We start from the raw sequence: 144,179 nt of genomic DNA, 5'->3' as shown, positions 1-144,179 counted from the left end.
CAAGGTTGTGTAGCACAGCTTGGTAAACAGCTGGGTTACCAAATAACATCCCATTTAAGTGAATGCTAAAACTTTTATTACCCAAGGTAAATTACTGCAGGTCTTCAAAATAGCCTATACTGTAGTCACCCTTCATGGCAGGATATTATTCTGAACTAAATTCTATGTTGCTGTGAAATTAGATTGGACTTACCCAAGTCAGATAATTTAAAGCTATCTTGGGTGTCTTTTTATTACAATACAGTCATCCTGAGTGGTACAGCTCACAGATTTAGACATCTAAATTTAGATGTTTACATGCAAGCTAAGCTCCCATTACAATCAATAGAGATCTAATCAGATAAATTTAGTGAAACCTAGAGATCTATTCAGTCAACCCTAAAATAGACAGTTACTTTTGCATAATTATTTTAGGCTATCCATAGAATTTTCCTCAGCATAATATGAGCACAGCATTGCCTGTGCAATGCAGTCTCAGGACCCTTAGTTGGGTCATCCCTAATGTAATTCCAGTACTATCACTCTGTTATCTAGGCTTGGAAATTTCAGTCTTCATGGATTGAAATGCTACTCTTTTAATTTATTACCTTGATTTGATTGCCATATTGAGCACTAGAAAGAATTACGTACGCAATGGCTATTCATTTCCATCTCAATTTGAAATCTCAAACTTGAAGCTCGGTTTATGCACAGTACATCAAGAGGAAAAAAAAACAAAAAGTGTGAAAATATAACACTCTTTCCTGACTAAAGGTTAGTTTCCACTAAGTGTGGCATAGTCTTCTAAAATGTTTGGTGCATAAACCAAAGCCTGATATTTAAGCTAGTCCTTTACTCTCCTGGCCTAGAAAACACTGTAAATTCCCTCTTAGTCTTTCACAACAGACCAGGCTGCCCAGGACTTACTTTCATGCTACCAGCAAACAGTAATACAGCTGCATGTGTTTGGTTGACTAAGCTCTTGCTGTAAAGAAGGAAACTAAGAGATGGAAGAACAGTAAAATGGAATTAGAAGTTAAATTGATATGAAAGGAAATGAAGCCGTAATCTGAAATAAAGATTTCAGAACTTGCTCAGAACCTGCAAACTGGTGATATCATCTTGTCTCTTCACACGTTTCTTTTGTCCCAGGAATATGACGCAGAGATAATGGAAATCATGGTCACAGTAGTAATGTTATTAATATGTCCTGCTGTATGTGCAACTTATGTAGGTCATGAAGATTAAGTTAGATCTACCACAATTGACCACCAGTGTGGATATACACACACTGCCTTCTGTATTAAACATGTCTAGATGTTGCTATAACAATGCTTTACTACCCTCTGGATACATTAGACTTCCCAATAAATAGTGTCTTCTTTTGTGAGAAACTTCTATCTCTGTCTACCTTCTCTGACACCTCTCCAGCTTGTTGTAGAAAAAATTTAGTTGAAACTTGGAGCTAGCAGCTTAAACATTAGTAATAGCTAGAGTGGACAAAGCTAGCAGCTTAAACATTAATAGCTAGAGTAGACAAAGCCTATAGATCGTGGTATATGAACTTTAACAACCATATTACAACATGCCAAATAGCTAACTACAGAATCAGCCAAAACCAACCTGGGAGGATGTGATATTGTATAAGATGACCAGTTAGCAACCGCTTAGTAATGAAACAGCAAACGAATCAAACCAATAAAAAAGGAAGACTCCAGACCTTAATATTACTATTGGTGCGAACTATCATGTGAGGGGTGGGGAACTTAGATTGCAAGGGTATAATTGCCCAGGGATTTCTTTGTTCGGGGTCCCTCTTTGGAGGCACCCAGCTCGAGCTGTAGCGCTATTAATAAAAAGTATTTTTATAATGGAATCTATCTTTTGGCTTATGCGGAAACCTAGAGTCGATCCCTGTTATGGTGGCTGGCATGTGTAATTTCCATAACAAGCTGTCAGTACAGTAGCACATGTACAGCATACCATGGGCAAATTCTCTGTACAAATCTGTACTCTCTGGAAGACTGTGCAGACCTCTATAGATCTGTAGCATCATCTATTGCACAATACAAAGTGTTAGCTGGCAAAGCTATACCAAGGCATACTCCAGACAGATAAAAAATTTACCTGGGGTACCTTTAAAATAGTTTCTATAATGTGGCTTATGGATGGTATGGGAATCTCTTGATCTACTTGCTCATTTTAAATAACTGACAGCATCAAATGCAAGTTTCTGTAAAACCAGTGGCACAGAACTTTGTAGACACTGATAGATGAATTAGCTTCTAAATTTTATCTGTCAGGAAAGTTTGGAATGACTATCTGGTAGTCAGGGAGATGAACTCATTATAAAAACTTGAGTCTGGAGAAAAGACCCTACTAGCCTATAGCTAGAGTTTCAAAATTTATCCCAAATAGAGTATAACATTTTAATTTTAAAATGAAAATTTTAATGCCATACAAACCATGTTATGTGAAATTTGAGAAGGAATAATTAGCTATTTTCTATTAAAATTTATCATACTCTAATATTACCTACATATGTTACAGTTTAAAATAATGTGCATTTTTCTTATATGAATATACCTATAAATAGTTTCTAGGTGATAATTTATTACAGATAGTACATTTCACAGAATCTCAGAATCACAGTATAGCTGAGGTTGGTAGGGACCTCTCATGAACGTGTAGTCCAACCCTGCTACTCATCACAGAGTCATCCAGAGTAAGATGCTCAGGACCATGTCCAGACAGCTTTTGAGTATCTCCAGGGATGGAGACTCCACCACCTCCCTGGGCAACCTGTGCCAGTACTCAGTCACCTTCACAGTGAAAAAGTGTTTCCTGAGGTTCAGAGGGAACCTCCTGTGTCTCAGCTGGTGCCCATGGCCTCTGGTCCTGTCACTGGGCCTGGCTCCGTCTTCTTTACACCCTACCTTCAGGTATTTATGTACATTGGTAAGATCCCCCCTGAGCCTTCTTTACTGAATGGAATTCTACTTAACGTTAACATCTAAAAGTTATACTTCTAGTCTAAGCAAGCCATATAGACCCCGAGTACTTAGGCCTACTTTTTCCTGCTAATATATTTCCTCAGCAGGGCAAAAGCTAAAAAGCTGAAATGAGAAACTAAACAGGAAATAGTGACTGAGCACTTTACAAAGGCTTGCAGCATTTAGGAATGGTAAATGCCTGTCAACATTAATTTTGGAAGAAAATAATTTCATTCCTATAAATGCAATAACTCTATAATAAGATCAGTTTAAAAGAAAAACAATTTTGATAGCAGTTTTGAAGGCTACTGGAACCAACAGACCTAAATCTATTTTCAATAAGCATCAGGATATAAAATCTTACTTCTTTCTACATTTTACAAGAAAATCAGTTAGAGAAGTGACAAGTTATCAAGTGATTATAAGTTAGCAGGTGATTATCAGGTGAAGAGTTTTACCCAGTTAAGTCAAATGCAGATTTCTCTGATTGCATTTGAAGCAGCATATTGTGCATATGATTGCCTGCCAATGATTCCACTGGCAGAAGGATCAAGTCCTAATTTGCTTCAGAGGGCTGCCAACAGGATGACAATCTAGCCTTGTGGTTTAGCATTGACTAGAAGATTAGCCTGCCACTAAAGGAAGGTATTTGACTAGCTATGTACAAATCATTTACAATGAATTTTAAGCCACGTTTATATATACCTTATATATTTTATCTCCCTGATTCATTCCTCCAGTTTCTCCTTGTTAGAAATCACGGCAGCATTTTGCCTCCATCAGGGAGAGCAGGTGAACAGCTCCAGCCATTCTATGCACCTGCATTAATGCTAAATCAGCTTTCATGAATCGTGCATGAGATCCAATATGTTATAGTCATTAACTCTGCACAAAGTAAAAAAGCTTCTTTAGACAAGACTTTCCTTTACCATGTCAGGCCAGAAGTAAAAACTACAGAAGGTAGTGAATCAGACCCTAAAGATTTTTTCCTTTTACTTGTACTAAAGGAAGAACATGTTTAAATTAGGAAACATCAATTGCAGGAGAAAGGAAGAAAAGATGACACCATGACACATAAGCATTACCTGTGATTAGTTTAATATATAATTTGCTCGTTTGTCCATGATCCATAACAGTAACTGAAGTTTTAGAGTACATTTATATCCATTACAGGAAGAATAAGCCTCATAACCTACATTCACTTCCTTAGTCCACTAATTGCGTTTTCTCCCTGAAAAATTTTAATGTTGCCCTTAAATGAAAAAGAGCCCATCAGTACAGCGGCTGGGCTCGTTTTCTCTTCGGCGCCATAAACTGCTATAGCCTAGGTAAGTGCTTCCCTCTAGTGTCCACGCACATCACAGACACTGAATCTTTAAAACCAGTGGGTAGGAATTAAGTTCGCTTATTTTTCAGTGGTGGTTACATACTCATTTTACTCAGTATCTCAGATTGAGGCTCCAGGTGAAGATAACATAGGATCCGTTTCCTAGATTAAACTCTTCACCCACCAAACTGTAATGTAATATTTTTCCTTTCTCATATCTCAGTTATTATATCAAAATGTAACCACTATTGATCTCTTCCCTTTGTATTTCAATCATTTTGCTTCCTTTTTTTTTTTTTTTTTTTACTCCATTTTATTTTAGTGATGCCAGCCAGCCAGGTGACATCTTCTCCCTTAATTTTTTTACACTAAGTTTGTAGAGATCATTTGGTATGCAGTTACAGATACAATTAACATCACAGGCAACTTTATATAGCACAGTTAAGTGGTCAGATTATTAAACAGCCATGCTAACCAAAGTAATGGACTGATTTTCATTTCTCCTGACTGAATATCTCCCCAGGCAAATCTGTACTATTTAGTTTCAGAAAAAAAGAAAAAAAAAAAAAAAAGCCTTGTTTCCATTTATTGAATCGACCTGGAATGATTCATTCTGAGTCAATTACATAACAAAATTATTTGTTCCATATTGGCACTTTGTTTTATCTGAACTTTAGTTGGAAGTTCCATGTCCCACTTTTTCCTATGCTTATTTACATCTTTTATTGAGCATCCTGCAACACAGAATTATATCTGTAAGCATTATTTCAGCTATCATTCTCCAGAAAGACTGGCCAACAGAGCCAGTCTGGAAGCATAGTTTATAGCAGCTCAAAGGCAGTTTGCTGACAGAGCAATGTAATTGATTCATGTATTTTGCAATTGTTTTCTTGAATTGACACATAATTAAATGCATTGGCTCAGTTCAACAAGCTGAAAAATATTCTGAATCAGATCAACAAAGTCAAAGCAAATTACTACATTTACATTTTCCCTTTAGAAAATAAAAAGTATCTGGAAATGAATACTTTTTCCCTAGCAGAAAATTTCAACTGTATAAAATTATAATTTTCAGTTGCAAAATTTGCTTTGGCATAATACACTTGTGCACTTGAATACTACAATCCTCTCAGTAGCCATATATATTATGACATCTTTTATGTTTATGATTATTTAGCCTCCCAGGAGTTTTCAGCCAGCATACTGAGGTTCTTTAGATCCTAGTGCTCTTTGATAGTCATAGGCTACACACACCAAGTTTGTGATGAATGTATGTGTGGATATGTGTGTGAGAAAGAGAGAAAGAATGTCTTTGAAAATCTGACTTGCCTTTAGGTAACACATTTCTCTCTTATTGGCCTTTCTTGTTTCTTTGTGTGCTAGTCTGGGAATTTTATGAGGTCAGTATTTTCCTGTACTTTCTGAAATAGCGAAGTTTCAGAGTTTCATAAAACACAAATGCCATTGCAACTGAAAAATTGTAAAAATGGGTATAAGAGGCAAGGAATTTCAAGTCCCAGTTCAAGTACCTAAGTTTTATCTGCTCAAGGGTATGATGCCATGAGAGATGGAGGGAAATAAGGGGAAAAGAGAGTTTACAACTTTAGGAAAGATTTTACTTCTTAATGATTCAACTGAGTTTTAGAAATACCACTGCAGGCTTAAGAGGATTCAGAACAGCATTTTTGCAGGACTAATTTCAGTTACCTTTATAAACATTATCTTTCTATCTACAGCGCAGTGCAAGGTGTGCTAGATGAAGAGCTATAAAAAAACTACTGCACTTTTCCTATGGATATTCTTGGTTGGGGGGGGTTGTGTGTTTTGTGGTTTTTTTTAAAGCATCACTTGTTTCTTCCTCACTGCAGAAAATGAGGCTTATGTGATTGTACCAGGTGCCAGTCCATCTGTCCATGTAGCAGTCCTCTGATAATCATTTCAAGCTAACTTCAAACACATTGGGCAGAGAGAAGAGGCCTAAAAGATACAAATTGCTTGCAAGCTTTATAAAAAATCAGTGGCTTGAAAAGGAAGAGAGAAAAATTGAATATCCTTGTCGAAGGAAAGACTTCTGTGCACAAGATGCATGAGATCATGAACTCAAAATATATCTTCAAACAATTCTCACGTGCAACCCAGAGCTAAAGACAGCATGTATGCCTAGACAGTGCCTAGACAGTAGGTGTAGGATATGTGGGCAACTAGAGATATGGCAGAAACTGGAGGCACTACGGAACATTGGCAAGAAAGTGATAAGTGTCATGGAAAAGCTCAGAGTAATTATGAAAAAGAAAATGCAAAAAAATCTGTAAAAGATCATGTTTCCTTAAATCTGCTGCGCATTTAACAACTCACTAGCAATTTGCTAATTTCAGAGGAAGGCTCAATGGAGGATCCAGCTTCTAGTGTAATTCATACCACTTTCTTAACTGAACAAAGGTTTTTTTTCCATAGTCTTGAGGAAAAAAATTAGGAATGTCCCAAACCAAGTCTCATGAAGTCCATTATACAAGAATAGATTCAACAGCCATTACTTTTATTATCCTTTGTATGGAGCTGTGAAATTTCCTTCCCCTAGCAGTGCCCATGCAATCAAGGACAGGAGAAAGCCCAAGAAGTACAGCTCCTCTGAAAATGAAAAGAACATAAGGAGAGAGGTCTGTGTGGGGGAAGAAGAGGTTTCCTGCTTAGCATGGGATGTAGAATCTGGGTTCAGTTCCAGATGACTTTGGACAAGTCAAAAGCCTCTAGGTATCTATTTCCTTTAGAATGGCAGCTCGTTACACTCCTGCAGTATCTTTGACGAGCCATGATTAAGATACCCATCCCTAAAATCAGAATAATAGCATTTCTCTCTATCACAGGAATTATGTAAAAAAAAATATGTTGATGATGATGAAGCAATCAGATACCACTGTAATCAGTACCTTAAATTGTATTTGGGATGGCTGATGTAGCCACTCCAGAGGCAAGCAACAAAGAACTGTGAAATACATTCTCTGTAAAACATTATTTTTTAAAGCTACTGTTGGGTTTCCTCAGGCAGGAGGTGATCTGAGTCTCAGTTTCACACTATACATGCTTCCAAAGAAAGCCATTATTGCCCAGTTTCCTGCTGATAAGTGTATGATGCCCTATGTCCCCTTCTTATTGCAGTAGCTCAAGTAACCTAGCTCCAGTTCTCCCAAGCTGTATTGACATTTACACAAAGCACTAGCTTTCTTTTGTGCCCTGCTGGCTTCTATGCACCGAGAGGCCAGTTCAGAGCTGTGTATGCATTGAATGCCTGGCAAGCACACGTGGGCTGGGTGGTCACCTGGCAGGCTAAGGAGGACACATACTCTTGTACCTCCTATATAATACTTTTCTCACTGGGTATGATTGGTACTCTTCTCTCTTGTCATGTTTCTGAATTTCTAACCTTCAAGTTGAAATTCAAAAGCTAGTAAGGGAAGGTCCTTGTAGCCCAGCAGCCCCATAAATATATCACTGCCATTGCTTGTAACAGGCTACAGGCCTTGAACTGGCTTTCCAGGGTCCCAGGACTGAGGCTCAGCAGGCTTTGTTTGAATTTTTCTTGGCCTGCCTGGACTTTTGTTTTAGCTTGTTTAGATGTAACAGCAATTTTTCTACTTGAACAGTTGCTACGCCTAATTAGTTTTATGTTTGCTTGTCTTTCGATGGTACAACCATAGCTTTTCTATAGATAGAGTAACAAGGAATTCTGCTGTGTAGAGTGAAATATTTACCACTCTGGCATAATGATGTAGTGGTAGAGCAGCACAGGGATTGTATGATAGCAGTAGGAACACAGGATACAGTGTAGAGGCGTACAGGCACGGGGGTGGTAAGAAAGAGGCCACAGGGTAGCACTGGAGACCTCAAGGATGTAGACAATTCATCAATGGTCAGTTAAAGAAATGGAGATATGGAGCTGGACAAAACTGGTTTTAGGGGTCACAAACAGAGCAAAGAAAAAGCATCTAATATCTGTAAAACAGTTTACATATAAAATTTGGATGTAATATAATGTCGCAGACATTTAACAAAAAACAGGGTGCAAATCTGTGTCAGAAAACAAGAAAACAGCCCAAAGTGAACCCGGAGTGAAGAAGAAACCATCAACATGATACTTCCCTGGCAAAGGGGAAGAAACCCCACCACCAACATCACTCCTCCTAGCAAAGAATGTGGGACACTGAACCTTTCTGCAACTCCTGCCCCCTGTCTTCTTTGTAAGAAAGACTAGACCCATTGATCCAGGACCCAGAAGGGCAGTGGATGGGTGTGCATAACAATTCAAAGCATATTGTTACTACTGAGACCTTTTTGTAGTAATATTCCTTATTTTCTTCCTTTTTTTCTGCATTAATTAGATATAACAATTCTTTTGATTATTCTGTTGAGATTTCCTTTATACCAACAATAAATTCTTGGCTTTACTTATAAGGTCTGTTTCTGTTTTGCATTACAAGATTTTGAGTTTAGCAGTGACAGACAAATTAATACAATGATTACATAAACTCTCTTTCTTCAGATGTCAGACTTAGAATTGAAATCCAATTGCATCAACAGAGTAGAATCCACTCTCTCCTATTTTTTTTGGTCGATACAACTCTCTGCTACTTAAGTCTTTTGTCAAAGATTACAAGAGCTAAGCCTTCCTTTCACAGCATCAGTGTGGATACTTTCACATCAACAATCTAAATAGCAGCACTAATTCAGCAACAGAGTAAGAGGCTCATGGGTTATTATAATTTATTTAAAACTGAATTAAGGGATAATTACTTCAGAATGTAAGAGAAACTTTCTAATGAAAAGAATAGTTGAGATTGGAATAGATTAGATGTGGAGGTTGTAGACAAGCTTTCTAATATGAGCTTTTTAATTACAAGTTAACCAGGCTACTACGAATTAATAGTTCAAATGGAGCCAAGCCTGAGTTGGGGCAGCGGGATGGAACAGATGGCCTCTTCAATCCTCTTCCTGCTCTATTTTCTCAGATAATTCTATACATAATGCATTAACATTTATTTGCTAGCTCACGCTTTTCCCTTTGTTGTTGTGTCTCAGACCTAAGGCTAGAAGTTTTTTCGTTTTGTGGCACAGAATGCAAAAGAACATGCAAAACCCCAGTGCCAGATACAGAAACTGTATCACTGAGTGAAAAGCAGCAGCTAATGCTTCTGTGAATGCCTAAATCAAGCAACTACCCCTGCATGTAAAATTTCTTCATTTCCTTTCATAGGACCTGATGGACTGCAGAATGTTTATTATTTCTTTGAGACTCTAAGCATCCTCCTCGTAACGATGACACAGTGAAAGAACTTAGGGAGTTTCTCCTGCAGTGCATGTATGGCTGAAATGCATAATGTAGGGTTATCTGGACTGTAAGGATATCTGTTTCAGAAAGGTATTTAGTTAATGGCTATTCAGCATAGAAGACAAAGACAAGGAACAGAAAAAGTTATAAATCAAAGACACAAACCCTAAGGAGCAGCAGATAACCGAGACAATACAAGGACCAGAACTCTCACTGCCCAATGGGCCATTCAGGACCCATCTGCTCAGCCGCTGAAAGGGTCAGCTAGCACTTTGCAACTGATACGAAGGCACACAACATGATTAAGGGTCTCATAGAAAAGATCAAACGTCTTATGGGATATTTGAGGAGCCTTGGGGGACTGCATGAAACTTATTATAGGGCATTTTGAGGGGATTGTAGGAATGTGTAGAGCTTCCTACGGGATGTTTAGGGAAAAGGACAAAAGTAGTGGCAGGGATCAGGGTGGACTGGGGAGGAGCAGGCATGGAAAATTGAAGAGGAGGAGGGACTAAAAGGGAACAGAGCACAGATACGCAGGCTGCAGGTCAGTACTGTTGTGTGGCTGTCCTGGTTTCAGCTGAGATAGAGTTAATTTTCTTTATAGTGGCTGGTATGTGGCTATGTTTTGGATTTGTGCTGAAAACAGTGTTGATAATACAGAGATGTTTTCATTGTTGCTGCACTAGTCAAGGACTTCTCAGCTTCCCATGCTCTGCCAGGTGCAGAAGAAGCTGGGAGGGGACACAGCCAGGACAGTTGATCCAAACTGACCAAAGGGCTATTCCATACCATATGAAGTCATGCTCAGTATATAAAGCTGGGGAAGAAGAAGGAAGGGGGGACATTTGGAGTGATGGCGTTTGTCTTCCCAAGTAACCACTGTGCGTGATGGAGCCCTGCTTTCCTGGAGATGGCTGAACACCTGCCTGCCCATGGGAAGTAGTGAAGGAATTCCTTGCTTTGCTTTGCTTGCATGCGCGGCTTTTGCTTTACCTATTAAACTGTCTTTATCTCAACCCACGAGTTTTCTCACTTTTACTCTTCTGATTCTCTCCCCTATCCCACCAGGGGGGAGTGAGCGAGCGGCTGCGTGGTGCTTAGTTGCTGGCTGGGGCTAAACCACGACAGTGGCCAAGCCGTGTACCTAGTTTCTCCATTTAACTCTATTTCTACTTATTTTCTGTGCAAGCATGGTCTCTATTCTGTGTGTGTGCGAGCATGTGTATGCTTGTGTGTCCGTGTGCACATGCTCTGCTACTGAACTACAGGTTGGACCACCTAGGAAATATAAGGTCAGCATCTGGACAGGCCCAAGGACTGAGCAGTTGACAGCATGAATGGAAGAATTCCAGTGATGGAGCCAGTATATTTAGGGTTTAACTGTACTGGTGAAACAGCACAAAACAGCCACAAAATGTCTGAGCATCCTATAGGCCTCATATGAGTCTTTTCCTGCACTGAACGTAAGCACCAGTGTAGTCAAAATACAGTATACAAAGAAGCTTGTAGAGAGTTACTAAAATTATGCATAAATCAATAGAAAGATGTTATATACTTCAGGTTTGTGGCAATATCTTTAGTGTCTCCACAGGCTCTACTTTGATCTGATTAAAAAAGGTTTGAAAGAATATAAGAAAATACCTAACATATGCTCAGTAAAGCTATGGGAATAGGTTGTTACCTAGACAACTTGACTTATCTGCAGTGCTAAAACCAAACATGGAGTCTATCACAGCTGGAAGAGGTGTGACCAATAGAAATTCTTAGGGCCGCCTTTTAAAATTGATACTTAAAATGTAGGTTCTAGATTTCAAACATGAAAACATGCAAAAAAAGAATGGTCTGACCAGTGGGTAGGTAAAGAAGTAGTTTTTATAATTTATTTATAGAACTGATAGCTTTTCTTTGAGAATTTTTTGATGCTATAAATTATATTTCCCTAGTAGAACACCCTTTGTTTTCTGTTATTTTTAATTGTCCTAAGACAAGGAAAAAGCCTAAACAGTTTTTTTTACAAGTTACATGCTGTTTTGAAGTCCAGTATTTTGCACTTTACTTTTTAAGTAGCCTGAAAAGCCAAAAAATTTATGTGAGAACAAAATACTCATCCAGGAACAAAAGACTCATGCAAACACAAAATGTGCATTATAAGGCATGAGGGTTCCCTCTGCTGGAATTTTATGTTATTCCAGTCCTGAGATAAAATGCACGCAAAAGTTCACACTGCGTAGTTCAAACTATTTCTGAAGCATGCAGCAAAGAAATTAATACTTTTACTAGTCTGATTAGAGTCATTCTTAGATTGTTGTAATGTGCACTGATATGGAAGACAATAAAACATATCACAGCCTCTTCTGAGGAAAATGTATCATCAGCCACATTCCTGTGCATTTAAGCTACTGTAGAGGCATCCAGATCTCAGCTTCAGGAAAAGTTATACAAGTTGTAATGCTCCTAAGCTACCATTTTCAAGGAGTCCATGTGAGTTGAGCACTGAAGATACGCCAGTCAGAGATTTAGTGTTCAGTTTTTCACAGTGTTATAAAAGCCTATATAGGAAATCAGGCTCAGTTGCAAAGTCTCCTTTAAAACTACTCAGAATCTGAATCCCAAATGGAATTTCAACATTATGATGCTAAACCAAATAGTTCTGACAATGAAATGGAAAAAAAAATAGGAGAGTATGAAATGGTCAAATAGCAATCATAACTGGAACACGGATGTGTATGAACGTGCAATCTTCAGAAAAAATATAAAATTAAACAAAGTAAGGTAACATGGGTAAAACCAATTTGTTTGTGTCAAAATTATTTTCTGAGCAGAATTGTAAAAGAGATTCCCCTGGCATAGTGCTACACAAGATTGAATATAGAAACCAAGAGATATCCTGCCCATAATGCTATCAAATAGGCAATTCTGCAGGGAACTGTATCATGACTGGAGGCAAGAACACATAATAGAAAGAATAAACAAAAGTAGTCAAGTAAATAAGATTATTTATTTCAGAAGAAAATTAGTTTATGGAATTAGCCAAACTATGGACTTCAGAGGCTTGAAGATGGAGGTATCTTGTAGTTTCTGGTAACAGTGATGAATATAATAGCAACAGATCCAGAAAAGCTGAGAGGTGCCAACTGCTATAGCATATGCTATCCAATGTCTAAGAGTAGCACAGGTACAGCACAGAACCAACTGACTGCCTGTAGTGAAGGTCCATTGCTAGCACTGACGAGTACTTGAAAGTATACCTTGAATAAAAAAAATGAAAAAGTATGCATTTGAAGAAAAGAATCAAGAGGAATTCTTTCAACTGATCTGTGTACATGAGTTCTTCCAGATAGTGATAGTTCCTGAAGTGCTTCTCTACAAAAACCTACTGATCTAGAGTAGGTCATGTATTGTCAATGAATTTTCAGTATAATAGGAACGTCAGATTTCACTTGCATGTTTCAACATACTAGGCTGAGGTTTTCCCTTTGTACACAAGGCACATTCCATATATGTACAACAGCTTGAGTTTCATTTTCCTCATTTTATCCAGTCGTTTCAGGGATAACCTATTCTCCTTCAGAAACAATTTGTGGCTTTCTATGTACTGTAACAAGCATGATGAAATATCTTACAAGGTCTCATTTCCTGTTGGATGTTGAATGTTTTATTTGTTTCAGCTTGCACAGTTTATGCAAGAGAGACAAAGTGGAAAGAAGGGATGAACAAAAAACCTGCTGGAAGTAAATGAAAAGCCCTCACTTAAGATCTGGACTTAACACCATAATTCAGTACCACTTTGATGTCTTTTTAAGGAGTTGTTAACATCACATCAACCTGTTACCAACAGAGGTTTGTCTCCAGGAGTTATGGTGCATGTGAGGAATAGTTCTATTCTGCCACTGATGTCTTAGAGAAAATGCCATTTAAGCACAGCCTTTTGTTTAAAAAAAAAAAAAAAAATTGCCTGGTTCCTGTTCAGCAAGAAAATGTCCTCCATTCCGTTTTTCTTTTTCAGTCTAGGGCAGCTAGAGGAAAGATTTGTATCTAAGTTGGATTCTTTGTAGAAAAAAATAGCTGGGAGAAGTGTTTAGTTCAGTACATACTATGTCTAGGGTGAGCGATATAGGACTAGTTTAGAGAAAAAGAAACCTTATTTCCTGGAGCATTTCACAAAATGTCAAAGGAACATACTGCAGAAAGAGTCTTGGCTGTTTGCTGGGCAGTTCTTATTTGGACTATTATCAGCGTACGTGCTGAGGTTTACTGCAAGTTATTTATTTTCCCACACACATATAATATGAGTTTTACAATATTCAGAAAGACTACTTTATATTACAGTCCATTCCAACTTATTAAACAAAATATATTCTTTATTAGACCCATTCAGAAATATTCCTAAAGTTATTTTAAAACAAACAAAAACCAAAACAAACAAACCTCTAAAAGATAGGGAAAACTAAGTTTTAAGTACCACTTTAGGGAAAAATGTATTTGATCTTTCTTATAGGTTAGTGGTTACATATGTGAACTTACAGCTATGTAGGACAAGGTTGGTATGTCTTCCTAGACAAAGAGAATTTTCAGATCTTGGCCTTCTAGGGTTGAAAATGCAAGTAAGAGCAGGAGACATGCTCTGCCACAATAAACCATCACTCACATGGGGCCTGCTAATGTCCCTGCACCAACAGGGCAAATGAATGTAATTTCGAGGCATGCTGGATCCTCAGCTGGCCTTCAATACTGTTTTGACTTCTGTGAATGCATTTTCTTCAAATGGGAACAAGAGTACAGAAACAGGAAGGGAAATGGTGTTGCCTCATCCCAGCATAGATTCACTTCTTGTTCCAACATGGTTAGGGCACACACTAAGAGGTAATAGCAAGTAATAACTCTGAGGTGTCTGAACCCAGTCTAAGAGAACAAGACAACAAGTTCCACGGAAAATTTATCCACTTGAAGTATAGCATAGGCCTTGTAAATACTAAATCTTGTGCTTGTAAATTCAGTCTTGTAGTCCTCGTTAATCTGAGGACCTTTACTGAAACAGATGGGACATTACTATGTTTTTAATTAATTAAATATACAAATAAGAATATCCCAGCATGGTGAGATTCAAGCCCTAATTCACAAGATCCTGACTGAAACTACTGTGCACTCACCTGGAATGCATATTCCACCTTTAACATATTCAGAGAAGGAAAAATAGGTGTTATACAAAAGGATATAACACTCAGAGTAAATATTGGGAGCTGCAAGATGAGACAAGTATGAAGATGAATCATAGGGAATGTTTTGCTGAACCTTTGTAGTTGTATTTGCATTTATCTAGAGCACTCAAATGGCAAAAAGCACAATGACCATGTGATAGTTTCAGACTCTGGCTAGTTGCATTCAAAGTTGAACGTGTGACCTCCTATTCTGTAGCTCTCTGATTACACTGTTGGTCTTGCAGAGGCCCAAACCTTTGACTGAAGTACTTTGACAAGTATCAAGTACCAAAGTATCCTAATAGTCAAATGGGTGAAATACAGTTTCGATACATGGGCTATGAGTGGAAAATTGGCTGGGCAGGCTCAAAGGGTTGCAATCAACAGCATAAAGGCCAACTGATAGTGAGTTCCCAACAGCATTCCTCAGGAGTCTATGCTGGGGCCAGTACTTTTAACATCTTTTTTAATGACCTGAACAATGGAAGTGAATATACTCCCAGCAGGTTTGTAGAGAATATCAAACTGGGAGGAAGGGGCCACTACACCGAAGGATGGAGGAATTTCACTCAGGGGAATTTCAAGAGACTAGAGATATGGACAGATCTCCTCAAGTTCAACAAAGGTAAATGGAAAGTTCTGTACTATGGATGGAATAACCCCCCTCAACTGCACACTCTGAGTGCTACCAGCTAGAAAGCAGCCTTGCAAAAATGACCTGTGGTCCTGGTGGGCATGAAAATGAGTCAACATTGCACCTTTGCAGTGAAGAAGACTTACTGGCCTCTATTAAGAAGAGTTGGTAAGCAGGTCCAAGGAAATGATTATTCTCTTCTATTCAGCACTTGCAAGAACTCATTTGGAGTACTCTGTCCAGTTTTGAGCTTCCCAGCACAAAAAAGATTGTCTTACTGGAGCAAGTTCAGCAAAAGGGTCACCAAGATGATTAGGGAGCTGGAGCACAAGCTACATGAGTAGAGGCTGAGAGAACTGGGTTTGTAAGCCTGAAAGAAAGAAATCTAAGGGGAGATCTACAGCTACTTAAAGAGAGGATATAGAGAAGATAGAGTCAGATTCCTCTTACAGGTGCAGAGTGATAGACAACTGGCAATGGACACATATCATAATAAAGGAAATTTTGACTAGTAAGAAAAAAAATCCACAATGAGGGTAATCAAAAATTGAAAAAGGGTGCCCAGAGAGGTTGTATCTCTTCATACTGGAGATATTTAAAACTCAGCTGGACACCCTTGTGAAACCTGCCCTAACGCTGGCCCTACTTTGAGCAGGGAGTTAGACCAGATGACCTCCAGAAGTCCTTCCCCATCTATTTTATTATATTAAGAAGACAGATTCCTCTATAGGCCAATTTATTCCATCTGTTCTGGGATCAACTGACCCTAAAACATTTCCCTCTCCATCGCCTAGAGAAGAAGCATCAAAAACTGCTTATATAACTGCTAACTTGTAGACGGTAATTATTACGCAAAATAAATTAATCCTCTAGTATTCTTCATCCAGGAAATTGCTTATGAAAAAAACCCTATACAACTAGTTTGTTAGTTATTTAATGCCCAGAACAATCTGTGAACTTAAAAGAGAAATTCTGGAGAAAAATAAACTAATCCTTAGATGAGAAGTATGAAGATTAAGAAAATGAAGTAGCAGTAATTCTATAAAAATATACTTTCTTGTTTACGAAATTCATTTTAGATATACAAATCCGTAGGCTAATAAAAATCACAAGCTACACTCCTTAGTCTATATACCAGAAATTATAAATGTGTTACAGAACCCCTCAACAATGATTTCTTTAGACACTTAAGCTTTTGAATAGATCCATTAGGAGATGGCTTTGGCTCAAAACCTCAAACACTTGACAGCTGAGATTGATCAAAGAGAATTATGTTGATCAATTTGAGAATAACAGATTTCTTTTAACTGTTAAGGTGATCTTTTTTTGGAGCAACTAAATAAGATACTTTAAGCAGACTGATCATCATTTATATATTAGTGAGGTTGGATCCTAGCCCAAAGACACAGTTTTAGCTGGTAGACATCTAAGCCTGAGCTACTAATTGTAGATTCCTTTTACATCGATAAACAAATAAACATTTCAAGACATCTATCCTGAGAGAGCGTCTAAGTGCCAATAAACCACATTCTGGAGTTGTCTATTTACCTTCAATGATTGTTAAAGAAACTCAGATGAATCAGATGAAGGGCATAGCAGTGTTTTGGTTCAGGAGCATGTTTCTAAAACAAATCTCCTGATCATAAGTGGGGACAATGCTTTCATCTGCATCACAGAGTCATCTTGCAGCAAGTGAACTGAATTCCTTTGAGAAGAAAGTAAACCAGAAGATGCATTCCAGGATCACAACTGAATACTACTTAGCTCATTTTTTGACAGAATAAGACTAGAGTAAATCAGGAATAAACCCCCCAAAACTTGCATAGTGTAGACGTCCACTCCTCAGAATCAGTTGTTTTGGTTCTACAGATTCATTGCTATTGCTTGCATCATTTTCTAATGAAGACATAGCCCATGACTGAATTTTCGACCAATAAGTTTAACAGAGATTAATCTCATTTTAGGAATCCAGTCACTAACAACTCATTCATGTTTAAGACTACTCATTTATTTCACTATGAGGGTACAGCTTACCATCTAGTTTTCAGAATCACATGTCTCAATCGATTTTGTGATTTGGAATTTGTCTGCATTCCTTGACTTAAAGGAAGAAATATTGACATTAAAAGTTTTATCTGTAAATATTACTGGATGTACAGAGGCCTTCTACTGACATTTGCAAGGCGCCCATGAATGTCATATTAACATAGGCTTTAAGACACAGTTGCTTCCCAGAGGACCCTTAGGGAAAGAGTATTTTTTCTTTTTTTCCTCTCAAGAGTTCTTAGTTGTCCTGTCTCCCACTGTACAGGGAATTTGAAAACAAAGTAACTTTCCTATGACAGACAATGCAGAAGACTATGATCTTTCTAGCTCCGCATGTTCTTCAGTGAGATCCTGTCTTGTAGGCATGATACTAATTCTAATGAACTATTAGACAGGCGATTAAGCTTCGCTTCAGGGAGGACCAGTCAATCAGGTCTACAAGACTTGAAACAGAGTTTCAAAAGTCGTAGACTCCTGGTATACAATTCAGATGAAAGTAAGCAACAAATGAAATGATAGATTCAAAATAATTTTACCTACTGGAAATATCACTGGTGGATCACAGGGAATTAGATGGGGGCAGAACTCACTGGTGATAGATTTAATACTTAATATCCATATGACTTTCTTGAATGTTTATATTTAAATTATTGCTCATATTTTTGTTATAATTTGCTTCACTTTTTCAAGGTTTATCCAAGTTTTGGTGTTCCTTTTACCTTCACTGTATGATAAAGTTGTATAATAAAACAAAATAACTCCACTTATTAAAGATTTGCTGAGGTTTTTCAGGTGACATTATTAGTTTAACTTCATACGTCATAATTTAAAAATGTATTTTTGCTACTTTTAGTATCCAGTGGGAAGTACACACAGCAATGGTGCTAGCCATTGTAAGAGTTTTTCTGTCAAACTACACAGGCCAGTGAGAAGGCTATGCAAGTCATGGAATCATAGAATCATAGAATGTTTTGGGTTGGAAGGGACCTTAAAGATCATCTAGCTCCAACCTCCCCTGCCATGAGCAGGGACACCTTCCACTAGACCAGGTTGCTCAAAGCCCCATCCAACTTGTCCTCAAATACTTCCAGGGATGGGACATCCACAGCTTCTCTGGGCAACCTGTTCCAGTGTCTCACCACCCTCATAGTGAAGAATTTCTTCCTTATATCTAATCTAAATCTACCCTCTTTCAGTTTAAAGCCATTATCCCTCATCCTATCACTACACTTCCTGATAAAGAGTCCCTCTCCAGCTTTCTTGTAGGCCCCCTTCAGGTACTGGAAGGCTGCTAGAAGGTCTCCCCGGAGCCTTCTCTCCTCCGGGCTGAACAACCCCAACCCTCTCATTCCCTCTTCCTTCATAGGAGAGGTGCTCCAGCGCTCTGATCATCTTCCTGTGCCTTAGTAAACTAAAATCTAAATGACTGACTTATTTTTCAACTCAGTTGTATACCAGGAATATGATGAATAGCCATCAATTGCAGCTTGCAAGATCCCTCCAGATGAACAAGTGACAAACACATCAGTCCTACATGAAACATAGCATTTTTGGAATGCAGCCTTGAAACCAGGTTTGAGATGGTCAGTAGAAATTATAAGTACCTTGTAATGCTACACCTTGCCACTCTTCCAAGTATATAGCTTCTCCTAAAGTATTCAAACATATTCTCTGGGGTCTTGAATCCCTCACAGACCAAATCAAGCAGCTGGCCTAAGGGTTACTAGGCTTTCTTCCAGGCTACAAAGCCCAGTCCTTCCTATTGAACTTAGCATATAGCAAGGAAATGTCTGGGGGTACTCTGGAAGGAAAGGAAAGTAAATGTGTCAGACTTTACGTCAATCTAGAGTCATGAAGTGTGGGGTGGCTCTGAAATTCCCCAAGTCTCACTGTTAAGTCATGGTCAGAGAAGTTCCACTTACTGCCAGGAAACCCACTAATGGAATTAAGTGAATTAAAAAAAAATCAACCCAATCGGGAATTGGCAGGAATGCAGTGTAGAAACAATTGTCCATTTCATGAAATGGAACTATATAACAAAACAAAAACTGAGTTGGGCATTAAAAAGCTTCTGCAAGTTATTGTAAAATGAGGTGTCTGATTTGTAGTAAGGGTGGAGAGTATTTTCCAGACACTGGTTAGAGTAAAGTGAAACCATTCAGTGCTACTCTGAACAAGAAAAATGAAAGTTAGGAATTGAACATTATGATTTTGCACCGTGAAAAATAAAGTCCGCTAGGCAACGGGAACAATCTAAAGCATAAGAAATTAGAAAGTTTGCTATATAAAATGTTTTAGCTATGTATATATAGGCAGATTGCATATAACTATCCATGTCACACTAGTACCACTGCTTTCAGAGCCCACAGTAAAGCTGACTAAACATTTATTACCCAGACATAGGTTTTTCTACTCAGAATTAAGGTTTTATTTAAAAAACTGGTAGCTTTTTCAACGTCATTTATTGGTTTTCTTACCAGCTTCAGGCTGTATTTATCAACAAGTTATGACTTAACAATTTTTAAGATCTCATTTTCCTCTGTAGTTTGATAAAACCAATCACTATAAAAGTTTGGTTTCAAAAATTATAACAAGTGCCATTCTCAAATCTCCTTGCAAATGACTTATTTTTTCTGTATATTAAATCAACAATGCAACTAATATTTTTATGTATATGTATATATTTATATACATATGCACCAGTTTAGAATATCTCACAATTATATATTCACCATTTAAAATATCTTCCTGAAGTCTGATAACAGCAAGAATGAAAATAAATATATCTCATTTTATCTTTAAGAGATAGGTAAATCTGCTACTTTATGCTGCTTTGAAAGATTCTGGGATTTGGGGAAAACTGTACTTGTAGTAAGCTATTAAAATCATAAAGCTTTAAAAATACCTAATAATTAAATGCTATTTCAAATACTTCTTCTAAAAAACATTAACAACTTTGTGCTAAAAATTTAAACTCACTGAAAGTACATTTGTTATATATATTCTATTCAGAAATAAAAGTTTCATACTTTTAAGTGTCTACATTGTGTGAAAAGTCAGGTATAGATTTCTAAGGCCAGACTTTATAAAATGCCTTTGTAATGATGGTGCATTTTCCCATAAGTACCCTGTTTAAAAGAAAAAAAAAAAAAAGATGATGACACTCAAACTTGTAATTGTTACTGCAAGTCAAGACAGAGCTCCCTAGTACTGACAATCTAAAAGACTAAGTAGACTATACTTATCTTCTAAATGTCCATTTCTGGGAATTGAAAATAAACTGCCTTTATTCTCTCCACATTTGTTACCTCCACTTCCCATTCATTTTGCACCAAAGTTAAGCTTTCCTAAAGTACAATGACTGCTAGGAAACAGAAACTGCAGAGTAATGAATATATGTAGCAATTTAAAAATTATTTTCTATAATTTTGCCATCTGCAAATGATTAACAACATTAATGTTTATGAAAATCTCATTAATTTAATTCAGTCTTGTTATACAATCAATGGGTGGAGGTAGTCCAAAACCCTGTATTGACAGCTCCCAAACTACCTTGGTTCACCTACCACATTGTGAAAAATCTGTTTTGTTATACCAATGTACTTGCCTTGTGTGCATCACTCCTTAATTTAAGCATACCTGCACAAAGTGCCATAAACCTAAAATATTTTATTACAAATGAGGCTGGCACTGTCTGGATTATGAGGCTGCACTATGTTAAGCAGAGGAGAGTTCTGACCTTAGGTCTCCTACCTTCAGGTTGCAGGTTTATTCACTGGGCTTTACATAAATATGAGTGACTTGCTATAAATTTTTAAAGAAATGAGTCCTCCTAAGTTTTCCCAAAAAAAACAAAATTAAGGTGCTTAGTCTCTGGAGACTTTCAATTACACTGTATGACAGCAAAAATGAGGCATTTGGTTTTTACCACACACTCAGCTAGTTTGTCAAATCTACAGATAAGAATGGAAAACAGAAGAAGCAGTCATTGTAACAGAAACAATTTCAGATGTGTCCTTACTCTTCTGCTATATTTTTATAGATGCAAACCACCCCATTTCTGAAGATGTATTTGAGAACTGAGGATATTAAATTTTCACTGGAAAAAAACTTTTCTTTTTATATTGTATTACCCATTCTTCCTGGTTGCCCCCCCCTTTCTTTTTTAATCCTCAAGCTTTTCCATGCAGTAATTAGTATTAACTACCAGCTTCTAAAAGGCTGAAAGTCCCCTGGACATTTCTAATTTCATTCACTGTTTAAATGTCTGAAGTCATGTAATGAAATTTCCCTGCAGGTGGGTGGAATCTTGTGAATAATGGAGTTTTTTCAGTTACAGGTTAATTCACATTGACCAGCTATTACAGTGTACATTACATATATATTTAAAGGGGGAAAAAAGTAGCTATAACAGTAGGCAGTAATGTCTGCTTCTATAAAAAGGATTATTTTGGAACAATTCCAAAAAAGATTGAATTAATATTGAATTTATGAATTATACACTTATGTTCAAAGTTCAATTCAGGAAGCCTTAGAGATGCCTGAATTTAACAGAACCTCAGCTTTTTGACATTCATTTATTCCAGCCATTTAATGTTCTCCTGTACTCTACGGAGGCTGTCTAACATCTATCTCATGTTTAAGCATGGCAGGGTTCCAACATCTGAAACTCTCAAGGCAGCCAGTCTAATAGATATACTTTGGGAAGATAAAGTGGATCAGCTTTCTAGAGAAGTCCATCAAGTTTGCTTTTAAAGCATATCTGGGGAAGAACAGTAGTGCCTCTTCCCCTTTGCATGATAATAAATGAAACACTTATTCTTGAACTGGAAGGCTATACACCTCTCACGTTGCCTGTAACTGCCTTAGTAAGCAGTAGGGGCAGGCACAAGACTTAACTAAACATAACACTTAACACAAGTTGGGTGGTTATTATGTTCATCTCTAGTCGGTACAGCCTTCCCTAATCACCAGGTTATGGTTTATTCTAAACTGAGGGACATCACCCACATTTCTGTACACGTACCTGTTCCTCTGTACACGTACATTTCTTTGGAATAGAGATATCAATTTAATATAATGGTTAACATTCCTACTTGGATGAAGGTGAAGTTCTGTTAGAGCATCTCCAACAGTTTACTCAAGGCCAAGTTCTTTGAGTGTCCCTACTGTCCAACCTTCGCAGGTCCTGGGTTGATAGGGGAATGTTTAGGAACACTGAGCCTCTCTAGAATTTGGCAAAGGGAGCCCATATGCAATGCTGACAGCCCACTCCATGGAGGACTCTGCCTTAAGTCTCCTAAATCCACCAACTCATATCCCACATTCATATGTGATGACTTAACACACCACACCACCTGACAGCCCCCATTGTCCTGTGCCCTACATACAACATGCCTCTGCAGGGCCTTCACTGCATAGGCACACAGCATCTCATTTATAATAATGCAATCACAATGAATGAGAGATGTCAATTAATGTGAACACGTCAGCCAGCCAGCCGAACAAGTAATAAACCTTCACTCTCCTCTGCATGTGGACGTGGTAGTCTCAGGAGAAGTCTGAGATCAGCACCAGCACGCACCAACAGAAAACAAGTGTACCGATGACCAGCGAGAGAAGAAGATGAAAAAGACAAAGGATGCCAACCCATGTAGGCCATTTATGTTTGTAACCTACACTGTAAAGCAAAATAATTGTTCTTTCCCAATAATTTGCTCTTGTATTGAATCGCAGAATCACAGAACGGTTGATGTTGGAAGGGATCTCTGGAGGTCACCTTGTCCAAACCCCTGGTCAAGCAGGGCCACCTAGAGCTGGCTGCCCAGGACCATGTCCAGATGGCTTTTGAATATCTTCAAGACTCCACAACCTCCTTGGGCAACCTGTGCCAGCGCTTGATCACCCTCACAGTAAAAAAGTGTTCCTGATGCTCAGGTGGAACCTCCTGGGTTTCAGTTAGCACCCATTGCCTCTTGTCCTGCCACTGGTCACCACTGAAAAGAGCCTGGCTCTGTCCTCTTTGCACCCTCTCTTCAGCTATTTATATACATTAATAAGATCACCCCCAAGCAGATACTTCTCTGGGCTAAACAGTCCCAGCTCTCTCAGCCTTTCCTCATAGCATAGATGCTTCAGTCCATTAATCATCTCCATGGCCCTTCACTGGACTCTCTCCAGTATGTCCATGTCTCTCTTGTACTGGGGAGCTCAGCACTGGACACAGTATTCCAGGTGTGGCCTTGCCAGCGCTGAGTAGAGGGGAAGGTTCACCTCCCTCAACCTGCTGGCAATACTCCTCCTAATGCAGCCCAAGATACCGTTAGCCTTCTTTGCTGCAAGGGCACACTGCTGGCTCATGTTCAGCTTCATGTCCGCCAGGACCCCCAGGTCCTTTTCTGCAAAGTTGCTTTCCAGCTGAGTGGCTCCCAGCATATACTGGAGCATGAGGTTGTTCCTTCCCAGGTGAAGGACTTTGCACTTCTCGTTGAACTTCATGAGGTTCCTATCAGCCTACTTCTCCAGCCTGTCAAGGTCCCTCTGGATGGCAGCACGACCCTGTGGCATACCAGCTGCTCCTCCCAGTTTGGTGTCACCTGCAAACTTGCTGAGGGTACACTCTGTCCCATCATCCAGATCATTAATGAAGATGTTGAACAGGACTGGAGCCAGTATTGACACTGGGGTTCTCCGCCAGTTACTGGCCTACGACTAGACTTTGTGCCACTGTGATCACCATCCTCTGGGCCTGGCTGTTCAGCCAGCTTTCAATCCACCTCACTGTCTTCTCATGCAGCCCACAAATCAACAGCTTCTCTATGAGGACATTATGGGAGACAGTGTTGAAAGCCTTACTGAAGTCTAGGTAGACAAGATCCACTGCTCCCCCGCCATATACCAAGCCTTCACAGTCCTTCACGTAGATTTTAAAAACTGCCTCTTTTCAACTTATATTAACCTATTTCTTTCTTTATTTGATGGAAAGCAACAGAACTTCCTGTGTGCCTGGGAATCCAGCTGCACATGCAAGCGACACCTGTCCTCCAACTGCAGAAGTAAAAGCAAAGCTCAGTAAGTAGCAGGCACTACCCACCTCAAGGAAGAATGTACATATTTCCTTTTTAGCTTAGTCTCTCAGTGTACCTTGTGTTTCAGACCTGTTTTAAAGCAGCTGACTTCTCCAGATACTGTTTCTGGAACCTTTGTGCCCAGCTCAGGGGCCCAGACTTCACATTAGGAATCATGTAAAGATAAAGAACATGATGAGGCTTAAGAAGTTCATGGAGATTTGAAAATTGGTAGTTTTCCTACTAATAGCTTTCCTCCTAGATTTACTTCTGTTTTTGTATTTTATTGGCCCTTCTACTCTTTTACTAATTCTTTCCCAAAGCCGGAATTTCATCTGCCAAACACAAAATGAGGTTTTCTGATGAGAATTTAGTGATTTTCCACCAATGTTATACTCCTGTAGGGAGTATAGGTTTTTCATGTATCCTGTCGTAAATGTCAGCCATTTATGTTTTCAACACTGAAATATATGGCTAAATCCATCTATGTTTTAGTTGCATTTACCTTTAAATAAGTGAGAAATCCTATGGAATTTGATGGCAATTAAACAGTTAATTGATCAGGATCTTAATTTTAAATTTTGAATGATGAACTGTCACACTCTACTGAAGAGCTGAATTGTATAGCTAATCAACAGATTTTCCAAAAACATTTTTGTATAATTTTCTGATGGAACTGAGTCAATTAATAAAAATTAAGTGCTAGCAGGGCTTACATTCATGCATATTTTCATAAAAACAAGATGAGTTCAAAGTAAGTTTTAAGAAAAGGTGCAAGGTTAGACATAGACATGATTTTCAATATGATTTTTAATATTTTAATTAGTAAAAGCATGATTTTCAGAGACTGGGTGATCAGCACTTCCAGGAAGCCAGGCCTTTTGGTAGTGCCTCAGTCTAGATGCCAAAATACTGATGACTAAAATGCTTCATATTACAATATTGGTAAAGAGATTATACAAACCACAAAGCTCTTCCAGATGCAAACTCAGGAATATCTGGCACATACAGTTGGCTTGCTGCATGAAAAATTGTACACAGAGAGAAATGAGTGAGAATTCTAAAACAAATACATAAACTTCAGGAACAGAAAGGAGTATTAAAAGCTATGGAAGGAAATGATACCAAAAGTGGTAAAGATTAACCATTCTCAAACGAGGTTCAGGCCCAAACAGAACATTTAACTAATCCGAGAGTTTGTACAATTATTTGAATTAGGGGGTGAGATGGTTGTGAGAACATCTGAAAAAGAGGCAGCTTTTATTTTACTGCCATTTTCTGGCTTTTCCAGACAGCTTGCTGTTCCTGGCTGTGCCAGTAATCCAAGCTCTTGCCTAGGTTTTCCTGCTTTACTCTGTAACAATATTCAGGTCGCTTTCTGCAGACAGCAAGCCTTCTGTTAAACTCCCCAAAGTCAACACCATCGTAACTTTCCCTATGGACACTCTTTTAGAGATAAGAATTAAAGCACTGAAGGAAAAAGTGATTGCACAAAGGTCACCAAAATAAAAAGTCTGGATGTCCAGATCTTCCAAGTTCCATTTTGGTGCCTTAAAGATGATTTATAACCTACATTTATACCAGGCCTAACAAGGGTTAATAATTTCCTCACTATCTGCCTTCTTGAACTAGTGAAAGTAAATTTTTTGAGAGCTACAATGCTATCCTTTCATTTACAGGACTCTAGTTTCAAGTTCTAAGCGGTGAGGTTACATGTTTAATTTCCAAGCTTTATGGATTACTTTTCCTGATCAGCAGGAAATGACTTTCAGGTGTGGCTTTCACTTTCTGCAGATACACTTTACACAGTAAGCTGTGCCTTTCCAAAAAAAAAAAACCTAGTTCACACCCATGTTAAAAAAAAAGGGGTGGGTTGGAGCGGAAACAACTCTCCCACACACATCAGTCCCAAACAGAACGGGATCTTCTAGCACAAGGAATTTTTCCAGTTACATAGCGATACTGACAGTATTCATTTACCTCACTTTGAGAAAACTAGCTGCTGTTTCCTCTGGCAAACCAGCAGAAAGGGGCCAAAACACAAAAAAGACTATGGTTCTTATGTTCAATAAATATTCTGTGAAATATTTTTCTTTAGTTGATTCTTTTACAGGTCTTTTTGTTTGTTTGTTTGTTTGCAAATGGTTTAATTAGAAACACAGCAGAGCAAAAGTTTTACCACATCACTGCTGAGCATCTTTTAAAAGGAAAACCACAATAGAGGGAAAAAACATTAAAGGAAAAAAGCTAAAGCATTTCAGATGTCTAGCCCCGGTCACTCATGGGGTTCCAGTGCACAAAAGGAAAAAACATTCTCCTGAAGTGTGAAGCCTAACATTGAAAGCTAAGAAGGGTGGAAAAAAGGAAGTGGCAAATTTTCAAACACAGACATCTGTCAGTCATCTTTCAGACCAAGAAAAGTCCATCACTCTAACAACAAACAAGTAGTATCTATGCTTCTCTCACTAAGAGAGCCTAATTTTACAGAGAAATACATTTAAAAGAAATCTGGTATTGAAAGATTTGTGGGCTCAAATAAGATTATTTACACAACTAGAAAAAATGTGAGCTTTCCTCTCTCCATTTTCTTGGGTTTGTTTGTTTTTGTTTTTGTTTTTTTTTCCAAAGAACATATTTGAATTCCTATGTCAAATGATTATTCACAGAGGTGAACTGCAGGCTCACAATGTGGTTATTTCATTGGTCTTCTAAGAAAGAACCTCCATTAGCAAACATAAGATAAAGAAATATCTTTTGAAAACTGACTTGTTTTAGCTGCAGTCCCACTGCACTCCTTCCTTGAATATTCTCTCCAAAGTGGTCCAACTGAATTTTATTGTAGGTACAATAAAATTATAGAAAGAATAGTTATGATTTAGTCACGAGATACTACACAGCAATCTTCTATTCCGCAGTCTTGATCTCTCAAGAAGCCACAATGGGAAAAGGAAGAAATGAGAAGACACAGATAAGGAGCGTAATCGATTTTCATGCAACTCTCCTTCTCCCCCAAAATGCTTCTCGAAATTTTTCCATGGAAAGTCCATTGAAGATGTACTATATAACGTATATTTTCCAATTTTTACTGATGTTGAATCAAAAGCAAACCTGAGACTACATATCACATGAAAAATTTAGGGTACCACTGTTTAAAGATATTTACATTAACATACATAACATGTATGTTAGAACCCAAAACTTAACCAGCATGGTTCCCTCCACATGGAGTAATATATATTTAGCACCATCCAGTCTATTTAAAACATTTTACAAAGTTACTCAGTTCAAAGGGAAACAAATATTTTCAATCTTACTAACAGGATCCACCATTTTAGAATTTCAGAACTGTTCCTTTATATGGTTGTTTGTCGAACTTGAGTATCCAACTAGTCAGCAATTTTATGTGCTGAATGCTAAGAAACACACAGTGAGGTTTTCACACAACTTCAGTGGTCTAAAATTTCATTCTTGAAATTTAAATTAGTAATCAGTAAATTATCACCTTTCTTATTTTTTGTTAGGCATTGAAAAGTCAACACATCTGAATATAAATGAATCCTTAAGATTTAGGTCCACATCTGTAGCATCAAGTTAGGTAGCCAGGTGGCTCACACTGAAAGGTGTGATCACACTGAAATGGACAATCAAGTCCAAAAATGTTCCAACTTCCAGCACTATACTGTTCCTGATGTCCTCTTTGTCCTGTTACCACTGTTCTCTATTCAGTCCTGACATGGCATTATGCTAAAACAGCAGCACCCTGAATTCTACCCTTCCCTAGTGGCTGCATGTATCTTATGGTAAATATTTAAGTCCTGTATCCAGAATCTACTGTTGAAAAGATGTTCATGAAACATCTCCAAGACAAGATAAAATGAGGCCTGTCTTACCACACCCATCTAGCTACTTATTTTCAGAAAAGTGGCAAAAATTGCCCTTAATTCCAGATGTTAGGTTTCTTATTATAATTCCTGAAGAGTTATGAAAGGCACATAGAGAATACATATCCATTAGCATTAGTACAGTAAAATTATTAAAGATGGGGAGGTATTCTGTAAAGGGAAATATTGTCAAAATGCTATGGATGAAAAATACAACAAATATGATCTTAATGAGCTTTCCAGAAGTTGGATGTTAGATATCTAAGGACTTTTAAAGCAACAAGCTAATCGATCTAAAAAAAACCTTTAAAAATCTGGTGCAAAACCCTTTCTGTCTGCAAGTAATCCAGTGCTTAACATTTAGACAAACTATCACAGAGAACCTTCAGACAGGTATGAAATAACAAGAACAGTACATTTGGACACTAGAGTTGCTTTGAGTTTTAATGGGATTTAAAAGCCCCAAGGAGAAAATTTAATGAAAATATAATATGATGATGATTATTATTATTAAGACATTTTCTAATTTGGTAGGAATTAGCTCTCTTGGAAGACAATTCTCTTCAGTACCTCCAACCTACAGTCAATGAAAAACTTATGCTGATTACTTCATAGTACTTGGAGAAGTAACATATATGTATATGTATATGTATGTGTGTGACGTACCTATATGTGTGCGCATATGCGCTTGTATTTTGCATTTGAAAGTAAATATAATACTTATAGAACAATAAAGTTAGATGTTCACACAGAATGAGTACAGTTAAACTTTTTTACTGTTATGTTCAATATTACCTGTACAAGTATAAATCACATGGAGTAAGTTATGTGAAATCCTACATTCATAATGTAAATACAGAAGACAATATTTGTTCATATTGAAGAACAGCGAGTTTTGTATTTTATCACCTGTATGTGAATATTTACAAACTGTTAACTATAATGTTGATGTAAAATCAAGTAAAATAAACATTAACATTTTGTTCTACAGACTTCAGCCATCAAGTTTTTACCTGTTTAAATAAAAACTTTAAAATGTGGCCTCTATGCCACCCACATATAACCTGTCTATTGCCTGGAAATCAGCATACATGAAGAGATGGAATACTGAAAGAAGGAAGTTTCACTCTGCATCAGCTGCTGAGAGGAGGTGGTCAGAGATTTGTAAAAGCGGGAGAAGAGCATTTAAAAGGGACTGAGATAGCTGACAGAATGGTACCCCAGGAGCCCTACAGAAGTGCACAGTCAGGAGCTGAATATAATCCACAAGGTAGGTTTCTTTGATTTTATTGCTGATTTTTCTAGATAAGATTAATTTACTCATTTCTTTTTCCTTTTTCTTTTATGAGTATAATGCCAAATGAGTTTTATGAAAACAAAATGACTAAAATATAACCTTACCTTTAGAAGCAATTGCTTTAAATCGTTAACAAGTTACAGGTAACAAGGTTACAGGTATTACTACACAGCAAACTGCTGGGGAAAAAAATTAAACTTATTTTTTAATTCATTATTTAGTAGGCAATAGTTTACATTTAGTCAAATTTACAAGAGCAAATAATGCCAGTTTTCTAGATACTGTATATGTTTATCCATATAGAAAATAAGTATTTCAGAAAATCAGAATAGGATTTTTAAAAAACACATACAACCATTTACATATTATATGAATAGTATAAAAAAGGTTTTCTTACATGATTTTTTTTTCTGTTTATACATTGGATAAACATATTTAATTTTCAAATGTTCCACCATAAAAATCTGAACTCATTAGGCCTATCACAGCATATCAGTAAATACAGAGTACAAGTGAACAAGCAGGAGCAAATGATCAATTGCACTCGTGTGACTTTACAAGACTGTAAAACCATCCTGATTCTATTAAGCCTTCTGTCTTCTTCTTATTTTTCCAGAACTAGACAATGTATTGCCCCAGGAGCTGCTTCTTCCTCTTAATTGTCTGCCTTATAGCTACATCCCTTGGTAATCACCAAAGCAAGAGTCATGAGTGCTTTGAAAGTGTGCCGTGGAGTGAGCTTTTAAAGGAGATTGAGAAACTGGTAAGTCAGCGTGTAAAATATTGTCACAATCTATCGATGTCATTTTCAATCTTTCTTCAGTTTAGGTGTAAGGAATTCTCAAATGTGTAATAATTGCCTGATTACAATTTTTTTTTACATTATTAAAAAATTATGAGCCAGATGTCCCTTCTCTACAAAGCCAAAAATCTAAAATTTAGATTTTTAAATTCAAACTCATCCTGTTGAATATGACATTTGTGTGTCTTCCCAAGAAGAGCTCCACATCCTCCGCACAGAAGTCACATATTTTAGAGTACACAGTCATCTGTGATTCCTGCTAATTGGCATCAACTAAAACCATAACACCATGAATTACTTTACCATGACATAATTCCACTCAAAGAAAAGGGCATCCACAGTCACAAAGTTTTTGGTACAAATACTCTCTGAAGGTGTTTTTGGAAATCAGCTATATGGAAAGCATGCTTCCTTTCCCAATTTGGCTTCTTTTGTGGCCTGCCCTTTCCTCACACCGTACAGACTGAGCTCCCTGCAACATTTGAGAAAAGGTGAAATAGGTAACAAGCAGCCATTTCATCCATTTTAAATATGCTTGGGAACATATAAACAAATTAATCTTCTTCACACAACCTCATGAGATACATAGTGTCCTCTATTGATTTAGTCATTCATAAACTACATTGTTAAGAGACCAACTGATTAGTGAACTCTTCTATGAATTATTTCCATAATGAACCTGGTTTTGCACATGCTTAAACTTTCTACGCTGATGTTTTCTTTAAGAACAAAAGAGGCTTTTCTTTGGAGTGTGAGGAAGTGAGCAATGAAGATTTGTGTTTCCCTGAGCAGATGCTAAAAGCAGTAAGTAGAAAAAGATATGTACTTGAAATTATCTCATTGTAACAGCTCTACCTCACACAGCCTATGCACTTTGTCACGAGACTTTTACATTAGAATTATGATATACTAAATTACAGGTTTAAATGATAGATCTGACTGTTGACTTTCCAGTCCAAATTCTTTTCCCTGAGAGGCTACTTATGGGAATCACCATTTTTTTGCTTTTCCTATTATTTAAGTTACAATACCACTTTTACAAGAAAAGGGTTAGATGCTTTTTTGTTAGTCCTGCTGTTTAAAGTGGAAAATTAGTTGGAATCAGTCTGGTAGCCAGGAAACTACCAGAACCACATGCCAGCTTCAGTTTCAGTCAGAAGCAGACCTCATAAAAGTAGTGCAGGGGTAATTTATGTACTACTCAGCACATGCATGCACTTTATGTGCACAGTTCACTTTCAGTCCAGGTCTGCAATGCCACAAAATAAGAAGGTACTGGGTTGAGAGTGTGCTACTGCACCAAAGCTATTCATTCAGCCCACTTCCAGCTCATCTCTTCAACAGAACTTCTAAAACGCATTCATGGAACAAAAGGGACAGACAGCATTATCAGCCTCTCTTGTATTTCCATCTTCTCTGAGACAGAGGGAGCTCCCCTTCATCAGATACATACTGTGATTGTGAGGAAAGAGCTGCACATTCTTAGTCTATTGTCTTTGATCTGAATTCAAAAGATCTGCTTTTGACTCTTGGCCTTTTCTTGACTATTCCTCATATATTGTATATATCCAAGAATATCAATGCAGTCCAAAAATGCAAGATATATTTACATTACAAAAGAGGGGTCCACCTTATGAAAGCAAAAATTGCAACTGGAAATTGCACATACAATTCACGATTTTCAAACAAATACCACCTTTGCAATGAATATTACTTTCTATAATTTTTGTACTAAAAAATTTAGAAGAGCACAATAAAGTGGTGAAAATTGTTTAAGAACTTATGATAACCGGACTCAGGCAGTTGAAAAATGTACCATTAACTGAAACTTAAGTGCAAACTTCAGAAATCAAATTTATCTATATCTGGTTTTTGTCATCACAGGTTAAATATGATAATGCAGCCATTGTTCATATAGTGCACGAAATTGCTGAGTTTTTCAAGAGAGCAGACACTCCTTTTCAAAATAAGAACATTTTTCTAAGAGAAATGTATGAAGCTCATGCTCAGCTCAAGACTTGTGTAAGTATAATATTTTTTTTTGCACTGCATGATATTCAAGTCAGATATTCATGGTAAATAAAACTGATAATCTGTATGCTGAAAACGTGATAGAAAACTTTAAAGACTACATTTTCAAATAACAGCACTTAAAACATCTGTATGCAAGTAATGACAGGCATCTTTCAGCACTTTTACTGACCTGGATGACACAGGCAGTTTTAAATTCACACATATATATTTGTGGGCTTATTTTGAGATGTGATGCCTAAAAATGTGGCTAAGCCAGTATTTAACTTGCTTCTCCTTAAAGACTGCACTAGTTCTACACAGAAGTACTTACTATTCTCACTAAGTATCAATTTCATGTGCTTTTCTTCAACTACTTATGACTTCTGTCAAGACAAGCTAATGTAAAGAATTACATGCAAATTGTATGCAAAACACTTCAGAAAAATATTTAGATCTGCATTCAGCCTATTTCAGCTAAATAAACTACTTAAACATATGTGCAAATAGTTCATTCAGTTGGGGTCAGCTTAAGAACTATTTACAGAGGGGGAAGCCTCAGATTTATTATAGCTTGCCTTGCAACTAACACCTATGGCAGGCACCAGATTCGCTAACAAACCTGCAGAGAACAAACCTAGGCATACAAATGTACACCCTAATATATCCTATACCCTTCTCTGCTGCCGTGGAGGGAACGCACTGCACTTTTCTGCATGAGGGAGAGGTTTCCACGACTAGACATATGCCTGAGCAGTAGCACAGAAACACTGAGAGCTCTGAAACCACAATGCTGCTTCTGATCGGTTGTATAACAAACGATAATAACTAGTGCTTACTTGAGAACTTTTTTTTTTTTAAATGAATGAACATAATCACATAGGTACATCCATAACATCATATGTCAAATGGCCACCAGTTATTCTGAAATCAGTTTCCTTCAAAGACAGTGTACATAAACAAAATCAGTATTGTCACAGAACAAAAAAATCCATAGACCCCTTACCTTGCTTTAAACATTGATATATTCATTTCCTGATCTCTTTGTAGACATAGCAAGTGTGTGCTATACTACCTTTAACATTAACACATTCAGCAGGCTTGCATACGACAGAAGCACTACAATGCTCTCAGTCATGACCATGTCTATCAGACGGTACTGTTTTACTGATTCATGTTGAACTTCTATTTACTTCTCACTGTTCAAACTAACAGTTTCTTTTCTTTTCAATTAAAATAACAGCTGAAGTCCACACTTAACATTATCCATGAATCTATAGTGAAAGACTGCTTCAAGAAAATGGATAAATTTGTGGCCAGGGTAAGTAGGCTGTTTCTTTACTTCCAGCTCACTTTAAGGAATTTTAAAGATACAGAAGAGCTTCTTATATAAGCAGTCCCACTGCTGATCAAAGCTGTATGAATCTGTGGGATTGCGCCCCATTACGAAGCACTATGGATTTTCACTCACACAAAATCTTTTGGCCCACATCCATTTCAAGGTATCATCACAGGATTTAAAAAAATATTTAATTTTAATTCAGCACCAAACTCCATAGCAGTCTGTACCTTTTTAGAAACACTTTACATCACATGGGTCAGGATTAGCCAAGCATCTGATGGTATTTATTTCACCTGGAAAAGTAATAATCATTTTATATACCAAAGAACATTTGAATCTTAACTAGACTTCCTAAGCTTATTCTTCATTTTTTCTTAAAATTATTTTGAATAAATTATTACATGCTTGTTCTCAATTGACATTTTGCTTGCCATAATATTGGATGTCATTTTTTACAAAGCAGCTAATAAATACTTTTAATAATCTTTTCTTCACAGTCAAATGATCACTGCACTTGGCAAGAAATCCATGCACAATCCAGAGAGATACTTCAAAGAATTGAAAACTACTCTTTCAAGAGAAGAGCAACACATTAGCAAAGTCAGTTTCCATCAAATACTTTGAGGATCTACTATCATGTCAAGATAAATTATCCTATTTTTCTAAAAATTAAAGGAAGTAGTATACACATAGTTCCTATTTAAAACTATAAATTAACTTATTTTTTCAATATATTTTTTCTAAACTACTATAATAACTTTAGTCTTAATAAAAAGGATGTAAAATAGCATGTAAATATGTTTGTGTTTATTTGTTTTACAAAAAAAAAGGGGACATTTTTCATAAAATAGATATCACAGATACAGCCCTCCAAATCTTGTGTTCAGGCTAAAAAATGAGCATATCAGTTACACTACTTGATTTCACCATACAGTCATCAAGTTATGGGAATATGAACCTATGACAGCCTAATGCCTTTCCAATGCACAACTCCTACCATGTATTTGCAGTGCTGTACTTTTACCACTGCAGTTACAAGGCTACCTAGCCATTCATGTGTGAAAAGATATGCCTGTTTCCACAATGCCATGCTGCCAGGCTTCCAGAACCATTCATGAAGAATTCTGAGATTTCTGTTTCATAATCCATATGTAAATTATATATATATATATAAAAACCCAACCAACCAACCAACCAAACAAACAAAAACCTCTGCATTCCATTATACAGACAAGACCCTAAATAGCGAAACACCTTTAAATGCTCACGTGGTATCTAATAGGCATTGGCAGCACTGCGTAGTAACGCATTTTTGTGTGTCACTCAAACAGCTCACTGATTATTTGAAAGCCTGTAAAGGAAGTTAGCATCTATGAAACTGACAGTTTTGAAGAAGAGAAAGGAGGGGTACTGTGAATGAACAGTGTTTTGTAACATCTTTTGGCAGTGAGATAAGCCTTATTGCTGTGGTTCCAGATTTCTAAGCACTGGTTTTCAACCTGCCTCTTCAGAGAGACCACAGATGTTAAAACAAATCAGGAGACTTTGCAAAAGATTCTAATATTCATACTTAATTTAGATTGCACAAGGATGAAAAGAGTAAAAATATTTGTAATACCATATCTGTCTCATTTCCTTACTATTCTTGAACTATTTTTTTTTTTTTAAATCTGGTTCGAGTCTTCACAGGCAGCCTAGCACCTCCCTTCAGTATGACTTTCCCAAATCCCCAAGATCCCCACAGCTCTCCTTTCAAAAATGGCTTGGGAAAAAAAACCTTATCTTTTACAAAGAAAAATGAGAGTAACCAGGTAATCAATATTAACCCTTTAAGATCTACCGCTTTGTCACCAAGTTTAAGAACAAACACGGTTTTGATCACCTTTCATGGCATAATCATTAGACTGCCTTATTCATGCATCATCTGAATTGGAAGCTGTTCACTCAGCTGAGACCTGTGTCACAGATCTGTGGGCAAAGAGAGTGCAGACAGTGTTCCAGCAGAAAAAATAACCCCTTGAAGTCACACAGTTATCAATACAAGAAGCAAACTTCTTCAATGAATACATTCAACTAAGACAAATAATAAATTAAAATAATGAACAGAATTCCCACATCTTTGAACTGAGGAAGTGCTTTTGCATCTACTGGCACGTATTGATATGTATTAAAGTAGTTTGGATGTGGATCCAACCTTTCCATCATAAAAGGTACACTGCCAGCGTAAGCACAATATATATGCTGATGGCATTAAATACCTAAAAAGAAAATTTAAAAAATTTTTAAAATTGTCTTACCCTTACCTTTCCAATGTGTTCCATTGAATATAGCTCAAAAAAAAAAAAAAATTTATTCCTTAACATGTAGACATTTGTAAACTGAGTTAGGGTAGGATTATTATGCTAATATATCTGTCTGAGTATTTACTTTAACAACAGTCATAAGCTATTTTAATTGGATTTGAAAGGACATCAATTATTTAAAATATTTGAGGCAGAAAATATAAGCACACAAAAACAACTTTGTAAAAATAAAGGAGCAAAGAGATGCACTGGGCTTTAAAGTCTCAACTAATGAATCACTTGATGAATGCATCATTTTTACAATATCTATCCCAATCTCCTACCCTAGAGGAAGATATATTAGGATTAGGAAATCTTTAGGCATCTAGCAGTGATACTGTGCATTTCAAGTAGGAGCCAAAGACAGACAGTTTAATTCCTGCTGGAAAAGTTGGCAACTTCTAACCTTCTTAGATGTTCAATTAATAAAACAACCTGTGTTCTCTTCATAGAAACATATTTTTCTGTGTATTCGCAGATATGCAGGCAAGTTAAAGCAATATATGGAACCAAGAAGTCTCTTATGTTCTATCTGGGGGAAAACAATCACAAACCATGGCCACAATACACTGTCTATACTAGATCATGACAAAAAGTTTGGACTAGCCTTGGTATAAGGTCTCTATTAAGGACCATTCTGAGGACATCTCTCTACAGCACAGAGTAGTACAAAAATACCTGAGCTAGCTTTAAAACATTTAGCCATAACATGATAAAAACTCAGGCTAGAGATAATAGCATCAGTTCTTCACTTAGGCACTGAAGAGCAGATCAACAGCAATTCTGATTTTATACAGCAAAAACACAACATGAGTCAAAAAATAACAATGCATAACTCACTATCATGAGTGGTTTATTTTGTTTTCCTGAAAAACAGCATTAGAATTGCTAAAGGTTTTTATGCTTTGGAAAAAGACAAAAGTTACTCAGCATCTTCTAAAACACTAATTGTGCACTGAGAAAAAAAGGGGGAGGTAGGAAGAGAAAGATTTTTAAAAGGAAGAGACATAAAAATATGAAAGAATGAAGCCTATACTTTGTCTCAGAAAGCTGTGGATACAGGATTAAATATACGTTGTCTTATTTAGGATATTTTTACAAAGTATTTCAACATTAAAGTATTTCAGAATATAAATAAAGCAAGCAGACTGTATACACTATGAAACAGCACTTTTGGAATAGACTAGATTTATTTTTTCCTCCATTTGAAGTCACTAGTATGCACAAGCTTAAAAATATTTTCTATCACAACTATTTGAGTCCAGCAAACTTGGTTTTCTCTGCCAAGAGGAATTTTTAATAGCAAAAGTTAAGAATAGTTTCTTCCACCAGTTGAGTATTCATACTCAAAATTTCACCTTAAAAGCATCTGTGTAAACTCTCATTCCTATGTAGTAGCCTTGATAAATACAAAATGTGTGCATATCCTCAGATGAAGTAAACACAATCTTTTAAAAAAAGAACATCTGTCAAGGGACAACGCTGAGTCAGAGGTTGTATTAAACAGCATTTTTATTGAGACTAGATTTATTAATGAGTCTCCAATTCCAACCTATGGAAGAGACGAGAGCTGTCACTCTTTCCGTTATGCATGTAGCTCCACGATTACTTTGAAGATTTGTATGCCTGCATTCTTATTTTCTTAGGCTTTTTGCAATGTCATGCCATGCAATTTGATCGTAAATTCTTCCTCATTCTATATCAGATAACCAACACCATATTAAAAGTCAAGTGTTACTCTCCTTATAGCCTGAACTAATTAATTTAATGAAGCACATTGCATCACTGGGTTTGTCACTTGGATTCACTGGGTATATTTTAGTGTATCCAACATGCTAAGAGCTTGTAGCTGCCCTTGACCCAGCTATTACTCAGGAGAAAAGGACCTGGTGGTGTACAGGAATGGCAAGAATAGCAGGCACAAGTGAAAATGGAGATATTTATGTTATTAGCATATGACAAACAAAACATACACTAGTTATTTAAAACTTGAAGTTTTCAAACATTCCATTTGCACAGAGGCATCTCAAGAGGGATGTGGAAGAACAGTATGAGACAAAGTCAGGAACGGGAGACTTGTTCCTACTGGTGATTTTATCTGGCTACAGTAACTGAGCTGTTTAGGTGACATTAGGAAAACAGTAGTGTATCAGCTTTTTAACATGAACTTACAGTTGAAAACATGGAGAAATGAGCACCAGTTTCTATAACTTAATGCGAATGCATGGCTTTCAATTTAAAGACCTATGAGCATTCTGAGCTAACCACAGCATCAGAAGAAAGAAGTCCTGCATTGCCATTTTATGTGATCTTCACTCTGAGACATATTCACAAGAGAAAAAAACTTGGTATAGCAAGGACTGTCACAAACTAGGGAAGCTATCTGTAGCTAAGAAGAAAAAAATAGCTGCTCTGAATTATACTCCAGAGAACCCTCCTTCTCCCCCGATCATAACAGAGAGTTTGCATTTAGCTTAAGGAGCTTAAGCTTGTATAAGTCAGATTCCACATTACATATCAAAACTCTAATACCCTATGGTGCTTTGATGAAGGGATAAATTTTTATTGTTTTATTGGACTTTGTTAACAATACACACTTCATGTAACGACCTTATTGTCATAATCATCCTAAACCAAAGTATTTAGTTAGATAATTCTAAAAGATTTAGAGAAAAAGATCTTAAGGATTTTATAACAAACATGTTGCTCCTCCCAATTTACTTTTACTACTTCATTCACTGTGATAGTACAACATTACTATATTTCCATTTCTTGAAAAAATGCTAAGTTCAGTACAAGTTAATAGCCCCATTGTCTGTAGCTAGATCGGAATATCAAACTGTTTCTTTCTAATGGAAACTGTTCATAGACAATGCTGTTTCTGACAAACTGAATAGCAGTTCTGCAATAAAGAGGATGTACTTTATGGTAAAAACTCTTTCCTGCCTGGTTGTGTTTTTATCTTTCTTCCTGCTTCACATGCATTTTCCTTGCATGTACCACAACTGCATACCAGAAAAACCTAGAAAAGTCTAGCTTAGATACCACTGCCTTTTCCAAGTAAGGTTTTTATTGCAGCATGATCACCTGTGATCTGAGTTCATAATACAGCTTCACCAGAAATACTTAGTTTACCTGGAACCCCAGCTTTTCCATCTAGAATGGGAGCTCTAACACAAAGAACACTTTTAGCCTTTGTCCAGCACAGCAGATTCTCGGATTCTTTCTAGACTCAGCCTTGAAACTGGCATGGTAATAGGACACATGGCTCTCTCTACTGCTAAAATCACAAAGATAAGAATTTGCTCTCTTTTGTCATGGAGCTGTTAATGTTGTTAGCTAGAATTAAAGTATTACTTCAGATACTCTTCCTGATATTTAACCACTGTCTATGTTTTTGCTTTGTGGATCACAGCTGCCACTTAAGAAACAACATAGATAATCCAAGTAAAATTGCCAGTGAATGTTACACCTGTTATACATAACTACTAATTATTTTGACTCTTAATACAAGCAACAGCCCACTCTAAATTTCTAGTAGGTTAAAATTCAAATGTAGCCCCGTGAATGTGAACAGAAGGAAAAGTTTAATTGTGTTCAATGTGTTTGCTTTTTGAATAAGCAAACTTAGCTCCAAAATGTGAATTATGCCTAAAACCACAAGACTGTACCACTTTAATTTTTACTGAACTGTCATATGGTACTTTCTCACATCTGAATTCTTGATTTCTGGTCAAAGAAAGGTTCTTTCTAAACTCCCAGGTCCTTGAAAGAGAAACCCAAATGCAACTTTTATTTTTAAGTACAATATCTATATGGAAAAATTACTTATTTTAAGTTAATTTGGAAACTATTTCAAGACCGTCTCTTAAACCATAAAGCTGTGGCATACAAGAATTTTAGAACATGTATGTGCATGCCATGGATTATTACTGGAACGGGCAATCACAATCAGAACACAGGAGGCAAAGCAAATAAAACTTGAAAATGTGATACTAGTATCCTATTTCCATGTTTACATTTATATCTTATAAAGGAAGTGGTGTACTTCTTGTCACATTTCATATACAATCAGCACTACAAATGAACAAGGTGACTTGAAAATGAACCAATATTGGAGTGATTCCACAGGGTCAAGAACATGGATGGTGGTCCAGGTCACTGACACAAAAATTGTAGAACAGTGGTGGCCAAGTGGACTATAAATAGTGCTTAAAATGTTTAAGTAGTCTTCAATGAAAGAGGAATGAAGACTGAAGACAGCTGAATCTTTTACATGAATATAAATTATTTTATACCTTTAGATTCAAGAAGTAAGTATCAGTATCAGTAACACAGAACCTAAATGTACATATTCAAGTCACTGATAGAAAACAGTCTTTCTTTAAAAAAAAAACAAATAAGCCCAGTATCCCTAACTTAGGCCTTGGAACAACACTGCTACTATTCACACACATCTCAAAGTAATAGTAACAGTGGGGATGAAAGATTACTATCAATCAGTTTTAACAGTTGTGCTTGTTAATGAAATACTAAGTTACTAGAAAATAAAGTATGGAAAATAATTTTGTATTATGGTGTCAGATAGTTGGCCTAATCAACCATTTCTGCCTCAAGTTTCTATGATCTTATTAGACTGCACTTCCATTGCACGGTGGCATAGGAAAAAAGGAAATAAGAAATATTTTATAACTTCCAGGTAACTGCCTGTTATCTCATGCAAATGAAGTTTAACTTGAAGGCCTAACCCACACCAGAGCAGAGCCTGTGCTGCAAACATGACCATGGCAACTCATTACAAGGCTGGAATGGTTGTAAAACTGAATTAGCTCAATTACAAAGGAACAGAATACAAACCTCCCCCCATACGCCCCCTTAACGTGACCCTTGTGCTGGACACGTGCTGAGCTGTTATTGCGCTTTGTCCAAGTGTTTGCCAACTGATGGCTGCCCGAGGGTACCATGTAAGGCACTGCTGCTCCAGACTTGGCTGCTTACTGACAGACCTACTCTACAAGTTATCTGCAGTTTCATTTTCACTACTGCCCTGACTCTACAGCAACAGGCTGTCACTTGATCACATCATCTACAGCAGCACAGACTGTGGCCTCTTGCCAGTGTGCACGGCTTTCGGTGAAATTCTGGCCCTAACAATTACAGAGAAAATGACTGCAATTTCAGTTATTTTGGCCTCTCCATGCTTCTAATGATTCTTTACACTGGACATGTAGGTACGCCCCTGGGTTTGACTCTCTTCAAACTAAGAAGTGGCCCGTTTGCTCATTAATCACAATCTTGCACTGACTCATGCTACTCGCCCTGTCGGCTGCACAATAAGAGTTTCCTCTCAGGATCACAAGTTTCTAAAACTACACTGGTTCTTTCTTAAAACAAAAATATTTTCAGAGCAGCTGCAACTTGGCTGGCAGTCTAACCATGCGCGTAACCTCCTTCAGATGTTTTTAGCCTGTAACTGACACTCTTCCCTTCATGCAAGACACCATACCATACCCCAAAGTACTGCCACATCCTACACTGGGACACAGGGGAAGAGGTCAGTCACATGGACCGTTCAGTTCCCTGGGAAAAAAGGTTAAGATAGCCGTACCATAACACTTGTGAAAGCAATGTTGTGAGACTTGTGCCAACCTTCCTTCATCACAAAAAATTAAAAAATAAATCAGAGCTTCACTACCCCAAATCTGTGACACTGCTGGGGGAGCAACCTCTTTCTGTGTTGTCCTAGCGAAGGTTTCTCCATGCTACGGGGTTTGCAGCACAGGATCTGATCCATGGCACTGGACATTACTGTTAAGGAAAGCTACTAGAACCATGTTTCCAACTTTTACAGACACAAAGCAGTACTTAATTATCTTGTGTATGGGACTGGGGACTTTATTTGCTTCTGACAATAAATTTCTATTTATTTTTTTTCTGTGAAAGCATTGAGTCCAGTGACAGCTACAGACTGAAGTCCAGTGAAACAATAATAAAAGAAAACTAATTTCAGAAGGAAAGTACAAATGACAAGAAGCATAAAGAACACAACTATGATCAGTAGTTTTCTGGTTGTCTTGGAAATAATTTTTTGCACCACTGTTTTTTACAGCTACTTCTTCATACTAGCACTTGGGTACAATCAACTTTGGAAACAAGAAGAAAACAATAGCTTCTGAATACTTTTAGTAACCAAAGCTTTTATCTTTCCAAAATAAAAGAAAAACTGTTCAGAATTTATGCCTTCAATCATCTGCTTATTTGTAAATGCACTTAAAGATATATGAACACTTGCCTTCTAATCCATAAAACTAAGAAGCTTTTACACACATCCATCCTCTTAGTAATTTACAAAACTGAGTAAAATTTAGAATTATAGAATCATAGAATAATTTAGGTTGAAAGGGACCTCACAAGACCTAAATTCAACCTCCTGTTCGAAGCAGGGCCAACACTGAATTCTGGGCTTTGTCCAGTCAGGTCTTGAAAACTTCCAAAGCAGAAGTTGTAAGAAAAGTGAATATTCATCATAGCAGTTCACATTCTTTTGTGATTCTTGACAAATTATTTTTATTGGTGGCAATATGAAGGTTAAGAAGGCATTAAAATGTTTTCCCTAGTAGACATTATCTCTGCTGTCTCTGTTCCTGTCTTACTTATCCTTACGTGATTAATTTTGTCCTCTGTTCTGCATATTTAACTTTCAGTAATCCATGCTAGTCTGGGTCTACATACCGGAAAGTATCAGGGCTTCCTAAGGCAGCCACTTGCTTGATTTATATGGTACATGCATGACGCTCAAGGACTTGGATCCCAAGATAAGGACAATGGCATTGCAGCAGAATTCTTTCAGGGATGGGATGGGAATTCCTATCCCTCTCAGTCACCTAGCAAAATGGAAGTCACAGGTATCTGGTTCAGGCTTAGTGAGCATCACCTTATGCCACTAAAATGGAATGAAGCTTCACAGGAGCAGATCTTGACCTCAGAGAGAAATTAGACTGGCTATGGGCAAGTGTATCAGGGAGGAAGACTAGAAGATCTAGACCGTAGCTTCCCAGAAGTAGCTAAAAAACTACTAACTCTTTGTGGGGCTCATTGTGCCCTGGAATTCAATTGATCCCCTTCTAGCCCACTACACATTATTTCCCAAACTCCCACTGACCTCTCCTACTCCTGTCGACTCCTTTAGAACCCAATCCAGCATATCACAAAACTGAGCTAGCTGCTGCTGCAAGCTAACTTGCCCTTTTGGTTTTGATAGTAAAATTTAATTTGATCAAGTTCTGAACTCACAAAAGCAATAATGAAAAGTAAATACCATGACAGATAACCTCTTATATCATGTTAATTAATGAGTTAATTTTTAATCTATGTAGAATATTTGCTTTCCTTTGCGGTAAGAAGGATTTTGGTTTTAATGTCTCCAGTGAGCTGTTGTTATTGCACCTGTTCTTTCAGCAGTTGTTTACTTTTTTAAAAAAGGCAACTATTTAATACACAATATTCATATTTTAAAGACAAGATATTGTGTGAGCCATTCAGTCTCAGCAGCAAATAGGGGCACTCAACATCAAAGAAACACTGCATTCCTGGGAGGGAAATGAGCCTAAGATAATTGACTGTAAACATTAAACATGCTCCATCTGATCACAACAATCACCATTCAATTTATTCACAAAATACTGATTATTTTCACATAATGTTCCTAATGGTATTACTCAAACATATCATAAAAGGACTTTGGTCACTTGCCGAAACAATCAAAGAAATCTTTTTTTGATTAGAATTCTAAGGAATTCCAAGGAATTATAATGCACGTACAGAAAAAAAAAGCAATATGTACGAAGCCAGATATTTAATATGTTCTTAGCACTAGCACATACTTTTAAATACTACACTCCGTATAAGTTTACAACATTATTAACTCTGTAAATAAAAGCAAAACCAATCCGGTTTGGTTTTTTTTTCTCAGCTCTGTTCCACAGTTTAAATATGTTATTTAACTGCTCAGCTATGCCTGTCAAAGTATTTCTAAACTGTAGGTTCTGGTATATGCAATATGCTTTTTGTTTGAGTTTGTTGGGGGGGGGGGTTTGTGCTACAGAATGTGAGATAAGACTTTTTCTGGTGTCACTCTGAGCAAAGGCTGCATACAAATGCATTGTTACAATAAATCAATATTAAATACATCTCTGCTAACTATTTAAATTTCACAGACAAGGAGAAATGAGAAGATGTTATTAATTCCCTTCACAGGAAGAAAACAGACCACATTGCATAAGGCATCCAGACTGGCTTCTTGCAAATGAAAATGACTCTGCGAGTCATTAAAGGCTATTTTTTTCATTCCACAAATGGAAACATTCCATACTTTTCATCACCAGTTATGATCTCAAATCAGTGTTGTAAATAATACTTAGAAGCAAGAATATGAAATTTGTACCAGTTAACTACTATACTAAAACTATCAATGGGAGTGAAAAAACTCCTGACATTCTTCTTACCTTTAGTGTTAAGAAGAAAGGAAGAAAGAGATGGGAAGGAATTTGCAAGCAGTGAAAGCAAGGAGGAACAAAGGAAAATAGATGGTAGGAAAATAAATGAAAGGAAGAAAAGAAAGGCTGGAGTCGGGAGGACAAAGAGTGAAAAAGCAAGCACGTGCTAGGAAATAAGAGGTATTGACCGACCAGGAAACAGTCTAAGTAAAAACATGTCCTCTTGAAGAAATAATCTTTGCTGTTATATATTATTCATGACACCATAACAGAATAAAACAACAACAAAAAAATCAAAGGCAAAGACTGCTTCTTGAAGTGCCAATTATTCAGACCAAATACCTAACTTTATTGCTTTCTCTAAGTACTTGTAATCTCTCTCTCGAGACTGCTGGCTGCTAACACACAAGCTCTAATGATGGCCCCACTACCTGTTTTACCAGCAAAATTGCTCTTCTAGTCTCCTCAGTTCTGCAGAGAGACTACTTTGTGGCACTGTACTCCCCAGATAGTTTGTGGAGGAGACAGATGCCCTGTACACTCTGGAATACATTCCATTTTGACCAGTTATGCTGTCCCCCCACCTCACAATCCCCAAAATTAATGTTTCCATTAGGTTCAGGCATTTTGAATAGTGAATCCTCTTTCAATCCAATAGTAAGACACCACACTGAATAACAAGAGCCTGTGAAGGACCAGGATCATAGCAGCTACAATAAAAAGTGCAGTCATATATCATTCTGTCTGAGGAATCTATCACTAATGGCTGCCTGAAGTCTCCATAACCACCTAGGTTATTTTAAGCATTGCTGGAGCTTTAATTTTTGGGCGAGCCACAAAACCGCAAAGAAAATATGCATAACATCTATTGTAAAGACTGAAATCTATCCTCAAAGGGAAAAGAATCCCATGAGAAATATAGATCAAATCCATTGTTTATCCGTACTAATAAAATTAATATAAATACTGTAACTTCTGCAAAAACATATAATAAGAAGGAAGTTGAGTATTTACAATGCAACGGAGAACAAGTTCACTTGTTTAACTCTCATGTATTATAAAACATGTAAAGATTGCAAATCATAAACCGCAGTTTCAATTAGTTTAATTTTAGATAAACTAACATTCTCCAGTATCATGGGAACTGCTGCATATTTGGGGGAACTGCTGCATATACAAATATTTGGGGGGATTGCATTTTTAATTCATCATATCAGTAACTGTGTAACTACATTTATATTAACTGAATTATACTGCCATGTTAATTCCAGATTATAAAATTCAAGTCTTTGTGGAACGGAACAACCATTGTGATGTTTGTAGAACTTCAGAGCTTACATTTAGAAATGAACTTACACTTACCAAACCAATTGAATTACACTAGATTAGATTAGATCATTACTAATGGTACCATTTCTTGAAGTATAATCAAGGGTACATCAGTAGAAAAAACATTTCTGTGGTTTTTTGGTTGTTTTTCTTTTCCACATAAAGATGATCCCCAAGGTCATAAAATAGGCGAAGAGGTTACTCTTTCCTTAAGCAACCCTGTTACACAAATCATATAAACTCTTCTTTATCTCTCCTACTTCTTTCAGTATTTTTTCCCTTGCAGTTATTTCCATCAGTTCTGCTGAGGGAAGAAATCAGAGACAGCTTCACGCCAAATTGTCCATTTGGCCCCAATCCACATAAGCACTTAGTTGATGTGTCCTGTGTTCGTGCATTTTCGGAAACAAAGGCCTAAGAATTATTCCAACTAAACTCTGATGAGGAACATGATATAACAATTTTTCAGAGAACTCCTTAATATCATCCACTCTTTAACAGAAGTGACCTCTATGTAAAATTCCACAGTGCTCACCTTTTATATAATATAGCCTAACAATTACAGCATATGACCAGAAAGTGACGCTCCTGAGATCAGTTTTGCCCAAGTCCATTGAAGCCTTCCTCTGCAATCTGCCCTCTCATTCACGAGGACATTTTTCCGGATGAGGACACTCCAACACTCCCGTTGAAGCTGTTACAAGGATTCACTAATCCAGAGGTACTGTACAAAGGATAATACCACCTAATAATCAAGTAGTTAGGGCACTCATCTATAAGAAAGAAGTTCTGTATTCTAGATTATTGTTCTAAGGTTATTGTTCATATTTCTATATTGACCATTAAAGTGAACATACATAATTCACATCACATAAATAGTAAGAATTCTCCTTGATATCTTAAGATCATTGGCACTACTTAAGAGAAAGCTGCAGAAGTACCACATCCTAAGAATACCATGATTAGTCTATAACCTTTTAATGCGGACTATGAACATGTATACATGGCCCTACCCGTTTCCCAACCAGACATACACCTTTTGTGGCTCATGGTATGGCAAGCTTACAAATTATCCTGTGGCGCCAAATGATGGCTCACTGTGGAAGTTTTCTAGGTGAGAAAGAAAGGCTTACGTATTCTTCTCCCTCAAACCAGGAGAAGTAACTTAGTCAATTATATGATTCATTAACCATTTAATTAGCACAATGTTTCCTTTTAATGAAGTGTCTTGGGCAGTTTTTTCTGTTTCTGAGTTTTTTAAACCTCTGAGCAATTATGACACATGTATGACTAGCATGGCTCAATTATTCAAAACCTAGTATATCTGACACAACGTATCTTTGACAATAACACAAATTCTCTTGGATCTGCAATATTTTTGGGTGATGCTTAGCTCAGTCATGAATTTTACTACCTAATAAAACAAGAAAAACATACTTTTAAATTAAGAAGTGGACTCCAGGTCATGTCAAACCACAGAAAGATGCATTTTTAGGGGCTCAGAACTTGTTTTTTTCAAGAATCAAAGTTTGAAAGTTAGATAACCTAGAAATACATAGCATGTTAATAACATTTGTTTGATGGTGTCACTGAACAGTGAATTTAGCAGCTGACAGCAGGAGGAAAAAAAAACAATGCCACATAATGAACATGCTGTGCACAAATTAGAAATTTTAGTATGTGTCATTTAAGAAAAGATATATGAATTTACCATGGAAGAAATAACTATCAAGCCTAAAGACCACACTGACACATTTTCCATATAACTATTTATAGAACATTTGCCATAAAAACATGGAGGCTTCAAAGGTATTAAAAGCTGAACAATACTTCTCAGTTTTGAAGTTATATTTCCCAGTCAAAATATTTTTGCTAGAAATGAATGTGCTATTGCTTAATCATTATTTACATTCAGATTCTGAGATAAACAAAAACATTGTGGAGGAAATAAGTTCTAGAAAAATACTGCTCAATCATTGTCTTTTTTTTTTTTTAATAAAGAACAGTTATAATTAAGTAAATTTAGGGATTAGATTAGTGCTTTTCTTTTATACGTGGCCTGATTCAAGTACCATGAAAAAGTCTTGCCATTTGATTTTAGTGAGAATTTCATTAATGCCTTAGATTAGTACCTAAACTCTCAATTGAAGAGTCAGGTACAGCAAATTCAAAGCAACAGCCATTTGACATTCAAGAAAAAATTGTAGCTGATGTTCAATAAGTGATTTTCTTTCACAACGAACACAGTGACGTTTACATTATCATAACTTACTGAAAATAATAAAACATCCTTTATAGTTGACATATTTTCCCTTTCCCACTTCTCGTGCTGACTTGGGCAGTTTAAACGGCTTACACTTGCTACAGTACATTACTAAGTGTTTTTGTCCCTGTGTAAAATGGGAATATTCATAGACCAGTGATACGACTCCCTCTCTTTGAAAAGCTGATATTACAGTGACTCAGGATATTATCTATCTTTACAGTGAAAATTATTTTGATGCATTTTATATGACTACTGGGAAATAACAGATTAATATTTTGACTGCCTTTTCCATAATGTCTGTATTGGTCAGAGTTTTAAGCAAATTCCTCTCCAAGGCTGTGTTAATTGCCGCTCTCTCCCTAACAAAATCAGTACCAACTAGAAATGAAAACAAGAAAAATACATTAGAAAATCTTGTTTGAATATTTATTAAAAGACTTAACTATTCTGGATACAATCATGCCCCCTTCTCAAATCTATGTTAGCTTTCCATTGCCCTTATCTCCCTTCCTTCCTCATCCAACCATAACAGCAAGTCCCTTCTTCAAATCTCTTGGAGATTCTCCTCTATCTCTTGTCTCATACTAGTTCTAGATTTCCTCTCACTTACATCCTGTATTTCTAGCATAAAGAAAGCCTTGTGTACGTTAGTGTCACTAGGACTGTCATTACACAAGAGAGAAATGAAAAAAACCCCATATAATCCAGCCCCTGTACTACAGAATTTATACTGTTAGAACAACCCAATTGAAGGGTGAAAACAAATAGGAAGGAGACTAAGTAGTACAAGAGTGTTGTAGTAGTCACTTTAGTCCTAGTATCAAGGCTTGCTGAAGTCTTAGGCCCCAAAAATTTTCACCTATATCCACTGACTGTGCACTGAACTTTTACTTGGCTACATGAAGGAAGGCCCCCGAAACTGGTGCAAACCAGAAAGATAAGGAGACTTCAACCTTAGCAGAAGCTGCAATCTTAGAGATAAGAGAAGAATCGGCCTGCCTAGAGGCAATGAAAGGGCCCAATGAAGAACAGGAAGACCCCAGACCCTGATACTACTATTGGTCCGAACTGTCTCCTGGGGGGAGGGGAATTTGGATTGTAAGGGTATAATTGCCCAGGGATTTCTTTGTTCTGGGTCCCTCTCCAGAGGCACCCAGCTTGAGCTGTTTTCACTGCTGTACTAATAAATTCATCTGGTGTACATCGTATCGGAGACTCTGCTTCGGGAAACCTAGGGTCGAGCCAGAGGGAAGCGCCCGAGAGGGAGTGTGTGTGTGAGCGAGGAGTCAAAAAGGGGCACCCGTCAGCTCAGTGGAGATGCCCACTGCGAAGGGACTCGGGTCCAAGCAGTTAAAGTCTTGGGTGGTGTGTGTGCGACTCCCTGAATGGTGTGTGAATGCTCGGGCAGCGGCTTCTCCTTTAACAAGAGTTTACATGCAACATGTAGGGCCACAGAATATTGTGTATTAATGGAAGAAAGCAGTCAGTTCTCTTAAAGAAATCCCTGTCACCATCTGCCCAGAAATGGTATCTCAATGACTTCTTCTTTCCTTCTTTTCATGCTAATCTGTGCGTTCCATGACTAGCCTGTTTCATTTTAAAATGCTGGAATTTCTGTAAATCCTTCCGTCTTATTCTCTGTTCTCTGCCTGTTTTTAATAATACTAAAAAGTAGAATATGCACAAGTTAATTGTCTTTATGATTCATAAGTCTCCTGAAAAAATGACAGCTGGGCAGAAGAGACAGCTCCTGTAAGCGCCTCAGACAAACTTGAAGTGTGGGCTCATGTACCACTAGATGCCAGACAATCCACGTATGAAAGAAAGGTCTTTAGAAAATAGTTTCAGTTGGCTGGAAATCCATTCATTCAGCTCTGTTACTCATGCAGTAATCTCGTTCTTTTTGGACATGACTTGTTCTTCCTAGTTTAACTTAATTTCAATGGAAGATGTTGTGCCAAAGGAAGCACTGGATGCATCTGTGATATTACATCCATGATACAAACCACTTCATACTTCAAAGGCAGTATGTGTAACAATACTGGCACAGTAAGTTGTGGTGGGTAGCAATCCAAAGTATTTTTAAAGGGTCAATCAGGATTTCTCAGGTAGTGATAAGATTTAAAGATGGGCAGATAGGCTTGATCTAGATGGCACAGGGAACAAACTGGCAATGGGAAAAGGATGCAGCAGAGCATCTGCAATGGTCAGTATCAGTCAATACCTACCTGTCCTCTCCCTATCCCATGTAAAGTGATTCTATTTAGTATTACAGTAAGAGGACAATTACAGCACCTAATGTAGTGTGCAAATTACCTGCTGAGGTTTTATTCAGATATGCATTTTCTTTATTATCAGTTTGTATATCTCAAAAGAGCCTATTCTCTTAGTGTCAGTATGATTTATACACGCGTACCTAGCTGCACTGCAACTATATCCCACAAGGTTAAATAAGACCGTTTCCCCCAACAATCTTCAATACTTAAGCCAAGAATTCACTCCTTTTAAGATTATAGGCAATCATATTGCTGGAAGATATTTAAGTATATCTAGACAGCCTCAGGAACAAACAGTTCCACATCCTTTCCTCTCCTCCCACCTCTACTTTAATGACTTGACACAGACAAAATACAATTCTTTCCCGAGAGCTCTACTGAAGAACAATGAGCAGCTATAATAAATGATGAAAACAGTGAAATCATAGGCAGCTTCCTAGTTAGACAAGGGTGAAAAAAATACATAACTTGTAAGTTCATTATGTAACATAATGCAATTGGAGAAAAAATACTTTCAGAAAATAATAGCTCCTTAGCATCAAGGCTGTATTTGGAAGCAAGAGGGACAAGTCTGCTTCCAGACAAAGTGTGAATGCTTTAGCTACACTGAATAAAACAAAGTAAGCAAATGCTAAAGAATGGCTAAGTATCTGCACCAAACCAGAGCCAGTGCAAAGCTTCCTCAAAGTGTTGCTCAGATGACAAACTATCATTAGTCCATGATCTTAAAGTAGTCATAATAGTTCATATTAGCCAAAGGCCTTCCTACTGATTTTACAGGCTTTGGATCAAGCACCCCACCACTCAAAGACCTTAATTTAGCTTTTGTAGAGCTACTCTCCAAGAAACTAATGTGATTCCAATTCAAACCAGAACCCTTTGAACAGAGTGGGACTTTATGGGAGTTTATATATTTCTATAACAGAAGTTCACCTTTATTATCACCTATGACTCAGAGCTCTCTTCAGATTCAGGAAAGAATACAGTAAATTCCCTGTAGAATCACTATTGTTCATGGTATGCAAACAATTTGGCAATGTGTCTTTTCCGTTGTCAAATCACACACTTGTTTTAGCCTCTGAGTAGATTTGCAAACATGAGCTGCCCACATACTAGGTATAGATATCTACTTGCAGGTATGGTTTCTTTGAACATTTATCTATGAGTCATTTTGACAGAACTACTCAAATGACTGTACTTCTGCATGTGTCTGTGTGAAAGTTGACAGGATGAGCATGTGTATTTTAACAATGTGAGTTAAGTCTAAGATGTGATGAAGATGCTGAATAAAATCAATAATTATTATAGCAATTAAAATATAAAACTTGAGTCAGCATTTTCCTGCTGTTCCTGACTCTCCCTGACTTGCTTTATAATTTTGGGCAGGTAACTTCACCCCTGATTCTGCAAATACTTTCACTTTGTGCTTGTGCTAAGTACCACAAAGAACTGTATACAGGATAATACAGTTTTATTTGATTAAATTAACAAAATCGGGGTCTTAAGCTGTTTCTGTGACTACACACATTGCTATGATCAACAGAATTATTCTGCTGTACTCCAATGCAGTGTGATAATACAGTGAGTTTAAGAGAGCACTGCTCTACCAGTACTAAGCACTTCCCAAGAAAAAGCATCAGTGCATAACAGGAGAACAAAAAGGCAGGCAGAAAGACTGGGATTCCTACCTAGAGTAATTTCTCCCAACTGCTTTATCTGTGTTGCTCCCTTCGACTCAACCTTTGCCTCTAAGCTGTAAATACTTATAAGAAGCAACTTCCTTTTCCTACCTGCGCCTGAACATCTGCTATGGTTTCTGGATGCCACAGCAGCAAGACATACCTGAGAAAGGATGAGAGAAGCAAAAAGAGAACGAACGGAGCTCTAGGCCTTTGGGTTTCCCTGTCCGACAAGGCAGACGTGCACCAGACCCTGTGACACAAACCCTGCCAGGCGGCAGAAGTAACTCTCTGCGCTTATTCCGCATTCATAGCGGGCGCTGTGTTCTTCGCTCACTGATGCGAGTCTTCTGAGCAACAGCTGAGCGTGGCAGGGCAGGCCAAGCCGCCTTACAAGGATCGGGCAGTGAGCAACCGACACGCTGGAAGCAGATTTCCCACTCGAGCCTCTGGCAGAGACGGGTGGGCGCTCCCACTCGCGCACCGCCAGCCCCCCACCAGGCCTGCAGCGGGGCTCACACGGGACGGCCAGGCCGGGCGCTCCCGACCAGCGCAAGGCACACCCAGACTCACCCCGGAGAGAGCAGCCCCACAACGCGGGACCCTGACGGCAGCCCCAGCAAGGCTCCGGCCGCCGGAGAGCTCCCGCGGAAAGGGCTGCCCGGGGAACCCGCTCCTGCGGCTCCACACGCGCGACGGGGACGCGCGGTGTTACTCAGTCGCTACCGCGGAGAGGATGAGTTAACTCTGGCCGACAGAACCCCCTCCCCCTCCGCTGCCGCCCCGCCAAGACGCCGGCCATGTTCCCTGCATCGCCCCCACCTCAGGCGCCGCTGGGGGAAGGGCGCCGCGAGCACTCCCGCCCCCGCCCCCACCTGGAGCCCCTCCCCCGCCGCCGCCCGCGCCCTCAGCCTCGCGCCACCTCCTCCCCTCCCCCCACCTGCCGGGTCCCTCCGAACGTAACTACACGGCCCCGCCCCGCCCCGCCCGCCACAACGGCCGCCGCTCGAGGCGGCACCTCGCCTTCTCATTGGCCCCCTGGCCCGCCCGTCAGCCGCCGCTCCTGAAGGGGCGTTGGAGGGCGGTGCCGGGCCGCGCCGTCTAGGGCTGTCAGCGGGAGCGGGAGAGGAAGCGGCCGCGGGCACGGCGGGGGCAGAGGCGGGTGGTTGGCTGCCATGTGAGAGCTGCATCTCTCCTCCGCTCTTTCCTCACCTCTTTTTTCCCGGGCTTTTTCACACAGCCGCCCCCTCCCCTCATTTTTTCTGTAGAAATATACCTGTCTGTAAATACACACCTACACCGGTTTTTTTCCGGGTTCTTTTTCCGCAGAGGCCAAATATTTGATCCAGCGGAGTGTGCAGCTCGGGTAGCAGGACAGAGCCCCGCGGCCAGGGGCTCCCTCAGCGACCTCGCTCCGTCTCGCCCGCTGGCGCCGCCCTCGCAGCGCCATGGATCACCAACCGAAGTTCTTCGAGAACCTCTCGGGCACCGGGAAGGCCATCGGGGTGCTGACTAGCGGCGGCGATGCCCAAGGTAGCTGCTCACGCCGTTCAATCGGGAGCGAGTGGAGGAGGAGGGGAAAGAGCCGAAAGGGAAGGAGAGGCAGAAGATGAGGGAGTGGGGGGGGAGACTGCGGACACGGTGGGGAATAGGGGCAGCGGAAAGGGAGGGTGAGGAGCCCCTCGGGGGATGGTATGAGGGAGGCAGGAGCGCTAAGGGCCTCCCAGGCAGGCAGGGCGCCCATGCGGGAGGCTGGGGAAGGAGCCGGTGGGTGTAGCAGCGCCTGTGAGAAGGGAGTAGGAAGCATGGGCTGCCTCAGGGGTGGCTGCGGGAAGCCGCGCCGGCAGGGGCACATGGAGGTAGTGGAGAGAGAGGGGATCTGGGAGTAGGGCACAGGGGATATCCCTGGTTCTCGGGTTCCTCTTTCCGTGCCGGCCTTCGAGCTGTCTCTCTCACTAAGATCATTTAAAAGAGAAATAATTTTTGCGCGGCCTGGCTGCCTGAGCTGCAAACATACCCTCATCCTTCCTCCTCCCTCTCTTTCTCATCACATTTCCTCTGAGCCTGCCTTGGCAGGGAAGAGGGTAGAAACGCTCTGATAACTTTTACCACCAAAATGTCTTCACCCCTCAGGAGATGGTGGGGAGAGGAGAGTGAGGAGGGAGAGCGGATGGCAGATGTGAGCGGGAGAGGAGGTCGTGCTGCCTTGCACGGCGGGTGGGAGGCTGTCTTCGCTGCTGGGGCTCTGCCAGCCCTTCGCCTCGTCTGCTTTTCACTTCATTTTGGCACCAGAACACTTCTATGTTCCTACCCATGATTTAGGAAAGCTCACATGGTATTTTACTCTCTAGCCCCGTAGGAGTATGTTGGAAACGTGTTTCACCTCGTTAAATCTCTTGAGTGTAGAGGGTGTCCTAGCTACAGGACAGGGCGAACAAAAGATCTGTGGACATTAAGAGGGAAGGGAAAGAAAAGAGACTTGATTGTAATATACTTAGTCATAAAGTCACGTTTTCCTACACTTTCGTTTCCCCTTTTCCACCAGAAAATCTCATATATATTAACAGTTGGAAGTTTCAGTTAATTAAGATTTCAAATGTGCTATTTGAGAGGACTCTTGCTCTGCTTTTGCCAGGAGAGTTGTTTAGTGATGATTGCTTTTAGCTCCTTCCCTTAAATTACGCGTATTTTATTTTTTTGCCGGGAGTGTCTCGGAAGTACTTTCACTTAAAGACGAAACGGCACTCTTTTTCGCGTGCGTGAAGAGAACAGAGAGGGGGAAAAAAGCCTCCTTTCCTTTTTGTGTGGGCTCGGTAGTTCAATGACCGTTTTCCCCAGCTTTTTACGTGGGGACGTGCGGGGACCAGCCGGCGGCCGCGGCTGGGACGTTCTGCCCGGTTTTCCGGGGTGCGGGCGGGGGCAGGCAGCAGCCTCTCCTCCCCTCGCTTTCCCGGCGCGTCCATGAGGTAGCAGTTTGCATGGACCGGCGTCTCCGCGCTCCCTCCCCGCCGCCGGTGTGTACGTGATCCGCTGCCAGTCGCTGCAGATTCCGCCTCTTTGCGTCATCTGGGCTGGGAGAAGCATCCTCCCTCCCTCTGCCCGCAGGAATAACGGGGAGCCCCCGGGTTTACCTGGGATTATCTGAAGCTCTTTCTCATCAGGAGTGGAAGGGATTTGGTACCAATCGGAGAGGAAAATGTTGCAGTTCCGGAGAAAAAGCAAATTGATGCCCTTAAATGGCTTCTCTTTTGCCCCTCGGTGGGGTTACACTTGTTCAAGTTCTAACCACAGTTTTCTCTCAGTGTCATCAATTCCACTGCTAAATGATTCTAGGAGGGACTGTGAATCAAGGCATCTCTGTTTTAATGTTCTGGTCGCCAAATCGCCATTTTAATTTTAAAGTGTGACAGGGCATTGCCTCAAGCAGCAGTAGCATGTTCAGCAAGAGGCTGAGCCCTGCTACTTGCTTCCGCGTGGCTGGAGATTATATAATGCAGCAGCAGATGTATCTCTCTCTGTAAAATATTAATCTGCACTTGCCACTATGTGAATTAAAGCATTTAAAGGACTTGCAGAATCCATGGGTAACATCTAGACTTTATTATCTGGCAGATTGCAACTGCAGCATATTTACATGGAGGGATTAAAAAGTAACAGCCTGTGAAAGTTGCTGTCTGAAGAGTGAGGTTGTCACAAAGAACAAACAAAGTAAACCGGATGCTTTCCAAGTCTTTTTGTAGGCAGCATTGTTGTCCTAACTTAGAAGAACAAGGAAAAAAAAATATTTTAGAACTTGATCGTTTCAACTGAATCACATAACGCAGTTGAGGTTCATAACCCTTACTATCTTGATAAGAGTATAGATGTGTAAACTATGCAACCTCAAGTCTATTTGCATGCTAGGTTAGGAGTTAAACAAGGGATGGAATGAGTCATGCCCTGTCAAGGTCATTTGCCCTCTGTAGGGCAAATGTTCGAGAGAAGTGAAGTTGCGAAGTATCAGTAGAAGGAAATACGCTGCTATTACTGCAGAGCTGTTTGAAAATATATGTTCAAGCAAACTGTAGGTGAGGCAAAACTGCTAAGTCTGAAGTAGGCAAAAAAGTACTAATATAAAAAAAAAGAGTTCCAGTCTCCTGTTTTGTTGGGCTTTTTTTTTTTTTTTAGATTTTTTAGACACTAGAAATGTTCAGAATATCTGTAATGCAAACTAAACTCACAGGAAATTGAGTGGAAGGAACACGCATTAGTGTTGCAGTAAACACGTAATCTTCATATCAATAGGTTCCTTGATTTAGATTGGTGGGCTGTAAATCTTACCCTAGAAGAAAATATGCTTGAAATTATTTTAAAATAGAAGTTACTGCCTTTGCTATTAATGTACTTTTTAATAATTTAGCAGTAGCATTAGGTAAATTACACAAGCCTTTCTATTTATAGGACATGTTAAGGTTTAAATTACTTCCCCACATTTGTGGTATTTCCTTGCAAGGTTTTTTTGTTTGTCCTTTTTACTACCTGTGTAATATTAAGAACTAGGGAATGTGTATATGTCATACTGGAACTACTATGGTTTAGTCACCATATTTTAAACACAGGTATATTATTTTATTTGGTGGAGTTAAAGAATTTATCAGTCATTTATTTAACAGAAAAAAGATGTGTATTTTGTACACTTAAGGCTTGTAAGTACTAAACTTTTCAGTCCATCACTTTAGCTAGCCAGCTGTTAAACTGTGAACTAAAACAAGTACTTTCCACCATGATCACCTTGAGAAGCAAATTAATTTTTGACAACTGATTCTCAAAACTTAAATGTTAGTTCTGCTTCTGGACTATTTCTAAATTGTAGTGTTTGCAGCTCAGAAAGGTGGACTAATAAATGGGTTTTACATCATGCTTCTGTCTTCACTTTGTGGGACTCTCTGGCCATGGTCTGCTTCAGGTCATGAAGTACACTGATTGTATTTTACACTGGTTGCCAGTGGCTGCCACAGACAATTTTGGCCGCCGTAGGTCACTTATGTTCGTACAACCTCCAATCAGGCTGCTTATTCTAGGACTGTGGTAGGTATGGCTCAGCAGCAGGAACAATGTCATCTGAAAGCTTCTGATAGAAGGCAATTGTGTACTGTTGGGGAATGATGTGTTTGTGACTACTTGGAGCTATTGCCCAATTTACTGGCTCAAGATTATTGTCTTTGAATATGACCATGTTATTTTTGAGATAAACTCAAAGATTTAGTATTGTGGAAGACAGCATAAGTAAGGGACTTAACGGATTACATGGTAATGGTCTGGAATATCGTAGACCATGACTGCTGAAGTAAAGATCTACATATCTCTGTTTGAAGCATTACGGGCTTCCCAACTTTTCAAGGCATATTTAATATAGTAGTTGTCGTGGTTTAACTCCAGCTGGCAACTTGGCAACTAAGCCCCACACAGCTGCTCGCTCACTCACCCCCGGTGGGATGGGGCAGGGAATTGGAAGAGGAAAAGTGAGAAAACTCATGGGTTGAGATAAAGACAGTTTAATAGGTAAAGCAAATCTACACATGCAAGCAAAGCAAAACAAGGAATTCATTCACTCCTTCCCATCAGCAGACAAGTGTTCAGCCATCTCCAGGAAAGTAGGGCTCGATCATGCGTAATGGTTACTTGGGAAGGCAAACACCATCACTCCGAATGTCCCCCCCTTCCTCCTTCTTCCCCCAGCTTTATATGCTGAGCATGATGTCGTATGGTATGGAATAGCCCTTTGGTCAGTTGGGGTCAGCTGTCCCAGCCGTGTTCCCTACCAGCTTCTTCTGCACCTGGCAGAGCATGGGAAGCTGAAAAGTCCTTGATTTAGTATAAGCACTACTTAGCAACAACTAAAATGTCTGTATTATCATCAACACTGTTTTCAGCACAAATCCAAAACATAGTCCCAATACTAGCTACTATGAAGAAAATTAACCCTATCCCAGCAAAAACCAGCACAAGTGCAGATGTACTGCTCTTGTCCTGGTAACTCACACTGGAAGAAGAAATTTTGCCACTGAACAAATAAAAAAACTCCACTCCTTCAGCAAACATTGAGCTTAGAAACAGCTAAAAAGAACCCTATAGCATCTTGGATTCCAGAGTTTTGGAATAGCACAGACCATGACTGTGGAAGCAAAGATCTATATATTTCTGCTCTTGGAACATTACAGGCTTCCAAGGAACATCACAATAAGTATTTAATATGGTAGCACAGATGTACTGATCTTGTCCTAGTAGCATACGATGGAAAAAGAAATTTTGTTACTGAACAAATAAAATAAATTAATAAAAAACAAAACAAAATACCTCAAACCAAAACAACCCATGCTCTTTTTTATATTGTCTAAATTACAGAGTTTATTTGTTAACAGTTATGTACTTTGAAGATAGTCACAAGGGATTTTTGAATTCTAGCCCCCCCAAAAGGCACCTTTTCCAGCAAATAATAGTGTGTATGTATAGACATGTATATAAAATACATATATATGTGTCCATATATATATAATATTATAATTTGTATGTAAAATTAAGGAATGTAGTTATTAATGGATCAGTGTAGCTATTTCAATGCACTTACTGTTTTGGAGGAACTGCTTCTATAATTGGTGGATTCTATGGTTGAAACTAGTCTCTTAAGACGTTTTTTAAATTTTGAAGGAGATATGTAGTCTAGATGTTATGGTATTGTATATATTTGTGCAGTAGAATGTTCTGATCTAATACTGTGTTATGTTTAGAAAAATTGTATAGTATTTTCTTCAGGTGTCTAGAATCATTATTGTGATTATATGCAATAAAATCTGTTATGTAATTACAAGTTAATGGAACAAACCCAAATTGTTTTCTTAATTATTTGTTCAGTTCTTGTATTTGACTGCTTCTTCTCATCTTTCCTTTTGATGATTATAGACTCTTATATCATTAGTGATATATCCATTTACATACTTGAATAAAGTCTTTCTGTTTGGTAATGTTTAGACATTTTCCTTAGTTTCTGTATTTTGCTATATAGTCTTTTAAGTCTGGATCTTTATTCAGGGTAGCACTTAAACATATGCGCTAAGTCATTAAGCATGCATTAAAGCCAATGTTTATCTTTAAAATTGATGGTACTTAAGTATTTCTTGATGCTTGTCCAAGATGCATAATTTTGATTTTTTCTTTTATATGGTTAGTATTAAAGTTATTTATTTAAAGGCCTATCTAGCTGACTAAAGTGAGGAAAACTTGGCTTAAACACAAAACAGTGTTTTAATTTTACGCAAACTCCTCTGTTGTAGTGGAGCGTATGTATGTGGAAGAGGATGTAGGCACGGGAGAGGAATATTCTTTTGGGGGAAGGGAGCGCCTCTAAAATAGTTTCAAGATATCTGCAGTACTGTTTGTAACCCTGCTATGAAAATTATTGCTTTCAAAGACAATTGAATAGACAATATAAAGAAAGACAGTAAATTGTCAACTCTTAAATTAATTTCAGACATTATGTAAGACATGTAAGTAGTTGCAGATTACTTAATCTTTGCTGAGTCCAAAAGAGCAAAATAAATCTTTTCCTCTGTCAAAGGCTTGAATGCAAAAGTGAGTGGTAATTCAGAAAGATTTTAAATAATTTTTATGTTATAAAAAAATACTGGTTTTACTCCTGGCTTTCTTTTGAAGCTGCTATTCTAATCCTGTATGTTTATCAAGCTAGATTTATTATTCAGGACTAAATCCATGGTTAACCCGGTAAATCTCTTTTTCAGTAATAAGCATATAATTATATTTCATAGTTATTATGGTAATTCACAAATACTATTGTAAGACTCCACAAATAATCAAATACAGCAGGATTTTGTAAGACAAGTTCTACAGAGACTTCATGAAATTCTCTGCATTTACATACTTGAATCACTGCAAGCAATGTATTCAGATTTAGATAGCCAACATGTAAAAGTCTAAAGCCTCAATATTTTAACTGTATTTTGTAGATATCAAATTATAACATTGTTCAATCCTCAGCCCTTCTGAAATGTAACCACTTCTTTAGGAGCTTGCCAATAAACACCTAAGTCCTTTTTCTGTATAAAGAGATAAAATATACATCACCAAATAATTATAAGATATAAGTTGCATAAACTTATAAAGTTACAGTGGTGGTACTGAGAAGATGCTTTCTGTCTATAATTTGTGGGTTTTTTCCCTGGAATTTAGCCCTTTCTTGCAGCAGATAAATTATGAATTTTACCTATTTTTCACATAAGACACATGGAAACTGGAAAGTATTCACAAAGAAAGTATGTGGCTGTATTGTGAATATATTCACATGGAAAGAATGAATGGATTTGTCATTTTGAGAAATAAATGCTTCTATTTTACTCCGTCTTAGAATAAGTATGAATGTTAAGCCAAATCAACATTTGTAGGCTAGTTTATACATAAAGAATGTATGGCAGATCTGGAGAATTTGTAATAAAAACAGTTACTACCCTTCTTTAAAATACACTGATTAAGAGAGGTGCATACTAAATATAAAAAGCTAGGATACATGACTAATAAAGTAGAAATGTGAGCAAGAAACAGATAAAAGACAAGTACATATCTTTGGCAGATATGTGAATGTTTATATTTAATATCTTCCTATTTTATAAAATACTTATTTTGCTGACAAAACTATTCTATTTAGCCTGTTTGGATCACAGATGCTTTTTCTTTATTCTAATTAGATACTTGGAATACAGAGACTACTGCTGAATGAGACACCAGAGTCTTTATAACTGAAAATATATTAGATATCTGAAACAGTCTTAAGTGTTTCTTCTCAGGTGCTGAATGGGAGCAATGACGAAGTTGAACCTCAAAACCAGAAGGTTCTTAAAAGGGCAGTTCTGAGTAGTCCTCACCTGGTGAGGATGAACTTTTTCCCTTCAGAAAATGAACCTTTTAGCTGCTTTTCTAGAATTCTGCACCCAAATGGATAATATAAAAAATTGTTCTTATATCTAAAAAAACCCCTCCCCAAACAAATAATGACAGCACCCCATTGTCCAAAGCTGTGCTTTTGGCTGTCTTGGCATTTGAGAACTTTTTCCAGCTCTGCCACAAAGCTGACTCTGTCTGAGAGAATTCTTGCTGTTATTTCCTAATACAGAATTGATGTGAAAACAGTGTTACTCATGATTTTAATCTTAAGACTAAGTGACATCTATATGAACAACAAAGCAACTTTTGATTTTGGTGAACTTAATTTTTTGTTTCTCATTGGGCAACTTCAGGGACTTTCTGCTATGTTCCTAAGTAATAAAACTTTGAGAAAACCTCAGTCTCATTCTTTTTTCAGGCAGGTAGGCTTCTATAGCTCAGTATTTTTTCCAGTAATGGTGGATATTGTAGGAATAGATCTTTATGGCTTACTGTGTTATGAGTTTATATATTCTAGTTACTGACTTTTGACATCTCCAGATAGGTGAATACTTAACACCTATGTTGAACAGCAGAGCTGACCTATTACTTTGCTATTTTGATATAAGTGCAACAGATTTGGAGAATCAGTGTCCAGTATTTTGGATTGTCATGTTCCTGGCATCCCTTATCAACTGATGTGCCGAGGCTATTTCTTTCAGTATAGAGTGTAGCCTAACTACTTCTGTCCTCATGCTTTGCATAATTTCTTGTGTCTGTGTAAGGGATATGGAAGCAATTAGTTTATTACTTTTGGGAACATCCTGAATATTGAGTAAGTTAACACAGTATTTGAAGGGATAGGTTATAACAGAAATGTATTTGACCCATGTAGGGGGACCAGTGGAACTCTCACTGTTGCTCAGGAGGTTAAGTGTTTGACCATTGGACTTAAATGGAAGATTTTACATTAGTATAATTTGTCAGATGTCTGTGAGCAGAGATTTCCAATGTGAGCTTGCAATTCTGGGAAGCAAAGTGGCATTTAGGCACTTTTCTGTCAAATGAGTCCATGTAGCATTTCTTGTGTTAATTTACTGCTACTTCTATCTTTTTAAGTGGGCACCTGTCCACCTTGGGAGCTTTGGCTATGCTCCCCATAAAATACTGTGTATACACCTGTGTTACTTTGGAAAGCTCAGGAAAAAGAACTGTTACAATGTAATGTCTCCTTTGAAGAAGCTAAATTTTAACTGGCTGAATGTTTTACATTTCAGATAGATAGAAAACTAATCATTATTGTGGAATGAATTTACTTTCTGGTTTAGTAGCTGTTACTTTTCCAATGCTGTTTTACAATCAGCAGCAAATTAATCTCTGATTAACACACATATTTGGCATCCACATAATTATTGTAACAAAGTGAATAGTTCTGCACCCTTCGTATTCATGGTCTGATTGCACTGTCATTAAGCAAATTTTTGTTTTAATAGATGCTGATCATTGTCTTTCTTTAGGAATGAATTAATGTTTCCTGTTTTATGAAGACACCAAAAATTTGTAGTATTCAAAAAATATTGGATAACCTATAACAATGTGATTTTGCTTTTTCTTCCCAGGTATGAATGCTGCTGTGCGCGCAGTAGTACGCATGGGAATCTATGTAAAAGCCAAAGTGTATTTTGTTTATGAGGTTAGTTTTTGTTTTATTCATTCTATGTTTGTCCTCTGACTATACTTGATTTTTTGTGGAAACCTTATGGAGAGTGAATAGTATAAATTAAACAATGTTGTAGATGTCATTCCTTTTCATCATATCAACATTTTATTTCATATTTTTTATTCTTGTGGAAAGTACTTTTTACAAGTTATATGCTAAAACTATTTCATTTAAAAGTAATTTTTTAAATATATGGAATTCTTCATGTGGCACCAGAAGCTTTAAAATACTGAGAAAACCAGAGATGGTTGTCACCCAGCAGTGAGCTATGTATTTGTGTACTTGTTAGATGTTTGGCCCCAAATATTGTAATTTATAAATACCTTCCTAAACCTAGTTAAATTACTAATTCTTAACCCTTTGACTTTCCCCCAGTCCATTTTCCTAGGGTATGATAAGGATGTGCCATTGCCCTCATTTCACAGATTACACAACTTGTTCTTGATCAAAAGTACTGTCAGGCTGGTGCCATCTTTCCTGGCTTATAGGTAGAAAGTTGTAACTGAAAAAACTCCAACCAACAAACAAAAAAGACCCCACCCAAAAACCTGTGCCATCAGTAGTGCGTCCAGACATCAGGATTTTGTGATTGAAGCTTATGACTGCATGTGCATGAAGATTGTTAACTTCTGTAACAATTATTTCATATGAAAAAATGATGAGACAAGTTTAATGTAAATGCCAAAATAATACTATAAGTGTATGTCTTACTAGAAGACTAAGTTATAGTTAGACTTCTGCCTGAAGGACACTTTCAGTTTTTATAAAATTTGCAGATTAAAGAATACAGTAAATGTATTTAGCAAGAAGTCACTCTGTTCACATTGGAATTCCTGTACAACTCCTTAGAAGTTTGAGGTGATTACAAATCATAATAAACATTTGATATGGGGCAAAACTTGGTAGGCAACATTCCTAGCAAAATGTAATTTTAATGTTTAATATAAAAATACGGAGTACTAGAATTCATAGAAGTGCTAGGAAAGTACTTTGGTTTTAGTTTTGTGCATGCAAAATATACAATTTAGCTTTATAAGGTAGCTATTTATCCATTTTCTTTCTGTGTCTGCTTATTCCTATAGTTCATTTACTAAGGAGATGCACAGTATATTGAAATGCAAATAAGCAGAGCACTGTGCTCCAAAATTCTTTTGTACTACAGTGCTGCAGCAAGTAGCTCTGAATACTTAGTGTGTGCTAATTACATGGCCAACCTCTAGAATTCCTTCAGTGTTCAGCTGTTTTGCAGGCTTGCTGAAATGGGTCAGATACTTTTGTGGAAATAAGGATGCCTTTTTGGCTGTCTTTAAAGGCCAGAACTTGGGGTTTATGGTTTTTTTTTTTTAAACTATGTTTAACTTAAGAATTACCATCTTTGTAGTTCATCTTACAGTATGTTTACTTTTGTCACCTTTTAAAAACTGGTTTATATCACAGAGTGTATTCAATGATAAATTTCCAGAGAAATTTGGATATTTCTGTTTTTCTGAACTTAGGAAAATTGCAGTATTTAAGTTACCATGTTCCTCTGTTAATTGCTAGAGTTTGCCAGTGTGAAGTTGCAGATATTTCTGAATGACAATTGATTGTAAAAATCAAATCAATGTTGGAGTTTTGAGTTTCCATTATATATTGTCATCTATCTTAATTGTAACAGTGTAATCCGGGAGAAAAATGCACATTTCACTGTAAGTACGGGTAATGGCTCTGAAAGACATCTTTGCTTCTAGATTAGTCCATTCAGTTCTATGTTTCAGGAAGTACTGAGTGCTAAGCTTTTTTCCTCTCTGACTCTGTGTTAATTAAAATATGAAGTCAGTTTTCTTTCACAATGCATATAAGTACTTCAGAGAAACACTGCTGCAAGCTTTGAAATGAAACAACTGTTTAATTTCAGCACTTTGAAACAGGAAACAGATGCAGGTGACAAGTGTAGTGGAAGGTAAAAATCTTAGGGTAAGACTTGTCACTAATGATCCCTATTATAAGCCTTTGTATGATGTATAGAGAGGAGATGATGTATTTTTGTATACACTTGAAGTTATTTTATTTAATACTTTTAATAAGGTCCTTCTAAATTACAGTTTATCAAATGCAGACTTCAGTGTGTTAAGCAATGAGAATAGTATATTTTTAGCCTACATTTTGAGTAGGCATTTTAACTAGACACATATATGTCAAGGTAAAGTGATACTTGTATTGAAGCTGCTCTGAAAAAGTGAAGAAAAAACCTGAAGTAGCAACATCTGAAAGGTGAAAAATGTTTTTCTTATTTGGAGCCAAAAGTGGAGTTAAAGGTCTCAGCCTTTTCAAGCCTGCTTTGCTCTAGTTGTCGTACACTCTTTTTCTCCTGTAACTTTCTCTGTCATAAGAGCTTTTTTTGCACTGTAAAACCATCTGTCTTCTACAGTTTTGTCCAAAACTAGCTCCATATTCTATGTAAAACAATAACTCTATTTTCCTTTTGTTTCCTAACTGCATTTTGCTTCATGTTGTGATGAGAGAGAGATTGCCAAGACAAATAAATAAAAATTGGCAATGAACTAGATATAAGTAATTTTCTAGCCCTTTTTAAGTTGGGTTTACCAAAGCCCAAAGAAAGAAACAGTTATATATTGGAATTCATGGGCTATTTGGACATACTTTGATTCCCAAAAGGAAAAAAAAAACACCTCATGTGAAAATTAAAACTATAAAATAGTTTATAGAAAAACTGTAACTTATTATATTTATATAAAAATTATATAGTTTAGGTAAAAAACTAATTTTATAGCTATTAAATTAAAAAACCCTTGTATCTTTATTCATTGAAATTAGCACATTTGAAAATTTTGCTATTAATTTGTGGAAACAGTGCTTACTCCATACAGTTGCTCTAGTTTCATATTTTATTCATGTTAACAGCTTTTAGTATTTAATTTTAGTATATAAACAGTCTGTAGTCACCCTCATTGAGTAGCATCACATTATTCCTGAAATCTACCCCAATCTGAATTAAAATTTGAGTACCCGTGGACTTATTTCACTCATGCTGTGAAAATCTAGGAGATGGAAGTACATGTAAAAGTACCAGGCTGCTCTGGGAGGCTAGTTTAAATTTTTTCACTAATCAGAAGTGATTTAAGTTGCTTTTGGGTTTTGTTTTTTGGGTTTTTTTTAATTGAGAATGAGAAGAAAAAGTGATGCCTCTAATTTATGGCAATTCATTTTAGAAACTGAGGTTTTAAATACAATATAATACAAATAACCTGCCCTTTTTCCAGGATTGAAGCACATAGTTCCCAGTGGATGCGTGCTCTTACTACTAAGCTATGGAACTTTTAGATTCTTCATCTTGATTAAGAATCTTTTTCTCAAGAGGCCAGCATTGGAAATGCAATGGTACGGCAGTCATGGATTTCTGTGAGGAAAACTTCATGTCTTTTATGTGGTGGTTTGTGCGCTCAGTGATGCTAGTATTTTACGTTGTTGAGCAATAGCTAAAAAAGCTCAGTAAGTAAACTTAAATAACTGTTAAAGCCCCAAATGTCTCGCATACAACATATCAGAAGATAACTTGTTCTTTTTCGAAAGCTTTTGTTTGTAGACTTAAGACTGGAAGCAAGGTTTGCTGTCTCTGCCACTCTCTCCAGGAGTTACTGTGTATATGTATGTACCCTGTGAACATATGACCCACAGAGATTTCCTCTTGCTCATCTTTGAATATTCAGATTTTGGGTAGAGGAAGGAATAAGCATAAAATGGAGTCGATCTTCAAGTATAGTGCTTACTGTATTTTTGACAGTTGGCTTTTTAGTTTTAGTTTACTTTTTAGTTTTTAGTTTAGTTTTTAGTTTAGTTTTAGTTTACTAAAACATAGTTTTAGTATCTTAGTACCCAAGCTGCTGTTTTTAGAATCTAAGTAAGATTTTTTTTTTTTTAATGTAAATTGGCAGGTCCTCTCTTTTTGTTAAGGTCTTTATTTGCATCTGCCAGTAATTTTCAGTAACCAGACAATTGTAACAGTGTTGAACTATTTGATAAAATATTTCAAGTTAAATTCTACCTTTAAAATGGATTGCCCAGTCCCCAAGTTAGCATCAGTGTTTATGTAAAATGATAAATGGAAATCATGATCATTATTAATACTTCAGTTATAATTGGTCACCTTTTTTTTTTCCCCTATAGCTTTTCTAGAAAGCTGTTTCAAGTCTATGGCTGTTGTATCTCTTAATGGTATGGAAGAACAGTGTGGAAATTCTAGCTACATTGTTCCAGAGCTAGCTTACATACACTACTTGGCAAGCAGAACTGAATTAGGAAAAGCTAATGTAACAGCTAAAATGGAGCAGGCCTGTTCCAAAAGCTCCCTGTCCTTACCTTGTAGTGGGAAGAATTGTTAATACAGCCCCTATTTTGCTTGTCTACATGGAGAACGTATAACTGATGTAGACTCCTGACCAGAATGAATAAGTTCTTTCTACTTTAAAGGTGCATGGTGCAGGAGTCTGTCATAGCTCGTCCTTAGGCTAGCTGTAAGGTGTTTCAAATCTTACAGACAATTTCAAATAGTTGTTTATCCATTTGCTTTTCCCTGTGTTTTAGAGTTGTTAATAAAATATGAATTGGGAATTTTCATCCATGAATCTCATGATATGTATATAATTATATATTTACTGTATATACTGCTTTCTTGGATCCACTTTCTTTATTTTTCACCTCAAGTAAAAATGGAAGGTGAATGATTGGAGCAAATATGTGAACTGTGTATATTTTTGTCAGCTTGTAATACAGCTTACTATAGTCAGTGTTACAAACTGAGTTAGGATGCAACATCACACTATTCTTTCGGGATTTGTTGCCTATGAATCTTTGTGTTATTGTAGTTGCCAATAGGAACACAGATAGGAAAAGCTTTCAATCCATTACTGAGTGATATAAGGAAGAGCGGATTCTTTGCTTTAAAAACAAAAAACAAGCAAACTTGTGATAAGTGAACGTACTAATTTATTAGCCTTCATCAAGCTCAGCTGGATCCACTGGAGTGTTTCTGTCTGAAGATTTGCACTTTATCTGAGAGAGAATTTTTTTTTTTTTTAAATTATGATATGTCGATTAAGCATTATTTCTTTTCTGACTTGCTCTAATTTTGAAGGAATTGTGCAAATAATGTCTTAGCTTCAAGTCATTATGTATATACACTGGTATACAAGACAGTATGAGTATACATTATATACATATCAAAGTTATCTGGAGAGTGTACAAAATATTGAAAAGATCTGTTGAGTGACAGAAATTAGAGACATAGGTCGTTTTCCACCTAGCTGTTTCTTTACTATTACTTGATCATCTTTTATGTAAAGTCATTAGTCAAGTCTCACTGAGCAGAAACTTTCACTCTTTCCCCTTGGAATCTGTACTAGAATCCTAGGAAGCTTAATTTGAGTAACTCATACTTTTGCTGAGTCCATGTTATCTTTATATTCTTATCCTGTCATGCTAGTGAGGGACTCCAAGTATGATATAGTATTCATATAATATATATGGCTTTTTAAGCCAGTGTAGGCTTAGTACATTTCCAAGTTACTGCTTACTGGATAAAATCTACATATACTCTGTATCGTGCCAAATTAGATGTCTCCAGTTTATAATGGCAGTTTAGCTGTCTTCTAAACTCCCTTCTATTTCTATTTCCACCTGATTTATTATTGAGAACCCTAAAACTAAATATATACAGTCTTGCAAGAACTGCATACAGAAGACAGGTTAACTAACTGCTCCTCAGCGTGATTATCTATATGTATGCATAATCTAAAAATAGAGACCTAAACATGGTCATGTTTATTTTTGTTTGGTGGCTTTTTGTTTGTTTTCTTTAACCTAGTGTGGTTTTTTTCCCTTTGGATTTAAATAAACGTCAAAAAGTTGAATGGTAACTCCAGCTTTGTTCTGGCGCCTGTATCAGTTAGGTTTTTCCAGGTTGGAACTTTGCTGTATTTTTTTTTTTTTTTAAATCAGTGTTCACAATATCTCCTAATGGAAAAGAATCTGTAATTGTCACTATCTTTCTCCTAGTATTTATGTAGAGAGTTAATAAAGCCAGGCATAACAAAACCCTTCAGCTGCTCACTGGATAGTTTTCCTCCTTTCAACTAAGTGTAGTTCTTTCTGTATTATAGCATGCATTGGTTTCTGAAGACCATTTGAGTTAAGGTGTTAAGGATTTCTTAAAAGCATCACTAAAAGTTGTATTTTTCTACTAAATTTCTTTCATCTATTTATTGTGTAACTGCCTCAAAAAAGAATAAAAATTATGTGACCTAATTTCTTCTTCCTTTATGAAAAATTTTTGATTGTTGCTCTTTATTTTGTTTTGCTTATACCTGCCTTCGGGGAAAAAATATACAAAGTGTTACAAAGTTAGATATTTTTCAAAGATCATGACCCCAGGCTGAGGTTACCCTTTTAGGAAGCACATTTTATAATGCTTTTCAAAGTTCTTCCGTCTTTGTAGTTTTTAAAAAATAACTGAATATTTATTCCTAAGAAAGGAGAAATACTTTGTCATTCTAGTTTATAAGCTGTGTAATCTGTGTAAAGTATTACTTTATCTTGAAGTTGTCTTTGGAACTGATCTTTTAGGAAGAGGGTTCTTTTGGCTTTTTTTCTCCCTAATGTGATACCTGCTTGAATGTTATTTCATTTAAATGGAGTATTTTTTTAATTCAGTGTTTTTAATCACTTAAAGTTGCATTAAAATACACAAGGTGAGTATTACTGCAGTGGAAATGTTACACAATTTTTCAAATCAGACTTCTAAAATACTTCTTCTCTTTCAGGGTTACCAGGGAATGGTTGATGGAGGTGATAATATTGTAGAAGTTTCATGGGAAAGTGTTTCAAGTATCCTGCAAGTGGTAAGTGTTAAGGGGTGGAGGTGGGACCCAAACCCTCTCTCTTTAAACAGGGAACCAAAATTCTAGATCCAGGCAACCACTGTAATTATGGATTCAAATTCTGTGATGACTGAGTGACCAGCACATACCACTTTTAGCAGAGCCTGATTTCTGCAGTATGGATGTTTGACACTTTCTCAAGATCTTTTTGTGGTCTTATATTTGGTGCACAGAAATAATCTTGAAAACCTTTGTCCTAGGTTTTCAACATTACATGTCATTAGCCTCCTAAAGCCATATTGACAAGCCTATATTTAATAAAAAAGACATTATAGGGTCAAAATATGAAACAACGTGTTTTGTAAGGCAAGTGTTTTCTTACGAAACCCTGTTGGCCTTCTGTGTAAGTGAATTTAGAATTCTAGTAAAGGATGTAATTACAGTATAGTTCTCTAGAGTTCAGATAATACCAGTGACTTTGTACATTTATATTACAACGTTCTGCAAGGTGGCCGTTTGGATCTCCTTACACTTTTCCTCAGCATGGTAATGTTGTTACCTCTTCCAGAGCAGATGCTATGTTTGGCGAAGAGGCCTTACTGCTTGCCAAGCTTTCTGAAAACTACCTCCAGGTGAAGCGTGGGTTTCTTTGGAGCTTTCTGTAAAGCTAATATAATAAACATAAAACCGTTAGCAAAGAGAATAATAGATTTTTAAATTTTTAAAAAAAACAAATACCAAACAAATACCCTAGAATATTGTGAGATATTCTGTCCATGTATGTTTGGGTTTTTTGGTTGTTTTTTTTAATCCCCTGTCTATCTTGTAGAATCTGTAATCTTATGATTAAGAGAAAATTGAGATGTCATGGCCAAGCCCCATAGGAGCATAGGCAGGAGCAGGTTGTAGGCATCCTATACATGTATATAGCGTACATACTATAAGAAAAACGCCTTTCTGAGCTTGATTGCTAGGAATTCAACAGACCAACAGTGAAGCTGAGGATGCATCTTAAATAATGTGTTTAGTTGTTTTGATAAAAGATTTTTCAGCCCAACCTATATTTCTGTTTAATCAGAACAAGTTGTAGTACATTGTTTCGAATACATAGACTCTTTTCCACTTACAACTATGTTTTTTCAAGTATGAAAATCTAAACCTAGTTTAGATCTGGTTTTTAGTCCTGATGGTTATTTTTAGAACATCTCCATGTGTATACGTCTACTTTTTTGTCTGTGGAGAAAGCTGAACTGCTTCTATGCCACATTTTTTTTTCTTCCACTAGCAGCTGTTGTGTATTGCAAGATAGACAGTAAAATAGTGCCTAGGACTGGCTTGAGAACCGAAACACCTATTGGTAGGGCAAATCATATCAGTACGGCCTCTACAGATTTGAGCTCAAATTTAAATTGTCATGACTGATTTATTATGAGTTAAAATGAAGGAAATATTTGTGCAAAAGTGAGGTAATCATCTCCAGATTTGTTTGTAGGAAAAAAATGTTTTTGCAGTCATAATTAATTTTATTTTTTACTGTGACACTAAATAAGGCAAAAATTAGACTTTTCTTGAGTGACTGAACAACATAAACACAGAAGATTTGTAAAGAACTTTTCAGCAAGATGCCCAGCAATTTTCAGTGACAGGGTGCTTCAGTCTTTTTTGAAAATAATGACTTCCATTTTTGGAGGAAATTCTTAAAATCATATTAATAAATACAGAAGATAAATTAATAAACCAGAAAATTTAACATTAGTCTGATCTATACAGCACTAAATGTGGATGCAGCTCTTTCCGTAATTCTGTGGAATGACAATAAATGCTAATTTTGAGCTTTAGGGATACATCTTTTCTGTTATTGTTTACATATTTCATGATATTAGGGTAAAAATGTCATACTTGGAAGAAAAATCATCTAAATTCTTAACTACTTAGTATCGTATCACTTTTACTATTGTCATCACATATAAGTTATAATTTGATAATTAATTGGAACGCTACTGAAATTAATCCCAAATAATTTAACAATTTTCTTCAAGAGTAACTCTTTATCAGTAATTTTTGAGTGTTTTTTCCCTTTTCCTTGGTGTGTGTAGCCACTCTTGAGAACATAATTTCCCGCAGGTTTGATAATTCTTTGTTTTTCATTACTTTGTACTCACTGTAAAATTAAAGATGGAGGTTATGCTACAAAATAACCATTCATCATTAATCCATCTTAAAAAAAAATACAGTAAAATACTGGATTATAAATTAAAACCATTATACTTCCTTTTTCTAGGGAGGTACAGTTATTGGTAGTGCGCGCTGCAAATCCTTTCGTACCCGGGAGGGCCGCCTGCAGGCAGCCTACAACTTGGTTCAGAGAGGAATCACTAATCTTTGTGTGATTGGTGGAGATGGTAGCTTGACTGGTGCCAATCTGTTCCGTGAAGAATGGAGTGGACTTCTAGAAGAACTGGCACAGAAAGGTAAGTTTGCTTTTAGACCCTGTAGACTTCTAGTCCAATCTCCAGGGAAGTCATGTACCCTAACTATACATACACAAACTATATCCAGAGGATATTTCTTAAGTTCAAAAATCAAATGCATACATTCTAGGAAATTATATGGTTCTTCTTAAAGTAATAATTTTTTATTTCTATACATCCTCTCTTATATACTATAAAGGTTTAAAAAGGCCAAATAAGTTACTGGGAAACTGTCTGTGTGGCTTTTTTCCCCCATTATGAATAATTTTCAGGGCCTGAACTTTGAACCTTCTGCTTGAAAAGCCCTTTGCCCTCAAATCCAAACTGAGATGGTAATTCCTTTCCTACAACAAGCTACACACTTGGTTGTTATTAAATTATGATGCTTTCCTGCCTATATGTCTCTATTTGTTTAAGGTCAGAATATTAAGTTGCTAAAAGTGCATCCAGCCCAGTAGTTGTCTTTGATAGCATCCAAGAGAATGTATAGGGAAGAGTAAAAGAACAGAACAAGCCTAAATAATGCTGTGTGGTTGCTATAAGTTATTCATAATATATAAATACTCTGACAGGTTCCATCCATTTCTGTCTTCAGGACTTCCTGAACAAGATGCTGTTAGCAGTCCCTAATGAATTTCTCTTCCATGAATGTATACAGTCTCCTTGAAAGCATTCAGAATTTTGCTGAAAACTTTGTGTATCAAGGAGTTATACAGCTTCACTGAATGATGGAGATTGTGAAGAATCTTCTACTTCTGTTTATTTTGATTCTGCTGGCTTCTCGTTTCATTTGATGTCCTATAATTTTTGTGTTAGAACAAACAGTGAATGATCAATCCTGCTTCCTCTCTGCACGCCACTCGAGATTTACAGCTGTCTTATTTTCCCTTCATCATCGCTTTTTCTAGATGGAAGAGTCCTAGTTTGCTTAGTTGTTCCTTATATGTAAGTTCAATACCTTTGATCATCTTTGTTGCCCTTCTCTGAACCTTTTCCAGTTCTACCATGTCCTTTTTGAGGTGGGGAGGACCACAACTGCACCCAGTATTCAAGATGAGGGCAAACCATGGATCTACACAGTAGTATAATGAACTTTGTTTTGTTCTCTGTTCTTTTCCTAATATTTTCTAATATTTTGATTTTTTTTTTTTTTTTTTTGGACTGCTATTGAGCATTGAAGCTGATTTATTAATGAAAACAGCATTATTATATCATTATGCTGAAAATAGCACTATTTTGGTTTTGATGTTAGGGTACATTTTTCATGTGTATTAGTTTACATTTATCTACAATGAATTCCATCTGATACTTTACTGCTCACGGTGTCTTGCTAGTTGTATTCATTTCTTCTCAGTCACTCCACACCTTTAGAACCCAAATAATTCAGTTTGATCAGTAAACTTTGGCACCTTACTGTTCATTCCCTTTTCTAGGTTATTGCTGAGTATGTTGAACAGTGCAGATCCCTGTAGAACTCCATTGGTTATCTTCCTCAGATACAAGAACTTGCATTTACTACTGCCCTCTGTTTTGTATTTTTTACCCTCTGTTTCCCATTATTTATTCTATGCAAAAGCCTTCTCTCTTATGCTGTGGCTACTTAGTTTCCTCAAAATCCTTTGAGGACAGACCTTGTCAATGGCTTTTGGAAATCTAAGTAGAATATGTCAACCAGATATCCCTTATTCATATGATTAAGTCACCTTTGGAACTCTAGAAAAGGTTTGTAATGCATGGTATATATTCATAGAAAACATTTTTATTCTTCTTCAGAATGCTGTATTTATCTTTATGGACATTAGTTATATTTTTCATTATGGTTTCTACTATTTTCTCTAGTATAAACATTAAACACACTGATATATAGTTCTTGAATCCCATATTAAAAATTTGGCATTATATTTACTACCATCTCATCCACAGATACTAAGGTAGTTTTAAGCACTTAAGTGCTAAGCTATTTCATCCCTGAGATCCTTTAGAACTCTTGGATGATTCAGCATTTTCACTGATGTCTTGGGAGACATAGACTAAGACTTAGAATAAGAGTTTTTCTATTCTATTTGCTTATTAATCATGAAATCAGAGCCTTTCAGTGTTGCAGAAGAGAAGTCTTCAAAAGTTTAATGCTGGTTTTTGATTGTTTACATATGCCCATAATCACATCCAGTTTGCATCCTTTTACTTCTTCATTGCATGTCATACACTGAGACTACAATCTGAATGCTATTGTTTAAATCCAAACCATCAATTTTAAGGTTGGTTACAAAACTTGATAATCTGTTTACACTGAAATGGACTGAAAAGCTCTTGTTTCTTTTCTTACTGTAAGGAGTTCTATGCAGGATTCTTTTGTTTGGTTGTTTGATTGGCTTTTGTTTGTAGTTTTGACTAACCTTGTTACCTAAAATATCTAAACATAGTTTAATTTTTGGATATGTTTAATTTACAAAAATAGAGCACCCAAGCAATATGTCTAAAATGTTTTTTTTTAGAAAAATCTTGCAGCTCTTTCTCTGGATACTTCTTTACAGGAAAGATTGATGAAGAGGCTGTTAAGAAATATGCTTACCTTAACATTGTGGGAATGGTTGGATCCATAGACAATGACTTCTGTGGCACTGATATGACCATAGGTACTGACTCAGCCTTGCACAGAATCATCGAAGTTGTGGATGCCATCATGACCACTGCTCAAAGGTAAATTGTGCATATTATAGAAAACGATAACAAATATACAGTTGTTTATGCTTCAAATCTGAAGTTTCCTATTGCCATACAATAGCGGAGGATATAAGTTAATTTTAAATAGTAGTTAGGTAACTGGTATTTGTAATGTTTCTAGAGTGGGAATAAAAGCTCTTTTTGGCTGCATCTTTCAAGTGTCTCAGTTTTCTTCTTAGTAACTGCTTTTCCATCATTCCTGTCATGGCAGCACTTCAAGCATCTGATTGTAGAGGCTGCATCAGCTTTAGAGGCAGGCTTTGGTTTTTTAATATGTTTTTAGTCTTTCCCAGACATACTCTTCTAGAGAAGATCCAGCATCTGTTTGTATGTAAGCTTTCCCTAGGTAAATTTTAAACAATTAAATGATTTTTTTTTTTTTTTTTAAAATCCAGCTATATCATTACAGTTCTTAACTATGGGTTTGCATCATTTCTAGTAAATGTTCACCTCTTCTCTCTAAAATGCCCTTACATGTTTTAGAAGAAAGTAGTAGTGAAAATGAATTATGTGTTGGAAGATACATAATTTTAAATACGTCATTTAATACAGCTTTCTATTTTGCTAATGAATTCTGTGTTTGGTAAGCATGGTAAACACAGGCTATTTCCTGATATCAGGTTCTTATTTCAAGAATTTGGACTGGATTTTTGATTTGCAGTATTACAGTTTAATTTCTTTTCTTATTTTTACAGCCACCAGAGGACATTTGTTCTGGAGGTTATGGGGAGACACTGTGGGTATGTATTGTCTTCAGCAGTTTGTGTCTCATATAGATATAATTATGAAAGATCACGAAATTGAACCATAAATGTCTAATCATTTGTTATGTTTATTAGGTATCTAGCTCTTGTTAGTGCCTTAGCCTGTGGCGCAGATTGGGTATTTATTCCTGAATACCCACCAGAAGAAGGATGGGAAGATTCAATGTGTGTTAAGCTTTCAGAGGTAATCTGTTACTATGTTTGGGATTTCCTGCCATCTTTGCAGATGTTTGTTTGAAAACAGTGATTTAAACGTGTGATCAGGACTTTCAGCAAGTCTTTGCTTCTGGTGTCACGGATAGTGCTATTTGATCTTACAGTTCTTTTCCTGCATTCTGCAATTGGTTTGAAGAATTATATGATGTACTCTAGGGATTATATAAAACTATTCCTATATAGCAGTATGCGTACCTTTCCTCATTACTTTGATATAAGACATTTCACTTAATCAATGAAAACACCTGTATGAAGATAAAATGTGTGAGAACTCTGAAGTGATCAAGTCTAAGGAGTATTTCCTCAAATCCTAGTAGCTTAATGTATAGCAATTGACTATAAAATTGTGCTGTAAATTTCTTTCAGTTTTTTTATTATATGGATGTGTTTTTATTTTTATTATAGAATCGTGCACGAAAGAAAAGGCTGAATATTATTATTGTAGCTGAAGGAGCTATTGATTGCCACAACAAACCTATAACGTCAGAGAAGGTTAAGGATGTAAGTGTCAACATCCTTATGATGCACTTTCTACTTTGTTCTTAAAATGGGGCTTGTTACTGACAATAACATTTCTGTAAAGTAAATCTGTTCCTGTAAAGTAGCTTATCACACAGCTTGCTGTCTGTATTTTATGTATGAGCTTTATTATCTGAATCCATAGTCCACTTAAGGGGGAATTATTTCAGTGGCTGTTAATTAGAACCTTTTCTTCTTGTAAAATAAGACAACAGTCCAAAACACCTACTTCATGGGTACAGAGTCTGAAATCAGCTCAAATCAGTAATTATAATCCTATTTTACTTTATATTTCTTGTAAAATTTTAATAATGGTCTGTCTCACTTACACTGAAATAATACTGTCTACTTTGGACAAAGTCTTGTCACTTTTTTCTAAATGGTTGCTTTGCCAAAAATTTAATTGGTGTCTAAGATTAAGAAAAACATTTGAGCTGAAATTATTCTGCTTTTCCTGGAAAGGGCCCCTTAAGAAAAGAAGTTGGAAAATAGTCATTGGCAGGAAGGAACTACGACACTTTGACTTTACCTAGGTTTTATCTGTGACTATGAAGTTTTGTTTTCCATAGCTGTCAGTTTGAGAGTAATCTTTGACTCTTAATTTAGAATTGCAGTTTTACAAAGTAAAATTTTGCACCGAGCGATCTTAAGTGTACATAGAGCAGATAGCTATTATGCATTTATGGAAGAAACATTACTTGCTTGCTACGAATTTCAGCCAGTTAAAACATTCAAAAACTATAAATACCAGGGATAGAAGATTTTGTAAATAACTTCTAAATTTTTTTTCTGCTTTATGGTATCCATTACTTATTCCTAACCTTATGTGTTCAGTGAAGATATATTAATAAAAGATGTCGTTCTGTGACTAGATTTGATATGTAACAGGAAATGGAAAGAAAGTCTGTCTGAATGAAATAGTTTTATTATTATAATTTTTACTGCAAGTTTTAAAAGCCTCGTCAATTAAGGTTAGAAGTCATCTTCACTGAAGTTTTGCTCAGAATCTTTTGGGATGTGTAATCTTGCACATAGATGAAACATGAACTGAATAAAACACTGTAATTGAACTTCTTTCAAGTATTCTGATTATAATGTTTAGACCTGTTTTTATAAGGCTGAGAACTGTGCATAATGAAGCCATTATAACTTCAGTTAAAGCATTGCAATCTAAGCCACTGTTTTGCCATTAATAACTAAAATGTTCCTTTAGATTAGGAACCTGGAGTTTGGTTCTAGGTTAGGGATAAACTAAAGTCTGGTTTAACTTTTGTAGTGTTTTCGTTACCGTTGACATACTAACGTATATGTAGAATTTTGTTATTCCAACAGCATGTAAAGCAGAGTAATGCTAACACGTGTATATAAAATAATGATGATAATAAAACCACTGTATTTTGAAATTCTTTTCAGCTTGTGGTTCAGCGGCTTGGTTTTGACACCCGAGTAACTATCTTGGGTCACGTGCAAAGAGGTGGAACCCCTTCAGCTTTTGACAGAATTTTGGTGAGTGAACCTAAAATATTACTCATGGTACCACATGGTACAACTACATTTTGATTATTAATTTGGGGGTGGAGTAGTTCTTTACCTGATTAACTTGACAAATCCAGTTATTATCTCACATTAACTGTCTGAATAGCTCAAATTCAGAATAGTGAAGCACTTCGTGTAAAGGAATCTATATTAGGGTTAAAAAGCAAAGCTGCAAGAACAATCACCCATACTTAATAGTATTAAACAGCCTGTGACATTTTCACCTACCAAGGAATAATTGGTTTCAGCTTGATTTACAGAGAAATCGTGGCCATTTCTGGGATTGGAGGCCTTGTGCTTTTAAGTGCCTGCTTGAACATTCAATCATTATCTATTTTCAGGCAAGTCGTATGGGTGTGGAAGCTGTGCTTGCCCTTTTAGAAGCTACTCCAGCTACCCCTGCCTGTGTCGTGTCCCTGTCTGGAAACCAGGCTGTCCGTCTGCCTTTGATGGAGTGTGTGCAGATGGTGAGTTTCTGGCAAAATGCCGATTTATAGTTATTCATTAACTACAAGAGACCACTGTGTACAATAATTGTCTGTTGTCATTAAAACACTGATGGGAATGTGTGCAGCAATTCCCCACATTTGGGAACAATGAACTTCATGTGTGTTCTCTGTGTTATTACTTATTTGCGAACTACCAACAAACAAGAAATATATATATATATATATTTAATTTGTTTTAAAATTCATCTCAGATCTTCTGTTTTTATTGCTGCAACAAATTCTTCAGATGCTTGCATGCATTTACACGTCATACACAACAGTCAGGTTTCTGCACTAAAACTGTTCAACTTAAACTGAAAAAAGAAAATGCAAAATAGATTCCCCCCGCCCCCCCCAAAGGCTTTAGGTGTCTGCTTCTACTTTGTTCTTCTGTCCACTGTAATTTATGCTATGATAAGAGGTAGCTCATAAATTAATGAAATGTCAATATTTCTTTTTTTACTTTGGAAAGCTATTTCAGAATGTTCTATTTACTGGAATATATTAAATAATCAACTTCCTGTGTTTTTTAAACATATTGAGTAATCAACTTGTTTTTTCAAGACTCAAGAAGTCCAGAAAGCCATGGATGAGGGAAGATTTGTTGAGGCTGTGAGGCTTCGTGGAAGGTATGGCCAATAACTTGTATCAATTTATTTGCTCTAGAAAAGCTGAATTGCTTTGCTGTTCTGCTGACACTTGACATTTTATTTTAAATAATTTAATATCCATATGGTTTTATGTATTTGAGGATAATTGAGGAGACAGAAGAAGAATTGCTTAAATAGAATAATTTAAATTCTTATCTTCATAAAAACATGCAAAACAAAACTGTAGTTCAGTACTGTGTCAGGCTAGTGACTGATACTAACATAACTAGTCACAAAGAAAAGAGCTGCTGTGTTGTATGAGCTGAATGGTAGCAACCATATGTTTGTTAACTCAAGATTTTGAGGCCAATCCTGTGTGCTTGTTTGTAAGTAGCTGGTAGTTTTCCAACAGTAATGTTGGAGGAAGACATTCTGCACTCATATGTGTCAACACAGCATTTTCTGTTTCAAGTAATTTCATAATAAAATGCTTTATCACCAATCTATAAAACTCACTTGCCAACTATAGTTATTGTATATTTTCTCACTATTATCTTACAGGATCGAATATTTTCCAGTGTTCTCTCATTTCCAGTTTTTATTGTGTTTTGCATTTGTAATAACTTTGGTCCAAATACTATGTACCTGTTTTTAAAAGTTTTGGAAAAATTCAAGTGTTTCTTTAAAATGAGTTGAAAAATTTACTTATCTTATTTATTTAGGAGCTTTGAAAACAACCTTAACACCTATAAATTACTGTCGCACAAAAAACCAGATGCTGAGCTTCCAAAGGTAAGGGGTTTTTTGAGTGTGCAATGTATGTCTGCTTTTGGGGTATCTTAACAAATAGTGTTTTTCTTCTTCTCTCCCCCTCATCCCGCCTTAATACTCTCTTCAAACCTATGCCATAGGATATTTTATAAAATTAATTAAATATTATAGTGGCAGAAAGATGCTTGCAACACACAACTTTATTCTAATAATAACTAAAATTTTTTTAAAAAGTGAAATACCATTCTAACTAGAAAATTTCCTGCTAGGCAGTTTCTTTCTGTCTTGGATATATGTCTGGTCCCAATTGCTATAGGGTCTGGTCCTAATAGTTACTGTTAGGCCCTCTGTTCCTTAACGTGTAGAGAAGGAAAGGTGATGTAATCATGATTAAGAATCTAAAAATCTCAGGTTAAAGAAGGAAGATTCAATATAAAAGAATTCTAGCTCTTCCTTTTGAAGGGCAAAACTGCTCAAGAACAGGGGTAAGTCCAGGAATTCATGCGATAGAATAGTGAAGACAGATGCATCATGTTCACCTAATCTAATAAGTCACTCTGCATAATACAGCAGTGGACATTTAGTTCTTCTTTTCTTTGTAGTTTGTAAGTTGTGTATAAGAGGAAATTCGGATTTATTAAGAAGTAGACACTAAATGTTGTGTGCAAACAAATTTCAGACAGGATTTTTTTGTTTTCATTAATGGTTTACTGAATAATTCTGGTTTTGACCGTAGTTGGTGACTATGTCACCTCACTGGTTAATTCCTTTTTTAATTGTGGTTTGTGACGATTTGTTACCTTATTTGCATGATTATGTTACTGTTACATTTCTTTGATTTTTTTTTTTTAAATTCCAATTAAATATTTGAGTAATGATTAATAGTATTGTCTCAATATTATTAAGGAGAAAAAATGCATAAAAAATAGGAAAAGTTCATTTGAATAGCTGACATCTGTTCGGAAATTGTGCAGATAGGAAGTAACATAATCACAACTAGCCATTTAGTTGACAAAAATTACTGTGTAATATGTCATGGAAAACTTCACACGGTAAAGGAAACTTGGTTACAAATGAAAAGTCATAGTAGAAGCTTTCAAGGACATATGATAAAATAACTCTAGTTTAAATTACACTTTTACTTTTGCCTAAACATAAGTAAAAGTAAGTATATAGACCAAAGTTATTTCAAATATACCTGCCAAAATGGTAATTTAAAAAAAAAATTAAGGACCTAAGGTTGACCTTCAAGAGATCAAAGAATTCAGGGTTTTTTTGGTGGATATTCAACACTTGCTTTGCCAGATCAGGTGTGTGTTTGGCTTTTTTTTTTTCATATATATCAATACAAATTTAGGACTGTTAGCATTGGGCTTTTGTATTTTGTTTTAAAATAGTTTTGCCATACCTTTTTGTGATGGATGACATTAGAAGGAAATGTAGGCCACTTGTAATTATTAACTACTTGGATTTGACCACACTAGCCAAATTTGTGTGCTTCAATAAAAGGGGTTGGATGGGAATTAAAAAGTAGATGAAATGTGCATGTCACAGGAATTGATGAAAAGGCCAAGCTGATCAGATCACTAGAGCCTACCAAATGCTCTGCTTCAGCAGTGTTGCTGCACAGATATATTTTGCTGCCTGTGTTTCCTTTGCATTTTTCTACAATCCTTTCATTGTGCCGGAGCTAAAAAAGAAACCACATACGTTCTGTTTTGGGTCATTTTTTCCCTTTCTTTCTTTCTTTCTTCCTTTTTTTTTTTTTTTTAATTGGAAGAGATTCCATGATCATTACCTAACAACTGTTCTGTTTTTTTCTTTTGTATTCCCATCTTCCAGGACAAAGCTAATAACTTCTAGCTCTTCTGCAGTACTGAATTGTTACAATTCTGTCATGTCAATAGTTATAAACAATTTAAGGTTATCCAGTTGACCTAAAGCATGATGAATTTTAGTGCATAAGCTCAGACTGTCAAGTTTTCTTGCATTTTGCTTACATAATTTGCTATCATTTAAATTCTGTTTGCTAAATTCATACAGAGTGGTTAAACTTTCCCAAAGGTCAGGCATGTAAAGTTTTGATTCTTTACTTATATTTTGCTCTCAGTATTAATTTCAAAGCTGTAAAAATAAAGCAAAATTAATAAATTGCAGTGCCTTCTTCATGTTTTGACAATGGATTATATTTTTATGTGTTGTAAATCAACACTTATTGATGTCAGTGAAACTTGATTTATACTAGCTGACTGTTTCTTAATCAAAGACAGTGGCCTGTGATTTATCTGGAAATAAGCCTTCCACTTCAAGGAAATACTTCGTGTACAGAAGATCTGCATTTCATGCTTTGGAGTTAAAATTTAATCCAAAGGTGCTTACTAGCTACACAATAGAACTCTTGCTTTGTTTACCCTTACAGTGCACATTTATGAGTAATTTTTCTGTTATATTTTTCTTTTTAATGCAAGTATTGAAGTTTTTTCCTCTGGGAAAGAATCCATGATCTGAATTATATTGGATGTATCAGTATAAAGTAGTAATTCCGTTGAAGAAAGTGTTCTTAATTTGAAAACTGTTGTGGTTTTAGACTTGGGTCTGTTGTAACAAGACAGAAGTTTTTAATATATTTTGTAGCTAGATTGTGTGATTTTGGCCACTTGTGTTGTTCAGTCTGTAATGCTAACATCCATTTAGATGTAGTTGTTTTATCTAGAGTACAACTGATAACAAAGCAATACAAATGGGGACTAAATGCATAGGTATGGAATAGACATTATATACCAAAATATTTATTATTTCATGTTATGTTTTAAATAGAACCTTCTCTCTTATATTGCCTGTGGTTTAAATTACAAATGTATATTTGATATCTCAGACTTTTCCATTTCAGTACATTAACCACTTACCTGGGATACTCATTAAACTTGGGGAGACACTGTGTATAAGCACAGTTACTTTGAGTTGTTAGGAAATGCTTTAAAAATTGCCATAATCTGAAAATATATGGTATTGTGAAAGATGCTGAGTGCTCCTGTTTACTACTATATTGTCAGCTGCTCTAAAAACCTGGCCGATACTTTAATTTAAAAGTTGTCATCTGTTCCGCTTTGCATGGTACTGATGATATACACCTAGCTGCTATGGTGCTAGAATCAGTTCCTACTCTTTTCTTGGATATTCTGGGTGTTTTTGCAAAAAACTACTGCTTTGATAACTTGAAACTGGTTGAACAATGCAGGGTATTTTACGTTTCTTGAACCTAACTGAGCTAGAACATAAAAACCTGAATAACTTAACCTGCAAACCAAATGAAAAATGTGATAAAGTCTTATTTAAAAAAAACATTCTTTTTTTTAACTTTGTTTGTATGTGATATTCTGCAAATGGGGAAATATGTATATGTATCTTATAGTTAACTTTAAATTTTAGATGGTTTTAGGGGCTTTGAAATTTCCTTTCCTACATTCCAGTATTTAGCAACTGTGTATGATGGACAAATTAACCATGGTGTAGAAATTAAACTGCTTATTAAATATTATTTTTCTCTTGCAGACTAATTTTAATGTGGCAGTTTTAAATGTTGGTGCCCCTGCAGCTGGAATGAATGCTGCAGTGAGGGCTGCAGTGAGAGTTGGCATAACTGAAGGCCATAAAATGTTTGCTGTCATTGATGGATTTGAAGGTTTTGCTAGAGGGAAGGTCAGTATCACATGCGTGGATTACATAGTAGTATGTACCCCATCCCACACCACCACCTTTGTTTATGTTCTTAGAAGGTATGTTCTGTCATAACTATTGTGGAAACTGATTCTGTAAGTTTCATAAAGATATATAAAACCCAAATTGTACCTGTATTTCTCAACTATTCAAGTCTATAGATTAATTTATCTTAAGTATTGCTAATCACATGCTGCAGAACTACAAAATTACTTCAGATGAATCCTACCTTCTAATTTTGGTCAGTGTTTAGCATATGATAGGTTTTCCACAGAATAACAGAAGAATCACTGATTCTGTGTGATGGGTTGTTGCATTTGTGCTCCTTTGCTAAAAGAAATTTTGCAGTGGTGCTTGTTGAGGGAGGAAGCTCCCCCTGCCCTGCCCCTCCTGGTGAGTTAAATTCTTCTGTTCCCCTGTTTTATATGTTAAGCATCAGTTGGTATACTGAGGAGAAACTGGATACAAGACTTGCGATTTCTACACCTAGCTGGAGCCGTATGTCCCAAAACTAGCTTCAAAGACCTAGGTTTAGATTTTTCTGTTTCACATTCAGTAGGATATGAAAATAGGATCATGATATGAAACAAGGAGGCAGGTTTCATCATGATCTGGGGGAAGAAAGAACAAATAGACAGAATGGAAAGGGATTGGTAAGAATTCAAGAGAAATTAAGTTAACCTCTTGATGCTGTTTTCTTTCTTTGACAGGTTCATTTTTGGTGCTGTCTGTGCCCAATAACTTGTTCCAACAGCTTTACATTAAGTAGTACCTGGTGTTTGCTGCATGTCAAGAGAAGTAATTGGATAATTACTTAACAGAATCTCCTTTTTTACTTTTATTCAAAGATAAAGGAAATCAGCTGGGGAGATGTTGGAGGCTGGACTGGTCAAGGAGGATCAATTCTTGGTACAAAACGGTAACATCAATATTTTGCCAATTGATATGATGAATTCTAGTATTTTGTATAACTAGTGTATGATTCCATGCTCTTTTCCTTCCAGAGAATGTTTTAAGTCCTCAATCTTTTTTCTTTTTAAAATCGTTATGTTCCAGCTTGACTATCTTTATAGTACTGTACCAGCTCTGAAGAGAGAATGAAAATCGGAGTCAGGACCTCAACTTAAAAATTTCCTGGGGTCCTTACACTTAAAATGATTGCAAACCTATAGTTTCTTTACAGCTGACATGATTCCTTAATGGTTGTCAGGGAGAATTATTTGTATGGATAAATATGTAAAATGAAAAATATTGCATTGCCTGCTCAGTTTACCTTTTCAGCTTGGTAATTAGTTCTTATTGCTGCAGAGTCTGTAAATTGTTTTTATTTTTCTTTACATTTAATAATTTTTAGTACTCTTCCTGCAAAATATTTGGAGAAGATTGCTGACCAGATGCGCACTAACAACATTAACGCCCTTATGGTTATTGGTGGATTTGAGGTACACTGAAATGTCTAATATGTCTAAGTAGACCATTTTAATTTTTACCCAATCTTCATGTAAAGTGCATTTGGTTATAGCTATATTTGATACACAACACAAATAGTGTTTAGGATCAGAAGTACTGTCAATCTGATTCTGTGGAAAGCTGACATTCAAGACGGCAACTAGTAGCTGCAAAACACGATGTGCTAAATGGACAAATAAGGTGAGATAGCATGATAGTATTTTTGTATTAAAAAAACCAAAATGGCTTCAGTAGTGCAAGTTCCAGTCTATGCTGTATCAATACTTAGAACATACTTCCAGAAGTTCTTGACCTTTAGTAGTAATTGCACTGTGGTCCCTTATTTAAAGCACTCTTTCTCACATAGTGCATTTCAAAATCTGTAATTGATCTAGAGAAGTATTTTCTTTTTTTTCTGTATTTCATGTTAATTTCATTTTACCAAAATAATAAATTTTTGAAATCTTGATTCAGGAAAGTATTTTGCCAACTCTTCCCAGAGAAGAACATGCTTATTGCTTCTTGATAAGGAATGAATCATCCACTTTTTCTAACCTGTTAGGCATGGCCCTAGTTCAGGAATATTAAGATTTTAAATGAGGCGTAACAATACCTGAAGGTTGGGGAACTAGTTTGCAGTATGTTTGTGATGTACAAAGCACTTTGTTATGTCTAAATTATATATTCCCTTGAAAATGTTCTATTTATTGTTTGTTTTCAAATGTATACCTGTTTTTAATGCTTTCTTTTTTGTGTGTGTGTTAGATTTTAGCGGTTCGTTAATGCTTTGACTTGCTGAAGTGTGCTGTGGTAGAAATGGCTCCCCCTGTGGCCCTTTCCATTTTATCATTCCAACTTTGCCCTTATTTTATTCATCCTAATTTTTCACCCAATGCCTGTGCCCAACAGGCGTACCTCGGACTTCTGGAATTGTCAGCTGCCCGAGAGAAATATGACGAATTCTGTGTTCCAATGGTTATGGTTCCTGCAACTGTATCCAACAATGTACCGGGTTCAGATTTCAGCATTGGTGCAGATACTGCTCTGAACACTATAACTGATGTAAGTCTATTCTGGTGTGTGCGCTTACTAACAAAGCAGTTCTGGTTAAAACTGACTAAATTGGCTAGAACTGGATATTTTTATAGACCAGAACTTTGGAAATATAATCTGGAAAACGATACGGTTACTTGATATAGCCATATTCATTATACCTATTTAAAAAAGAGAAGGTTTAGGATCCCAAATGCTTGCATTAGGTTTCCTCTGAAACTACAATGACCTGTGCATTTGTAAACTACAAAATAAGTATATATGTAGACTTATGCATATATCTATTGTATATGGAAGAAAGAAACCTAAAGCTAAGACTTGATGATCATTTTCATGCACTATAGAGGAAAAAAAATCCCTATTATATGTAAAGTATCAGTATACCCAGCTGTAAAAAAACTGACTGAATGTTGTTCTGTTCAGAAAGAGATCCTTATTTATGTATGTAACATCTTTATTTCTCTAATAGAGAATGTAAGATCCATATTTCTCTACTAATAGGAATTACATGTATTCTACTAATAAACAGAATTTACAAAAAAGAGTTGAGACATATTATGAAATATTTTTAAAAAAATTAAATCCAGTAATATGATGTAAATTAAAAATGGATTGATTAATACTACACTCAGTTGGATAGAAAGAGCATTGTCAAGCACCACACAAATTAAAGTTCATTTACACACATTTACAGTTCATCTGAATCACTTAAGAAGCATTAATCCATCATATCTCTACTAAGAAGAGCAATTCTGTTTCTACATATTCTGACATAATTTTGTCTGTGAAACAATAACAGTAACATTACACTTGTTCCATTTTTTTTTTCTTTTCACCATAATCTACAGACACATACATATTGCAGATACAGTTGCAGAGTGTCCATAGTTTAAAACACAGCAAAGGCCTAATAAAGCATTTGTCTTCAAAATTGAATTTACATTTTCACTTATAAAGAAGAAACAGCATTATTTCATAACTTGCTTACTGAATTACAATGAATGCCCATATTATATTACAAGTTCAACTTTCTGATTTTTTGTCTCCAGCCATGTTGGAGCCAAAATGTAGAATTTTTTCTCTGATTGTACATATTGAGCTACATTTTAAAATGTGAAAAATAACAAGCATCGTGCTCATGTAAAGTGGGAAAATAATTTAAAGTTGCTTTTGAAAATGAAATGTCAGTTCTTCTATCACTTAGATGTATTTGAAGATTTTAATTAATGATACTATTTTCAGAAATTTGAAGGATTCCTCAAATGCTGTCAACTTCAAGAGCACTAACATAATTTTCACCTGGTTGTTTGGTTTTTTTTTTTACCATGCCAACATATAAATATTTTTGTCTTCAGCAAAATAAACCCTTCAGTTAGGAAATTTCAAGTTGCCTTAACTATTGCCTTGAACAAGACTGTAAGCTAACTAAAATTTACCTTGAACGTATTCTTTATAGACAACTTAGGTTATAAATGTTGATGTTTCCAGTTCTGGTAAATAAAAATATCTCTCCAAAATGATTAGTCACAAATTAAGGTGAGTAAAATGATTGTGCATAACACCTACTTTTCTTCTTTTCTTTTCTTCTTAAGCTTTGTTTACCTAACTGGCTTCTTTTTATAGGTTATTTCATGTAGAGTGGGATAAATTAGTCAGTCTCTCTCTCGTTGTTGTGTTTTGCTTTATATTTAGGTTTCTAGATATCATCCACCTTCATTAGAAAATAAAATGTCAGTATCTCCATATTTTCGATGCAGTAGCTGAAAACTTTTCAAACTCGTATTTTTTTACTAATAGTTTTTGTCTTGTTTTTGCATTTTATTTTGCCTAGATTTTTCTCTAAATAAATATGAAATGTAATGGCTTTGCAAGATTTAGATTCAATCCAATGGAAAATTAAGTTTTGTTCTCTTTTTTGGGGAAGGAGCAGACTTCTGTTTTGGGGAAACATTTCTGCTTGGTATCTTTCCAGTTTTCTGCTCTGATTGTTTGAACATGATTCACTAAAACTGATAATGAAAAATGTATCCTTTCATTCCTGTGTTGTGTGTTCAGATCAGGTTGAATAGTGATGATGCCCCCTATTAAATGTGACTGATAGACTCAATACAAGTCATACAATTGACTGTGGTAAACAAAAGTAGCAAATGGGCATGGATGTCCATTTTATCTAGGTTTTTTTATAGCATTTTTGTTCTTATTGCCACTATTAGGTCAATAAATGCATCTTAGTTTTCAGTGTTCTCAGATTAGTACCTCTTATGAACACCAAAATGTCATCACACTTAGTTTTTCTGTGGTACTGTTCTTACTTCTATGTTCTTGACAACTTTTAGCAAGGTAAGTACATTTCTGTTGGCTAATGAGGCCTTGTTAGTGTTTGGCATTACTAGACATTTGTCAATGTTAAGTTGTTTGAAACTTGCCAAGGCATGTAAATGGTACCTTGAGAAATTTGCAAATAAAATGTGTTAAGATGCTACATTTAAAAAGAAAAACAATAAAACCAGGCCAACCAATACATAATATCTAAATGAGAGATTAGGCAACAGCATGCTTTTCCCTAAGTCATAGGTAGTGGATGGTACATTTCTCAATAATTAGAATCTAGATTCTAGAACAGATTCTATGACCCTCTTGAAATGCTCCATTTTTTCCATTTTTGTTTTAAAATACAGGCTTGTAATCAGTTGACTAGTAGAATTTGGTTTGTCTTTTGAAGTGTTTCAAATTTATCTTATGCTCTATTTTTCACTTCAGTTTTCAGAATATTAGTGAGAATAATTGTCAATGAAAACTCCACAATATAAAATACCTCAGGAAAGCTGGAGGTTTCTGTACCTTAAAAGGGTATGCTTAAGACTTGTATATTAGATATACAAAAAAAATTGTTTAGGATTGCAGGATAAGAACATGAACTTTGACTTTTCTGCAAAAAGAAGCATCAGTAAAATAACTATCATAATAAAAATACCTATATTCTCATCTTCATGTTGCTAATCCCATGAGATGAATAGAATATTATTTCAGATAGCAGACCTCTGGAATGTAACAACAAAGAAGTGTTAGTTTTTTTCCTACGTAACCATGAAGGATAGAAATTTCTTTTTAAATGACAGTTGGATTACTTAATATTGATCAAAAAGAGGCATTAGCAATACATTTTGCAGGTGGAACTAAAAAGCAGAAACCTACTCTGTAATTAAGCAGAATGAATAAAAACTTAGACTCTTTCAGCTGCAGAACATAGAAAGAGAATGGAAAGGGTGAAAACTTAATTTGAAAACAAAGCCTACTGATGGGCTAGAGGAAACTGACGGAAAGAGGAATAAACCAGAACAAGGTATGGAAGAACATTCATTTGATTTAGGAGATGTAGAAGTAAATGGGGAAATGAAAAGAAAAGGTATCAGCTAGAGATGGAGGAAAATAGAACCTGAAAAAGGAAGATGCTGAAACTCTCTAGTGTGTTTCTTTGAGAATCTGCCTTTTCCTTTCATTAAAGGGAAGGGGGTACAGGTTGATCAATTCATTTTGTGAGAAAAAGAATAGCAAACAGCCACAAGAAAACCCTTTCTCACTGAGGAGCAAATAAAGCTACAGTTAGATTGCCTTAATGCAGTCTCCATGCACTTTCTTTGAAAAACACAGACTCCTGTATCCTCCCAGTGCTGGTACTAGCGTATGTCGCTCCATATTAGTCTGAACTAGGAAGCTGAAAATTAGCCTGGCCAAACTAGCTAACCAATTAAATTATCATCCAGTTCAGTCCTAGCAACAGCTGGATGTGGAGCTAGGGCAGTAAATCTATCCCTTTCATTGGCCATTTGCGTTTAGATCAACATGAAGTCAACAAACCACAGGCTTTGCTTGACTGCAATTTATAAAGCATCCTTGGTTATGGCAATGCCCTTTTTAATAACACAAATATAATAAAAGGGTGTGAAATGATTAAACCATTTTACTGACATAGTACAGTATTCCTATATTATCTTACTGTAGTACTTATTTAAAAGAATAATTGTAAAGCATTTATTAAAGCCACCATCACTTGTTTACCCTTTATAATTATAAAGTGACCCTTTATTGAAAGCATTTTCATGCTTTGCTGCAGTGATGTGAAGATGTTGCATATAATCATCTAATGCTCATGCTTGGTGAAGGTATAGTCTTTGGATATGTTTGCTGAAATCACTTGCATCAAATAAAATGGCAATATTTAATGCAAGTAAAACATATCTTAGCTGCATCTTAATGCATCATGAATGCAGACTAACCAATTGTGTTAGTTATTGCTCTAAATCTCCCTTCAACTTGGTTTCCCAAAAGTCTCAATATAAAACTTTTTAGAGAAACTCATGTTTTGCAGATCTCCAGGAAGCCATGTGGCCTTTACCAAACCACTGCAATTCAGTGTATGTCTTTTTTTTTCAGTAGAAATAAAAATTCAAAGCAGCCTGACTGAGCTGAGTTGGGCTAGGCAATTACTGAAATTTTCTCAGTGAAGTCTCATCTGCTCAAAAAAAAAAAAAAAAAAAAAAAAGATTAAAAAAATCCATCTGTTGCTCTTCTGGCTATACTGCTTCTTAGAGCTACAGGTCTGAAAGTGCAGTCTTTTAGTCTGTATTTGAGACTTAAACTGGAAGTGCATCCTAGCACTGAGCTTAATTGAAATTTGCACTTACAAAATACATGAGTAGAGATAGACTTTAGAAAGTCAGTTTGCACTTCATGCACCTACTGCTATATGTCCTGTCCTCTCACTGAACAGGATCTGCTTTATCTAGGAAAAAAATCTGGACAGCAGAACTCTCGCAGTTGAATTTTTTTCACATCACTTTCTCCTAAGTTATTACTTAAATCAGTCACTCTATAGATACTTGTGGAGATAGCTTGATAGCTTTCTAATAATTTGATCTGCAATAGTTTGCTTCTCTGAACTGATTTGAGAAATTGAAAAGATGAGACTTTTGTGAACATCAGTCCTTTCTGGGAGAAAGAGATTAAGAAAAATATAACATACTATGTAATCAGGCTTTCTTGTGGAGAGTCATTACATAGACAGTTTGAAAAATTGTCACACATCATGAGAGATGCTGATTAGTTTAGATTAGGAAGAATTGGAATAATGTAACAAAAAAATATGTTTACTGACTTAAAACAGCTGCACAATCTTCACCTGTAAGTAGTATTTTGACATCTATTAGGAACACCTAATACTTTTCACATGGTGATTTATTTTGTAGTGTTTGGAATCTTCCCAAGGACCTACAGCTGCTTTTTAAAGAATCTTTGAACTATACTTGCAAACTTTATTAACTCATCCATGTGCACATGTTCCTGTTTTTTTCTGGGCCTATGTCCAGCCTATGTGCGTAGCGGCAGATGTGTGATGTTGATAGAATCTTGGAAAGCATAGGCAAAACTTTTCTTCTTTTTTCTTTTTCTTGGTGGAAATAGATGTGTGTCTTGACTTTATAGGATAACATAGTTTTTAAAAAGCAGCTTTCTTTAAGCATTTCCTTCAAGTTGTAGGTGTTTTACTAGTTAACTTTCTAAACTCCTTAACATGTATCAAACTTTGTTCTTTAAGTGGTTTCTTGTGGATTGATTTCCAGTCTACCTTTAAGCTGTCTTTTTCTGCCCAACTGCTTCAGACCTCTGTGCTGTGCACACACTTCACGTTCACTCTATATTAACTTGCACTAATCTTCTGCATTTCTTCAAAGAGCATTGTGCCAATGCAACCCCAGTGCACTGTTGTGGTATGTACAGGATATCCTCCCCAAATAATCTCACCAATTTTATTTACTTGGGCCAATGGACAGCCAAATTTACCATCACATGCAAGGAGTCATTAGCAGAGCAATCCAAAAACAAGGAATGTATCACTCATATTTGTACCACTGCTTCAGGCCTATGAAAGTTGTCTACAGCTACACGAGGCACGTTCCCGCTTTGAGGAGTTTTGCGTACCTATCTGTGTGGTGCCTGCTACTATTAGCAACAATGTGCCAGGCACAGACTTTAGCATTGGTGCTGACACTGCCTTGAATGCTATTGTGGAGGTAAGACTGCATATCTTTTAAAAGTTAATACAATAAAATGCGTAAGATGAGGATACCTAAAGACCTTGAAATGTCTAGTTTTCTAAAATAATTCATTTACCGTGGGTTTTTTTTGTTTTATAGTTAAGAAGTTTTCCAAGACTGATTAAAGATTAACCTAATAAAAATCAATTATGTTGGATGTGTAACTCTTGGGGAATCTGTTTTGTTATCCAAGACTGCTGCATTAGTGCTTAGGACATTTGTTTTTACTGAGAATAAAATATTTTTCTTGCTTTGATTTTGGGTTTTTTTTTTTTCTTACGCAGCTCCTCAGCATTACCTAGGTGAAAGAAGAAAGCACATATTTTACAAATAAATGCCACATTTATTGCATGGGCTAATGACTGAGCTCAGTGTAGTAGAGCATTTTAAGTAGATGGTTAACACTAAACACATGAATAATCCCATAGACTGCATTAGGCTTAACATATATTAAGTGCATATAAATGCATACATAGTATAAGCAGTTAAGTCTGTCACTGATGCTAACTAAACAGTGTGAGGCCAAAATTTGCTATGAATGAGTTTTCTATTTCAGTCAGAACAATTAGTTTTCTAGTTTTAGTCTGCCATAGCTTTTTTCCTCGGGTACAACTGCTGTATGAAATCTTTAAGTTCTTTACAATCCTATTGAGTCTGCTGTAGCTGCAGCAAAGGGAGCTGAGTTGAGGTCTAATACAAATGAATGAGTAAACCTCTGAATAGCTCTGGGTTTTATCAAACCACTCATTATCAATCCATATAACTAATTATGAAGTAATTGGCCAAGAAAGTCAGAAGAGAGATCTAGAGGTTTGAGAAATTTAGGTTTGTTTTCCTGCTCTGATACAGTGTTATTTATTCGTATAGAGTGAAAAAGCTCCAGTAGATAATTGAAAGAGCTGTGTCAGAATATATTATGGCTTGGTCTTTGGGAGATGCAATACAGCATCCCTGAGGTGAAGATGACCTAAGATGTAGTGAGGGTAAATTGTAGCAATACGTTCGTAGGCAGGACACAGGTACTTTTACCACTCCATTAGCTGCTGTTCCCCCTTACCTACTTCTATAAAGGTCAGGCTAAGTCTGCTAATTATGACTGATACCGCTTCTAACAGTGATGCACCTGTAAAAGTGACATGAAAACACAATGGGAAAAAAATGATCGTATATATTGCTGCTTCCTCTTATTTCACTGTTTTTATTATCGATTTTAATTGCGATTTGTACAGCTTTCAGTAATGCTCTCAGTAAAAAATAAAATAAAAATGGTTGTATCGAATTTCACTATGGTTAGAATGTTTAGTTTATGCTAGAAATAGAACACTGTTGATTTGGTGTTTGAATATCAGATTTTTCACAAAGCTGGCTCAGTTCATATGAAAGCTCAACTAGCAATGGAATTATGAAGAGTACTCTAAAAAGACTCACCATGCCTCCATTTTAAAATTTCTGAAACCTGCATCAGGCATTTGAGCTTTGGCCTTTCTAGCCTATGGAGTAGTATATGAATTAATGATTCTTTAAAATCGATCTGTGCCATTTTTGTATTGGGGTATTTCTGTCACAGTCATTCTGAGAGAGCAAGAATAGTAGAAAGTTTCTGCTATGTGTCTTGTATAGTCAAGAACAGAAATCCTTCTAAATAAATCTAAAGTGAGTAATCCCAAAAGCAACTAATGATTTACATCCATGCTTAGAACTTAGAGCTTCTCAAAAGGCAGAAAATTTCATTCTGCTACCAGTAGCTGGAAAACTTTTTTAGAAAGCTTGGCATTTACAGATCTTTTAAGTCTCTCAAAATGAAGGAAATCTTCACATGTGTATTTATTTCTTCAGTGTCTAAAGCCAAGATTTTTTATATAATAAGCTAAACACATAGTATCTGTCCAGTTCCAGGCAGCTTTTTTAAAATCGGTTAAAATTGGTTCAGTGCCACATCTGGCACTATTAAAAGTAATGGGGATTTTTAGAAATTTGTTACTGTTTACCAGATGCCAGTATTGTGCAAAAATTCTTATGAAACCACATCTGGAAGGGGAAAGTAAAGTGCTTGAGGACACTAAAATCCAAGACAGGTAAAAGAAAGTGTCATTTGGAAAAACTGATGAAGTTCAACGTAGGCTTTTGTGATGTAGTTTGTTATGGGGATACTTCCTGCTTAGGATAACAGAATATCAATCCATATTCTGAATAAATTCATGTGAATTCTGTGCTTATGTGTGTATATATGTGTGCCTGTGTGTCTGTATATACATAACATGCACATATGCAAATATATAAATAAAATATGTATAAATTAAATTACATGTATTTTTTGGTAGCTGGACCTAAATAAATGCATACACTGTTTTTAGTTCTTCAGTGCATTAAACCTTATGATGTTAGAAGTTCTAGTCTTTTATTTTAAGTTTTCTCATGTATCAATTCATTATTTGTTCTGTGGTCTGTTAGGTATATATTTAAAGACCATATTGCTCACAATCTTAATTTCAGCTTGAAGTATTATTTTCAGTTAGCTGAATGAAGGTTCTGGTTGTAAATATCTGTGAAACAGAAATACTTCAAATATTACAGCATCTGCAGTTACTCATTCAGAAAATCAGTAAGGCATAGGGATTTTTTAACGTTATTATAATTCAGGTTTCACGATGATGAACTTCCCAGGTACTTTTATTTCTCGTTTTTACGAAACAGAACTGGTGTAGGGACGGTACATCAGTTTTGCAAAATTCTTCTTATCACCAAGTCTGGTGTAACCTATTTATTTTTAAGACAAAGAAGGAAATAGTATACTTTTCTTTCTATTATTTGCTTTCTGAAAGGAAGATACATTATCTAATGACTTTACAATAATTTTGAAGGGTAGAAAAACTCATTCAAGGAAGTGAGAATTTGTCAAATAGCTTTTTGAGTATTATTAAAACCTGGAGATGCATAGTAACCTAGTTTCTAAGTTTCTATGTTTTCCTAAGTTTTGTAGGTCATACCACACTGGAGATTTTCTCTGTTATTTGCTAAGTCTCTTAGGCAGCCCTAATATATATTGGTGTTAATTGGTGGCATGTAAGCAACAGATCTCTTTGTAGAGGACGTTTCTCATGCTGGTCAGAGTAAGATGCAAGTGGAGATTGCAGCCTTTTTATAGTAAATATGTACCTATTAGTGAAAAACCAAAAACATTAAAAAAAAAAAAAAAGCTCCAGTAGTCCTTGAAAGAATTCTGTTTATGTGGATGTCATTATTGGAAAGTAAACAATAGGGCAATACATGCTCAGGACTAATTTTAAGAAACTGTAACTGTTAAGTATGGTTGGGAATGCAGTGAATTTTAAAATCAATACTAAGAACAAATAATCTCTTCAGTAATGAATAGAGTTAAAGCAAAGAAGAGAAACTTACTTGTACCAGTGCTGATTTAAAAGCCCCTTTATATATATTTGTGTCTCTGGTAGAAAACTATCACAACTTTTAATTCCATGCACAAACCAAAATTAATTATTGTTTTAGTATTTGCAGGAAGCAAATAAATAAGAGTTGATAGTAGCAAAACATTTTATTTTGACTGTGGTGTTCAATGTGTGATTTATAAGAATTACTTTATTTGGTAGTTATTATAGTTAAATGGGTTATGCTGTGTTGCAATTTTTAAGGACATATTTTTTATAAATTCTTTAAACTCTTTTACCAATAAGTGACATAAAATTGCATGACATATAAAAACATAAAATTCAGACTTTTTTTTATTTAAACTTACAATATCTTGTCTTTGACTAGACGTGTGATCGCATCAAACAGTCGGCCAGTGGTACCAAGCGTCGTGTATTCATCATTGAGACTATGGGTGGTTATTGTGGTTATCTGGCTAATATGGGGGCCCTTGCGGCAGGAGCTGATGCTGCTTACATCTTTGAAGAACAGTTTGATATTCGAGAGCTCCAGGTATATAGCAGTAGAAATGTTTTCCTCATTTTTAAGTAGATCCTAAAATTGTTGTACATATATAGCATAATGTATATATTTTAAGTAGATGGCTCATGTTTCAAAAAAACCAAATGTGTAGATTGTATCTAAAAGCTACATTTGTCAGTAGCACTTTAATATAATGCCAGTTCTTATGCCATATTATATAAAGGAACATATACCAGTCAGATTCAGTTAACTGACAAAATTATTGTATTAGTCATTAGTCATTAGGAACTTGATATGGAACTTGTCTACTATGAGGCTTTTACACTTCAGAGGTAGTTGGTGCTGGCTGTGGTCGTGGACAAATACAAAGCTAAACAGATAGAAATTTCCTGAAAGGAAAAGAGGTGTGAAATGAATTGTAGTTCCTCCCCACTCATTTCTCAGTGGTGTGTACTCTTCATATCATATATGGGAGGGAGTACCAGCACAGTAGTACATCACTGTATCCATAACAGGACTTTTGCAAGGACTGGGAGTAAGGGCAAGATACGATCTTTTGTGGCAATTTCTGTATTTTTATGTATATTGACATTGTCTAACTTGGTGCTATACCAGTATAGCATACAAAAAAACAACTTTGTGTTGCTATTAAAATTAGTTATTTGTGACATGGGTGAAGAAATTAGTTTTAACCCAAGATGAATAGCCATACACAATGTATTATCCTGCATCTTGAAAAACCTGCTGATTATTTGAATTTGCACATAATATCTGATGTGGAATACTTTACAGAAGTTCTCAGGATATGTAGGCTCATTAAAGTTGTTTTAGAGTTCTGTATGGCTGGTTAAAAATACTTTTGTTGTTTTTAGGCTAATGTGGAACACTTGACTGAAAAAATGAAAACCAGTATCCAGCGTGGTCTAGTGCTGAGGTAAGCAAAAGTAGTTTTAATAGATGGCATCAGTGATGCTGAGTACTTCCAGCCAAGTAGGCTGTTTGGCCACTTGCAAAGACACTCTAAGTCTATATTCCTTTATTATTCCTTTAGCATGAGATTTTTACTAAAGCTGTAGCTCCAGAAGGCAAGTCTGGGAGCTGTCTGGATGCTCAAGTCCAAAACTTCCTTCTTTCTATGTAAATGTATTTGCTCTACAATCTAATACTTTATCTTATTTTCATCCTCTTTTGTCATCGGCTTTGTCTTTTATTGTAGATTCTTTCTTACTAGAAATAGTGTGAAAACTAGCATACATGTGTACATATATAGTATGGCCTTTACTATAAAAATCCTACGTAGATTTTAGGAGATTAGATAGAATAAAATATCTATCGAAAATCAAAACATTTAAAATATGTTGATTAGCATGTTTTAAAATTATACCTTCTTAGGCAGCATGAATCAGGCTGTAGCTTCTCTCTTGAGCATTTATTTTCAGTATGCTGAGTAGCGAAGGGCTGAAAAATGAATACCACAATAAATTGTATGAGGATACCATTATATTTGTTCAAGTTCTACTAGTTATATGACTAGGGTGAAAAAATATCCTACGTTTACAATATTGGTAAGGAACAGCCTAAGGTACCATTCATTATCCATGCTTTTACAAAGGGCAAAATGATGACATTGGATGTCAATGGCTTTTTGTTTTAATGCAGTTTTTCCTTTGCATAATGAACTTGTCAGACCTAAAATGATTTTCTTTTTTTCACTAATGTATTCCACAAGGGATTCCAGGTGACCTGCCAGTGATGTCAGTGTAGTAAAAGTAATGCAGACTTCAAAATCATGAGCATGTTACATGAAAGTGAACATATGTGATTGATTAGATGAAAATATCTAAGCCACGATTACTGGTATCAAGAAAATGGGAAAACATTTGTCATTCAGTAGCTGTAAAGACATCCACTACTTAATAATAAATTTGTTAACTGTATCTGGCCTTAATTTTTACAGAAATGAGAACTGCAATGAGAACTACACAACTGACTTCATTTATCAGCTGTATTCTGAAGAAGGAAAAGGAGTGTTTGACTGTCGAAAAAATGTATTGGGCCACATGCAGCAGGTAAAAATGACCTTAAAATTACAGGCAAGCTTAACTTTGTATGAACAAAGAGCATACACTATTCAAGCATTTCAAGCAAGTCTGACTCGGGATTAAAGAAAAGAAAGTGTGTGGATTTTTGTTCATAGGTAACTCAGAAGTTTTTGTTAGGATTATATTTTATTGCAATTCTTTCTTAAAAATCTAGGAAAAAATCGCATTAGATTCTTAATGATATTCATTTTTATTCCTCTTCTGTCTATATTAATAAACAATTACACTTTTTTTTAATAGATAATACAGCTATCTTATTGTAATACATCCTTAGAACACACTTATCTGCCCATCCGTAATGTATCTGGCTTCTGAACCCTGGAAGAGATGAGATTTCATTATGAAAATATGTGCAGATGCATTGTTCTTGTAGAAGAGACAGTAGTGAGCTACTCCTTGTGGTCCTTGTACCTTGCATCTCTTTATCTCACTATACTGCTTGTTAGTGGGCAAATAGTAAATTTCTAATTTGGCTACACTAACCACCAAGACTGAAGTAGAGTAAAAACTACATGTAGAGCCAAATTTCTCAAGTACTAGTAGTGAAACAACTGTCTTTCCTTTTAAGTCATTTCAAATTGTATGTATATTCCCCTTACTCATATATTTCTAGATTATTCAACACCGAGGTTGACACTTTCTGCATAAAATTTTGCAAAGTTTATTTTGAAGGTCAGGACCAGCATTAGTCAAACAATCTGTTTGGAAGTATTTGGAACTACTTCACATATAATTTCAGTCCCATCTGCTGCATTGAAAATGGATAGAAAAGTCAGACTTTATATAATATAGACAGAGGGTTTAAAAAAACAAAACAACACTTTTGTTCCCAGAACTATATAAAGGCTGCTGTAATACTTGGAATGAAGACAGCCAAAAAAAAAAAAAAGAAAGAACACAATTACTAGTCTAGGAAGTCCCAACGCAGTTGTTTGATCCTAGTATTACATACACGGCATTATGGCCTTCCTCGTTCTCGCTGCAATAGAGCTATGCCTCCCAGACTTCCTAGATTACAGAGAGTCAGCACTTGCATTTCTTAGGCCGCCTCTGACACCTCTCCTTCAACAGTTTCCTGGTGCATATTATGCTGAAACCAGGTTGCCCTGTGGCAGTGTGATAGCTGGGCAGTGCTTAATGATCAGCGCTAAGGGGAAGTGGAAGAAAGGGAAAACAGTGCCCTCCACTTACCTAAGTATTATTGATTCAATGAGAATTCTACAAGTGCTTAACACAAATTTTAAATGTTTTAGCTTGATTTGCGTGGTGGGGTTTTTGGTTTGTTTTTCTAAGTGGGGGTGATGGAAATAAGAGGTAGAGCAGGCCATTAACAGAGATGACTGATAAAACAAAAAGACACAAATACTGGTTCAATAACTAAACTAACCCACAGTTAAATTTTCACACAGGGTGGTGCACCTTCGCCATTTGATAGGAACTTTGGGACAAAAATTTCTGCAAAAGCTATGCAGTGGATCTCCAAAAAGCTGAAAGAAACCTACCGAAAAGGTGCAGAAATATTTGGTGCTATCTCTTGTTACTGTCTTTTGGTTAGCTATCAGTATATAAGACTACGCTACTACACAAATGTATGAATGTATATTAGTTTGTTAGTCAACATACTTCTTTCCCTCTTGATTATGTTTTTATTATTCAGTAGTGCCTTGCTGTGCTTCCTACTGTAAGAAGACTTCCCCTCAAGTGAGGTCAAGAATTCAGATAGCTGTTTCCTTATCTTTCTTTAAAAAATGCTAGTGTGATTGCAGTTTTTCATGCATGAAGGAATTGATGGTTATATAGTTACATCTGTTCTTCCTTTTTGTTTCATGGTGGCTACATGGGAGACAGAAGAAGGTAATATGTCTTCTTTGGGAATTTTTGTAAAGCACTATTTACTAAAATCTAATTTACAAATTGATGTTAAAATTCAGTCTTATTGTTTGTTGCTTAATTACACTGTATTTTCATTTGCTAATCACCAAAGCTAAATTAAAAATTGAAGATCTCCTAACCCTATTAAAGTACTAATTGATATTTTATCATTACATTAAATATTCAGTTTAATTCAATTTAATTACAGAAAAAGGGTATTTGCTCCCTTACAAGTGTGAGTAAGAAAGATGCTGAATTATTTCATTCTTTTTAGGAAAAGTATTTGCCAATACCGATGACTCAGTTTGTTTGCTGGGAATGCGTAGACGGAACCTTGTTTTCCAACCTGTGGCTGAGCTCAAGAATGAAACAGACTTTGTGTACGTATATGCTGCTTACATTTTAAACACCTCAACACAGGCTTCCTTTCACCACATCAAACGAATATCTTCTCCACAGTGCAGACACACAGTATTTGCCAACCGTTTTATTCCACTTTGTCTTTGGCCTACATTCAGCCCAAGATTCATTCCGATTGTTCACTTGTCTTTTCTATCAACTTTTCTCTTCATCCTCCTTGTACTTGGAAGTCTCTTCTTATGAATTCTGGGACTCCACTGTCCTTTTAAATAGCATTCTCATAATTGTCTTTGCTCCAGTGCCTAGCATTGCTTTACCTCTGGTACAGTTTAGTGGGGCAGCATTTTTGCAACCAATTTGGTATTATACTTACCTTGAAGAACATCTTTATAGTAAAATCTATTCATTCCTTCAGTATTCTGTCCTTATTTCTTCCCCTTTTGGGTCAACGTTTACATCCCACCATAAATTTCAATATCTGATCCTATTTGTAAGGAATGCCGTTACTGTTTGTGTTGTCAAATGACCTACAAAATGTGTTTAGATAAGACAAATGTCTTAGCTACCAAGTAAATGACCTTATCTTTCCCCATACCTCCTACATAGACACAGGATTCCCAAGGAGCAATGGTGGCTGAAGCTGCGACCACTGATGAAAATCCTGGCCAAGTACAAGACTAGTTACGATGTCTCAGATTCAGGCCAGCTGGAGCACGTTGCTATGCACAGCCCAAAGGAAGCAGAAACCGGAGCCATCTAAAGACATCACTTTTAGGTTATTGTCATAGATGCACATTGTGAGTAACAATGCTTTAGAATCGTTACAGCTTTGTTTTGTAACATTTAAATTATTGTACCAGCACTTTATGTGAAACAAGACATTCAGATGTCACACAGATTTTGTCCTGTATTTGTGTTGCATTTGAAACAAACCCTAGCATCTAATGGATAAGCACCATTTACTGATACTACCCTTTAACAGTAAGTGCAACACCACTCTATGCACTCTGTAAGTTACTCATCTGTTACTCATCATTGCACTTTGTTTCAGAGTACTTACACCCCAAAAAAATAAGTGTAGATGGCTAGCTTTGTGTTGAGTTACAGGATGTGCTTAATGTATCTGAAGTGAAATAAAGTACTGTTGCAAACATCATGACTGACTTGTCAGAAATAGTATTCACCTGCTTTTAAACAATTGGGGGATCAATGCCTCGAAGGATTCTCTATACACTCCAGGGAAGGAAAAAAGCAACTGCCCTTTTTCTTCCCTAACCATGCAGGAAGTATTCACAGCAGGGCAAGCTCCTTTTCATTGCTTCTTCAGGATTAGGCTAGAACCTGGAATCCTTTCTCCTTGTAGAGGGATGATAAAACCATTTTTCAGGGGGGAAGAAAAAAAAAAAGCTTTAACAACTTGAGATTCAGAAGGGTGTAATCTGGTCCTTACTTCATGTTTCCTTTCAGCTTTTTTAAGACTATTAAAAAAACCCCATAACGATGAAAAAGGGTAAAATTGATTTTTGAAATTAGGCTGACAAACACAACATTTTTATGTTTCCTTATGCCAGCTTAAGGTATAACTAGACCTTGACAAAAAGTTAAATACTAGACTGTGTCGTATCAAAATATGACTGAATGTTACCCAAATTGGTAAGGTAAGTTCAATTTAATACACTGTACACTGATTCATTAGTGATTTGCCCACTACACTGCAATTCACTACAACCTTGGCTTGATCAGAGGTGGAATGTCCCATCACAAAGCTCCTCTACCTGTAGGTGGCTTCTGCAAAGGAAGCTGGAATTATCACACCAAAGAATGAAATCTGTGAGAGACATAGTTTTTTATATATCCAACAGCAGACATGATTTCAAACAAACACCATTTAAAACTCTAGAGTTTTACATATACAAAAATATTTAATTTATGTAGTATTCATATGCAATTGGAGGAGTGAGTCTTCGGTAAAATATTAAGGTCTGTCTTTGCCGTAACAGAGCAAATCATTCTTGCTCTCAAATACTGTATGGTTAGAAAATTTTTCACATAGTTATTTCAAGAAGGACAGCTTTTAACTGGTTTGTTGGACACTGTTAAAAGCAGCAACGAACATTTAAGCTGGACCATAGCACAGTTAAAAGTTACTGAAAAAAACTAATTATATAGTCACACAGATTGGCTTGTTTTGTATTAGCTTGGATGTTCAGCAGCAATTCATCGTTTGACCCATGAGGGATCTTTGGCGATATCTGCATTTTCTGGGCCAAGTACAGCTTGACCACGAGTGCTCTTCCCAACTGCAAGGTACCTGGAAGAAAACAAACAAACAAATGAGAAGCTGCTGCACTCAGTTATCCATAACTCTGCTATAGAAGTTAAAAATATTCCCATCTCAGGAAAAAGTGCAGTTTGCTATGTACCTATTGTTTGCTTTTACAGCATCTTTTGGATTTATAGTGTTTTTTCCCCAGTCATCACAATACAACAGTCTCCTAAGGCACGGCCCTAACTAGCCTATCTCTTTAAACTTGTCGTCTTCAGTAGTGGAATTCTTCAGTCTAAAGAAGCACAAAATGTTACAAATCTAGAAGAACCAGCTCATACAGCCAGGAGCTGGATGTCTGAGTGTACTCCTTCTCCAGCCAGTTTCTGGACCCTTCAAAAGTAAAACAATCTCCCACAAACTCAGAACATAGGAGGAAGTTACCTCTGCTAAAATGCAATAAGCAGGATATAATTAACATCTCGCTCTCTGGGTTACAAAAGCAAATAGTGAAAGTATTTAATATGTGAATAAATAATAAAGTTAATAAAGTATTTAATAGTGAAATATAAAAGGCCAAGGGTAGAAATCCAAGAACTTCACTACAACAACCTTCACAAAGTTTTCTTCTTTGAATTAGGTTTTTGTTCTATTTTCCAGGTAAACATTTTCCTAAGTTGAGCACAGACTTACTTGTTTGATACATCAACCAGGTTATCACTGTTGACAGCAAAAAGTTGTTCTCTGTGTGACTGCTTCATTTCATCTGAAATCCCATATAAGAAATGATCCATTCCTAGGAAAAAAAGAAAACAAAACCACACACTGCACTGGTGTCCTGGCATCTCAGTTACAACTAAGTGCATGAACGAGTGCAAACTAGGACAGGTACATGTGCTGGAAGGGAAGAATAGAGACTAGCATTAGGCCACTGTTCTGAGACAATATCTAACTGTAAATCAAATATCAAAGGTTAGAACTGGGTACATTAATTTTCTGAGGTAGTAAGAATTTCCTATTTAGGAAAAAAGATTCATATTCTATTCTGGCAACAGATTTAGTTTGTCAAAAATCTAAACGTAATGGTGGTCCAGAAAACCTAAAACACCCTAACATGATTCATTCTAAAGAGTCTCAGTACCTTCTAACAACGTTTTAGCCAAACTGCATTTTATGAAGCTTCTGTTTTTATTGTGGTTTATAACAACAAACTCTTAACATTTGCAATCGGTTGTAGTATACATGCAAGACAAAGGTCTGATCACCTTTTTGTACTACACACAGAAACCTGCATACAAAAGCTTGCCTACAGTATTTTAATGTTAATATTAAAATTAATGTTATAGGTCCATAAACAACCAGAGAACTCCAAAATAATCATAGAAAAGCTTTTTGTCATGCAAGTAATCTGAGTGGGGAAAAAAAAGTGGCTTGGGAGGACATCTGTCACCTAGTCCAACCTCCGGCCCAAAGCAGGGCTGACTTCAAAGTTCGATAAGGTAGTTCAAGTCCTTATGCAGGGCCCAATGATCAATATCAAGGTAGTATGAAGGGATAGGTATTTCTCTCTGCAACAGCTTCCAGGCCCATTGAACAATGTTCTTCTATTCAGTCTTTCACTAAATTTGCTATAACCCCATTAAGATGCATGTTCAAATATCAAAGAATGTAAATCATTACTCTCACAAATACCAACGTTCAACATGCATGCATTTCACTCATACGCACCTAAAATTCATTACTTCTTTTTTCAATTGCCCAGACCAGAACCAAGTTCCATCAGCTGAAAGTCAGCTTCATTTTAAGTTTTCTTGTTTAATAAGTTTTGTTAATACAAGTACATATTAAAATAATGTTAATTTTAACCTTATAATTCCTTTATGTATAGGAAAGGAATGTATTCTAACTTAGCAAGTTCTGGATTGAAATTAAGCTGAGAATGGGGGAGGGAGGGAAAAGCGAGGAAAGCAAAGCAACGTGTGAGCAAACAGAAAAGATGTGAAGATACTACCAAGCCATCATAAGTATGCAGATATGTAAAGAAGATAACACCCTCCACCGCAGCAGACAGACTGTTATGCTTTAACTTCTTCAAAAAAAGAATGCACAAAAGGTTAGTGACATTCATAGTCAATATGCAAATTTCTGTCAGGAAAATAATCCTTCAACTTTTTTTTGAATCAGAAGACCAGTATTTCTTTTTATTTGCTTGCATTTAACGCCCTTCCCAAGCCTAAAATTGTTTCTTTAATCTACCTCCATCTCCTAGCTGTATTCACCTGACACCAAGGAGCAGTATGAATACAAAAACTGCAGTAGAGAGACTGAATGCATGTAGTATTTCTGAAAGGGAGCAACAGGAATTGACTGCTTCATTGAAAATGCAATTGTCTTACATCTGCCAAGTACAAATTTTATCATATAATACAGTTTAGCAAACTATTTTCTTGCCTTTAAACTTAAATAAATAAAACCAAACATTGGCAGCGCTGGGAGGCTGGCGAGAATATACCTTTATCTGAAGGAGCTATTGGTGCATCTACAGCAGCAAATACTGCTAGCTTAGCTTCATCGATATCTTGTTGTGTGAATTCTCCAGATTTGGCCCATTCAACTGCTTTTTCAAATGTTTTCAAGGTGGCTAATGAATTTGGGTCTCTTAGAAGAGAAAAAAAAAAAGTAAAATTAATTACTTTAGTCTTACCAGATGAAATACTATAATTGCTTTGTTCTCGTTTCATTCGTAGTTTAATATGCATCACACAAACATACATACATGGGGATTAAACCAAATGATAAACTTCCTTTTTGTTTACAAAAAGAGGTTTTGGTTTTTGTTTTTTTTTTTTCCCAGAAGAAGTGTTATAAACCAGGCATATTTTGAATTTTAGATACACAAATGTAGCAAGTTCCGTTGCCTAAAGTAGTTCCAAGGCAGTGTGTAAAGAACTGGTATTTAAAAAGATGGTAAGCCACCACTGTTTACAATGCGCTATCAATTTGCTGCAACAGCTTAGTAAGCATAACTGCCATTAATATCAACAACAGTAATATTTATGATACACCGTATCTTCTCTAAGTTGTGTTTCCTGCTACACCTGTTCCTGCTCTCTGTAAAACAGGTGCAACAGGTTAACAACTACTGAAATACTAACCAGACAAGTCCTACCATGTTGAAGCTTCACAGAGAGGCAAGGCTGCTCAAATTTTAGCTCAAATCCCAACCAAGTACTGTGCTAGGCTGTCTTTGGTCTAGGGAAACAATTTAAGCCAGGACTCTAGCCACATGACATTTTTAGTGGGGATTATAACTAGTCTTTAATATCTCCAGTTCAAATTTCATCTGGAAGTGCTTTGGTAAGACCAATGCCAGGTAACTGTTCTGGACCAGCAAAAAAAGAGAAAAAGAGAAGACAAAAAAAAGGCAATTCTAGCTCATCACCAGCAATGCTTTCTGCTGAATCTCCGATGATTCCAGCCAGTCACCAAAGGAAGCGGCATATTTTCAAACTCAGGACCTTAGGGAACAACATCATTCTACTTCCTGGTCTCAAATTTAGAATAGTCTTGAATTCCCTTTTTTAGGGCCTCCTCAACCCAGGAAGAAACAAGTGAAAGCCAGTTTTACATAAATCTGGTACCGAGACAGTAAACATCTGAATACAGAGACAAAACAATGGCTGCTATCAGCAGAGATAAGTTAGGCTTTCCCAAGGACAGAAACCAGAGAAAGCAAGGAGGGGCTTATCAACTAAACTGATATACCTTAAGCAATTAATCTGAACATCATCAGCACAGAATCACTTTCTCGTGATTCAACATTCTTTTTATTTCACTTGATCTTGAAAGAGAGCTACAACTAAGTCAAAAAAAGATACATGTAAGTGCAGTCAGCGGTCCCCTCAGACATGAACAGGAAAGAATGAACCTACTGTTACCTGTAGGAGTAGAAAGTGAATATGCCATTGTGACTAAGTTTAGCACCTCCACCATAAGCCCCTCCTTTCTCTCTGATTTCTCTATGTAGGAATTTAGCTGTCATCAACCGTGCAAGAATTCGAAGGCTGTAATGAGAGAAATACCAACAGCAAAGATGTTAAATGAATTGGACAACAGTAATATTCACAACTTCCTCTAAAGTTCACAAAGATCCTCAATTGCAATGCATTACTTCTTGTAAGCTACAACAGTAACAATAATAATGCTCAATATTTAATAATAGCTGAATAATGTGACAACATTGTAAGAGTGGCACTGCTTTGGACCATTCCTTGATTACTGCCATTTATTTCACTTTAATGAAATACAAGGGCAGCCTCCTAAACTTTGCTACATGCAATAGGATTGTCAACTCAGACACATCCAATTAGGCAGGGCTGTTTATTCAGAAGTTAGGGGATAGCAGCCCCTCGTTACTTATTCTCAGCATTTAGTAAAACAGGGCATTTCTGGACCTAGCCATGCAAAGGTTGCTCCATAAAGAATTTGTGACAAATGCACTGCAAAGCATTTTCTATCGACACTCCATTTTCTGTGGTCAGCCTAACGCTCTCCATTTTGTTTTGTGCTATGCAACATATACAGAAGCTCCCTGCTGACTCTGTTTCCCACCTTGCATAGTCTGCAGCTGTGTAGGGAACTGTTCGAATGCATTCCCCAATATAGTTCACTGGGAAGGGAAGTACAAAATGGGTCTTCATCTGGCATGGTTTAAAAGTAGGATCCTAAGAGAAAAACACATTATTGTCACAGCATAGATGAGACAATTTATCCATTTGAGAACTCTGGCTTTTTTGAGAGCTATGAAATTCTGCCAAACATACAGACACACAAATGCTCAAGCTGCCACTTGACTTACACAGCAATCACTGACATTTCGCTTGTGCCCACATCAGCAACGCAGTATACAGAATTGCCTTGGGAAACTAAAGTACATGGACACTGTACATCAGCTACCCATCCTTGCACACTGGCTTCTCAATTGTGCAGGCCTTGTACTATTACCAAAGAGTTTTGATTGGCATGCTTCCCCTGCTGTGTCTTTACTTTGACTGAACCAAGTGTTCATAACTCTCCACTTCTACGTCCACGTAAGTGCATGGTCACCACATCATATTTCAGTCCATCTACTCAATTTTAGATATTGAAACCAGATTCAAAAACTGAAACCCACCAAAAAAAAGCAAACTATTTTTGAACAGCAGCAGCTATATGAATTTCTGCTCAAATATCCCCTGCAATAAACTTGATTCTTCCCTACACCCCCACTTCAAAACTTGCAGTCCTCTTCGTGTCTCCAGGCCTCCGCAGTACTCGCTTCTTTGCCTCTTTCACACATGCACCTCCTTGTGTGCTTACTTAAGCACGATCAGAGCCTTACGCACCTCCAGTAGCTTTTATGACCCCATTTCAATACTCCCAAGCCTTTCTTAACTTCAGAGACCTGCTTCCCACCCCCTCACACATCTCTGGCTGGCTGGCTGGGCCAAGCACAGCAGCGTATACATGACTGGTCAGCACACAAAACCATGGGCTGAGCTCTCCCTGCCTTCTTCTCAAAGGAGAGCTCAGGGTATGCTAAGCTATTTTTCTCTCCTGTAGCCAAATACAGATTTTCATTTTTACTTAATTGTCACGCATACTCTTCTCTCAGGTGTCATTCACATTCAAAATCATTTAGGGAGGAGAGGAAGGAAAGGAAGGGGCTAACTGGGAGTGACACCACACAAGTCTGGTTCTGAAAACAGGATAAAAGTAAAATAAGCATCGCTTACAAGACACAGCACAAGCAGGTATTTGCCTGCACACATGGGTGTGAAGTTAGCTAAATGACCTTCATGTCAGAACCAAAAAGGATTACATAGAAAGATGAAGAAGTCTGATGGCTAGTTTAAAGAAACAATCCAGTCAGAGGGTGGAACTGAAGAGCATATTATGTGTGGACCATTAGTATCAGTAACAGCCCTCTGATACCAATATCCCCAACCAATAATGTACTTACATTAACCAGTTTCCTTGTGATCTGTAAACCAGTAAGCATTTTGCTTCCCACAGGTTTGACTTCTGAAGATTTCTACAAGAGACCCAGCCCTCATATTAAAAGATGATTCAACAATTTAGACTAATAATATTACAAATGCAACCCCTGCCCTTCAAACCTCTTTAAAACCACCATCAGACCATGTCTTCACAAACAGAAGCAAGCTACTCGATACTTCTTCATATTTGAACTTTTAAGCAAATGCCAAATAAATTTCCTTTCAAGAGTAATTTGGCACTGAACGACACCAAGACAGAGATTAAGTGAGGCCCAGAAAGTTTGACTATCATTTCTCTCATGGGTAGGGAACTGGAAGCTTATTCCAGTCTCGTCAGAAATTAAGACAGATCTGCACATTGACAGAGCAGATCCTTTGTCAACTCTATTGAGCCAAGAACATTTTGTACTAAATGCCCTGAATATCCAGATAACGAAACAAATTCCTACGCAACTGAGGAACTGCACGTCATGTCCTATTTGCTTTTGGCCAACATTTCAAGCTCAGCTAACAAAGAAGTTACAGTTTTATGTGACAGAGAAAGGAATAATTTCTTTTTCCACATCCCACACAAAAGCAGTAACCTCAGGGTAAGGCTTGACACCCAATCCACAGGATTACTATTGTCTACTTTATTGAGGTGAAGACAGCCTCTGTGGCAAAACACATCGCAGCTTATCACAGAGCTGACTCTTGCATATTTCTTCAGACATCTTTGTATGGACATGGTATCTGAGTTAAAACGATCTTCTCCCGATTGCACAGTGGTCTTTATACAAGATCAAATCCAACTGTGTTTGATGCCCTAGTCACAAATGAAGTAATTTCTTACCTCAATCACATGGGGACGAACAGGTTTTCTCTCTTTTTTACTTCTAGCTATGCCCTTTATAAATTTCTCTACTTCTTTAGATGCTTCTGATATCTGTTGAGGTGTTGCATTCACTGAACATCTGTTAAAAACACGTATCAAGTTTTTAAATATGTTTTTGTGTTTTTAGACAGTCCTTTATGATTTGCACCACTTTGTCTTCCTAAACATTTTCTACTAAGTCATCAGAATGTTACATCTGCGGTCACTGATAATCATTATCACAGAAAAAAGCAACATACTCATAATCCAGCATTTTATATGCCAAAAAAACCAAAAAGTCATAGTCCAATTGCTTTTCTTTTGATTGCGCCAAAACACCTTCAGACCTAAACTTTAGCAGTAGCTGTCAAACCACTTCTGTGCACAGGACAGGACTACATCAGTTTTGCAAAATATAAATGTCTCACAAAGAAATTAATGTCCTCTGTATTCTCTCTTTACAGGCAGACATACCAGGGTTTTGAACAGTATAGATATTTCCATAATTTTATTCATCATTTTATGCTTTGCAAAACAAAACTTTGCAACTTATGTCACTTCAAATGGACTTATTTTTAGAATTAATGTGTCTGACACCAAACACCTTAAAGTGCCCTTTTACTTTTTCCAATATTTGCATAAAGCAGATTTCAGAATGTCGCTATTTTCCTTTTAGGACAAAAAAATCCAAAACAAACTGCATTCTACTGTTACAATACAATATAACAGTATTTGTCTCCTGGGCACCTTTAAGAAAAAAAAAAAAAAAGGGCAGAATTTTCAGTATTTCTGTAAAATCCCACAGGCCATTTACACACTTTTGGTACAACAGTACAATGGTACTGTTTTGGTACAATGGTACAATGTACTGGTTACAGTACAATGAAATTTGCCGTAAGTTTCTCATACCTATTAAAAAATTAACAAAATAAGCCATAGCTACCACTTTGTAAGCAAGGAGAATTTAAACTAATAACATTTTTGTAGTTTTTCCACAGACCTCCCATTTCACAAAACCTCAGTACTCCGTGAAGTGCACTGAGAAATGTCCATTCACAGGCCACGGCCTCTCTAACCAAAATGCCCCTTTTCTTTTTAGCTGGAACTCACCTGATGTTGTCACTATTTAATAAATACTTCTTAATACGTGGTAGTTTGCGTAGTATTGGTTTAATATCGGACATTTCTGCTATTCTCTTCATCAACTTCACCTGTGTGGGAAGGCAAGGCAGAAAGACGACAGATTAAGCCAACAGAAAGAATTAGCAAAAATGAGCACCGTAATAAAAGTTGAGGATTTGGGCCTTGCTGAAGGATGCCATTAACTTTTTACCTGATCCATCCCACTGAACATTTCTTGCAGTTCTCCAGAAGGCGTAAGGTTTTTGCTGGCTCTAATAGAGGCATATAAATGCCCACAATCTGGAATTCCATTTGACAGCTCCTGGGCAGTCTTCTTAACCAGCACTCTGAAATGTTCTTCCTCCTCAAACCGGGGGCTGAAAAAGGGTAGAAGCAGGTCTCTAGGTCTCATGCAAAAGCACACCAATGGAATTTATAATACTGAATCACTCATCATCCCAAGTTCAACAAAGAGCTCTTAGACTGTTGGCTCCTCATTAATCCACTATATAGTCATGCAAATGATGGAATACTTAGGTTTAGAAACTCGGAGCCATTCAAAGATACAGTTACAAAAAGAAGTCCTGAAGTAGGATCTCTAAGAAGAAGAGAATGGTTGGAGGAAGAGGGAAAAAGAGAACCCCAAAACACATGCAAAAAATACAAACGAACAAAGCAAACCCAGTGTACTGTACTTGTTAAATATTTCACTCCATAAATGCATCATGTCTGGCAGATTTCTATCCAAGCATAGAGATGAAAAGAGCACACCCTGAAGGAAAAAAGAAAAACAAAACACAAAAAAACCCTTCACACAAGACAACAAAGGAATGGCCTGAGAAATGCACAATAACTTTTTATGAAAGTGATGCAATGATGCCAACCTAATGCTACACATCACTTTCATGAAGGCTGTGCTACTAAAATCAGAGCAGACATGAAATGTGATTGTTCTTCACACAAAGCAAGCCTGTCAATTCCTCCTTCTCAACAGTGTTTAGCAATTCAGAAACAGGATTTCTTATTTTTCACATAAAGTACAAATAAAACTATTCTGGCAATGGACTTTTCTGCAAAGGAGTCTCCCTAATTCAACTCCAGGATCCATAGGGAGCAAACCACAGCAGTAGACTCCAGCAAGTCTGAAAAAAATCTTAAGAGGATATTGCTAGGACTGTTATGCCCAATACTAAGATCTAATGATCTTGCAAACATTCCGTGTTTATGAACCACATTAACAGTGACACACGCATGTTAACAGCAATCTCTATGCACAACGTTACACCATTCTGTCCTCTATCCTCTGCTTCCAAAATTGATTGCAGCACTCAAAAATACAGTGATAGATGCTAGTGAAGCACTGCCTTAAAATGGAAAGCCACATCAAGCACTCCCCTTAAAACAAAATACTAAGTTACTGTAATTGTCAAATTTATATCTTACACGAAAAGGCACGAGTCCTTTTATACACTAAGTTTTCAATCCACATTAGCTGACCCTCTACCTGGAAGCCCTGACTGACCCTTAACTACAGAGCTGTTATTGCAAGTGTAACATCTTGAAGTTTATGATTAATTTACCTGTTCATACACATCCAGGTGTGAATCATCTGGGATGATATGTGGGCTGACAGACATCCCACCTGTTTTTAACTCTATTTTCTGGGCTTGTTCCCTGTAATCAAGGGCTCCACATCCCATCCTGCGAAAAACAAGAGAGATTTATTTCCATTTTCAGTGTACGCCAAAACCAGGATCCATATGCCATTTGCAAAGGAGACTGTTTAGGCCAATACTAATTTAGCAACTAAACAGTTTGGGGAGTTATCAAGCAAACATAATACTTCACACCTTACTAAAGAAAAAAATAATACACCAAGCTTTTCAATTAAAGCATCCTTTTAATACACCGTTTTGAATTAACAAGTGTGCTTTATGTACAGGCTTGCTACCAACATCCATATGGCACTACAGTAGTAACACCACATAAGCTGTTATCACCAATAAAAAGAATAGATTCCTCCCAGCCCAAGTAACTTGCTCTGCCCTGTGCCACTTTTTCCCCTATGACGGGGTCAGAGTTCCTGTGACCACATGGTGAAATTAGACCAAAAATCTATCCAAGTGAAAACTTTGATTTCTGCTAGGCTATTTTTCATTTATATCAGTTTTCCAGTCTGTTCAGGGAATGCTTGTGTTGATGCTGGGGAACAAGGCAATGCAGAGACTGCACGGAGAAATGGAGAAAGGGAAAGGAGTTGGCAACTCCGTGGGGAAGAGGGAAGACCACTGTTTCTGCAGGGCACCAACTTATCAGCATTTCCCTTCTGTAATAGGAACAGTTGCTGAAGTTATTAAAAGCAATATTATTTGAGTAAGCTGTATTACATCTTATTGCTTTAGCTTCTAAGAAAGTAAACCTCTCACTTTGTAATGACATTGCAGAAGAGCGGCACATATGGTTTGAGCTCCTCGGGAAGAGTGTTCAAGCTGGAAACAGCTCTGAAATAAACCACCCCATTGGTTGGCTGAGCACAGTACTGGACAGGAATTTCATCAGCTAGGGATAGAAAAAAACAAAAGCAAAGAACAACCAACAGCTTCCTACTATAAACACATAAAAGCAGAACAATTTCTTACAAGAACTTCATATTAAGAGTTATCTTCTGTTGGCACTTCAGAGCCACTTCTTGTTTAAAGTTTAAAAAAGTTTGCACATTGCACTGAATGCTGGACTGAAGGGGTTTTATTGTTTCTGTCTCTGGTAAGGTAATGGATACCTCGACAATTTGATGAGAGAATTCTGTTGACAGAGGCCACATTTTAGAGGTAACATTCAAATAAAGGGATTGTAATTTGTTTCTGAACAACTTAAGAAGTTTTTCTCCCTTATTTTTTGCCTTCATCACCCCAAAAGCTGAGGAAAGTAGGTTCCCACACTGTACATTCTCTTCTAAGCTAGGGCATTAGAATTTTCATAAAACCAGGTCATTTTATTATCAAAATTATACAGTACTTGACACTTGCTGGCAATTTTTGCAGGAAAGCGTCTGTTAGAAATATACTACAGAGCAGTATTACCTGCAAGATTTTGACAGAACTGTAACAAAATTCAAAACTGAGATCTACAACTTCTTGTTTCCTATCAATCCATGGGGTAGCCACTGGCAAAGCAGGGAGAAACTTGCACTGAAGTTATGAAGGATGACAAGTTGTTTTTTTTCTCCTATGGCTCCTGTATATCATATTCTGTAAAAACTAGGTGGGAAGGGAAAGCAGTAAGGAAGGCTCTCTGCACAAGCTGCTGGGATAAGCCTTTGGACTGCAACCTGGCTGAGTTTTTGGAAAATGGGGAGATTGCTCAAGAGCCGTGGAGCATGCCACCTAGAGATTCCTCTGACTGCAGGGCAGGGCAGGCAGTGAGTAAGCAGACAGTGGGGAGCTCGCATCAGGAGCGCTACTGCCAGACCCCTGGGAAGGGCGGGTGGCTGGTTCCACCTGAGAACAGCCCTACATTGCCCCTCAGAGGCGATGGCAAGAAGTGTCTGCAGATCCACTGCAAACTGTCTACCACAGAGATGGTAGATGGTGGACTAGAGGAAAAGGACTGTAACTATGGACAACAAACAGAGAGTACACATGCTTTGTAAAGAGCAAAAAAGAGCAACAGCTGGGCAAGCAGCTAGATAACAATCCAATAGCGTCGCTCTTTTGAGGATGAAATAGTGGTTACGCCAACCTGCAAATGTTGTCTCCAGCACGGTGAATGGGATTTTGGGCTCAATGTCGGACACTTTTAGAGCTGGAAGACAAGAGGTATCCTGAGGTTTGCTCTGAAGAGCAATTAATTCCAAACCTAGTAAGGAGAGCAGAATACAAGTTTGTCATTTTCAGCTTTTAGTGAAAGTGCTGTTAAAGCCTACTGAGGTGACGCAGATCAGAAAAACAAGAGTTTGAACTTTAGCATTTTCTACCAATAGTTCTTTCAAATATTTTATTGAAATTCTGCAGATTATCATGTCGCAACAGCAAACAGAACACTGTATCTCTGTAAATTCTCTTTCCAATCCCCCCTTCACATCTTGTTTACAGTAACATGCAACGTAAACCCTGACGAAGTGACATCTGCCAGTCTGTCCTGTCTGTTCCCAGCTCTGCGAACACCAACCCAGGCGACCCACACCTTGCAGGTAAGAAGCTTCTTTCTAACCCACTCCCTCCAGTTCTTACTCAAGTGCTCTGTCAGTACACTGATGCAGCTAAACTGTTGTGTTTAATTTTACATTTCAGCCTCTTTCATATTCTAGCTGGTCACCTCTAAGTACTCTCCAATTTATCTTCGTAAGTAGGAAGCCTCATCTGATCTTCTGCTCCCTTATCCCCTGCCTAGTACCAAAGCTTCAGAAGATTAACACCATTGTTTTGGAGGGTTTCTGTGATTAGATCACTGTTTTTACAAATTTAGATGGCTGCCCAGGGTTTCCAAGTTTAAGTTATTGCCCAGAATAAGTTAAACACAACATTACTTTTATAGTTGGCTTTTTAAGTAGAAAAGATAAGAAAATTACAAAATATAAGTTTTATAGGAGCATGGAGCAGACCTCATATGCTCAAAAATAAACAACTTCAAGGTAAATGGTGGAATTAATCTTGTCCTTAGTGCAAGTTAACATGGGAAAGAATAAGCAGATCAGTATTTTAAAACAATTTCCTTTCTTCTGCCCTACTGGAGACATTGATCATTCTATTTTTGAGGGTTAAAACTAATGGAATATACCAATCATACCTCGTAGTGCAAACACTACACCGCATAGCCCCATAACACATATACGCGAACTTCCAACAAAAAAAAATCATCCCTTTCAGAGCAAATGCTGGAGAGTGCCTGAGACTTTAAGATACTCTACAGAACACCAGCTAAAAAACTGGCTGTGTTTTTAAGCAGTTACCAAAATAAAAATATGAAAAAAGCATGTTAACCTTTTTCAAAGATTTGGGTTTTTTCTTCTTCAGAAAGAGCATTGACCTTTTTTTCCAGCTTTTCTGCTTCCATTTTTGCTTGGTTTTCATGGTAATGTTTCTCTGGACTCATTGACAGAGTCAGTCTATGTGGATTATCCTGCAGAAATATATCCCAAAACAAAGCGTTATTAACTTTGAGGGCAACTTCCTCCTGTTTTGGCTCAGATTATTGCTTCATCAGCAGTAGATAAAAACAGCCTGTGAAACATTTGGCTTGCATATTATCAAAGGTATCACAAACAGGCAATTTAAACTCTTCATTTCATACAAAACAGTCTGCTACAAGGATGGGGAAGAGAGGCAGCTTACCACAAGAACAAGCATGAACAACCTTCTGTGAAATTTTAGTAGAGAGAGTCACAATGCCTTAACAGCACACAGTACTCATTAGTTTAATTAAATCAAGGTTAAACAACTGTACATAACGCTATAGAACAGCGTGCCACAAGTTTTATCTGGAGAATGTTCTAAGATGGGGAATCTGGTTAAATGCAGGAGGGTTTCATTACACACCTCTTTCAACCTGTCCAAGCTTGAGCGCACAGAGATCCCATATGATGCAAAATGTGCATGCCTTATCCTGCTCAGAAATGCTTTACATCAGTCTTGCTGCCAGAGAACTCCATGCATTATGCAAGTGTCACAACTGCTGTTGAATTTCTCTTTCTTTATACTGGACTGTGGAATTTTAATAACAAAATTACTCAAGCAGCTTCCATTTTATACAATACTGGGAGGCTATTCAAAAGATAATGACCTCAAAAATTGAGCATTTCAAAGTAGGAGTCAAACAGCAACATCTGTCACTAAGACACTGCCAATAATTTGGGACAATGTAATCGGATTCTGGTTTATGAATTTATTCCCCCGTGCTTTTGTGGGAAAACTACAGAAACCTAATTAACTACAGAGTTGAAGAGGGAAATACAAAATTATCCAGGCATAGTAAAATGGACAGGATGAACAGCATTCTATTCGTTGCTCCTAGCCTTCCCTGCTTTATTAATCTCCAGGCATGATGTACAACAATGCGTATAATTTTCTGATATAAAAACATCCAACTATCCTCATTGCTTCCTACTGAGTCATATTTTTGCCTTAGCCCCCTCAGCAGAACTGCATAGTAAAGGACATTCTCAAAAACACTGCATCTGTATTTCTTCCCTACAAAAGCCAAAACCTTCACAGCTCCCTACTACTTCCAGACACTAATAATGCCTTTAGAAAAACAGATTTCAACTGATGCCACTGTCTCTGGTTGCCTTCAAGTATATGAGAACCAGCATTTACTCACTATTAAGTCAGGTTGGCAGTTACCTATAATAGATCTGCCCTTCAAAACAACTTGAACAATTTGACAGAGAAAAAAAAACCCAAACAAAACCAAAAACCTGCCAACAAAACAAACACCAAAAAACACTTTTGCACTGCTATCACTGGATTTTTTTCTTTCTGGCATTAGCTAATTCAGGGCTTCAGAACTATTCAATGTTATAATGCCTTTACTGTTTTTAATTCTTCAGGAACTCCAGTAGAACGTATGGAGAGGAAAACAAGAAAAACAACAGAAAGCAATTAGCACTGACAGCAAAATTCAGACAGCAGTTCACTGAACTTGAGGAGCACCAGAACAATCTTCCTTATAACCAAAGTCTTTTCAAGGAAGAAGAGAGTATTGGCATAGAAAGATGTATAAGGAACACATAACTAAGTCTATAATTCTCTGTTCACATCTGAGCTTCTCATTAGGAAACACGCATGTACCCTTCTAAAGCATCAGGCATCACAGTTCAGTAAAACATTAGCATTTTATCAATGTTCTAAGTATGTGTGTTTCCACATGTCCAACCAATTTTTCCCATTTTGAAAAGTTTTCACTTCAACCTTTTAAAATTAACATGCTTTATTCAAAAGTGCTGCTGCTCATCTAAAATCTGCATCACCTAAAAATAGGCAGTATGGTTGTAAAAAATTAGCCTTCAGTTTAATTTCAAATACAAAATTGTGATTTAAAAATTAATACTGCAGATATTTTTCCGTAAGTTTTCCTACCTTCAAATATGTTTTAACTTTTTCCTGAAGAAACGTGGGATTTTCTTTAAGGCACTGCCTGAACCGAGAGACTTTATCTGCAATCTTCAGAAGCTCTACTGGATCCCCATCTTGATTCCAGCAGGAGGCTATATACTGAATGGAAAAGAATAACTAGGTAAGTAGGACAATCCATCTGCATTTCTATAACTGACAGTATCTGTGTTCCATAACCACCTTATCATTTATATTTGAATAGCAGACATATAATGAGTAGTTCTAATATATTTGGAGCAGAAAAAAAAAAAGCTGAAGTCTTTGTTCAGATTAAAGGACTATTCCATCATCATCTGTCCCCTGTTCTCTCCATTCTCTCCTCTAATTTTATCATACCAAACCACCTTTTTTTTTTTTTCTTCTTTTTTTTTGCATAGGTGTGTATATCTGTATTCTGGAAATCTATTGTAATATTCTTTCCTCCCTCCCATTTAAAATAAATTCATTTTTCAGCCCAAGAAAGAAGGAAAAAAGGAACAAGCGGTAGAGACAAAGTAGTACATAAATATTGCAGTCTACCCATTTATTGTATCAGTCAGATTAAATTATTTATAATAAGGTAACTCAAACATGTAACGTAGATGGGACTTTGGAGAAAGAAAATACTAAATAACCAGAAATATTCCCAGGATATTCCTTTTGGAAGGATTTTTATTCTAGTTTTATTGTCTGGTTTGGGACTATCAAGTTTGCTTGAGTTGCTATTGAAAGTTCTTCAAATACACCACAGGGCAAGATATCAAAACCTTCTCCATTTCTACTCTGTGTGAGTGGGGAAAAAACAAAACAAAGCAAAATAAAAAAACCCCAAAACATTTGAAAAAAAAAGCCCTTAAAAGCATGTAGAAAACAAATGCATTGGAACTGTCAAAACCACCTTCTCTTTTCTTACCTCTTTAATTACAAGCAGGTATCACAAGCCTTCAGACTTTTTCAGTAATATCTCTTGTTATCTATTCTGTGGAAATTCCCTAATGTGTTTTAAAGAATAGTATTCTTTTAGAATATGCTCGAGTTAATTCGCTTGAAATAAAAGTAGTCCCTCCTTATTTGAGGCTTCCATTAGGTCATTATAACAACGCAGTGCTGGTTTTCAGTAAGCAATCTAAAAGTTTAACCATACATCTAAGAGCGTTGTTCAAATGCTTCTTGAACACTGACAGGCTTGGGGCCACGACCACTTCCTTGGTGTTATGGTTTGCCCCCAGCTGGCAGCTCAGCCCCACACAGCTGCTCGCTCACTCCCCTCACAGCATGGTGTGGGTGGCAGAATGGGAAGGGTAAAAGTGAGAAAACTCATGGGTTGAGATAAAGACAGTTTAATAGGTAAAGCAAAAGCTGCGCACAAGCAGAGCAAAACAAGGAATTCATTCACGACTTCCCATCAGCAGGTGGGTGTTCAGCCATCTCCAGGAAAGCAGGGCTCCATCACATGTAACGGTGACTTGGGAAGACAAAACACCATAACTCCAAATGTTCCCCCCTTCCTCCTTCTTCCCACAGCTGTATATGCTGAGCATGATGTCATATGGTATGGAATAGCCCTTTGGTCAGTTGGGGTCAGCTGTCCCAGCCGTGCCCCCTCCCAGCTTCTTGTGCAGCCCCAGCCTCCTCGCTGGTGGGGTGGGGTGAGAAGCAGAAAAGGCCTTGACTCTGTGTAAGCACTGCTCAGCAACAGCTAAAACACCCCTGTGTTATCAACACTGTTTTGGTCACAAATCCAAAACATAGAGCCATACAAACTACTATGAAGAGATTTAACTCTATGCCAGCCAAAACCAGTATACTTGGGGAGCTTGTTCCAGTCTTTGACCACCCTCTCTATGAAGAACTTTTTCCTAATATCCATTCTGTACTTCCTTGATGCAGCTTGAAGCCATTGCCTTGTGCCCTATTACTGGACACCAGAGAGAAGAGATCAGCACGTACTGCTCTGGTCCCCATCATGAGGGAGTTGTAGACAGCAATGAAGTCATCCCTCAGTCTCCTCTAAGCTGAACAAACCTAGTATCCTCAGCAGCTCCTCATAAGTCATGCCCTCTAGTCCTTTCAGCATCTTTGCTGCCATCCTTTGGACATATTCTAATATTTTTACATCCTTCTTATATTGTGGAGCCCAAAACTGCACACAGTACTTGAGGAGAGGCCACACCAATGCTGAGTGTAGTGGGACAATCACTTCTTTTGACCAGTTAGCTATACTGCCCTTAATGCACCCCAGGACATGGTTGGCCCTTTTTGGCTTTATGTGACTCATATTGAGTTTACCATCAATGAAAACCCCCAGATCCCTTTCTGCAGGGCTGCACTCCAGCCTCGTCCCCCAATCTATGTGTGCATCCAGAATTATACGGTCCAGGCACAGAATCCACATTTGCCCTTGTTAAATTTCATACAGTTTGTGATTGCCCAGTGCTCTAATCTATCAAGATCTCTCCGTAAGGCCTCTCTACTCTCAAGGGAATCAATGGCTCCTCCTAATTTAGTATCATTGGCAAATTCACTTAGTATGCACTCAAATCCTGTGTCCAGGTCATTGATAAAAACATTGAAGAGAACTGTCCCTAAAATTGAGCCCTGGAGAACACCACTAGTGACTGGCCACTAGCCAGATGTTACCCCATTTACTAAAACTCTTTGAGCTGCACCCTTCAGCCAAAGGTTCACCTATTGTACTGTGTTTTAAAGAAATACATCACACAGAGGAAAGTCCTTCTAATTGTAGAAGGACTACACAGGAATGGAACACAGCAGGGAAGTTAGAGAATCCTTATCACACGACATTTACAATTACACAGGCTGGCATCTGTAATAGCCAACACGGCTTCACAAAAGGCAAACAGTGCCTGACTAATCTGGTGTCCTACAATGGAGTGGCTGCATTGGTGGATAAGGGAAGAGAAACTGATGTCATCTATCTTGACTTCTGTAAGACCTTTGGCTAAATTGGAAAGATATGGGTTTGATGGATGGACTATTCGATGCATAATGAATTGGCTGGATGGCTGCATCCAAAGAGTTGGAGTCAGCGGCTCAATGTCCAAATGGATATCAGTAACAAGTGGTGTCTGTTCCTCAGGGGTCCGTATTGGGACCAATACTGCCCAGTATCTTTATTAATGACATAGACAGTGGGATTGAGTGCACCCTCAGCAAGTTTGCAGATGACACCAAGCTGAGTGGTGCAGTTGATACACTAGAGGGAAGGGATGCCTTCCACAGGAACCATGACAGGCTTGAGGAGTGGCCCCATGCAAACCTTATGAAGTTTAACAAGACCAAGTGCAAGGTCCTGCACCTGGGCTGGGACAATGACCAGTAATCAGTACAAGCTGGGTGATGAATGGTTTGAAAGCAGCCCTGCAGAGAAGGGCTTGGGGATATTAGTAGATGAAAAATTGGATATGAGGCCACAATGTGCACTTGCAGCTCAGAAAGCCAGTCATATCCTGGGCTGCATAAAAAAAAAAGTGTGGCCGGCATGTTGAGGGAGGCAATCCTCCCCCTCTACTCTGCTGTGCTGAGACCCCACCTGGAGTACTGCATCCAGCTCTGGGGCCCCCAGTAAAAGACAGACATGGACCTGTTAGAGCGGGTCCAGAGGAGGGCCACGAAAATGATCAGAGGGATGGAACACCTCTCCTACGAAGAAAGACTGAGTGAGTTGGGGTTGTTCAGCCTGGAGAAGAGAAGGCTCCAAGGAGACCTTATTGTGGCCTTTCGATATATGAAGCGGGCTTATAAGAAAGACAGAGAGACACTTTTCACTTTTTACGAGGGCCTGTAGTGACAGGACAAGGGGCAACGGTTTTAAACAGAAAGAGGGTAGATTTAGATTGGACATAAGGAAGAAATTCTTTACAATGAGGGTGGTGAGACACTGGAACAGGTTGCCCAGAGAAGTTGTGGATGCCCCATCATTGGAAGTGTTCAAGGTCAGGTTGGATGGGGCTTTGAGCAACCTGATCTAGTGAAAGACGTGCCTGCCCACAGCAGGGGGTTGGAACTAGATGATCTTTAAAAGGTCCCTTCCAACCTAAACCATTCTATGATTACTTTAGTTATAACTAGGTCCCTTTTAGGCCCTTTTCAAGGTCAACTTCTAAAACATGATCTCAGGGAAACAAACTGAAATATAACCCTCTTCTATGGGAGTATTAACACCAAATGCTGCATGACTGTTTGGTCTTTAAAAATCAAGAATTGTTTAAGAGCTTTCTGTTCTAGAATTAAGTCCTAACAGTTGAATCAACTTCAGGACTTAAAGATGTTGAGAGATAAAGTATATGCATCAATATTTCATCACACAGAATTACTCACACAATCTTAAGACATACTAGAAAGTATTGGCTATCAAAACCAGGCATATTTTGCCAGATCCTACTATGACACATGACAGGCAATTAAATATCCACAATTTGTCTGTTTCACTGTATGGCAATTTGATTTAAAACAGCTCTTGGTTGTGCTCTCTAATTTACAAGTCTCATGTTAATTCAGGACTCTGCTTCTTTACCTAACTTTGTATGCCGAAGGAATGAACACCTGTTCTTGCTGAAGATGATAAACACTTGAGAGAGACAAAGCAAAAGAGCTGGTAAGCAACTGAAGTTGCTGCAGAGCAGAAAAAAAACAGAGGACACTGGAGAACAGGTGGCAGCAGGAGGCCCTGATTTCCAAACCAACTGCAAATACTGCAGCTAACTCTCTCCTAAATTTACAATTACTTGCAGACTTCTCAAAGACATCACATTTTGCTATGGAACATGTTTTCCCCTAACAGCTTTGCTATCAAAATTTTAAGCCAAGAATTAAATGAGTGTACATTTTCACTTGTGAATCTTGAAATTAAATTACAGCAGTACAACCCTAAATTCCATAGAAAAATATAGTTCTTCTGTTTGATTTTTAAAAATACATAGGCATCTGGCCAAAACATACAGTTAGAAGAGCCAGTATGGCATGCCTCTCTTACAGAAGTAATCAGTGCTACTGCAATCAAAGCTACTATTCAGGCAAAGACAACAGGCTCACTGCCCGAGTAAGTCATACAGTGTGGACTCTAGCGATAGTTTGAAGGCTACTGAAAAGGAAGAAAGATGTACATGAGATGACAAAGGAAAAGCCCTTAAGTGAAAAGTTTTACATATCAAGAGCCTACAAAATGACCCGATATTTCATATGTAAACAGTAGATTTCTTATCCATTCCTAAAAAACCACCACACATGGGCACACATACAGACTTACAGATGTCAGGGCAAGTCCAAAACTCGTAGATTGATGCTTCAGCTGGATTTCAATTTTGTGAAGTAGAGCTTCAATCCTATCTTCCTCAAATCCTTTCCTTTGGGAAGGGGTGATGAGAGAAGGAAATCATATCCGTTAACACTAACCACTTTAAGTGAAGTTATGAAAATGAATTATAACATCGATAGAGGAAGCATTACAACATAATGTCTTCCACACTGAATTAAAATTGATATGAAATAATCTTACCATGCTGTGTCATTTAATGAAACTGCACTAATATCATTAAACTCCTGAAGGTTATGCTGATGAATATGCTACAATAGAGGAAGTTAGCGGATGCAAGTTTTAAGAGTATTGAACAATATTACTGCTTCTTTGGTGCATTTACTTTAATATAACTAAATTTTTAAGGCATGTTATTATATATATGCCTGTACTATTACATGCCTATTATATTATTAATATCTAATTGTAAAAGACTGTATAAAAGAACAGTATTCTCAAATATTTAGCATTACTCACGCAATAACTTCATCAACTGTTCTAGCAATTATCTGTTTCACAGTATCAATGTCTTTTTCAGCAATACCCTGTAGACCCACACTGAAATAAGCTTCTCTTGTTGAGCCATTAAACCTAGAATAAAACATATCCAACTCAGTGACAACTACTAGAATGTAAGCATTAAACCTGCCAGCAAAGGCAGAAGAAAGGGAAAAACACAAGTAATTTCCACATACATAGAGGATTTTAAAAGCTAGATAGAAAGAAGAGGCAAGAAATGGAACTTAAAAGCATTTTTTTGTTCAATTTCAGTAGCAGTAGCGCACTGTTAAGAAAACACACGACATATGATATTAGAGAAAGAAAAACAGTTACAGACGAAAAGCTGGTCTTTTCTTTTCATCTTACCATTCATTTGTAAGTACGTTCAGGCAAAGTAGTATCTTTTTTTAAGGTGAAAATTTTAGCTGCCTGTAACGCCAAACGCATATGTGCTACTTAAGCAGGTGAGTGGAATGGTATTTTTAAATTTGTACTTTTAAAGCAGTATTTGTAAAGTAAGTGCTAAAGGTGAAGTGTTCCACATTTGTTGCAATTATTTTTAGTAGTCCTTAAAAACAAAAAAGTAAAGATAATTTTGTTCAAGCTGTCAGGCAGGGTTAACCATAAGGAGTCATCTTTAGAGAGACAAATTGACACTTGCAGAAATATGGAACACCTAGCAGCTTGAACCAAAGCCAGCAAACAAAACGCAATAGGTGTTCATCAACTCTAGACATCCACTATTTCATGTCTAAAAAACATAGAAGGGATTCAGTGACAGATGCAGATGTTGAATTCAGGAATACTGATCTCTGGACTCAAACTTATTCTTGTCTAGTCACTAAGGAAAATTAAAGCCAACTCACTGTATGGTTCAACACGATATTAACATAGTCAACCTGGAAAAGGCTCAGTGGATAAAACATACAACAACTGAAATCACTACTTCAGTGTCTAAAGATGGATTTCTACTGCCATGCCCTGTGATATTAAGATGTCTGCATAGCACTGGCATGCATGACACAGGACTCGCAGGAAACCCATGACTTCACATAGTGACAGTTCAAGCCAGGCAGAGTACCCTAAGGCATTACAATCATAGATGAGTATATTAAGGTTTCCCACTCAAACATCTGAGGCAGCCAGTGGAAACAAACACATTATTTTTGTCATCCTCAAGTCTAAAAATCAGTCAGACGAATCATGTCCTGAAAGTGCTTCTTTCTTTCTGCTGACAATAAAGGCAAACTATGATAAGCAGCTGAGCCTGTAGTTAGGTGAAGACAATCCACCCACCCTTAGTCTGCAGCACAGAGCGAGCTCAGAAGAATGGCTGCAAGAGCTACAGTTTGAATAAGTAAGTGTTGGCAGAAATACCCTTTTGTACTGAGGCAATGGCAAGTTAATGGCAGCTAACTGCACAAAAGCATATTTGTGCCAAACCTACCTACTACTAAATCACAGAATTAAAGCAAAAAAGCAAAGGTAACACAGTACAGAGAAGAGCTAGCAAACTCTTCTGAGTAATACTAAATGGCCAAGATGAAAACCCCAAGTAAATTATGGCACTGAAGGTATACCATGTTTTTATCTACCCATTGTTCCTGTTCAGGAGCTTTAAACAGTACAACTTTGTTTAAATTAACATAGCTTCTATCAAATTATTTTGACGAGCCAAAACATTATGCTTGAGAATGCTTTATAGTTCATCAGTAGAAAAATCTTAAGATGTTTTAATATTAAAATAAGATTATTCTGGTGTAAATTGCCTGTATGAGAGATGAATTATCCCAACTTAACAGTGGTTTGCAACTTTTCTAATACTGCTTATAGTGATGAAATGTAAATTGCAACACTTACCCAACATCAGGAGAAAAATCTGTACCAACACCAGACTCAATTAAGGCTTTGTAAAAAGGAGAATTTGGCCCATCAACCAACAGTGAAGACAACAGGCTTAGTGTGAACGTTTCAGAAGTGTCTGTAATACTGAAGAAAAAATCATAGTTCTTAAAAAACATCAAGCTACGAATATGAGGCACTTAGCATCACTGAGTTCATTTCAAAAGAATTACTTCTATAAAACAATGTAGAGGGAGCAAGGGAGAAATAATTGTCAGTTATGAACACTGCACCAAACCTTAGGGAACTAAGAGAGTTCTGCATCTTTCACTTATTATAACTAGCAGTAAAGCAAGTTAAATTAGGCTGCAAGGGTAGATAAAGTTAGTAGTAGGGTCATACAGAAAAAGTTGCACATGGCAGGAAATTGAAAGACAGGAAGCCAGCCTTCCCTGAAGTCTAATCCACTGAACAGTTCTGTAAGATAATGGCTGATTTTCCTTATGTCTATCCGCTAAAGAAAAAGACAGAAAAAATTCTGCTTAGTAATTAAACTTTCATTTACTAAAGGAGGATTTGTCTAGCTTTCCCATGGCATTATTTAACTTAAAGATGACATTTATGAAGAAGGATTGGGGAACCTGAAATATGGCTGCATCTTGCTTAAAGTTCTAAAATGAGCCTTTGATTCAGAATTTCATTTTGATACACTTACTCTGTCAACAAGTAGCTGACGCTGACAGTTGTCTGCTTGGAAGGATCGGCAGCAAATGAGTCTAAGCCGCATGTTACACTGTGTTCTCTCTGTAAAGTATAATAAATACGTTTGATGCAGACTAAACTTAGAGCAGAAGTTACAAATAAAAAAATTACTGCTTGCAGCTTCATAGCATCTTCCTTCCAAAGATTTCAAATAATTTTATAGAGACTCATGAGTAAATTAAATATTCGTAAGTAAATACACAAACACAGGATATTGTGAAAAATATGAGTCATATCTAAATTTTTACAAGTGGAGAAACAGAGGAGCTGATCAAGAAAATCTGGCCATAATTAACTCTCTGAGCTGGGTTTCAAAGAAATGCTTAAGCTTCTGGACAAGCCAGGGCAGGAAGGGGGGGGAGAATGGAGAAAATTATTTTTGACACCAATGTTTGGAAGTTTAGGTACCATTAGAGGGCATACTTCCTGACACTTAAGTATCAGTATTTGTGTAAGTAGCTCTAAATGCTTTCCATTAAATGCTTCAATGCTCCAAATGCTGAAGGACTTGAAAACTGGAAATAAAAATAAACAACTGCACGCAATCATTACATTACTGAAACTCAAAAGTAAATGTAGTTTTTCCTTTGCTTTAACCAAAACCAAAAATACTTCAGCTCATTTACACACAAACACACTTCTAAACAAAGTAACTCCAGCAGGCTGGGCTAAAATGTTAACCTGTTATATTAAGTTTCTGCAATTCCAAGATTGGATGTGCACTGTTTCTCTTTCTTTGTTTCAATTTATTTTTTTATACTTACAGGTTTTTCCCAGAGTTTCTGTTTTGGGATGTCAGTATTTGATTCAATCCTTTCAAATTTTATCAATGCTTCCTCATGTATTTGTTTCAAATGTTGCTCCAGTGGAAAATTACCATAAGTGAAAAATCTGAATTTCAAATGAAAGATTGAGATTAAGCATCAGATTTTACATTATATTTACAGTAACAGCTTTTATTATATTCTGAATTTCATGTAATTTCCAGTGATTCAGTTACATCTAGAAGGGAACATGCTTTGTAAGGCCCCTAGGTTAAAGGCCCACCAGTTTGCTATATACATAAAATCCCTGGATCTGCTGGTAAAATTCCATGTTTTTCAGCTTCTGTCTTATGCTCTGGAGCCCACAAAGAAACAGAATTTCTATAGTTGCAGCAATATACAATGTTCCAAGAAAAAATATTAGTAAGTGAAGCCAGAATCCCAGTGCTCTAAAGTTTCAGAAGACAAAATTCTTATGGTACTCACACATAATATATAAAATACGATGATCTCAACTGATCTATAAAACATGGCTGGGTTCTGTGGGTCACTCTACCAAAGCACACTCTCACACCTACAAGAAACATTGCTGACTTCCACTGGATTAAATATGAGGATGAGGTACGTCTCAGGTAAATGTTAGTCCCTGATTAAAATCTAAACACAGGTACAACAGAATACTCGGGGTGATGAAAAAAAACAAAGGATGGTGAATTCACTATTATGACACAAGTTGATGTTCCGTAAGTGAATTAATCAGACTAACAGATTGACCGCAACATTGGTTTAGAAGAAACAATGATACTATAGATTTCCCTCCATATCACCTTCAAATTTTCAGGCAAAATGACTTTTAGCAGTACCAACAGAATTAGTATCTGACTCAAATGGGTATCGATTATTTAGAACCTGATACAGTAATGTGTGATTCAGGAGCAAATAAACAGCCGTTGATGTGTAACTTCTTTTTATAACTTTTAATCTCTGTTGACTTCAAGGAGGATAGGAACCCCTAGACTCATGGGCATTACTTGTATCATAACTCCCTAACGTTACCGCCAAATACTTCTTCGTATGTTCCATTTCCCCCCAACCCATATGAGTTCAAGGTGAATAATCTGTAAACAAAAATCCCCAAAATAAATCCTCATAATCAAGCAGGCAGATGTACTCTAGAAAATCAGCCATCTCTCCTTCAGTAGCCTCTGCTTCCAATTCACCCTTCGCTTCTCTCCATAGAGCAAATTCCTTGCTTCAATGCTGTCCTAGCTGCTGGTGGGCATAGGTTATCTAAGTTGCTGGCCATATGTATGGAAACACTGTATTGGTGGTTTTCCCTCACGAAAATATGAACAGAGTGCTAACTCACTATATAACCTAGTAAGTTAGTCACAAATTTCAGATACCTGGAATTGCTTGGATGATAATGTGTGGCATGGAACTGTTTAAGCTGCTCCCATGTAAGATCAGGAATACATAATGGATCTCCACCAGATACTACACCATAAGTGTGATCAGGAAGGATTTTATTCTGCAGGTGCTGTGCAAATATCCTCTCATTATCTGTCTTAAGAGGAAAATGCCACATTTCAGTAAAAGTCATCAAAACATATTTTAAAAATAAAAGGTGTTCAATAATAAGACCTCAGAGCTCTAACTTACACAAGAGCTCCTCCTCACATAAGCATTTTGTTCTGTAGTCCCAGGTACTTGGATAAAACTAGCTACATTATCATGTCAATTTAAAAGAAAATTCTACAATAAAATCCATTAGCAAGGTGTTCTTTTACATATAAACAAACTTTCAACAGGCTAACTTTAAGAATAACCATGTAACAGATTGTTGACTTTACCAAAGACTCAAATTTCACAAAGGAGGAATGGAAATCTCTGGTGCAATAATGCCATTGATAGCCTGCAGCTTAAGCCACTTTACCACGTATAAGATCTTAAAACAAAAATTCACAAAACTTACAAATGCCCCTTTCATTTCATTAAAAACAACTCCTTTGAAGACTAGAGGTGTCTGAGGATCAGTTGGATTCTCATGTTCTAACCTCCAACCTTCTTGCCTGAAAAAGTTAGTAACAGGAAGTGTTGGGAGTTTGAAGGTTTTGGGGTTTGGTTGGTTTTTGGGTTGTTTTTTTTTTTAATTTAAGGTTTGCATATATCTCAAGCTGTACACATCTTACCAGAAATCTAGTTGCCGCAAACATGGAAAGAAAGCTGCATCCAAGTACACTGACAGGAGATTCTGAAAATCCTTGGGGTTTTGTGTTGAAAATGGATAGAGTGTGTAATCACTAGCTGCGTATAAATAAATGTAAAGAGATCAGAATTTTAGAAAGTCTGAGATGCATTTTGCCCTCATTTATTTTTAACCTCTCCTCTATATAAATAACTGGAAGAGGAGAAACTTACTAAATGATGCATGTTTTTCCTGAGGAATACACAAAAGTTTAATGCTGCAATATTTTTACTATGAAAACTTTGCTTTTGCCATATATATAAATAATTAAATGCATTGTTGTATACTATAAAGATCCAGTTCTACTGAGGCTTTGTAACTGCCAAATGAACAAGATCTATTTTGTTGCCCTGCCTTGTTAGTTTTTAAATCTCTCACTCACAACGTTCACACTTAATAATAATGGCTCTCCAAAGGGAAATTAAGGAAACATGACAGACAGCTCTACTGCAATAAAACCTCATGCATTTTAAGTGGCATTATTTACTTTGGGCTCACCTGTGAATGCATTCATGAAAGTGGACAGCGACCTGTTTAACATTTTAAAGAATGGATCTCTGCAAGGATACTTTTGAGAACCACATAACACAGTGTGCTCGAGGATATGTGGGACCCCAGTGCTGTCCATTGGAGTGGTTCGGAATTGTATACTGCAAGACAGAGAGCACAGAGAGGAATATTTGTGATGAGAAGTCCATCCACCTCCTATCTGCAGCTGAGATTTATGGGAACATTATCACTGTCTAGTAACTAACACGGCATACAGCAGGATGCAGAGTTACTGAGTTCTTAAGACTCCTGAGTGCTCAGCCACTTCTTCTAGAGGGTATATAACCTCTGCACTTCTATTGCAGGAGGTGGTACAGAAGTTTTCAGCACATAACTAAACACATTTCTTTTTTAGCCAAAAGGCTCAGAAAAAAACTTCATGGAAGGTTATAGTAAAAAGAACTGTTTTACATCTTGCAACTATAAGGCAATTTATCGGAAAGTCCAGTTTTCGGCTCACCAATAGAGAAGAGATTATAATAAATTTGGAGTAGTTTAGTGGAGAGCCACAAAGATGGTCAGGGGCTGCAGCACATGCCTGTGAAAAGAGGCTGAGGAAATTGGGCTCATTTAGCCTGGAGAAGGAAAGGCATCAAGGGGACTCAATAGCTGTCTTCCAATACCTACAAGGAGGTTATGATGAAGACAGGTTCTTTGCATAGATATGTATGATGGAAAGACATGAGACATTATTCATAAATTGGAGCAAGGGAGGTTCCAACTTGATATTTTTAAAAAAACAAACTAAAAATCCCCATACAGACAGTCAAACATTGGGAACAGGCTGCCCAGAGAGGTTGTAGAATCTGTCTTTGGAAATTTTCACAAATGTCTGAGGAACCTCATCTGAATTAAGTCCTGACCCTGTTTTGAGCAGCAAGCCTCATGACATCTGTTCCAACCTGAAAAACTCTAAGGAAGTCCCACAAAGGAAATACTATTGTCTTTGTTATCACAGAAAAACCCAGTTATGAAGCTGGATTACAATTTATAAACCACAAGTTGGTGCTCAGATGGAACATGCTATACATATATTAATGTTTTACCTGAAAAGATTATTGGAGTCCTCTCGAGCCACATGTAAATATCTGGCTCCTGTACTGTCATGACTAAGCTTCACTGCAGTCAGGAACAGCTCAGGAACAGCTGTCACCTGCATTGGAATAAAACATCTGTATTACAATGTGACTGCAACTAGGTCAAATAAATCACGGATGATTCAGCAATGATCAGTCTGTTGACCCTGTATATAATACTGGCATATACAGTAGTAATAAATTCTTTGTTCCTATGGTTTATGGGGGGGAAAAAAAGTAGTATGCAAATGGAAAATAAAGTTTAAAAAAAACCCAAAACAATTAAAATACGCTACAACCAAAGAATTATACTATTCTGGTATAGATACTAAGACCAGAACAATTTGATCAGAAATACAAAGAAAAGGCATATACTCAAATGCCAGTGGTTAGGGCAGGAAAAAAAAAAATAAATCAAGGAACCCAGTTCTACCACTAGCTCAGTCACCGGCAATCACTTTTTGCAAATTACCTTTACCTCTGCTTCTGCTTTTTTCTTTAAAAAAGTAAAAAGAAATTCCACATATTATTTCCATTACAGATTCTCAACAAAGGTATTAAAAGCAGCTTAGGAGATAAAATAATGCTTGAATGTCTTCCGTAAAACAGCACACAGGGAAGTTCAGTTATCCGTCTGGACTTTTAGGAGACCACACTGAAGGCTCAACATCTGTAGCAGACACACAAACTCCTGGGTACGTCATTTACTCTTGAAGAGTTAGCTCCCTATAGGAACATGTGTTAATGTTACCTAAAGAATCTGGTTGCAGAGGGATAATTACAAGTAACTCCTGTATAATTTTTTAACTGACCGCCCAAAGCACCTATGCAAATATTCAGTGTGTAGACTCCTGGCCTCACTTATGCACTTTCCAACCAAGGGAAAATTTAGCTACACAAGCACAGAGGAAACATAAGCCAAGGGCGATGCTTACCTGCTCTACAGAGAACCCATGGATTTGCTCGCCTATCCTGTACTGCAGCGCTCTTTCATTAGCGGAAACGCTCTTCCACCTCCACGACTTCTGATTCAAAGACCTGAAATAACACTCCCCTTTAACGCAAACACGCTCGCACCAGCGGGGCTACAACAGCGAACGAGACATCGTCCCTCACCCCGCGCTGAGGGACGGCGGCGGGGGGGCAGACGAGGAGCGCGCAACCGCCCAGCCGCGGGTCCCGCCGGCCTCCAGCGAGGAGCTGCCCCTCGGGAGCGGGGACTCCCAGCCCGCCCGCTCGGGGCCTGCCGCCAGGCACACGGCACGTCGCGCCCCGTCCTTCGGCTGAACACGAAGGAGCCGGCTGCAGCGCGGAGCCCGCCCAAGCCCGCGGCGGGGCCCGGGGCAGCGGAGGGCGGGCCGCCAGCCCCGGCGGAGTGCCGGCAGAGGGGCCGCGGCCGGGCAAGGCGGGGAAAGGACTGGCGGGCTTTCCCTCCCCGCCCCCCGCCCGCTCCCCCCAGCTCCCTCCCGGTCCTCACCGGCCGCGGCCCAGCAGGCCCCCGGCCGCCCGGTAACGGCTCCACATGGCTCGGCGCCTCGGCGGCTGGACGGGCCGCACTGCCGGGCCGGCGCAGGCGCCGCGGCCCCCGCCCGCATTGGCGGCGGCGGGAAGCTCCGCCCGCCCGTGCCCGCGGCCCGCCCCGCGGTGCGGCGGAGACCGGGGAGCGGGGCCGCGGCGGCGTCGTCCTCGGCTGGCCCGGCCGGGGGGGGCCGGCCTGCGGAGCTGCGGGGGGCGGTTGGCGGCGGCGGGTGCGCGGCCCTCGGCAGGGAGAGGCTCTGGCGGCGGCGGCGGCGGGCCCCTCAGCGGGACGGCGGGGCTTGGGGGGTGGGGGGGAACACAACCCCAAAACATTCGACTGTTTGGGGAGGATTGACCTTGGGGGCGGGGGAGGAATATCTTGGGATTGTCTTTGCTTGTTCAGGAAGTTCCCAGGAAAATCAAAAGCTGTGTGGGTTGTAAAGAGAGTGACACCTTCTAGCAGAGCCTGTTGTTTGCTTTTTCAAATTAAAAAAAACCCACAACACCCGAGATAAATTGTGTTTCAAGGACTCCATCTCTCCTTGCCCGTGTCTTGCCAATACATCTTGATATTTTTATGCAAAGATTTTGTGAGGAAAATGAGCAAAGTAAACGGGAGTAAGTGGGAAACTAAACCAGGCTTTAATCCTGCAATTGTGTCTGTGTGTGCAGAGCCTTTATCTGCTGCGCAAGGCCTTTCACACAGGGACGGCACGGGTTAGATAAGCTGGCAGAGACATAGATGGAATTCTCCCAGTCAGTGTCGCAACAGGGACCTTGGTGAAGATTCGCAGGACGTTGTACCCACCAGGAAAGTACTGGTACATGCCTAGGCTTTTATTCCTTCCATTTTGTAAACTAATATGAATTTTAGATAGTAACTTGATAACTGATTTCACATCACACGTTCACGAGGTTTCCCAGAAGGCCAGCATCTGTGAAGTAAGTATGGCCACCAAATTACCAGTCCCTCGTTCCTGAACGTAAGAGCTTGATTATCTAGACATAAGAGGCCTGATGCCAAAAGTGGAGACTATGTGGGATTTTAAACAAAACCAGAATGAGCAACAGGTGCTCAGCACATCCCACACCGCTTGTCTTCAGTTCTTTGGCTATGATGTTGACTGAAAAAAATTGCATTTAAAGTATCCTGGGAATTTTTGTGTCTACCATCTCTGACCTCTCGCTCCTCTTCGCTGTTTGGCCCGCAGCTGTCTGCCTCCCGCTGCTGCCTGTGGTCGGTCACGTTAGGGGTTTTGTCATCCTTGCATGACTCTGCACTTCTGCCCTCCCTGCCCCTGCGGCCGGGCGCGCTGCCCTAAAGCACACCATCCATCTCCCTGCTGGCTGCGTGGCTCCTGATCGCTCCAGCACCTTTCATTTCCTCTGTTTTTCTCATTTGTGTTTTCCATGTAATTTTCCCATTTCATTAATTTTTAAATTAAATAAAAAAGCCGATAACTTGCCGTAGTTAAAGCCGGGATGTTGTGCATTAACCTACATAACCTGTCATCTATCTTAATTACATATCTTTCTCATTCTTTTTTAAGGCTAGTGAAAAGATCCAGTAACTTTCATGTAAGGCTTAGATGCTGCTGCTAGCGAATGCAATTTGTTTGCTCTCTATTTTCATTATACCTGATTTCCTCCCTGCCTTCTACCATTTCACCTCCTGTGGTTTTTGTCCTTTTTTTCTGTGTTTGTTTCAGATTAGATTCAAGTCACACCACTTTAATAGGAGCTGCTTCTAGTGTATGTTTCTTTTCAGTATATGTTTCCAGAAGCTATATGTTTCTAACACCATGAATAACCAGTCCTGATGGGAACGTCTCCATTTTTTCAAGCTAAAAACAAACAATGACATAAACATATAATGAACAATGTTCTCAAAAGAATAAACATATGAAAAGAAGTACCTCTGAGACTCACATAAAACCATGAGTTTATACTGCATGGTTCTATTTTCAAATGTTTCTAAATATTTTCATATACTTATGGTTTATTATTAGTCACAACAAGGTTAACTTGCAGCAATTTTTATTTTAAAAGACTGCTGGATTTTCTGTTGACTATTCAGTTCCTTAGTTTTACTAACAGTTTCCTAATTTGACCATAAGCTACTGTCTCTGTTTACAGATTTCTTGTCATCAATATTTAGTTTGCTTCATGGTTTATAACATTCATCTTAATGGAACATCAGGCTGGCATTCTGCTGCAGACATTTATTTATTTTTAGTTGATGTTTATATTGGAAGGATGATTTACTGGCTGACTGTTTTCATATCACTGACATAGCGTTTGACAGGCAACCTTTCACAAACTTAACCAATCTGAGTGGGCAGAGTTTCAAAATACATCAAACATCATTCCTAAACTTAAACTTAATCACAAAATTGAAGTCTTTTATACTACCCCTTAGACAACTTTAAAATATTTTTTCTTTCTCCTGCTATTGTCTTTGATGTATTTTGTACCTCAGAGCTTTTTTTATGGGAAAAGAAACAGAAACTGATCTGTTATACTATTGTTTCTTCATTTTCTTGCTGTGTAACATTACTGCTGCACTGGTAATGTAAGAGTAGTACATTATATTCTTTGCGAATGTACAGGCACGCACGTGTGTATATATGTATATATCATTTCGTAAACATGACTTTTGCATCTTAAGGATAATTCAGGAAAACCTCACTGCCATGTAAAAGCATAACAGGTATAACATGATCTTGCTTAACTTGTCTTGATAAATCACAGAAAACCATTTGGATTACCTTTACCAGATTTTGCTTTCAGTTATGTAGCGACAAATGCTATGTAACTGCAGTTACTTCAAAGAGCTTTTCCGCTGGTAAAAATGAGATGACAATTTAATCCTCAGTGTTTGACTAGAGAGATACCTTTACTTAGTGTTATTTTCCTTCAAAAAATTTTGTTTTCAATCACTTACAAGTTTGTCTAAATTAAATATTTGGGCTAAAGAGTCCCATGCCTGCACAAGCTGTTTCTTTCAAAAAATTCAACTAAAAATGTTCAGGAATGAAAATGCTATGTTGTGTTTAACTAAGAAGTTTCATTCTTTATCCTCTGCAGCAGAGGTTGGTCCCTCCCGCTTCTCAAGGGTGTCTTTTCTTGTCTTCATGGATGGTAAGGCCCAAATTTTGCCAAGTTAAAATCTCTGAAAAATACTTAGTAGATGCTTGTTACAGCTGGAAAACTATATTTTCTATGGTGTCCCCTACCAGGCATGCTTGTATCTCAACATTTCTCCCTGCACAGAGCATAGACTGTACCTGCACCTTTCTTCTAGGGTTTTCTCAGGGCTAAAGATAATAAAAATTATTTCCTCTGTGACTGCTTCACCCTCCCAGGGGAGAGACCAGTGATTTTCTGCACAGCCCTGTACTACATGTTGTCAGAAGCAACATAAAACTCCTTATGAAAGTCATCAAAAGGTAAAGGAAAAAAGGCTACGCTCAAGGTCTACTGAAAGATAGAAATTTAAAGGAGATACAGTTGGTATGTCAGAAATTGTGCTTTGTCAGTGGACAAAATAATGAGGAGACAATCTGCCTGTCAACCCTTTTCTGAAGGCCATGAATAAAGCCTCTGTGAAGGGAGTTCATGACAACTGTGTGGCAGCCAGTGAGTTGAGAAGGATCAACTTTCGCATCCCAGATGCCAGCCCTCCTCTTCCCCGGTTCCCTGCGTGCACCACCCATCAGCTTCCTGGGAGAGGGTCTGGTGAGAACAGGTCTTTGAGAGGATGTGAGCATGACCCCAGCTGCAGCTGTATCTTGAACCCTCCTAGTACCCTTCTCTCGTGTATCAATTTTGTTTCCAAAATTATTCCGAAACTATTTTTAAGTGTATTCTCTTCAATAACAAAACATTAGCAAGCCAAGGTTTTTGCACCATGGGTGTCAGCCAGCATTCAGCGGGGCACTGAAATCAGTATGGTACTAAGCCACGTGGAGAGAAAAGTTTGCTAGGCCTCAGCACACCTCCTAATTTACTCTGTCTGTGTTTTCTTCCGGAGAAGATTGCAAGTAAGAGGCAGAGACAGAAGCTGATGGTTGTGCTGCTGCTGTTTTTCTGCTTCCTTTCTGCCTTCACAAACACCTGTTTAGCCTGAAACTAAGACTTGGGGGTATCCCAGAGATCGTCTGCCCATTAGCAGGACTCCTCTCAGTGGCAGGTGGAAGATTATTAAATGCATACATGGTAGCGTGAAAGAGAGAGAAATGTTCCCCACAAAGATTTAACACTAGAAAATGGAATGAAAACCAAGCACAATGTTCAGTGTGGTGGTTTCTGGACAAAATCACCTACTATCATGAAGCCTACTTCCACCATCTCTCAAAGAGTTCCCACAAGGTGGAAGTAGGCTCTCCACCGGGCTATGTGACCCCGTGCAAAACTGAGGCTGGCATGTGCAGACCCTGCTTTGTATTGTACTGCCAGAGAACAGGAGAGCTCCATCGCTACAGTGCTAGGAGCAGGTTTGTTCCCAACCAATGATTTGAGAGGAGGAAAAAAGGAAAATCGTGTGTCTTGCTAAAAGCCTGGGGTGATGTAGTATATCAGAAGTGCTTCCGTGTCTTAGGATTATCTTAAGCAGACCAGAATACCTGATGAAAGTCAAGATGAAAACCTTGCTTAATAGTTTACATTTCAAATAATTTTACTACCCTCCTTCACGTCTTTTCCTGCATCTTTATTAAAAGATTTAAATATTTTAATTGCTTCCTCTGCTAACAAATAGTGTGACAGCGAGGAATTCAGGGAAAGGAAGGAGAGAGGAAGGTAAAGAGGAGATAGGTGTTGGGTGAAGGTTGACAAAAATTACATGGTTCTGTAATGTTATGCAAACACATAAGTGAGGAAAGCTAAAGTCACATCACTATTATTTGTAGGAAACAGGATATTACAAAAGATTATCACTAGCTGAAAAGCGTTGCTATAGACTATCACAAATGTAGGAGTGGAAAGTTGCTCAACACCTCAGTTTCTCAGAGGTTAAGCAGAACTTCATGCATAATTTGTGTGGCTGCCTCCAAATTGCAATTTAATCCTATAGTCAAACTCTGTACAAGTCACTTGTTAACGATGACAGCTGAAGGAGTATGAATCTCAGGGACAACAAAAACAGTGAATTAGCAAAGTGGCAGCATTTTATTTCATAGAGTATGGCTTAAAAATTTATAACTTACTTTCTAAGGTGATTCTGTTTGGAAGGACCTTCCTTTGCTGGTTGCTTATAGTACCCAGAAATATTCAGCTGCATGGCTCACATATTCTTATCAGTCTTTTCATTCATCCTTTTACAAACACTTTGGTAATATCTCCACTTTAACCATTAGTAATGTTTCTTGCTGTAGGAAGACAGCCATAACATAGGTAATCATGAGTTACATCAGAGTCCATTTTTGCCAATAGAAGAAAAACAAAAGCCTCACTGCTGAGAAATTCTACTGTTGTTGTCTCAGACCCATTCATAAACTATAGTCCGCAACACCAAGAAGAGGATAAACAAGTTCTTGATACTGCAGAGTGATCCACATTTTATGAATTTTCTTTTAGCCTTAGTTGGGTTATATTTCATTTCTTAACTTCTTTGTTGCACCAGAGTGAGACAAGCCAGAATAGAGATAAATGCTGTGCAGATGTGGTCTCTCACATAGCTCTAACAAGGTACCTCAGTCTTGCTCCTGTCACCCTGTTGACAGCCTTTATTAAGTCCTTAACAGTGCAGATACATGTAAGATACAGGCCAAAGCATACTCTTTGTGTGTGGGAAGAACAATGTCTGCGTAAAGGAGTTGTGGAGTTTATGCAGAGTTGAAGATTTCATTTAAGTGAGCTCACTGCCCATATCTGCAAAACCACATGCTAGATCCTGTGGAGCTGCAGTAATGGAAAAAACATGAAATGTATGCCTCGGTTTAGTACAAGTGAAATGTATTTTGAACAGAGGTGGGATCTAGTCCGTGTCTGATGCTGTCCGGAATAGTTAGAAACTCACTCTGCATCTATTTACATTTCAGCTGCCACATTCTGGAAAGAATTGTTTCTTGTTATCTTTACCTTTCATTTTGTGGGGAGGAGGGAAGGAGGAGAAAAAAATATTTAACCCTCAGATATCTTGCATTTTTTTACATCCTTAAGTGTCAGGGTAGCAGGGCATCCCCACGATAAAAAGCATCTTCTAACTGCAAAGCCAGGGAAGGTTCGTAAAAACTAAGGTCCACACTTGGCCCTTGGTCTCCTCTGATCCCTATGTGGCCCTAAGACATAGCTGAGGGGAGGGGAATTTCAGTTTAAATTACCTGAAGTAGTGAGAGAGCTGTAATACAGCTTACTGGGGCAGTGATTTTATGCTATGAAACTGTACAGCATCCCCCTGTGTGTGGGAAAAGGGCCTTGAAGAAATCGGAGGGTGCAAAGCCCCAGGATTAAGTCGGAGGGTTGTGTAAGGTGATGGCAGCCTAACCCAGTAAAGTCTTGTTCCAGTTGTCTTTTAGAAGAAGTCTTTGAGCAAACTGTCTCCATAACCCTACCCAGATTTTGTTTCAGGACTAGGTTATTCACTCCAAAAGAGAGCCTGAGAGTGAATTATGTTTATGTGATCTGAACCATCAGGGGATGGCGTAGCCAGGGTCTGTACTCCAATAGCCAGAGGAGCAATTCTTTATGAATCTTCACCTTTCCTTATTTGAATGCTTGTTTGAACACTTAGTGTACTCAGCTGGATGTATTCTGACATGCTGAAGTAGCAGTGACAGTAAAAAAGCTATATTTGCATCTGTGACTAGGTATCGGAATTTTGTTATGTGAAGAGGTAGGTGTTTAGACAAGTTGTCCCATGACCAGCAGGTATAACCAAATATTGTTTCTTGTTGGCTACATCCATTTTATTGAAGTAAAGCAATTTTACCCATTATCTGTCCCTGTATTGCAATGCCCTCAGGAGCCTCTCATCCCTACTATGATTTTGCATTGCCTGTGCCAGCAGTGTAAAATCGTATGCTGTAGCTGATTTGGAGTGATGCACGACAGATTGCCCAGCAAACTGAACATATAATGGATGGGCTCTTCCTGCTTTTCCCTCGTCTGAGCACTTAAGTTTTTCTGCTGCTCATCTGTCTCTTTTAACAAAACATGGAATTTAATATCCTTGGGACTTTGGCTCTCGTCAGGTTCCATTGCAATTAGTCAGTTGGTGGAGGAGAGGGGAACTCCATGATAGACAGGAAAAGCATGAGCTGCAAGTCTAATTTTCTTAGAAAACCAAGATGTACAAATGATATCAAGTTAAAGTAATCAAAACATTCTCCAGTTCACTGACTGTTTCTGAGAAAAGCAAAGCAGTGTTATATTTTAAGTCATATTTGGTTTTAGATTTTGTACCGTCTCTTACACAGCTGTTTAAAATGCAGCACAAAATGCAACTTGACTTACACTTTATTACTACAAACAAATGCTAAGCAGAAACCATCTGTATCTTCCACTGTTAATGTCTACATGGTGCTGCAGTGGGCCAACTCTTATAATCACATTCTAGACATGAGACACAATTGTAAGACTTGTTAAATGTCTGCATTTTGTGCCATCATTTTGTACCATTGAAGTTAAACTTTAAAGTGCGGGTCATTGTTCTGAAGATGCAGAGTCAAAACACTTCAGGAATGTTGAAGACAGTGCATAATTTTTTAATTTGCTCAACAGCCTTGTTTTCAGTTAATCTTTTAAGCCTCGTGGGTCAAACAATGCCGCTAGCTTACATATGGTGTAGTCAGTCATACTGAAGTAAAGAGCATTTAATGAAGTAAACATCGGTGAAGTGTTGCCCCATGGCTTTTGTTCTTTAGGGTGCTTTCTACTTATCTGTAGCCGTAATAATAGCCATCTGGAAGGGGCGGTGCACAAGTACTGCTACCACCACTCTGCGCTCACAGAAAAGCAGAAGAGCATGCCTGCCGACGGACAGCCGCAGCTTGTGTAACCCTTGCATTTCAGCCAGCGTACATGCAGCTTTCACTCCTGCAGCAGGGGCTTTCTGCTATGTGTCGCTGGGACATTTACCTAAGTAAGGTTGCAGAACTGAGCCAGGGTTTTTATCACACACATTTTACTTTTACTTACAGTTTCCAGGACATGTAAGTCTCTCTCCTTTGAATAATCCATAAAGTCTTCAAATGGGCAATGTGACCTAATCTGCTGAATGATCTCATGCTGTCAGATGTAAAATATTATCCAAAGTGAATGAAATGAGGTGGTTTGAAGTTTTCAAAAGATGTCTTTGGAATGTATGAACATATTTGTTTCATCTTCCACATGTAACCCAAATAAAGAGCCCATTATGATGTACTCCACATAGTATACAGTTCATTATGTTCGGCAACATGTCTCTCCCTTCTCGTATTAAAGCAAAGTATTCTCTTTCATCTCTGTTCCTGATAAAGACCTGCCACCTTTTACTCCTTAATAATTGAAGGCAACCTACTACAGAAGCTTAGTGTTGGATGGCTGCCTGCACCAATAATATGAAAAAGAGTCGAGTTATTATTTTTGATGGCTTTAGTAGTTATTAAAACTGAAGACTGTATGTCATGACTCGAGGAATCTTTTAACTCTGCCACTGACTTGCAAAAAGAAACCCTGGCCTTGCTAAGGTTAATAGTGACTTCTGTATCACTATAATCTCTACGTCAGTCATCAAGTTTCTCAGGTTCACAGTTTTTCAAGGAACTCATGAGTTAAGATTGCTTTTATTATCTATTTTACAGATAAGCTAACAGAATTTCATTAATTAATCAATGGGACTCCGGAACAAGATTCATTGCTTTGTCAGAATCATGTAGCACCTATGTGTTGACATATATGGGTGAAACTTCCTCTGGAGTTCCTGTAGAATTGGCATGCTTTTTACAGATATGCAAATTTATTTTTATATATTTGAAATTCAAATATGTGTTTATCTTAATCCTTCATTATGAATTTCGAAACAAGGTAATTCTCAGAAATATTTATTTTGCATAAATTGATTTTCTGAACAAGTGGATCTGGTTTGAACAAAGACTTCTCAGTCACCTCTGTGGTGGTTTTACACATTTTAACAATTTTTTTTTAAAGTTAGTTTTCTTGGGAGCGTGAAAGCTAATTCAGGGGTGAATCTTTCACAGGACCAGCAAATTCTCTAAAGCTTGCTTTTGCTCATTTTGATGAAAATCATAGCAAAACCAGTGTAAAAAAACTCATGAAATTAACATTGTAGCTTCAGTCTCCTACATTGTTAAAAACCAACCAACCAAACAACAGTTCAGTATGGCTTGCATCCATACGTATGTGGAATGTATGTGTCACTCAGCTTTGTATCTGTTTGGAAGGTCATTTCACATGTTTTCCACAACCAAACGGAGAATGAAGAGGATGTGAAAATCGCTGATCAAATCAGGGACCACTCTGCAAACAGGATCAGCGCAGCAAGGTTTCGTATGCGGGCTTGTCCTTTCATTTTATCAGAAGTGATACCCAGAACTGGACTGCACTGTGACTATGGGGTACGTAGTCACAAATAGAAAAATTCTAACATGTAGTTGTGAGGCTATGACAAAAGGGAATTAAAAATAAATTGGAAGAGTCTAATTGAAAATGTGTAGCTATGAATAGTGAATACTGGAAGCCCTCAACACTTGCTGTCAATAAAATATGTATACTATTTTTCATTTTACCCATACTATATACTTCACATTTCTGTACTTAGCAAGTCTGAAAGAGGCACTGTTTCTGGAGCATCAAATACCATTTTCCAATTCAGCCTATAAAATGAATACCTAAGACAGAAACTAGAGCCAGGCAGCATGTAAGTGGCAGAAGACTATATCCCTAGAGCAACAGCTGAGCATAAAAGTGAACATGATAATAACTTTGACTTATTCAACTCGTAAACATAACTTAGGGTGCAATTGCATTCGGATGAGACAATGTCTAACCTTGGCATACAGAAGCGCTGCTATGGGCCAAAGCTTTTGCCCTCTTGCAGTTTGTGTGCCATTATTATGATAAGCTTTTCTATTGTGATAACTCAAGCATACGCAGTTTGCCATTCAAAACAGAACCAACAAAGCTTTCAGTAAATGGAATAATGTATACCCTGAATGTCAGGTACAACATCAATCATTAGAAAAATCACCGTACATGCAAAAATCATTGAATGTATATGCCCCAGGCCTTCTTACAGATACCTTTCTTTCAATAGTTTATCTATTGATAATAGAGCTCACCAAACATGCATTTTGCCTTCAGATAACCATGGTTGGCTAAGATAAAATATTTACCTGTGTGTTGTGTAATGTATCAGGTACCCATGTATATATCATACATGTGTAAACATTTAAATAAAATACCAAACAAGCAAAGAACACATCCAGTTTTAGATTATAGAATTTGCTGTCCTAATGTTGGCCCCAAACCTTCTTCTAGTACATCGACAGTTTTCAGAGGGAGGCTTGATGTAATCAAATCGCAAGAAGGGCTGCATTGATTTGCAAAACTGGACAGTTACATTTTCTGACTCTGCTTAACGCATTATTCAAAATAGAAGATATTAACTCCAGCTAGGAAATCAAATATGTTTTCATTTTCAAAAATAACAATTTTACACAAATAGGCTTTGGAATACTATCTCATGGGTAAGCTTGTTTTGAGAGAAGATTAATTGAAGAATTACATAATGTTGTTAGTAAGCAATTAAAATTCAACTGAGCCTTAAAATTGAGGCCTTAGGGAACCCTGGTCGAATTTACACATATTTCAAAAATAAAAGTACAAACTGCTTCCAAAGTGCCATCACATACCATGCATATTTAAGAGTTTTCTCTTAAATGATCCGTTTAGCCTTGGTTGAAGGATCTTGGGAATACCGTTTTTGATTACTGACTTTGGAACTATCAATCAAAAAATGCTTTGTCCTCCATGAGCAGACTTAGGTTTTATTATACCCAATGCATTCCTCGGATGGCAAATTTTGCTTTCTTCACACATATTAATGGCTCAGTTTTTAGGGAACTGTTACTGACAGTGAAGAATTTTAGGTCAGCATGGCGGTAGGTGTTGGATTAGTGAAAAATTAAAAAACTCCCCCATCTTCCAGGCCTTTTGAAACTGTGGAGAAGGTAGAAGGAAAACTATAGAGTGCAACAGAAAGCAGGTGGAGACTTGTGCCACCTGAGGGAGAGTTAAAGGTGGCCAAGGAAGGGGCAGGAGAAGAGGCAAGCTGAGGCTATGCCACAGGAATGGCTGATAACGTGATTTTTTAGTGAGCGTGAGGAGCGTGGCAGAGTTGTTGCTCAGGAAACAGAATTGGAAAGTGACACCTGCTCTGATTTGTCCCAGGAAAGTCCCTCCTGCAAGTTTATAGCTCCAGAAACGTCTCAGTCATCTTCCAGATAGCTTTAATGTTTAGACCGATAGTAGTTTTTCCTATGACAGCTTCTGGGAAAGCGCATCGTGTTCAGCCCCCTCCTCTCTGGCTTCTCCACAGCCCGGGGAGCACAGCAGGGCTGATGCCAGGGAGGAGGAAGGGCAGCAGAGGGAATTTCAGTAACTTCAACAGTTTCGCACCATTCACAAGCTGCAATAAAGGCTCTGAGTTTGAAAGCAAGAGCTGGCTGTTGGTCGCTAATCCTCTAGAGGGCGAGTGCTCCCTGTTGTATCTTAAAACCCCCTCGAAGCAGGATTTTGTCCTGTGTTACAGTATTGCTTCTACCCTTGTCTCATTTAAAACTGATGTTATCGCCCCTTCTTATGGCA

General features: G+C 37.4%; 2 protein-coding genes across 4 annotated transcripts; one reads left to right on the top strand and one right to left on the bottom strand.

The window, feature by feature from the left end:
* The first annotated feature begins 53,327 nt into the window (after positions 1 to 53,327).
* Positions 53,328 to 101,586, top strand: PFKP (phosphofructokinase, platelet). 3 transcript variants are annotated; one of them, XM_072854662.1, is made up of 24 exons: positions 53,328 to 53,466; positions 53,619 to 53,822; positions 62,819 to 62,892; positions 69,738 to 69,815; positions 72,076 to 72,265; positions 74,800 to 74,965; positions 75,685 to 75,729; positions 75,829 to 75,937; positions 76,375 to 76,470; positions 77,902 to 77,994; positions 78,366 to 78,491; positions 79,077 to 79,141; positions 79,825 to 79,894; positions 83,426 to 83,572; positions 84,439 to 84,509; positions 84,945 to 85,032; positions 85,949 to 86,101; positions 92,008 to 92,160; positions 95,959 to 96,123; positions 96,966 to 97,027; positions 98,051 to 98,162; positions 99,605 to 99,704; positions 100,342 to 100,447; positions 101,034 to 101,586. In XM_072854662.1, the coding sequence occupies exons 2-24, from the start codon at positions 53,738 to 53,740 to the stop codon at positions 101,185 to 101,187; spliced, it is 2,508 nt and encodes an 835-aa protein (XP_072710763.1). In that variant the 5' UTR covers positions 53,328 to 53,466; positions 53,619 to 53,737; the 3' UTR covers positions 101,188 to 101,586. The 3 variants fall into 3 exon arrangements, with proteins under 3 accessions (XP_072710763.1, XP_072710761.1, XP_072710762.1); XM_072854660.1 differs by lacking the exon at positions 85,949 to 86,101; XM_072854661.1 differs by lacking the exon at positions 92,008 to 92,160.
* Positions 101,587 to 102,261: 675 nt separating this feature from the next.
* On the bottom strand, positions 102,262 to 132,483 carry PITRM1 (pitrilysin metallopeptidase 1). The gene is made up of 27 exons (XM_072854659.1): positions 132,331 to 132,483; positions 131,789 to 131,891; positions 130,824 to 130,930; positions 129,727 to 129,878; positions 129,173 to 129,287; positions 128,956 to 129,052; positions 128,387 to 128,547; positions 126,981 to 127,107; positions 126,170 to 126,258; positions 125,473 to 125,601; positions 123,589 to 123,702; positions 123,064 to 123,160; positions 117,780 to 117,914; positions 115,686 to 115,824; positions 114,445 to 114,561; positions 113,133 to 113,265; positions 112,287 to 112,407; positions 111,402 to 111,478; positions 110,918 to 111,083; positions 110,695 to 110,795; positions 109,564 to 109,684; positions 108,695 to 108,766; positions 107,305 to 107,417; positions 106,632 to 106,757; positions 105,206 to 105,351; positions 103,387 to 103,489; positions 102,262 to 102,738 (listed from the first exon to the last, which is right to left on the bottom strand). Exons 1-27 carry the CDS (start codon positions 132,375 to 132,377, stop codon positions 102,645 to 102,647), a joined length of 3,102 nt encoding a protein of 1,033 aa, XP_072710760.1. The 5' UTR covers positions 132,378 to 132,483; the 3' UTR covers positions 102,262 to 102,644.
* Positions 132,484 to 144,179: the final 11,696 nt, after the last annotated feature.

Source organism: Ciconia boyciana, chromosome 2 (genome assembly GCF_034638445.1).
Source record: "Ciconia boyciana chromosome 2, ASM3463844v1, whole genome shotgun sequence".
In the NCBI taxonomy this organism is placed as follows: Eukaryota; Metazoa; Chordata; class Aves; order Ciconiiformes; family Ciconiidae; genus Ciconia; species Ciconia boyciana.
This window is presented reverse-complemented; position numbering and strand designations above follow the sequence as displayed.

What these genes read in the sequence shown, in the direction of transcription:
- PITRM1 (XM_072854659.1), bottom strand. Translation starts at nt 132,377, where the DNA reads ATGTGGAGCCGTTACCGGGCGGCCGGGGGCCTGCTGGGCCGCGGCCG. An exon ending in TCACAAGGAAACTGGTTAAT is followed by an intron (nt 107,418 to 108,694) that starts GTAAGTACATTA and finishes TTTTTCTCTTAG; the next exon opens with GATCCTACTTTTAAACCATG. An exon ending in CTGGTTGATGTATCAAACAA is followed by an intron (nt 102,739 to 103,386) that starts GTAAGTCTGTGC and finishes GTTTTCTTCCAG; the next exon opens with GTACCTTGCAGTTGGGAAGA.
- PFKP (XM_072854662.1), top strand. Translation starts at nt 53,738, where the DNA reads ATGGATCACCAACCGAAGTTCTTCGAGAACCTCTCGGGCACCGGGAAG. An exon ending in AGAAGAACTGGCACAGAAAG is followed by an intron (nt 72,266 to 74,799) that starts GTAAGTTTGCTT and finishes ACTTCTTTACAG; the next exon opens with GAAAGATTGATGAAGAGGCT. An exon ending in GCTGTGAGGCTTCGTGGAAG is followed by an intron (nt 79,142 to 79,824) that starts GTATGGCCAATA and finishes TTATTTATTTAG; the next exon opens with GAGCTTTGAAAACAACCTTA.